The sequence below is a fragment of the Lutra lutra genome, chromosome 5, assembly GCF_902655055.1.
Source record: "Lutra lutra chromosome 5, mLutLut1.2, whole genome shotgun sequence".
Lineage (NCBI taxonomy): Eukaryota > Metazoa > Chordata > Mammalia > Carnivora > Mustelidae > Lutra > Lutra lutra.
Window position 1 is genome coordinate 84,499,936 of NC_062282.1, and position 144,179 is coordinate 84,644,114.

Here is a 144,179-nt window from a genome sequence, read left to right on the forward strand (position 1 = left end):
GTAAACCAGAAACTAATAAAATTTATTATGTATAGGAATTGAAGAAAACATCTCTGAGTTACTTTTTCATATGATTTTTGACTTTCAAATTATAGTGTGTTTTACATATTTTAAAAAATCATATTGGCACTCCCTTTAGCAGCACATACACTAACAGTGGAGTGATACAGAGAAGAAGAATAACAGGGCCCTTGTACAAACAAGATATGTGACTTCTTGAGGTGTTCCATATTTTCATGGTGGATGTTAATTAAACTTATTGTGGCAATCATTTTGCAATATATACATATATCAACTCATTATGTTGTTCACCTGAAACTAACCCAATGTTAGTTATATTTCAATAGAATTGGAAAAAATAAAAATACGAAAATTTAAAAAAAATAAAGATAATAAAAAGCCCACTACCACAAAGAAAAAAAGAAGAAATCAACATGGAGAGGAAAACATTAATTTGAAGGGAAACAAATGAATTTACTTCAAGGTTTAAAGGCTTTTAGACACACCATTACCTCTAGTGGGCTATATTCTAAGGATAAATCTTGTACTTTATTAGTAAGTCTGTTGTGGTCTAGACATAGCATTCTCATACTATTCAGTGTATTGTAGGGAGCGGTAAATGAGCAAATATACTGGTGATGGTGAAAATCGGGGTTTTCACTGTAGGAGAAAGGAGATAAAAATATGGACTGACACAGAGGTGCCTGGGTGGCTCAGTCAGTTGAACGTCTGCATCTTGATTCAGTTCAGGTCATAATCTCAGGGTCCTGGAGCCTCACACCAGGCTCCCTGCACAGCGGGGAATCTGCTTCTCCCTTTCCTTCTTGGCTTTCCTTCTCTCTCTCATTCTTTCTTTCTCTCAAATGAATACATAAAAAATCTTAAAAAAAATATGGACTAAGGGAAAAGAGGAAGAATCCTGTAGTGTTGGATTGAAGTTGGGGGATTGAGATAAATTAATGCTTTAAAATAAAATACAGGAGCACCTGGGTGGCTCAGTCAGTTAAGTGTCTGCTTTCAGTTCAGGTCATGATCCCAGGGTCCTGGGATTGAGCCCTTCATCTGGCTCCCTGCTCAGTGGGGAGTCTGCTTCTTCCTCTCTCTCTGCAGCTTCCCCTGCTTTTACTCTCCCTCTCGCCATCAAATAAATAAACAAAATATTTTTTAAATATACACTTCCTGGCTCTGTCCTCTGAAAGGACCTAGAAAGAGTGAAACCCCACTTGCCATGAGGACTCATCATTTGGTTGTTGATTTCTAACAACTGTTTCTCACTGAAAAGAATGAGGTCTGATTCCAGGTCTCAGCCAAGGGAAGTATAAGATGAGCTTGGGACTTCCTTTGCTAGAAGAGCAAAGAAGCGCTCAAAACCAGATAGGTATGTGTCAACAGGACACAGAAACCAATTCAAAAGGGCTCCCACTTTGAAGAGGGCAAATTTGGGACAAACTGAAAATAAAAAAGAAAGTGAGTGGTAATGAATATTCTGAGTTCATCATGATACTCCAGAAAATCACAAAAGTGTGTTTGAGGGAAGAGAAAAATCTTTTTCTTAAACAGTGGAGTGCCAGCTATTAAATGCAAGAAAAAAAATGATAGAATTTTTTTAAAATTGTGCTTTTTGCAATCCCTAACTACAAGTTGATTCAGGCAAGCCTTATTAATGACTGTTAACACAATGGTTAAAAGTTTTAAGGGCACGAGATAGTCTCATATTCTCGAAGTACAATCCCTCAGGTTACTGATTAATCACAAAGGAGAAAGAGATGCCTTTATGATGCAGAGTTCTACCAGACAGCACCTCCATCAACGGATTAAACCTAGTGTGACCAATGAAAGAACACAATGGCATCATGTGCCTTTTGTTACGATGCCCTGAGAAGGACCCAGCCTCACCTCTGTAGAGCTTTTGCTAAAGGTCTTTAACTGGATATAATTCTGAAGAAACAGCCAGACAATCCAAATTGTGGGTATTCTATAAAAGCACTGGCCTGGGGCACCTGGGCGGGCACAGTCAGATAAGCATCAGACTCCTGGTTTTGGCTCAGGTCAGGATATTGGGGTTGTGAGTTTGAGCCCCACGTCGGGGTCTGTGCTGAGCAGGGAATCCACTTAAGACTCTCTCTCTCCCTCTCTGGCTGTCCCTCCCCGCCACACTCTCTCTCAAATAAACAAATAAATAATTTAAAATAAAACAAAGTGAAGTAAAATAAAATAAAGTAGGCCTGAAAGTCAATGACAGGAAAGAGGAAAAAAAAAAAATGAAAAAAAAGAAAAAGGCAGGAGAATTGTTTTTGGAATAAAGGAGAGACAATAGGATGACTTTAAAACAGCACATAATTCTTGGGGTGCCTGGGTGGCTCAGTGGGTTAAAGCCTCTGCCTTCGGCTCAGGTCATGATCCCAGGATCCTGGGATCGAACCCCCCATCGCATCGGGCTCTCTGCTCAGCAGGGAGCCTGCTTCCTCCTCTCTCTCTGCCTGCCTCTGGGCCTGATTGTAATCTCTGTCTGTCAAATAAATAAATAAAATCTTTAAAAAAAATAAAAATTAAAAAAATAAAATAGCACATAATTCTTGATGAATCCTGGATAAGAACAAAAACAAAAACAAAGACAATCCCCACAAAGCTCCAAAGGATACTACTGGTTATTCAGAAGAATGTCTTTGTTCCTTAGGAGGTGTATCCTGAAGTACTTTGGGGTGAGACTTCATAAAGTCTCTAACTACCTTTGAAATGATTTGGTTACAAAATGCCCTTATATGAAGAAATATGTACCATGACAGCTAAATGTTAACAACTGATGAACAGAGGTGAAGCATATTTAAGCATTCATTGTATTATTTCCTCAAATTTTTTGTAGGTTTTTATATTTTCATAATAAGAGGTTGGGGTGGGGGACAACCACATGGACCGGAGGTAGGTGTATGACCCAAGGCAATAAATCTGCAGGGTAACTAGCTTGTGACCTAGGACCTGAGTGACCTGGCCTGAAAAGATGAGCTGTACTGTATCTGCTGGGATCCTTTGGGCTTCAAGTAACAGGATACCCGAGTCAAAGTAGCTAAAACTGTAAGGACATCTAATTATCTCATGTAACAAGAAGTCTAAAGGTAAATGGCTCCAGGGTTGGTTAATTCATCAGCTCAAGGATGTTCTAGCCCTCCGTCAGTTCCTCTCTAGCTCTCTTGGCTTTGCTTCATGGTTGCAAAATGGCTGCCACAGCTTCAGGTATCACGTCCTCACACGACATGTCCAAAGCCGGCAGGAAGGGCACAGGCTGGCTCTTCCAAAGGCTTTGTCCCCTGAGATCAAGGATAAAATGCTTTCCCCTGAACCTCCCCACTCTTCCTGAAGATTCTTCTTACCTCTCTTCGCCCTTCAAACCAATTTAGTTCGCCACTTGGGGTTGTTCACCCGAACGAAACTAACTAGGAGGGCTGGTTGTTGGAGGGGCGGCCAAACCACGTTTGCCACATGAGCCAGTCAGACTCACTTGGTCAGAACCTGAGTCAAGAAACCTGGCCTGGGTTTGCTGTCAGCACTCACGCTGCTAGTGAATGGACAATCAGAAGCTGAGTCGGGGCCATGGCATGCTAGGCTGTGTACAAACCGGGGTTAGGACCAGAGAAAGCTCTATAGAGAGGGTTAGGAAGCCGTTTGGTAAGGAAAGGAGAATATAGCCACTTGTGCGAGGAGGGTGGGGCTGCCTAAAGGGCTAGAAACTGCCTAGATTGCTTGTTTCCCGGTTGTGATTTCAGTTCCAGGCCTCAGAGAATATATCACCAGTTAGGACTCATTTGCCAGCAACAGAACAAACAAACAAACAAGAAACTGCCCTAGGAGGAGAGAGCAATTAGTTAAAATGGTACGGGAATATCTTAACCCAAGGCAGGAAGTTTGGCCTGTCTGGAAAACGCTAGAACTAGATGACTTCTTTCTTCCTCTTCCTCTGTGCTCCTCTGGAATTATTTCATTCTTATCTCTGCAGTAGGATACCTCTGCTTGCTGGCCTGATGGTAGCCTACATTCTTCCACACCTTCTAAATTTGTGGTCAAGTTTTGAACCCAGGTGGTAGTCAGTCCCTAGGTCCTAGTTTCAAATTCCCAGAGGAGAGAAGCTGAGAGGCTTAAGTTGGGTCAGATGACCAACATACTAAGTCTATAGGCTTCAGGTCACAGCAGCCAGGCATGGGACAGGGAGGAGAGACAGTGCTAGGAGAAAGGGGTCATTGACCCAGGCTGGAAAGATATCCCCAAAGTTATCCATCATGATCTTTAAGATCGTGGGGCGCCTGGGTGGCTCAGTGAGTTAAAGCCTGTGCCTTCGGCTCAGGTCATGGTCCCAGAGTCCTGGGATCGAGGCCCCCATCGGGCTCTCTGCTCACCTGGGAACCTGTTTCCTCCTCTCTCTCTGCCTCCCTCTCTGCCTACTTGTGATCTCTGTCTGTCAAATAAATAAAAATTTAAAAAAAAAAAAAAAAAAGATCATGGTTTCAAGCTTTGGGTGGAAATTGCCCCCCCCTCCAGGTGGACTTTTAGCAATGCCTGGAAACATTTTTGGTTATCACAGCCTAGGGGCTCCGTGCTCCCTGGATCTCATGGGCAGAGGCCAGGAAAGTTGCAAAACATCCTAGGGTGCTCCCACAACAAAGAACTATCTAGTCCAAAATGTCAGTATTGTTAAGATTGAGAACCCCTGCCTCCCTGTGGAATCTAGTAACTGTTCTTTTAATCCAGTGCAATATCTGTCCCTACAGAGAATAGACCCAGGCCTGTAAGTCCTAGGTCTCAGGCAGTATTTGTGGGGCAGAAAGTGAATGAAAACACTGTTCTAAGAGTGTGTGGCAGCGGATTCTACTGCTGGTTACCTGGGCTCTCGGGGGCACTCTTGGTGTAGGAGCCCACAAAGGCAGGAGACCATGAGGTCCTTGCCCTGGGAGGGTTTGTCCAACAAAAAGAGGAGATAGAAGAAGCGGAAACATATGAGCCGAAGACAGAAGTATAAACACACGCACTTTGCTTGTACATATGCTCCAAGCACAAACCGCAGCTGCCCAGCCGGTCCGGCTCCTCCCCACACACCATAAGGGAGAGCGGCAAATCCTCCCATCCCAGACAGCTGCCAGCTACGGTCAGTGTCTTTTTTTTTTTTTTTTCTTTTCTTTTTTTCTTTTTCCACACACTAACCTGTCAGGCAGAAAGGGACAGGCTCCAGGTCGCTGGGTCTCTTCTTGGCTTAGGCAGTTTAACATCTGCTTTCCTTTTCTGAGGAAAGGAAAAGCCTGAAAGCTTAAAATAAATAAATAAATAAATAAATATTCTATAATTGGTACAGAGCAGAGAAGCCTTCAAGAACAAGGAGAAGAGTTTTTAAGGCTGGACTCTTCCCCGAAATTCCTGATAAAATCATGTCTACCATTTGGCAAAGGAAGTAAGTTTTCTGGAGCTTCAACCCCCTCTATTCCCGGCCCCCCACCAGGGGAGCAGAGCCGGGGCAGGTGGATAACTCAGGGTCTTTGCTGCCCTCTACTGATAGTAATGAGGACTAGCAGGGGGTTCCGAGGAGACAGGTTTTTCAGTAGAGCGCTTCGTCCCTTTGTTTAATTTTTCAGCACATATTTACTGAGCTTATGCTCTGTGCAGATGCTGGGCTGGGCATTAAACACACTCGTGAGAAACACACACTAGGTCCCTGTTCTCGTGGTATGTGCATTCTAGCAAAGGTGACAGACTAAGTCAACAAGTAAGGAAAAATTTAAGGTTGTTCAAACTGCTCTGAAAGTAACGAACAGGGTAATGGGGGAGAGGGGACAATTCAAGATTGGGGGGGTCAGGAGGTGACCCGTGAGCTGAGAATGGAAGAGTGGGACACAGCCACAGGGCTGAGAACAGGACCCAAGTCTTTCCAGGCAGATCAAGAGGTGGGTGTAAACTCGGGGAGCAAGAAAGAGCTCAGGGGTTCCTGAACCCAGTGGGGAACAGGGGACCGAGGGGAGGAAAGGCCAGGTCATGAGGAGACCCTGCAGTCTGCAAAGGGACTTGGATTTTATTCTGAATAAATCTTTCTCAGTGGGGGAAGCTATTGAAGGTTGCTATTTTTGTTTTTAAAAGAGTATTCTTTTGCTTAGTTTTGTTTCATTGAAAGTAGGCTTCATGCCCAGCATGGAGCCCAACACAGGGCTTGAGCTCATGACCTTGCGATCAAGACCTGAGCTGAAATCAAGAGTTGGACGCTTAACTAACTGAGCCACCCGGGAGCCCCTTAAAGATTATTCTTTCTGATGCAACATATTTCCTATAGGAGATCAATAAAGATGTTTCCAGAAGTACCGAAAAGTTCACAAAGGTGCATACGTTATATGCAGAAGTGAATAATAAGTAAGCATACTTTGTCTCCTGCGCAGATAATGAAAGGTAGGGCTGAGGACAAGACGGGGACCCGGGGCGGGGGCGGGGGCGGTGGGGGAAGGCCTTGTGGGAAGCGGGCTGGGCCAGAGAGATGCCATGGAGATGAACAGAAACAGATGGACCCGAGGTGCCTTCGGGAGTTCCACCTGCAGGACCTGTGGAGGGGCCGAGGGGGAAAGAGGGTGAGAGAGAGCTGCCAAAGTTACGAGGACAAAAAAGTCAGCTCTGACATGAAGTTGGAGGAAAGTGACATTTGCAGCCTCTGGCCCTTGCTCCCTGTGGGCCAGCAGGTGAGGGCCGTTCTCTCATGCGCTTTGCTCTCTTTCCTTCGGCTCAGTCCGGGTGAGTATCCCTGACAGGTCTCAGGGAGGCATTGCTCATAAAAGCTGCTGTAAAGCCTTTTGCTACTATGAAGCCTTCCATAAATGTCAGAGGATGAGAATTACAGCCCCGCAGCCTCATAAAAGAGAGAGCGTGTCGTGGCTTGAGGAAGCCACAGCGACTGAGAGGGCACCGAGCTGTCTTTGCAAGCTGTATTTTCATTTCGGGGAAGATAGGACATGAGGAAGTGGAGTGCTGGCTGAGGGCAGAGCGGCTCCCAGCCTCTCTGGAAAAGCCAAGTTATTAAACCCGGCAGCAAAGCCTCCCTGCCCCTGGCCCAGGGCGTCCTCAAGGTGAAGAACATACTCTTGACTTGTTCTTACTTTTAACTCATCAGTCTGAATGCAGAGTTAATCTTCCCCAAAGTTCTTTGTAACTGTTCTTAGTGACTCAGCCAGGAGGAGTCAGGGTCTTAAGGGAATGTGGCCTCAGGCAGCCTCTGATTCTGGGGAATAAACAACATACTGTTTTCCACCTTCTCTGGTCCTTGACCCACCTGTCAGCTAATTAGTACATGTTACCCAGGTGTTTTTCCTGCCCTGAGCCGCTCCCCTGCTTGCCATCTGCCTGACATCCCTTTGATGTACCCCATATGTCTAATAGCTGCGACCCCAGTGCCCTTTATTTCTCCCCTTTTATTTCTCTCTCTTTTACTATGCGTTCAACATACGGCTCGACGTCCCCGGGATCATGCGATAAGCGTGGCATTGTGCTGAGGTTCTGGAAACTGGGCTGAGGGGCCTGGAAATAGGATCCGAAGCCCTGCTCAGAAAAAGTTACTCATCCAGATGACTGCCAGCTGGGAGAGTGACTTTGGGGAGCACATACACACTGAAAAAGGCAAATCAAAATAACCGTGGCTAATCCCTCTATTGAGGCCCGACTGTGTGCGGGCATCTGCCCAAGGGGATTATCTCAAAGGGGGGGGCTCAGAATAACCCGGGGAGGTGAGAACAACTGCTGTTTTCATTTTGAAGAAGCAGAGGTTTGGGGGGTGGTGACTATTGCAGGGTAAGAGCTGGTGAGGGGAGGAGCCCTTTCTCAATGTAAGTCAGCCTGATCTTGAACCCCGTGCACAGCTTCATCTCTGGCCCATCAGATGGGATGACGTGAGGCTCCTAATGGCATGGGGGACATTCTCCATGCTGCTCCAGCTCTGAAGCCATGCTGCTCCCCCTTTTTTAGAGATTTATTTATTTATTTGGGGGGTGGGGCAGAGGGAGAGGGAGAGAGAGACTCTCTAGTAGACTCCCTCTAGACGTGGAGCCAGAGGTGGGGCTCGGTTCTCACATCCTTGAGATCATGACCTGAGCAGAAATCAAGAGGTAGACACTCAACCGACTGAGCCACCCTGGTGTCCCACGCTGCCTTTGTTTTTTTATTCCCCAACTTTTCTTCTACATGTCTGCATGTGTATGTACACACACACACACACACACACACACACACCTTGATCTATATGCCCATCCCAACTCTTGGATCCTAGTGCATTTTGACATTGAATCAAAATTATACCTACATTATTTTTTTTTTAAAGATTTTTTTTTATTTATTTGACAGAGAGAGATCACAGGTGGGCGGAGAGGCAGGCAGAGAGAGAGAGAGAGGAGGAAGCAGGCTCCCTGCAGAGCAGAGAGCCCGATGTGGGACTCGATCCCAAGACCCTGAGATCATGACCTGAGCTGAAGGCAGAGGCTTAACCACTGAGCCACCCAGGTGCCCCAAAATTATACCTACATTATTACATGTTTGTTGAGAAAGCTCTTTCAGGAGCAAACACCAGCAGCCCCAATAACTTCCGATAAACTCCAACAAATAATAAACCCTCCCCAAACACCAAGAAACTTATGGATCAATTTTCTGTATCATAAAATATTTTTATGATTTTTGCTATACTTTTTTATTTACTAAGGTAATGATAATAAATAATAATAGCAAAGTAATTACTCTCTTTCTGACAGAATTAAGTGTTCATTTAAATTGCAGAGTGAAGGGGCACCTGGGTGGCTCAGTGGGTTGAGCCTCTCACTTCAGCCCAGGTCATGATCCCAGCGTCCTGGGATCAAGCCCCGAGTTGGGCTCTCTGCTCAGCAGGGAGCCTGCTTCCCCCTCTCTCTCTGCCTGCCTCCCTGCCTACTTGTGATCTCTGTCTGTCAAATAAATAAATAAAATATTTTAAAAAAATAAATTGCAGAGTGAAGATTTGAATCATCCTGCAGTTGTTTGTTTTGTTTTAAGATTGTATTTATTTGACAGAGAGGGAGAGAGGGAACATAAGCAGAGGGAGTGGGAGAGGGAGAAGCAGGCTTCCCACTGAGCAGGGAGCCCGATGTGGGGCTCGATCCCAGGACTCTGGGATCATGACCCGAGCCGAAGGCAGATGCCTAACAACTGAGCCACCCACGCACCCCTCATCCTGCAGTTTTGCCTGCATCAAGTCTTATCAATTTTTATATTGTTTTTCTGAGAGTTCTTCAGTGACTATTGTTTCTGCCACATCCAACTTTCCCGAGACAAATTTTGCAAATATGCATTGAAGATTTGATCGTCAGCCAATCTTTTAAAAAAGATCTATCTATCTATCTATCATCTATCTATGCCAGCAGGGGGTGGTGAGGGAGAGGGAGAGAAGCAGACTGCTGAGCCTGGAGCCTAGCATGGGGCTGGATCCCAGGACCCAGAGATCACAACCTGAGCTGAAACCAAGGATCAGATGCTTAACCGACTGAGCCACCTAGGCGCCCTGGGCTTCAGTCAATATTTAGTCAGCAATCACATCTTACCGCATGCAGTCATAGCCATTTTTGGTTTTAATTTGTATTGGTTATTTTTACCAGAAATATCCATTACAGATTGGATACCAGACTAATAGTTTGTATTTATTTCTTAGTTACCCCTGAGAAGGTTGAGAGCATTTAATGCAACAGAGAGAGCTAGGTAAAACAGAGAGGAAGGTCCAGAAGTGGGGAGATAAATAGAACAAGCAAGGATCAAGCAAAAAGAATAAAATTATATTTATAGTAATGGTAATAGCTACTGTTGATGGAGCACTTACTATCTGTCCTATTCTAAATATTTTAAATGGCCTTACATTTATTTAACCCTCACAATAACTCTTTGCAGAGATATAATTATTATTTTATTATTATAATTATATGATTAATTAGGATATAATTAATATTTCTCTTAACTCTCTATGATTATTATTTCATTTTAACATGGGAAGCTTTGGCAGAAAGATTGGAAATCAGTTGTCCCCACATACACAGCCGGTAGAGGGTTGATGCAGGATTCAAACCCGGGAAGCTTGTGACAGAGAAGCTCCAGGATTCATTGTACACTGACTGTTTACTTCTCAATATTGCTGCATTAAAACTTCCTCTGGAACAAAATGGTGACCTGAGTCAAAATGTCCTTCTTCCACCCCATGCTTTTCTGCAAGCTGAAACGCCCTCCCATATCTTCTGTGCCTAATGCAATCATCCGCTTCCTATAGAGAAGCTGGCTTGACCCGGAGGAGGACGGTCCCACTGCCCACAGGGCTGGGACTTCCCAGAATCTGAGCTAATTCTTGCTGGAGATCTTATCATATATTTTGCAATTTTTGCTTCTGAGTCTTTCTCCTTAGACCACAAACTTCTTAAGGGTAGGAGTTGGGTTTCATTATATCTGTTTCCTAATGTCCTAATTTTGGACTGGTACAGATTAGAAAGACTATGAAATTTCTTGAATGAATGAATATGTCATTTCACTAATAATGAATTCCACTAATGGTGATTTGCTTTATTATTTACTTTTTAGTGCTATTACTTTGGTCTGAAGTTCTTCTGCATAAAGGGGCCTGTGACCTGTCATGGCAGTTCTGGAAACTTCCTAATTAAAAGCTCATGAAGTTTAGATGTTGTGGTGCAAATGACTAGGCTGGGGGAAATTGTTTAATTTCCACTGTTTCCTATTTTGTTCTAAAAAATCCTACAATATCTGGAAATAACAGATTTCATTAGCAAGGGAATTTGAATATAATAGAGTAAATCAAAGTCTAAAACCAGAACAAGTCCATTTAGAATACATATTTCATATATATATATATAACTCTATATTAATCTATAATGTTAGAGAAGTTATCCCTGTCTATTACTCAGGCTGCCCAACTCAGAAATCCTAACATTGCCTAAAACTCCCCACCTGTCCCACACTGCAATCCAAAACCTAGTTTTGTTGATTCTATCTTTTTGAGGGGGAAGGGGCAATGGGAGGTGGAGAGAGAGAGAATCCCAAGCAGGCTCCATGCTCAGCCTGGAGCCGGACACAGGGCTCAATCTCACGACCCTGAGATTATGACCTGAGTCATGATCAAAAGTTGGATGCTTGACTAACTGAGCCACCCAGGCACCCTGATTATATCTTTTAAATGATTCTGACCCTGCCCCCTCCCCTCTTATCCCTCTCACTTGTCATTGTTTTACCTCAAAGTCTCATCATGACGAATAACAAAAGCTTTTTACTGTTTCCCTAACTTCAGTCTTGCTCTGTTTTAACTCCTTATTCTCTGTATTCACTGTAGTCCAACTGATCATTTTCAAGAAGAAATCTGATCCTGGCACTCTCCTGCACATTGGTCCTTTCATCCTGTAGCTCCTAGAATTACTTCCAAAACACTGTCCCTAATACATCCTTTCCTAGTTCTTTTGCTGCCTCAGTTTCTGCATCCACAGTGGAGTCTCCCTCCAAATATAATCCTTCCCTTCTGGTTTCTTCCTGAGTTCCAAGCAGTGTGGCATAAATATTCAGAGTAAATGCAGATGTATGGAATTGCCCGAGTGGCCCACTTACACCTCATGCATTTGAGCAATTCGGTTAAACTTTCTTTAAAAAAAAAAAATTTTTTTTAAAGATTTTATTTGACAGGCAGAGATCACAAGTAGGCAGAGAGGCAGGCAGAGAGAGAGAGGGAAGCAGGCTCCCTGCCAAGCAGAGAGTCAGATGCGGGGCTCGATCCCAGGACCCTGGGATCATGACCTGAGCCAAAGGCAGAGGCTTTAACCCACTGAGCCACCCAGGTGCCCCTCAATTCAACTTTCTAATTCTCATCTGTTAAGTGGGGATAATAAGTAGTTGCTGTGTATGATTGTTATGAGGAGTTCCATGAGAAGTTCCATGTAAAATGCTTGCATATAGTAATCCCTTTGTATCTACTCGTCGTTTGTCTTGGCTAAGATTTGGTTAGTCTACCTTCTCTTCTAGACAGTGTACTCCACGGACAATGACTCTTGCATCTTTAGCAACTAGGATAGTGTCTCACACAAAATGAATGTCCATTACATGTTTGCTCAGTGAAAAATGAATGGATTTGCCAAATGGGCAAGTTAATTATCTTCTGAATCACTTGGTCTGATACGTTTTGTGTAATGGAGAAGAGTTCAAGTAACTTCTGAAATGGCGAGTTATTACTTCAGCAATAAAAAGTTATTACTCTACTCTGTCCCAAGCCTGGTGAGTTGCTTAATGACACACTGCAGAGGTTGAGTTTCATAAATTTTAAGAGACAGAGCTTTCATTCAGATTTAACTAAGGAAGCATAAGGTCATGGGGACCTGGGTTCTAGTCCTTTCTCTGCCACTAACTGGAGCTGTGACCATGAGAAAGTTAAGTGCCAGGGTCTCTGTTTCCTTATCTGTAGGCAAAGAATGTTGGGTGAGGGGTGTCTGTGTGGCTCAGTGGGTTAAAGCCTCTGCCTTCAGCTCAGGTCATGATCCCAGAGTCCTGGAATCGAGCCCCACATCAGGCTCTTTGCTCAGCAGGGAGCCTGCTTCCCCTCTCCCCCCACCTTCTGCCTGCCTCTGCCTACTTGTGATCTCTGTCTGCCAAATAAATAAATAAAATCTTAAAAAAAAAAAAAAGAATGTTGGGTCAGATGATATCAAAGATTGCTTTCAGCTCCCAATTAAATTCTTTCGTAACTTCTCAAAGTCGTAATTGGGAAAAATTGCATATGACACGTAATATAAAAAACAAATGCAATATAATAGTCTTAAATAGTATCTTTCAATGAAGATTCCTGATATATCATTTTAATTTTGAGAAACAAAAAAAAATTTTTTTAAAGATTTTATTTATTTGACAGACAGAGATCACAAGTAGGCAGAGAGGCAGGCAGAGAGAGAGGAAGGGAAGCAAGCTCCCTGCTGAGCAGAGAGCCCAATGCGGGGCTTGATCCCAGGACCCTGAGATCATGACCTGAGCTGAAAGCAGAGGCTTTAACCCACTGAGCCACCCAGGCACCCCACAAAAAAAATTTTAATAGTATGATTTTGGAGCTGGAATGAACCGTAAAAGACATCACTGTTGTTAATAAAAGAAAGAGAAAGTCTCCCTCCCACCACTCCAGTAAAAGAAATGATGTTTACCTTACACAATGGGTTTGATGAACTCTTTGTGTTAATAACCAAGATATTGTAAATGTGTCATTGAGTATTTGGGGAAAAATCCAAAGGTTCTGAGAGTTAATCTAGTACAGTGCATATACATAGTGGACTTAGGTCTTGTTGTCTGGTTAAAAAACCAAAAGCTCGCTCCTGAGTGGGTGACTATTTCAGGACCAATCCAAATTAGGGTAATCTTAGGGAATGTGATTATCATTTAATAAGTGGAGGCCTAAATAATCACATGGTATCCTACGGGGGGAAAAGTGTGGAAACAAAAGCATAGATGGTTGTCTTAAAGCAGTGTTCTCCACTTGGTGGCTCACTGATCCCAGGTGGTTCATGGAATTATTGTGTCTACAAATTCATGAGCTCATCAACCATTTATTGTATTTATATTATTTTATTTTTTCAGTGTTCCAAGATTCATTGTTTATGCACCACACCCAGTGCTCCCTACAATACGTGCTCATCAATCATTTATTGTCTGTTTCCTGAACCAACCAATGATGTTAATGATAAAAATGACTTCCTTTCTGTTTGTTTCCTATAGAGCAGAATAGAAAAGAACGCCCTTCTAGGGGCACCTGGGTGGCTCAGTGGGTTAAAGCCTCTGCCTTGGCTCAGGTCATGATCCTAGGGTCCTGGGATCCAGCCCCACATCGGGCTCTTTGCTCAGCAGGCTTACTTCTCTCTCTGCCTGTCTCTCTGCCTAATTGTGACCTCTGTCTGTCAAATAAATAAATAAAATCTTTTAAAAAAATAAAAAATAAATAAAATGCTCAGGTGTTGGGCATCTGCCTTTGGCTCAGGTCATGATCCCAGGGTCCTGGGATCGAGCCCCACATCGGGCTCCCTACTCGGCGGAAAGCCTGCTTCTCCCTCTCCCTCTGCTGCTCCCCTGCTTGTGTTCCCTCTCTCGCTGTGTCTCTCTCTGTCAAATAAATGGATAAAATCTTTGAAAAAAATGCCCTTCTAGCTTGGGAAGTAGGCTTAGGTATACATGGAAGCAGTTCTTGGGTAGGGCAGAGAGGTCCTCACTGCAAGGGCAGACACCGATTGTTTAAATGGAAGGTTATGTCTCTATTTGGAACAGTGAATTATCAGGCTGTCATGACCCAATGTTATTAAAAATTCAAATCAAATAACTTACTGCCCTTGCTCTGCTTCTAGTCTCACTGAGCTGTTTTCTGATAATTTTGCTAGCTCAGTAAGTTTGCCCACAGAGAGGACAGGGACATCTTGCTTACCTGACTACTGTAATTCTCTGTAAATAAATTGGCATTCTGGCTTATGGAGATGGATCTTTGTGTGTTCCGTTTAAAGTGAGTGTTATTGACTTTGGTTTTGGTCTTCTTCTGCCGATCAGATCTATTTGGGATACTGTAAAGCTGGGAATTCAATCCTTAACCACAAGTATTTCCCAAGATCAAGGGTACTTTGGGAGGTCACTTGGTGCTCATGGAGCTGGGGCTTTTCTAGGGACATTTTGCACTGCTTGTCCTTTTCACTGGATAAACATCTTGTCCAGTCCTCTCATTTCATAGACAAACAAACAAGGGCATACAGCACAACATGACTGTGGTTTTACCCCTGCCCTTAGTTGGCACTGAGAGCTAGCTATCTGCAATTGAGAGCTAGCTATCTGCAAGTTTATGATATATTTTGAAAAACTTTTTATTTTGAAACAGTTTTGGATTTACACAAGAAACACAAAGTACAGAGATACTCTGCATCCAGCTTCCCCTAATGTTAATGTATTACGTAACCATAGTGCATTTATCAAAACTAAGAGGCCCAATACTAACTGAACTACAAAAGCTTTATTCAGATTGCCTCAGTTTTTCCCACTAGTGTCCTTTTCCTGCTCTAGGATGCAATCCAAGATACCACACTGCGTTTAGCTGTCACACTTCTTTTGTTGCCTTAAACTGGTGACAGTTTCTTAGTCCTTACCTTTCTTTGATGACTTACACACTTTTTAAAAAAAAGGACTTTATTTATTTATTTGACACAGAGAGAGAGGGATCACAAGTAGGCAGAGGGGCAGGCAGAGAGAGAGGGAAGCAGGCTCCCTGCTGAGCAGAGAGCCTGATGTGGGGCTCGATCCCAGGACCCTGAGATCATGACCTGAGCTGAAGGCAGAGGCTTAACCGTCTGAGCCACCCAGGAACCCTGATGACTTATACATTTTGAAGAGTATGGATCAGGTATTTTGTAGAATGTCCCTCAATTTGTATTTGTTTAATGTTTCCTCGGGTCTAGTGTTACAGATTTCAGGGAAGAGCCCTTCTTTTTTTTTTAAGTTTTTTTTTTGTATGTGTTTTTTTTTTTTAATTTTTTTTATTTGAGAGAGAGAGAGAGAATGAAAGAGAGCATGAAAAGGGAGAAGGTCAGAGGGAGAAGCAGATTCCTGGCAGAGCCAGGAGCTCAATGCGGGACTCGATCCCAGGACTCCAGGATCATGACCTGAGCTGAAGGCAGTGGCTTAACCAACAGAGCCATCCAGGCGCCACAGGGAAGAGCTCTTCTTATCACATGGTATCACGAATGCATAGGGTCACTGAAGATATTAACCCAGAACACTTGGTTGAAATGGTGTGTGCTAGATTTCTCCACTGTAAGTGTAAATGCTGTTAGGTAGAGTCACTAACATCGGCCTGCACTCAAGGAGAGGGACATTGAACTCTATCTTTTGGAGGGAGGAGTATCAAAGAATTAATTGGAGTATCTTAAAACCACCACACTATTTTATAATTTTGGGATGGAGATATTTCGAGCCTATGCAATATCCTGTTTCTCTTTACAGTTTCATCTACTAATTTAGCATGCATCAGATGAACCTACCTAGAGCATAATTACTGTGGTATTCTAATGAGAATTTTATTTTCCTTGTTCTTTCTAAGTTTATTAGAAACCATATTTTTAATGGATATCTATTTGTACCCCAGGGTGTTTTATGACCTGGCATCTTTTTATCTGTCTTCTGAACTTGGTCACCAGGATAAGTCCTTGTCTTGAGATCTTATCTTCTAGAAGAGAGAGTCATAGTTTTCTTTTCCCATTCCTTTCGTAGTGATCAGATTTTCTCTGAGTCCTGGCATTTAAACAATATTACACATACCATTGTTGTGAGATTTCCAACAAAAAACTCAAACATGAGATTGCTGCTGTCTCAATCTGTTTCATAGGATGCTCTTACTCTTTAAATATTTCTTTCTATTAAGTATAGTTGACATATAATGTTACATTAGTTTCAGGTGCACAATATAGTGCTCGGACAATTCTATATATTATGCAATGTTCACTACGTGAAGTGTAGTTACCATCTATGACTATAAGAAGGATCTTGCTCTTTGCATATCTAATTTAGCTTGTGTTGGGATAGCTGGTATCATCAGTTCACTTTCTTTCTTTTAAGAAAATATTTATATATTTATTTTAGAGAGAGAGTGTGTGAGTTGTGGGGGGAGGGATAGAGGAGAGGGAGGGAGAGAATCTCAAGCAGACTCCCTGATGAGTGCAAAGCTAGATGCAAGGCTCAGTCTCACAACTCAGAGATCATGACCTGAACCGAAATCAAGAGTCCCATGCTTAACCAACTGAGCCACCCAGGTGCCCCCATTCACTTTACTTTCTTACCTTTTGTCAGACAACAGGCTAAAAATGCAAGCAAATCAATTTTGTTGTGTATCAGTTTAAACACTTTTATGTAGTTTCCTATATTTTAATGTTTCAAAAGCTTAGAATATTTTCTTTTTTTTTTTTTTAAGATTTTATTTATTTATTTGACAGAGAAAGATCACAAGCAGGCAGAGAGAGAGAGGAGGAAGCAGGCTGCCCGCTGAGCAGAAAGTCCGACTCGGGGCTCGATCCCAGGATGCTGGGATCATGACCTGAGCCAAAGGCAGAGGCTATAACCCACTCAGCCACCCAGGCACCCCAAATATTTTCTTTGTTAGTGGAAAATTTAATTATTAAAAAGTAGAGAGGATAGTATCATGAACTCTCATGTACCTATGACCCAGCTTCAACATATCTCAAGGTGCAGTCAAACTTGTTTCATCAGTAACCTTCTCCCCTGCCTTGCAGCTCCCTACTCTTGTTTATTTTGAACCTAATCCCAGGTATTACATTATTTAATCTGAAAGTCTTTATTAGGTATTAGAATGTGTTTTTTTTTTGGTGTTAACTAGAAATGATGATCAATTAATTAATTTCCTCATTGACTTATTTATTGACTGGCACTGAGTTACATTCAAGAGAAATGAATCGGAAGAAACCATGAATTCATTCCCTACTCTCTGAGGGTCTAGATTCAATTGCACATGGAAATTACTATCTGAGCCACCTTTGTTACTTAACTTCTCTTTAGCCCAGTTTCTTGGTATGTAAAAGGGGATAATAATGATACCTTACTCAAAAGATCTTGTGAAGAACAAATGGATAATTTATGGAAATTCAAGCATCAGAAATGATTATTGATTTTAGTTAATTGAAATGGACTCAGTCTGCTGAAAACTTGTGAGTCCATGCTAATGTTTAAAGAAAGGAGTCAGGAAAAAACAAAAACTAATTTGTCTCTCGTTGAGATGGCCATCAGACCACCTTTTTATTTTGAGAGCTGATAAATAAAGGCAAAGCATTAAGCATTTATCTCCCTTTAAAATAGAAACTATATTTTGGGGTAACAAAATAGCCACTATTATTCAGGGAAACCTCTAATTTACAGAATTGTTAGCTAGTAAATGTAGAAGGTAACATATAATTAGAAACTCATTATTTTGCCACCCCTTAAGGAGAATATTGATTCAGGAAAAGACAAAACCATTAAACCATTTAAGTGAATGGTTGATAGCCGGGGTGACCATTCATTCAGTTTTGCCAGAAATAGTCCTGGTTTCTGACTCTAGTCCAGATGCACTATTCACAGGGTAGATAGTAGTATTCTGATTACAATGGAGGAACAGAGCTGTCATCACTGTAACCCACATCAGTGTCAGCATCATCAAGGGTGGGATCATCATGGACACATGTATTTCTTGGTGTATTATAACTGAAATAAACAGCAAAACTTCTCGAGTTCTCTTCATCAAAACGTTCAATTCCTATCTAACCAAGTCTTCAGATCTAATTTCCAGCTTACAGAAATACCACGGTGAGAGGGAGTGATCAAATAGTTCCGGAAGCTGGGACGGGCCTGGTATCTTCAGCAAGTCAGCATTCTGACCAGAGGAACTTTTCTAGGTAAAAAGTGACTTAAGCAACATAGCAACCAGAGGCATTGCATGGTTCTGAATCGGATCGTAATTTGGACAAATCAGTTGGAAATGACATCTTAGAGACAGCTGGGGGAAATGTGAATATGGACCAGGCATTACCGTTAATTTTGTTAGGTGTAAAAATGTTATTTTTGATATGTAGAAAATGGTTTTTTTGATTGAAGAGAGCCATAGTGATGTATTTAGTTGTGGAATGTTAGGATGTCCATCATTTACAGTACTACAGCACTAAAAACAAAAGAGTTGACAGGAAAAGAAATAAGACAATATAGGTCAAACATGTCATATACATAATGCTCGGTGTTAAGATATGTAGTAATGAGTGGTTGGAATGTTAAGAGATGTGAAGGGTGAATAGGGCAAATCACCAAGATGGGCATAGCAGGAAGTCAGATTTGCACTCTGAAGAATGCTTTCTGGAAGAAGAGATGTGGAAACTGAGACCTGAAAAAGAGTGTGGCAGGTAAGATGTACCCAGGGTTCCCTGCCTACTAGTATTCTACTCTTGGGTCATCTCCTCTTGAGAGGGAGCTGGATTGGCTAACTGTCCTGCTTCTAATGAATAGGATAGGAGTAGCAGTGATGAAATTTTACGGCCAATGTTAGGCTACAAAAAATCTGTGGCTTCTGTTTTGGGTATTCTCCTCCCCCCACCTCCACTTCTCTCCATTTGTCTTTTTCTCTCCCTTTCTTTCTTGCTTTCTTAGATTGCTTGTACTAGGAGAAGCAAACTTCCACGTTGTCATCAGCCCCATGGAGAGGACCGTGGGTGTGTCCTCAGTTGTTAACAATGTACAAGGAAGTAACACTTGTCAACAACCAGATGAGAGTACTTAAAAGCAGATCCTTGAACTTCGGGTGCTTCTTCTCCGTTGGCTGACAGCCTGACTGCCGCCACACACTGGATTTCTGCAGCCAGAGGCTGCACCTGGATTCCTGACCCGTGAAAACTGTGACGTAATAAATTTTGTTGCCTTGAGCGGTTAAATTGTGGGGCAATTTGTTATACCCAGAAATAGATAACTAATACAGATAAGAAAGAGTTAACTGGTTGAAAAAAGGCAGAGGTGAGCCACTATGATTATTTTCTGCTCTGACCCTTAATGTTGATTTAGTATGATGTTTACAATTCTTAAACTAATATTGTTCTAGCTCTTGGCTGCAAGCTCAAAGTCTTCACCTGATGGGTGCAAAAAGCCGAAGACTATCTTGATTTGAACCATTTAGGTAAAGCGTTAGCTAGGAAAATGTCCCAGAGCAACTCACGGAGGCCTGTTAGTGGCTGCCTAGGCCATGGAGAATGGTTACTTATAAAATGTCACCGCAACTCTTTCTTTTCCAAACAAAGAAGCTGAAGCTATGGGAAGCCAAGGAATTTGCCCAAGATTACACAACCAGAAGTGAGTAGAGCCGGGATGAGAACCTTGATCTCATTTACTCCAAAACCTGCTAGTTACTGCTATCCACGTGCCCCCCACTTAGGTAGTCAGCAAATGTGTCTCCGTTTCTGAGTTCTCTTTCAGTGTTTCAAGGACCAATATTTCTGGTAAGGAATAATACAGCTGCACAGCACACTAGACAGCACTGGCCTTATATGGGAATGGATACTCTACTAGAACTTGGGGATTCAGTGAAGAAAATAGAGTCCTTTCAAAGAATTTCAGTCTGGAGGAGAGAGGAAGAAATGATATATTAGCTCTGCTATCTTTCTTCTTTGGGTGAGATATGGGATTTAGCAGTCCGCAGTTGGCTTTGGTGTGACACCCATCTGTGTTTGAATCCTTGCTTCACCTCTTATCAGCTGAGTCAATGTCACTCTGAGCCATTTCCGTAATCTCTGTGAGCCTCAGTTTCTCTGTATGTAAAATGGTGACAATAGGTCTGCCATGCAGGGCTGTTGAGGGGAATTAAAGATGGTGTATGCAAAGTACCTACCTTAGGTTTAAGATGGGTGTTCCAAAATGGTAGTCACTAAAAAGAAAAGTCTGATTCTGCACTGGAACCACTTTTAATTATTTTATTAAAAAAAAAAAGATTTTATTTAGTTGACAGTGAGAGAGGGAGCACAAGCAGGGGGAGTAGGAGAGGGGGAAGCAGGCTTCTCACCGAGCAAGTAGCCTGATGCAAGACTTGATCCCCAGACCTGGGATCATGACCTGAGCCAAAGGCAGATGCTTAATGACTGAGCCACCCAGGCACTCCTGGAACCACTTTTATTTTATTTTATTTTTTATTTTTTTTTAAAGATTTTATTTATTTGAGAGAGAGAGAGACAGAGTGAGAGAGCATGAGAGGAGAGGTCAGAGGGAGAAGCGGACTGCCCATGGAGCTGGGAGCCCTATGTGGGACTCGATCCCGGGACTCCAGGATCATGACCTGAGCCGAAGGCAGTTGCTTAACCAACTGAGCCACCCAGGCGCCCCTGGAACCACTTTTAAAGAGTTACTTCTGAAGAGTGACTTCATAGCTAAAGCTTAAAGCCCTGATGATATTAATTGGTCTTAAACAAACACTGTCTCTTTACTTCCCTTTGATACAGTAAGATTTAGGGTCTATAGTGCAACTGTTGCCAATTGCTCAAGGGTGGTATTTGTTTTTTCTGTTCTGTGCAGCTATGCACATTTCCATTATCCTGAGTTATCAAGCTTTGACTATAGGAAAGTGCATTTGGTCTCTTGAAAAATGCAATGAGTCCCTTTAATTATTTTTTTTCACATTGATTCAATAAAATGGTTCACTGTAAATGCAGCTCAGATCAGATATTTGCAGTATGATTTGTGTAACTATTGAGTGCAGAATGACTGAATTTCAAGCTCACGTTCATGTGAATAAGCTGTGGCAATGAAACAATGAAATGATTATATGTGAATAATCATGTACATGTGATACATATACATCTGTACATCTGCCTGCTCTAAATAGCTAAAAAGAAGATAATCCAGTGACTTAAATATCTTAATTTCTATATATAGACAAATAATAAAACTCTCAAATGATGAAATTTTCATTACAAATGCAAAGAGCTTTTTCTGTTTATTCAAGCTGATGGTTTGTTTTCACTCATTATACAGGCCAGTGATTTGCTCTCCCTAAGGTAACTATTTTGAGGCGTTTTGTTGCTCCCTCAGCAGTGGGGATTAGTTCATCCTCAGCCATCTATACCAGTATTTTTCTCAGAAGACTTTGCTAGGATTTGGGGATGCAGGCTGATGTTGAAAAAGGGATCTGCCCTCTCACTGAGACTGCATTTTGTTTGCGCGTCACATCTGTATCGCAGTTTTAACCATTCTTTCCTTCACCAGTCAATCACCTCAGAACTGTGTTCAGCACTGATTGCATTTTATCCTAATTGATCTTGAATATTTTACTGAGGTTTCAATATGGCAGGTATTGCATTATAATTCACATTGAATTAACGTCACCATTTAAAAGTGTACAGTTCTACGCATTCTAGGATGTACCAAATTGTGTGGTCATCATCACTATAATTCCAGAGCATATACATCATCCAAAAACTAATCCCATACCAATTAGCAGTCACTCCCATCACCCCCTGGAAATCCCTAATCTACTTTCTGTCTGTATTTGATTTGTTTATTCCAGGCAGTTAATAAAATGGAATCACACAAGATGTAGCCTTTCCTGTGTTTGTTTTTTTTTTTTTCACTTAATGAAATGTTTTCAAGTCTCTTCTATGTTGTAGCATGTATCAGTACTTCCCTTTAATGACCGATATTCCTGTGTATAGATTAGATATAGGGCTTTTTTTTAATCCATTCAGTGCTTGATTGGACATTTGGGTGAATTTACTCTTTGGCTATTATGGATAATGTTGCTATAAACACTTTGCCCAAGTTTTTATGGTGGGAGTATGTTTTCAAATTTCTTGGATGTGATGCTTAAGAATAGTGGGTTTAAGGGCACACTCTACCGTTTACTAGTTCTGTGAAGTTACTTAACTTCTCTGTACCTCAGTTTCATCTATAGACTGTGGCTATTCATAGTACCCACCTCTCGTGTTTGTGAGAATTCAGAGAGCTGATACATGTCAAGTACTAAGGACCATCCCTGGTACGTGTGGTTAGGTGTGAGCAAAAATTATCTATTATTTTAATATTTTGAGTTCCTTCATGATACATAGGGTTCATCCTCATTATTCCTATGCTATCTAAGTTTAAAGGTTTATTTTTTATTTTTCCCCTTTAATAAAAAAGAGAAATAAACAGAATTCCTTCGGGGTATCAGGGTGTGCTGATTTCAGACAAGCATATTTTGAAATTGAAGGACGGATGTTTTGAGCAGAGGCTTGCCACCTCCAACTTGTCTTAATACAGCAACTTACAACATTCATCAGCTGGCGATACAATTTAGGGGGTACTTTTGTACTTAGTAACTTATTATTAATAACGCGGCTATAATAGCGTGGTCGTTTAAGACTCTCAATTCTGAAAAGCTGGGAGATAGCTTCTTTCCACAGCCACTCTGTGATTGGCTTAGGCGCGACCCAGGTTGATTTTTTGATTGGCTCTCGCATGGAAAGGGGCTCAGCCTGAGCCAGTATTGCCAAATGTGTGGTCAACATGGCTCCACAATTGGCTTTCCTGGAAGCCGGCAGACACGTGGCTACCGCAGCCCGGAGTACGTGGGAGGACCTAATTTTGCTGACCGCGAGAGGGCGCCGGCGTTCCCTCGTTGCTCAAGTCTCATTTCCCATAAAGCCTCCGAGTGACCAATCAACTGGCTGTCTCGATACCGCTTTCAAAGTCGGCGGGCCCTTTCACCAATCGTAAGGCAGACCCCCAGCCTGCGGATTGATGGAAAGCTTCGCCAATCATCTCATAGATCTCTGCGATTTCCTCCTCGCTCGCACGGGATTGACGATCCGTCCGGCCAATAGGGTACGCTCAGTCGGCGGGTGGATGAACGCGGCCCTCTGTAATGGCGGAGCGTGGCGGGGACGGGGGGGACGGTGAGCGATTCAACCCGGGGGAGCTCAGGTAAGGGGTTCTGCCCCCCCATATATTTCAGCACAGTGGAGTCCCAGGGGCTAGGCTTGTGGCGCGGAAATCTGCGGTGGGGGGTGGGCGGAGGAGCCGCGGCCGCTCGGGGCCAGGACCGCATGGGGTTGGCGAAGGGGGAAGGGGAAGGTGGCTTGAATGAGAGAGCCGGACCCGGGCTAGGCCGCGGCCTCCTGCGCCTTGTCCGGGCGCTCCCTGCGGTTTTCACGGGTCCCCCGCGCCCCTCGCGGCCTGCGGCCGGGGTCCGGCATTCCCGCCTTGGGGCCCCGCCTCAGCCGCGTGCCGCCTCCGCCCCGGCCCCCCTCAGCCTTCTTCTCGGCCTCGCACTGCCGCGGGCCTGGTTTTCCCCCTCGACCCCCTACACTCCGCGCTGAACTGAACTCCCGGGGACCTCTCGCCACTTCTGGCCCAGCCTTCCCCACGCCCTCCGGGCCCTCCGCGGTCTCCGCATCCGCCCTGTGCCTTCATCCCCACTTCGCTTGCTTTTCTGAACTTCCTGTGTGTTTCCGTTCTTTCTCTCCTCCTCGTATTCGTTCTGCCGCATTTGGGAATAACAGCAGTAGCAGCGGCCGTTTGTTACCGTGCTTCGGCGTGCCTGTGGAGTAGTTGCTATTGTCATTTTGCAGGCCCCTCCTCAGTTAAGTTACTTGCCCATCTTACAGGTGAGGAAACTGAACCCCGTAGAGGTTGAGAAAGTGGGACAAGGTCGTGTTGGTGGAATTGTGGCTCCAGGAAGTGGCTTGAACCCAGGTGGTCAGGCTCCCGAGCCTGCAGTCTGGATCGCTGTTCCATTCTTCTGCTTACGCCATTGCCCTAAAGAGTGCAGTGACCTTTCTTCCTCTGGTATCTCAGTGCCTATGGAATTTGTAATTAAGACTTGGTACAGCAAGAGTGTCTCGATAAAGTAAAATTCTTCAGTCAGTGATTTTTGAGGACGAGAGGTACAGGGCTTTATGTATGTTTGGTACATTTTTGCCCCCCCTGCATGGGAAAAATGTCATTTCAGACGTTCAGCTTTCATTCTGAATTGTGCCATTGTCAGCATTTGAAAATGAAAAAGAGCACTGTAGGTTATGAGGACGCTTTGGTATGGTCTGGAGCTCAAGATGAAATTGTATAAAGAAGTGGGTATTGTTGCTCAAGTTTTCAGGAAGAATGTCTTTTAAATTCTGAATTGTCACACACAAAAATCCTTATTTGACAGGAATAAAATCATTTCTTTCAGAGATGAATTTCAAATCCTTTAAACCCATATGTACACTTTAATAATGACTGATCAAAGTGTATTGTCAGGGTGGCTCGATATTAGCGATAGAAAGTTTATTTCTGATTGTGATCTCAAGAGAATAGTTACTTCAGCTAGTCATATTGGGAACAATACTTTGCATTTTAGAGTTTTACAGTAAGTAGCCTTTTCAGACTTTTTTTTTTTTTGACAGACAGAGATCGAAAGTAGGCAGAGAGGCAGGCTGGGGTGGTGGGGGGTGGAGGGGGGGAAGTGGGAGAAGCAGGCTCCCTGCTGAGCAGAGAGCCCAACGAGGGGCTCCATCCCAGGACCCTGAGATCACGACCTGAGCGGAAGGCAGAGGCTTTAACCCACTGAGCCACCCTGGGGCCCCTAGACTTTATTAATAGTAGCTAGACATTGTTGCAGAACTGATTTGAATAGGGTTTTTAATTAGGTGTTCTGTTGCACGTATTTTTATACCTTGGCCTCTTGAGTTGGAAGTTGCTTCCAGAGCGTATTGTAAAACTATTTCATTTAAATAAAACAATTTATTTTAGCATCTTAGGGTTTAAGAGGAAATTACCTGTTTATGCGGCTTCTTTGATAGAAATTGAGGCTTAGTTTTTGTATTAGTGTCCTTTATGTATATCATGGTGTGTCTGTCACAGTCCCTGGCAAATGAGGTGTTCAATGGATATATGGTAAATAAATGAATATAGGAGATTTAGAGATGATTTCCTTTTTGGACCTATATTTAGTGTGTCCTTTGTAACAGTCATTGACCTCTGTACCTGCTGGCAGTAGAGCCTTGAGCCAGACCAGAAAACTTTGTCCTCAAGGAGCTTCCATGCTAATTAAGATTGATCTAAATTCGGAATTAAACTAACCTCATCAAATGATCAGCCTGCAAGTGTGAAGAGACTTATGTAGGGTCCTTGAGTAATTGGCAGGGTCTAGGTCTCCTCACAATCTTACCACTTAATTTGACTCCCATCAGTAGCATCTCTCTATTTTTGCCCCTTCTATGAAAGTAATGGCAGCGTTGTCTTCACCACCGGGGACATTGCATGTCTGGATAAAATAGTTAGGGGTGGTACATGTGTTCTTGTTAAAAAAAAATTATTTTTCTATTTATATAAGTAGCCTTCTCTTTTTCCAAAAAGGTTGAAAGTGGTAGGGATGTAAATAACCCACAATAGACAGAATTTATTCAGAGATCCAAATGCCATCCATCCCTTAATGGTTGAGGACCATTAAGAAAACTTTTATAGAGTTTTATTTGTATAGATCATTTGTTTACTTACCTGTTAGTGCTTAATGTTTTATGACAAGGTGCTTGCAATCTCAGTTTCCTCAATTGTAAAATGCGAATAAAAATACAGGGGTCCTACCATGGCCAGCTGCCTTAAAAAAATTACTTTTCTGTGCCATAGTTTTCTTCTTAAAAATGGTGCCAAACTTAACCTTATTGGGTTGTGGTGAGAATAAAATAGTGCCCATATTGTCCATATAACTTGCTTGGTATGTAAGAAGTATCCAGTTCTCATTTCATAATAATATCATTATTAAAAGAGTAATGCTTTAACAGTTACCAGCACTGGGTTGCAGCAGTATACTAAGGGGAAATTATATTCTATTGGGTAGAGATAATACAGAAGTAAACAAGTGAGAAATTTTTTGTTTATCATATCATATCATAATTGAAAACTCAAACTGAGCCAGAGAGGGACTAGGAGAGGTTTGGGATCGGAAGAGTTTGAGGTAACGTTTGAATGAGGCTGAATAATGAGGAGCCAGTTATGTAAACATTTTGGGAAAAGCATGCCAGGCAGAGGCTTCACGGTAGTGAGCTTTTGAAACACTTGATCAAAAAAGAAGACTGGAGTCTATAGAGAGGTCAAGTTATAGAGGGGTCAGGTTATAAGGAGTCTGTTAGTAGTAATTATAGTAATAGAGCTGACACGATAGTATAGCTAACGTTCTAATATTAATGCCATTTAACACTTACTGATCTTACTATACTGATGTTAGAGCCACAATAATAATAGCTAATACAGAGGACTTAAGTGCTAGGTGCAGGTGCTGTTCCAGGTGCTTTATTGGCTCATTTATTTCTCCTGTTGGAATGAAATAATGGCATAGAGAGCTCAACACGAGTGCCGTACAGATCTGACATCGGAAGGTGGCAACTTTAGGCTGTTTATGGAGGAAGTTCTGTAATTTTGTCACCATTTTTAGTGGCAGAGTTGATAGCTAAGCTGTCTAGTCAAATTGAGAGTGAATTGCCTTTTCAGGTAGAACACTGTGCTAGGTTTTGTGGGGGAATGAAAATAATGATAAAGTAGTTTAGTGTGTAGCAGATACTATCCTAAATGTTTCACAGGCATTAACTCATCGAACAGAGTTAGGAGGTAGATTTTACTTCTCTTCCCCTGCTAATTTACATCTGAGTATATTCAGGCTCAGAAATTATGTAACTAGCCTCACTACAAAAGGCAGAGCCCTGATTTGACTTTTCTGTGATTCTAGAGCCTAAATGCTTAACTTCAAGCTGTAACTGGGAAGTGAAATTCTAAAGGAAAGAATTACTGTAAATTTTTCAAAAGGGGAGATGCAGACTCAAAGGAAAGAAGATTAAGGTACATTGTTAACTCAGTGCTAAGAGTATTTTTCCTTGGTGCTTAACTGTTTTTCTGCTCAAAAGTTAAGATTTTCTTCAGTAACAGTGGCTATCTTTCTTTGGGGAGTGCATATAATTTGAAGACTGATCATTCTGATAAGATCCTTTTTGTAGTCACCATTTTTACCTTATACTTTGTAACTTTGAGTGGAGGATCATTTGCAAATTTGGTTAAATACACTTGGTATAGTAGTTCGTGGATGTGTTCATAATCCTAGTGTTCTCATGGAAGGCATCTTGGTTCTTAGAATTTTTTGTGACAGTTGAACTACAATGTGGAAAATTTAGAGAAAGTTCAAAGGATAATCTTAAGTGGAGGGTTAAAAATGTAGAAAAGTTGGAAGAGCTTGGTGAGGAAAGTATAAAAAATGATTATTTTCAAATATACATAAGGAATGTAACTATTAATCTTTGGAATAAAGAAACAAATTTCAGATATAAAGTAGAAAGTTACAGTAGCTACTGGGATGACTAAGGTGAACTATACTAAAAATAATTTTTATAATCTACATAACTTACTTGTAGAGTAACTTAGGTACAATATCACCTAGGTATTTATTGGTTGATTCCACACATACTGAGACCTACTGTGTGCAGACCTGCGTGCTGGGAGTATACAGGAGAACAGGACAGACAGAATTCCGGCTCTAAAGGCACTTATATAGACAGCCTGGTGTAGTCTTTAAGAGCCAGTTGCCTGTGTTCAAATCCTGGTTTTCCTGCTGAACCACTGTGAGGTCTTGGGCAAGTGATAAACTTCCCTGTGTCTTAATGTCCTCGTCTTAAAATGAGGTTGATCATACAGTTGACCCTTGAACAATACGGGGATTAGGGATGCTGACCCCCAAACCCCATGAGATTTGAAAGCTCAGATGTAACTTTTGATTCCCCTTAATCTAAACTATTACTAGCCTGCTCTTGTCTGGAAGCCTTACCCAGAACATAAGCAATTGATTAACACATATTTTATATGTTATATGTATTGTATACTGTATTCTCACAATAAAGTAATCTAGAGAAAAGAAAATGTTAGGAAAATCCTAAGAGAACATGGATTAGTATTGTACTGAATTTATTGAAGAAAATTCACCTGTAAGTGGACCTGCACAATTGAAACCTATATTGTTCAGGGGTCAGCTGTAGCATCTATCTCTTAGGGTTGTTACGGTGGTTAAATGAGTTAAAAAGAGCTTAGAGCGCTGCCTGACACATCGTAAGCAGAGTTGTTAATTTTCTTAAGAACACTTGTGAGAGGAGATAGATAATACCCTCTTAGGTGATACTACCTATCTGTTTAAGTGCCATGGAGAAAACAAACCAGGGTGTTTAGAGATTGAGGGATGGGGTGAGGTGCAATGTAGTGAAAGCCTTTTCCGTTAGTAAAAGAACACTTGTGATCTCTTAAAGCTGCTACCCACCTCTCCTGTAAAAGCTTTGTGTCTGGAAGTAATTTCAAAAAGTTGCAGAAATGAAGGTTATATACCTAGTGTTATTATTTTGTCTCTTCTGCTTTATTATTTGCACACATGCATGCTCTCTGTTACTCTGAACCACCTGAGGGTAAGATCCATAAACCATGGCCCTTTACCCCTAAATACTTAAGTGTCTGTTTTCTAGGAATGGAGATACTCTTACTTAACTACAACACAGTTATCACTTCATAAATTTACACTGGCACAGTACTTACTCTCCATTTCTTAGGTGTTTTCCACTAATTCAAAATGTCCTGTATAGCATTTCATCTCTTTAGTGCAGAATCCAGTCTGGAGTCAGTATTGTGTTGTCATCTCTTTAGCTTCCTTTAAAATCTAGAACATTACCACAGCCTCCCTTCGTCTTTTATGTATAACATCGACATTTGTAAAGAATACACTCCCATTCCTCCCTTTTTTCTTTTAAGATTTATTTATTTTGTTTTAGAGAGAGCACATGCTGCATTGGGGAGGGTAGAGGGAGAGAGAATCTGAAGCAGACTCTGTGTTGAGCTTGGACCCAGTCTTACGACCCTGAAATCATGAACTGAGGCAAAATCAAGTCAGACACTTAACTGACAGTGCCACCCAGGCACCCCTCCTTTCTCCCTTTTTAATGGAACATTCCTCAGTTTGTGTTTGTCTGATATTTCCTCATTATTAGATTGAGGTTAACATTCTTGCTTGGAATAGGGGATATCGTGTCCCTTTCAGTCATATAATGTCCATTTATCCTTTTTAGATGATAGTAATTTTGATCACTTGGTTGGGGTGTTGCCCAGTTTCCTTAATACGTAGTTAGTAGTTCTTCATCCTGTCCTGCAACTGTTAGATAGCATATGGGGAGACATTTTAAGACCATCCAAATATCATCCTCATCCAAATTTCCTCCTGAATTTGGTGACCATTGATCATTCTGACTGATGCACTTTTTAACATGTGTGTTAAATGATGACTTTCCAACTCCACTTGCTCTTAAGGGCCTTTTAAATTTTATTTTAATTAGAGATCAGTAGCTACATTTTGTGATTTTGAGAAGGAAAAACTTATACATTGCTTTCCCACCCAGGATGGCTCAACAGCAGGCCTTGAGATTCCGAGGCCCGGCTCCCCCACCAAATGCAGTGATGCGAGGCCCACCACCTCTTATGCGGCCTCCTCCACCTTTTGGTATGATGCGAGGCCCTCCACCACCACCTCGGCCCCCTTTTGGACGTCCTCCTTTTGATCCTAATATGCCGCCAATGCCTCCTCCAGGAGGGATTCCTCCACCTATGGGCCCTCCGCACCTCCAGGTAAAGAACATAGAGATTGTTTTTTGTGGGTGTCAGTATCAATATTATGTATGAGTTTTGCTTAAAAACTAGTTCTTTGTTTCACTGTTTTTAGGAAAATGGGAGCTGAAGAGAACATTCAAATGTTAACGCGTTTAACAAAAAATGTGTTTCCAAAAGCAGTGGAAACATAATTAGTATAGAAATTCAGAATGGGAATTTAGATGGTGATAAAAAACCATACATATAAAACTAGGATTCAGCAAAGTATTTCTGACATGCCTTTATCTCTTGAGAATTTAGTAATCTGTCTTTATGGGTTATGAAATTTGAAGTCTTAATATATAGAGTGGGTGAAATTTATTTTCAGTTGTACATGTTGTCAGTAAATGTAAATACATGTATGTGTGTTTCTGAGCAATTCTCCCCAGAAGTGATGCTTAGGCTAGACTCTAGGAAGTGACAAAAAAGACATTAAGTTTAGTACTTGGATTTTCTCTCCCTGAGGGGAAAAAAAGGGTTATCTTAAAATTAAAATTAAATAAAATTAAAATTAAATAATTTCATTAGAACTGGAATTATTGTGGGATTTCTTTAAATAAATACTTTTCTGGTATTTAATTAATTAATTAAAAAGATTTTATTTATTTATTTGACAGACAGATCACAAGCAGGCAGAGAGGCAGGCAGAGAGGAAGGGAAGCAGGCTCCCTGCTGAGCAGAGAGCCTGTTGTGGGGCTCTATCCCAGGACCCTGAGATCATGACCTGAGCTGAAAGCAGAGGCTTTAACCCACTGAGCCACTCAGGCACCCCGCTTTTCTGGTATTTTAATCTGAGGCATAATATTTCTTTCTGGTTTATGTAGACCTGGTTATTGTCTGAAATGGTGTCATGAAGGTATCAACTCTCAAATGTCTACTTTTGAGATTGTTTTCTTTTCGTTTGAGTATGTATCTGTTTTCACGTTTATCCAGCCTACACGTCTCTGAAACCAAATAAATACAGTGCTGTCATCTGCCCTCCATTAGCTTAGATAATCAAGAATGAACTTAACTAAAAATAGAAAAGGGTAATGAGGTAGTATTTAAGTGATGTTAACTCAGTTTGATTGGATTATATTTATGGAAGAGACAAAGAGTTTTAATATTTTGCTTAATGATTTTTTAAAAAAAGATTTTATTTATTTATTTGAGAGAGAGAGAATGAGAGAGAGAGAGAACATGAGTGGAGAGAGGTCAGTGGGAGAAGCAGACTCCCTGCACAGTGGGGAGCCCAGTGTGGGACTTGATCCCGGCACTCCAGGATTGCAACCGGAGCTGAAGGCAGTCACTAGACCAACTGAGCCACCCAGGAGCCCCTTGCTTAATGATTAATTGTCTTCCAAGTAATGGGTACTTCCTCCCCTCCCTCCCAACAAAGTGTCAGGTGGTTTTGTTATTTCCTTGAAGATTAGAGTAAGAAATAGGTTTTTGACCTACTGTCTCTGGTATAACTTGTAATAAAAGGTGGATTTATTCTGATTTGTGCTTTAAGTGTTAAAGTAGAATATTATAAAATGTAATGGACTGATGTGACCCTCTAATGGAAATAAATCAGATGGTGTAATGTGATACTTTATAATATTTTGATACTTTTCTTGGTCTTGATGGGTAAGTGTGTGGTTTTACTTTAAGTCCAAATGATTTCCAGCTAATGGTGCATGAGACATATTTGGGGTAGTTATTTCATAGAACAAGGGTTTTTGTGCAATTGCTGGAAAGACTAAACTGGATCCAGAAAAACCTAGTATATGGGAAAGAAGACAGTTTTAGGAAAAGGAAATGCAGTTTCATGATACTAGCATAGTGTCCTTTCCATTATATAGATTAAGGTGTTTTGGATAATTGAATTTTAAAGTTACTTACAGATTTTAGAGAAACTGTTTTTTTTGTTTTTGTTTTTTTTTTATTTGACAGAGAGATCACAAGCAGGCAGAGAGGCAGGCAGAGAGAGAGGAGGAAGCAGGCTCCCTAATGAGCAGAGAGCCCGACGCAGGGCTCGATCCCAGGACCCTGAGATCACGACCCGAGCCGAAGGCAGCGGCTTAACCCACTGAGCCACCCAGGCTCCCCTAGAGAAACTGTTTTTAATTCATGTTCAGAATCTGTTTTTAAAATGTCAGGGCACATTTCAGCTTTAGTAAGTAAGATACAGCAGTTTCACTTAATTGTTTGATTCAGGGTCTTGTTTCAGCGATCTTTGAAGAATGATAGTAAGGGAATTATCAGAGATAGGATTAGATCAGTAATGGCTCCAGGAAATTTGTTTAAAAATTGTAATATATACCATTTAAATTCTTTCCACTAAAGTAAAATGGACAACTATTTTACTATGTCCTTTAACTTCTGGATATTTGTGTGTTTGAGCTGCATTATTAGTATTACTTGAAAAAGAATGGAAATGATGAATATTTTCTTACCTTTAGTTCTTAATAGGAAAAGAGAATAAAGGGTTAGGTATAACCAGTCTTTCTTTTTCAGTTATTGATATGTTGTTTGTAAAATAATGTTTCTTTTACAGTTGGTTTCTGTCGTAGGTGAGGTATGAAGGCATTGTTGTGTTTGGTGTTCAGCAAGATATATAAATAAATCAGTTTTTTCCTTTTGAAAATAATCCGGTACCCAATGTATGAAATAGTGCTGTTAAGGTATAAGAAAAAAGCAAGATTGATTCATCCATGATGCCATAACAGGGAGGACCCCTCTTAGTGTTTTGATCTATTCCTTTCTAGTCTGTTTTAGTAGTCATTTTTGTTAAAGAGAAACTTGGCTTATTCAACGTAGATGAATGTATTTGAATGGGCTCTAAAACCAGTTTTTCTTACAGTACTTTAAGGGGAAAAAAAGATTAATGCAAGTGACCGTTATTGTTTTTATTAATTGACAGAGACCACCTTTTATGCCTCCACCCATGGGAACCATGCCTCCTCCTCCGGGTATGATGTTTCCACCAGGAATGCCTCCTGTGACTGCTCCTGGTACTCCAGCACTGCCTCCTACTGAAGAGATATGGGTTGAAAATAAAACTCCAGATGGGAAGGTAAATTATAAAATGTATTTAGGTTGTTACCTCTTTGCTGACAAGAGAGTAAAAGTTAAAAGTTTTGGCAAATGGAGATAAGTGACAGTATCCTTGCCAATGAAGATGAGTCTCAGGCACCGGATAGGGTAGAACTCCATGAAAGGCTCACTGGATTGGATTTCTGCATAGACATAAGGTTGCCTGGAGTGCTTACATACCTGTTTACCTGTGATTCCAGAAGGTTGTATTTTAAATGGTGTCATAAGGTTTGGTGTTCGCTAGATGGACTCAAAGAATTCAGCATATAGTAGTACTCAGAGCTAAGACTAATTACAGTGAAAGGATCCAAAGCAAAACCAGCAATGAAAAAATGGTGTATGGGGCAAAGACTGGAGAAAACCAAGCATAAGCTTCCAGGAGTCCCCTCAGAGGAATCACACTGAGCATGTTTAATTCTTCCAGCATGGAATTGTGAGAATACGTGTGAAGTGTTGTCTGCCAGGGAAGCTTGCCTGAGCCAAGGAGTTGAGGGATTCCAGGAAATGGTGGGAGCCCTTTTAAAATTCAGGTGTCCAAATGCCAGTCCCGGGCCAACTTTGCAAGCAAGGCTTTCTAAGGAGAGCAATCTGAAGCTAAGTTAACTTTGTGCACAAGATATAACCTTGGTTTTCCTTTTTATGTTAAAAGTACAGTGCGCTCATTATAGAAAATTAGGGGAAGGGGAGAAAGGAGGGAAAAACTACCTCTAGTATCAGTATACCAACAGCCAATTTCATGTACTTTTCTAAGTTTTGTTTTTTGTTTTCATTTTTTTTAAATACCTTCTAAGACAGGCTATAGTTGCGTTAGTGTTTTTTTAATGATAGTTGACAGATTCTGGGATACCAATGATTTTGCTTCCTCTGCAGGTTTATTATTATAATGCTCGGACACGTGAATCTGCATGGACCAAACCAGATGGAGTTAAGGTTATTCAGCAGTCAGAACTGACACCTATGCTTGCAGCCCAGGCTCAGGTTCAGGCCCAAGCCCAGGCCCAGGCCCAGGCCCAGGCCCAGGCCCAGGCTCAGGCTCAGGCGCAGGCACAAGCACAAGCTCAAGCGCAGGCCCAGGCGCAGGCCCAGGCTCAGGCACAAGCACAGGCTCAGGCGCAGGCCCAGGCGCAGGCCCAGGTGCAGGCGCAAGTACAAGCACAAGCAGTAGGAGCTTCCACCCCTACAACCAGTAGCCCAGCACCTGCAGTGTCCACTTCAACATCATCATCCACCCCATCCTCTACCACTTCTACCACAACAACTGCCTCTTCGGTTTCGCAGACAGTATCAAGTGAGTACCAGCCAGCATGTATTTTCATTTAGGGGCTAGAGAAATGGACAAGTAGGGACTGCATTGCCAAATGATCCTAGTGTTTGAGGTGTTATCCTTGATGTTATTTAAATTCATTTTTGACACCAAGACTTCTGGGTTAAAAAAAGAACAGGAATTTAAATTAGTAGAAGAAATTATTTGTCCTCTTGGCGTTCATGAAGCTAAACCGCAAAGTGCAGAGGTAGCTGTTCATCTTGGCCAGCAGTAATGCTGGGTGCTGTGGGGTTTGTAAAATAAGTGTAAGTCGTTGTTCCTGCCCTATAGAACTTCCAGTTTTTCTCATTGAGGCAAGAATAATGTATGTGCAATAATTAGGAAAGCAGTGTGCCCAATTATACAGTGAAAATAGAAGATGTGGGAATTTAAGAAAAGGGAGAGGAGTAAATGGGTGAACAGACTTTGTGGGTATTGAGATTAATCATGAAGGATGTGTGGTAGGATTTGAATAAATTTCAAAGTAAAGAGATCTTTCAGGTATGGGGAAAAACATAAACAAAGGTCAGGAGATGAGGATAAATGCAATTTATGGGATTGTTAAGAAAGTCTTCTGAGGTGGGGTGGTTGATAATGGTTGACATATTCATTCAGAGTGAGACCAGGTTACAGAGAGTTTTGAGAACCAGTGAAATGGGTGAGGCAGGTTAGGTTCCAGGGGTCCAGTATCAGCGCAGTGTTCTGGAACATTTTTCTGGTGTTCTTTTTTTTGTTCTTTTTTTGGTGGGGGGTTAGTTATTGAAACCAGGGAAAGTTATTAGGAACTTTTTAGTAATCTCATTTAGAGGTAGGTAGGTCCTAGAATGGGATATAGGGAGATGAATGAGGAGCAGAGATAGAAACAGAGTTGTAAGAGAATTTTCATGTATAACGTCACAGAGGCCCCGGGGTTAGACCTTTCCTAAAAAGGTGAGAGGGGATTAATTGCAGATTTTAGGAATGAAGAGAGAATTACTAATTTGCTTAAAAGATTGCCATTAATACTAACACGAGTTCTGGGAGGTTTTTGGTTTTATATTTATGATACTACTTAATCTTTAAGGTGAGCCCCAAAATACTTAAATAATGATTTTATTGATTTGCTTATTTGTTTTGATACGGGTATGAATTTACGTAGGTAACCCTATAGGTGATTAGAAGTTGGATTGTTTTGCTACCTGGATAATAGAATAAAAAAAGTCCCTTAGTTTCAGGGACTTGGGAATTTTTAATGTCTTTTATCCTATTAAAAATATGTCAGAGAGATTAATCATAGTAGATTCAAATTGGATTGATAACCAAAAGTAACTGAAGAAGTAAGGTACACCTAATACAGAGACAGTTTGTTTGTTTGTTTGTTTTCAGAGACAGTTTTTTAACGGCTGTACTTGATACACTATAGACAGGTTGGGGGAAAATGCACTTAGTAGGAAGATGTAAGTAATGCTTTACATCTTCATTAGCTAAGGTGAATTCTGATATGGAAGTATTACTGACAGTTACTAGCTGGCTGAAGGGCTTTCCCTTCTCACAGGCTAGTGTTTCTAAAAACTTGTGTGGTAAGGCAGGAAACTGCCAGTTTTTATGGGGTACCTCTTGTCGTAATGACAGAAGGAGATTAACAAAAGCGTTGCAGTTCTGTGTGGAGGCTCTGTTTGCTTCTGTTTTTCTTCTCTTCCTTCTTAGGAAGGAGAAGTAGTCGTACTTTGTTTTAAAGAAAGTTGGTGGCAGTATACTTTAACTGTCCTATATGTATTCCATTTCTGTATCAGAGTGGTCTGTCCGTAGGCCCATAGCTATCTTGCTGCTATGAACTATTCTATTCAGAACTCCGGTTTGCCATTTTTCCACCACTCTTCACTGATTGGGAGGGCCTTATTCTAAGAACAGAATACCAGAAACATGTTCTTTTTACTGCCCTTAAACATCACTTTTGATGTTCTTTCTGAGTATTCCTGATGTCTGTTTTTATTTCACTTGGTTCAGTATCCTGAAGTGTTGTCATACTACAGTCTTAGTATTTCTCCATCTGTTGTAATCGCTTGTCTTTTTAAATTAAGATCTGAGGCTGGATTAGGAGTATATTTGAGGCCTAGCCTTTTACTCGATATTTCAGCAAAAGGTGTTAGTAGGAGTTAGTGACCATTAAGTTCTAGCTCCCATTCTCCCAGTTTCCCATTGAATTCTTTCATTGCCTTTATGTCTTTCCTCTCATGACTCATGGCCACTAATCAGATTTAGAAAATCCTGTGTCAGCAGGAGGAGTGGGTTGAGTGAATAACTTTGCCATCTCTGTTGGTGTTCCTTTCCACTTGAAATTTGATGCTTTGTAACTCCTGTTCTTTTCCTGAGTATAGTACTTGTTGTCATACTTCTGATCATATCTAAATATTATTACCATAACATTTAAAAAAGTTTGTTGTATGAACTGTGGTATAGTCCTATGGTAAATGGAAATACAAATTAAGAAATTTATATTTTAGCCCCAGTTGAGCATAAACTCATTTTATCCTGTGCACGTTTGTGAAAAATGCTGATGAAATCCTCCTCAGGGACGTTGGGAAGAATAACTAGACATATTTTCAGCCATTACAGTATATTACAGATGCTAAGTGGTATATTTATGGGACTGGGCAAATGTTGCATGTAATTTGTATTTTTCACACTGTTATAAAATTATATTAATATGATACTGTACCCTAAGGCTAGGTCTATGCTAGACCAACAATTCATTCCTGGGCCCCTGAAGATACTTGTTTGGCCCTGCTGTCTATTTAGCCAAGGTGAGTCCCGCATTAACAAGTATGAAATTGCTCACATCTTCCCAGCCTAAGTGAGTTTTTCATTATTAGGAGCTGAAAAACGATACAAATTTTGTCAGGTGGATTATTGGGTGGCTTGTATTCAACAGCGTGCTTTCCCTTAGAATAAAATTGGCATGAAGATTGGGGATGCACCGTTTCATTTCATTTAATTTGATAAATTCATTCTTAGTCCAGTACAGGTAATTGAAGTTTTTCTTTACATCAAGAAAAAATGAAGTATTTGTTACCAGTGAGTTACCAAAATGAATTTTGTTTTGGAACTAAATGGGTTATAAGTAAATAACAAAAATGTTTTATAATACTTGAGAACTGAAACTTTTTAAAAAGTAAAAAATACAAAGTTTATTTTTTTGGGTCTCAATTTGATTTTAAATGTGATAACTAGAGATGAAATGTTTTATTTTTGGTACTTAAAATAATGTATTAGAATCAGATTATCCCGAATTTCATATTCTCCTGGTCTCTCACACTGGAAACACGAGTTTTTCTTTTTTCTTTTTTTACCTTTTTATTTTGAAATAATTATAGAGAAACCCGACTTGTTTTTTCACTCCATTTGTTCATACTCAAGTCATCAGTTATTGCATATCTTTTTCTCACTTCTCCCTTGCTTGGATGGTTCCAGATAGGTTGAAATTGATTTTTCCACCTCTGTTCTTCCTTTTCTTCCCATTTATCTGCCAGATTAATTCATCAAATGAACACTGCTTAATTGTCTTCCATACAGAAACCTTCATTTTGCATCCCCAGACGTGTTTTATGCTCATGAAATCACACGAATAACACATGAATGCATTCTTAAAAAAAATTTAGACTCTAATGAAGGCTATGTAGCAAAATGTGAAAGGCATACACAGATGTAATTAGTACATGCATTTTGGTGTGCATTCTCCTAGGTCAGTTTTCTGCATTTACCTTAGTTCTTCCCTTTCTCTACCCGGCAAAGTATAGACTCCCTAGTCTTCTGTCAGAGCCTTCTACCTTATGCCTCTGGCCTGCCTTTCCAGTCATAACTCCCTGGTTCTTTTGATATGCCTAGTGTTTTACTAGTTGACTGCCTGCTTTGTATTTTCTAAATAATTCCTTGTTGTTATCTCCTCTTTGCTTTTACTCACTTTTCCCACCACTTACTTATTTTCCCCTTCTACTTTGTCATTGTCCTTGTTGAAATCATAGTCTTTCAAGGCCTGTCATCAGTATACAATTTTCTTTACCCTCTCACGTTAGAAATGGTCTTTGCATCTTGATTCATACCCCTATACATTTATCCCATTTCACTTTGTATTTTAGTTATTTTTTGTATTTCATGTAACCAACTGTTTTCAAGCTTCTGAAAGACAGAGACCTTGTTAGAAATTTCTTGCAGTGCATGGAGTGGGCTCTTAAATACTTACTGAATGAGTGAATGATGAATGAATGTGGCGACATGGTTTATGAAGGAGTGATACATATTTTTGTTTTATCTTTCATCAGCACCCACAACACAAGATCAGACCCCAAGTTCTGCTGTTTCAGTTGCCACGCCTACAGTTAGTGTTTCAACTCCTGCTCCTACAGCCACACCTGTGCAAACTGTTCCCCAGCCGCATCCCCAGACGTTACCTCCTGCTGTTCCTCATTCAGTACCTCAGCCAGCAGCAGCAATACCTGCCTTTCCACCAGTAATGGTACCTCCGTTTCGTGTTCCCCTTCCTGGCATGCCAATTCCACTTCCAGGTAAACCGATAGATTCTAATAGTCCTTTCCAGCTATGTTTTCATATTGTCAGTTAGTTTGTTCTCATGTGTCTGTTGCATTTGAAATTTGCCTTGAATCTGACCAGTTTGAAATGTTTCTGAAAGATTCATGGCTAACTGCAGTATTTTCTCTTCAGTTTTGGTAAATGTCCTTTTTTTGTTGTTGTTTACATGTCTTAAAATTAGAGCCACATTTGAAACTACACTCATTTTTGGATAATGGCCTCAGTGAATTAAAAATGATCATCTTTTCATGTAACTATGTTCAAATGCAATATCTTTAAAGGATTGAGTCTGTGAAGTTGAGAACTTATAAGTCATTAATAGCAAATACAAATTAAGTGATTTTATATATTGTGCCCTGTTCTAAGCACCTTACATGTAATAACTCAGTTTAATTTTTGCAACCATTGTATGAGGTAGGTACACAGACAGGTTAAATTACTTACCCATGGTCACAAAGCTAATAAGTGATGGCGTTGGGATAGGAGCTGAGAATTCCAGACCCGAATACCATGCTCTTAGTAACTATGCTATACTGGGAAGAAAATGCAGATCACCTAACTGTAAGAAATTCATCTAAAGCAAAACCAGAGCTTTACCTTGTGAGGTGAAGTGAAATATAACCTGCACCATTTAAACATTTAAATAGTTACAGTGAGGTTGTGGCATAGAATCCTTCCTGTAGGGATTAAACAGTGGTAGTGTTGGGCATCCTAATTTGAATGCATTTGCTGTTGGCAAACACGTTTAACCCTTAATTCGTGGTCTGTTCTCCTTGTATTACAGTTTGAAGCTTTTATACCTTAGCTCAAGTTCACAGGGCTAGTTTGTAGTAAGGATGGATAGAACTAGGCCTTTTGTCCCCAGTTTCATATTCCTCATGCTATCTATTATTGCTATGTTATTGTACTCTTTTTTGTAAGAATAGGAGTATAGTGCAGCTGTTTCTTAGATTTGTGTATATTTTAATTATCGCTATTCTTCTAATTGTTTTTGACCTTGTGACCATTTGGAAAAGAAGCATTCACTTGGGTATTGCACCTTAGCAAGAAAGAAACCAGAAATTTTAAGAATTAGTAGGATTTTTTCCCTAAGGAAAACCTTTTGCACATTGTTGATGTAGTGTTAGATAATGAAATGCCCAATATGTGATGTTTAAGAAACTCAAATCATTTGAAAGTAAGAGGAAAATGAAAAATGTTTCCTCATACTAGGGATTATCCTTTTTCTAAATTAAATTTTAAGACAAGCTGCTGGATAATTGCCTCTAGATAGACTTTTGGTAGAAAACCAGGTGATACATGGAGACTAGGTTGACATTGGTCACAAGCTCTCACAGTCTTGCTCTGCTCTCCAGTATTCAGACCATGTACTGGATTCTGAATCACCTGAAGGACCTAGGGTTATGAGTTCTGTAGAGAAGATTGAGGTGTAGCAGAGTAATGTTACTAAAGTATTTGAGAGGTTTTGTATATGTGCTGCCAAAGCGAGCACTTGAGAGGTTTTGTAAAAGGACTTTGTTTTGCTTTGGAGGTTCTTAATAGGAACCGGTAGGTGAAAGGTACAGAGTAACAAAGTTCATTTCTATAGACTGCTGAATTTTGTCACAAAAAAATCCCTTCACTTATTGCTCTGTTTTGATATGGTCTTTTCTGACCCTCACCCCATCTATACATTTTAAAACAGGTGGTGGTGACCATTTAAGCAAGGTGGTACCTGTGAAGTTTAGCAATAAAAGGCATTTAATAAATGACAGTCACTAATGTCATTTTGTAGGTCATTTGGAAGAGAGCTTGAGTTAGATAATCTATAAAATTTTGTTCAGGATGCCAAGATTCCTTAAAGAGAGAGTTAATGTTTTATAGAAAATAATAATAATATTTGTTTATATGGTAAGGCATCTTTGATATTACAAATTCATTTTCTCATTTTCCCTTTTAATTCGGTTTTCCAAGGTGCTTTAGTGGGGCGGGGGGGGGTAGAAATGATGACTTGTTTTTCTCTTCCCCAGATCTTTTATGTACAGTGGGATTGATCTCTTTTTGTTTCTTTTTATCAGTTTGGCAGTAAGGTAAACAGGAAAGATTTGGTTGTGATTTATCCTGGAGCTTTTAAGTTCTCTCTGTAAAGCAGTGTATGGCTCTAATGAGGATGATTAAAGAAGGGATAATCAAATAAGATGAGTGAAAGGAGTGGAAGAGTTATAGGTACAATACAGAAATTAGAGTTGGAATTGGGAATAGTAAAATGGATTGGAATTATAGGATTTCTAAGACTATAAAATCTTACTTTGAATTTTGAGAAACTTGTTGGCATCAGAACTATTCAGAATGCTAAATGGAATTTTCTAATTTCCTAGTAGAACATAATTTGAGAATAAAGTTACAGGAAAATTGAACAGATGCTCCCTTTAGATTTTTTCTTAATTTTAAATGTATTTATTTGAGAGAGAGAACAAGAGCCAGCACGAGCAGAGGGAAGGGCAGAGGGAGAGGCAGATAGAAAATCCTCAAGCAAACTCCCTGCTTCGTATGGTGCCCCACACGTGGGTTGATCTTAAGACCCAGTGATAATGACCTGAGCCAAAATTGAGAGTTGGTTGCTTAACTGGCTGAGGCACCCAGGTGCCCCAGATGCTCCCTTTAAATAGAAGATTAAAAATTTAGATGTGTGGCGGTTTTGTGAGTCTTATGTATGTAATCAGCCTCAAAGAAGACCTTACATTTATCTTTTTAGCATGAGAAGAAACACGTATGGGCTTTCAGTATGGTTTCTTTGTTGTCAGTCAGTAGGAGCTCTGTGTTGGCCCAGTTCATATTTAACGATGGTACTTAGGCCTAAACATGAATAGATTTGATTTTCTTCTGTTTAAGTTGAATAGTTAAAATTACCTTTTGGGGGGAGTGGTTTTGGAGAACATTGAGAAAAAAGTTCATGTATTCTAAGAATTGAATTTCTAGGGCTAACTTCCTAGATTCAGTGGTCCTGCAGATGGCAGTATTTATACTAGTTTAAACCTCATGCGCGGTGTAACTTCTTTAACCAAATGAATTTTTCCATTGCTTTCTTTTAACATTAGGGAAAACAGAAGCATACATATGACTTAACTCAGCATGCTTTATTGATCCAGTGCTTTTGTTTTAGTTGCAGAGGTAATAGAAAGTTTAGCTTTAATATTCTTTACTTAAAATAGTAAATAAGAAATAAAAGGCATTTTTAAAAAAATTGGCCGTATTTTTGTGTGTGTGTGCGTGAACTTAGGTACATTATTTACAAAGCCAGGGGTTTAATTTCCGTTTTTAACTCCAAGAGAAATTTCTTGTCCTATACTGCAGTGGGGAATATGAATGATTTTAAATTTTCATTGTTACCCAGCTAGGTTTAGTTTTTTCAGCCAAAACAGAAATTAAAACTTAATTCCCCAACCCCTTTTCTTCCTGCCTTCAGCCTTCAGCCTTTTCCTTTAAAAAATTTTTTCCAATTCACACTTAATTTTGGATTTCTTCAATTAATCAGTCTTAGTTTTTCCAGCTTTTCCTTTCATTCCCTTTTTATCACCATTGTAATGCATCATGATGAGTCTTCATTCTTCTAAGAACTGTACGTAATTTCCATTCTTTGATAAAAGTGCTGCTTCTTTAGTTGGCTTAAATAATAGAGGTTTCTGAGCAATCAGCCCATGTAGTCATTAGCGCTACTATAGGGGCAGTATTTTTCTTCATATGTTAGCCTGCTTCCACACTGTTTCAAGCCTGTGACATTCCTTAGAGCAGGTCCTAAACATGAATATTTTGTCATTAGTTGAGTGCTACCCTTCTTTTCATCTCTGCCCTTTTATTTAAAATATTATTTGCATTGGAATATTTGAATCCATCCCATACCTTATTTTCTTCCTTTCTCTCATATCCCTCTTTGTCCTATTTTATTCTTTTTCTCCTTCTGCATGGTTATGCCCCATGCCTCAGCTTCTGCATGTAGTTCCCACTTAGCAGCAGCACAGAGAAAGTGTCTCGTCAGTGTCATGCTGCATCTGCCTTTCACTGGTATCTAAGCAACAGCAGCATGGGTTTGATGTCCTGTGGGAAAATGTCCCACATGAGAACTTGTTATATATATGTAATGAAGGGGCTTCCTTCATTGAATTTAAACTCTCGAGTCTCCTTCAAATATTATCAGAGCTGGTTTGATAAAAAGGTAATTGATGCTATAATTTAGAATTAGTTATCAGTGGATTTGGCGCCACTTCCCACAAAATGTCAAACAAAAAGAAATTCTACTCCATTCCTGGTCTTTTTCAATGGGAATAGCATTCTAAATTGTAGTGGTAAATTACTTCCCTGAATCCCAGTGGTAGCCGACATACCATGGCAGCTTTCCAACGTATGCTTGCTTATCCATTTTACAGGTGTAGCAATGATGCAAATAGTCAGCTGCCCGTATGTAAAGACAGTCGCTACCACCAAGACCGGTAATTTTTAAAACCATCTTAGTTTGTTTTGTCTGTAAGTTGGCATGGTAGTGAATGTTGTTGTTTATCCTTTTATTTATTTATTTTTGCCCAAGTGAGTGGATTTTTTTATATTTTTCTTTTTAATGAGCAGTATAAATGCAGTCATCATATTTGGCCAACACTTAATTTTCCCAATTGCCTGTAGTATTAGCTTCTTTGGTTCACAAAAAACAAATAAGGTCAGATCACTTTATATCTTAATTTTTGTAATAAGTGTAAACAACTTCATTCTCATATTCATTACATTTAATTTTATTTTTGACGTGTTTTTAAGTTAAATATAAAAAAATCATTTCCATGTGTAAAGTGATGTGATTATGCTTGCATGCTAGTGGGTATATGTGTGTGAATATTTGTGTGCATAGTATAACTTTACATTTGAAACTTATTGAAGATAGCTACCCAAAACTTAAATTCTGAAATAAGATATGAGGGTTTTTTTTTTTTCCCAATTTGGATTCATAGGTCCTTAATTATTTCTATAATGTCAGCTTATGTAGCTGTCTTATAAAAATTAATTATCTTGGCTTATCTTTTAAAAAATTAGAAGAAATTGCTTTTTTTTTTTTTTAAGGAAAAGACTAAACTGACAAAGAGTTAACAGGGACATCTGACTTAATCACTTAGTATATTAAAGTGGATTTGATAATGAACTCAGTCATTTACTGGAAAACTGAGAATTTTATCCATACCCTTTTAGGTACCTTAGAACTAAAAAATAATTTTGCCTCAGAAATATGCTCACTAAATATGTCTGTTGTCTTGATTTCATTAGAATTTGAGAAATTCTTTATAAAAATATATCTTTCTTCACAAATACAGAATGTGTCATGATTTTTATAATTGTTAGGACTTCATCACTTCGATCCAAATTTTTGGCTGTTCTTAAGGTACTTCATGGGTTGAATTTCTGAATCTAATTGAATTTAGATCTTAGAACTAAACCAGAGAAATAGTGCTAAGTAATTAAATCACATTTTATACGATTTGTTGTTTTGTTCCAACTGGCTCATTCATTTATTAATATTTAATAGAAAGACGTAGCTCATATTTTAAAGTTTCATTTTGCTTTACAATTTGATACTTGGACCTAACTTTGTATTATTCTTCTTTTAGGTGTGTTGCCAGGCATGGCCCCTCCTATCGTACCTATGATACATCCCCAGGTTGCTATTGCAGCTTCCCCTGCTACCTTAGCTGGAGCGACGGCAGTTTCTGAGTGGACTGAATATAAAACAGCGGATGGAAAGACCTATTACTATAATAATAGAACTTTAGAATCAACCTGGGAAAAACCCCAAGAGCTAAAGGAAAAAGGTAGAGTTTTAATGACTTGTTGAGGCATAGTGAAAGCTATGATAATATAATAGAATGCTATTTGAAATTCTGAGTTACTTCTTTTTAACACATTGGAAGGAATTACTCATCCTGTAGTTGTTGGATTATTTATTTCTACCGATTGATAAATATGTATATATTTAAAAAGCCAGTTCCACTTACATGTTTGTCCTTGGTTTTTCCATCTGGAGAAATTAAATTATACATCTGTGCACATATATATATGCTGTTAGGAATTTCATAATTATTCTCCAATGTAATTACTGAGACTGACAGTGCTCTCAGGAAGAGATGTCTGTGTTGCATGTGTTCTGAAGAAAGAAATGCAGGCTCTTGGAGTCTTAGATGGAGAAAATTCATACAGTTTTCTGTATCACAAGTTCCTGTTTCCAGGTATCTTAGTATCTTGTCCCTTTGGGCAAAATGAATCATTGCTACAAAGAGTAACGAGAGAGACTTGAAAGACTGTGTCCCTCTACAGGCAGTGGTTCTTTTCTAGTGAAAGTGTTCTGATGGTAGAGCAAGTATTTAACGTGACTAGTACGTTACATTGAAATTGATGATAGAAAGAAGAACATTTTATTTTTGTGGTTAATAACTGCTAGTTAACGTAATAGCTTAATTACTTAGTCTCTGGAAGTTCTTGGAAAATCACACCAAAAACCATTGAGTGCCATTGTCTTAACTTTATAATAGAAAAATTAGAGGAGAAGATTAAAGAGCCAATTAAAGAACCTTCTGAAGAACCTCTGCCAATGGAGACGGAGGAGGAGGACCCTAAAGAAGAGCCAATAAAGGAGATAAAGGAGGTAAAGAGCAGTGGCCTGTTAACCTGGGAGCCAGCAGTAATTGTTGGGTACAATTGACTTGTGGTTGAAAACCCATTTGATACAGTTGTAGATAATTGCTACAGTCTGATTTCTGAAATTTTAGAGTTCTTTGAACTTTGTAATTCCATTTTTCCTTTGAAAGTTGCATTAACTTACTTCTTACAGTAAACCAAGGCCCCTGGAAAGAAAGGGCCTTGGACCAGGGCATTGACCCAATCCCAGTCTTTTGATTTATAGACTGGCACATGGTAAAAATTATAAGTACAATTTTATATTTGGGGAATGCTTTATTTTATCTGTCTTCTCCTGGCATGGGATGATCTCTACACAGCACTAAAAGAGCTCTCCTTTTTGGAAGCTTCCTTTATTCAGTGAGGGACTAATGGTAGGCATGTCTTACTAGTTAGGAAGTTAGCAGGAGAAAGAAATAATCTTAAAAGAGGAAGTCTCATCTAATTTTCTATCCTAAGTTCTCCATTTCTGTTCCTCAGCAGATGGTTGGTGAGTCTGTAAGTTAGGATCATCTGCTGTTGCTGGGGTCTGCTGTTGTAGAATTTGGCTCTGTCTAGGGAGCAAGGATTTAGAACTTTTCGTAGAAATTCCTACTCAGGATCCTCACTATGTTAGTAACAGACCCTATGTTGGTTGCACTTTGAGGTATTCACAGTATAACTTGGATTTGCGTAAGATACAGGTATGGTTTTGTGATACGTGAAATACCTAATTAAATGGGAGTAACATCATTTCCCATAGGAGCCTAAAGAGGAGGAGATGACTGAAGAAGAAAAGGCTGCCCAGAAGGCAAAGCCAGTAGCTACTACCCCTATTCCTGGTACTCCATGGTATGTACTTGGCTCAATAAGTAAATGACTTAATTTGTTCTTGTTTGCTGAGTTATTGCCGTGGTTTATCTTGTAGAAAGAAAAGGTGCTTTTAAAAAATACACACCAAGTAGACTTTTTTATCTAAAGCATATTTTGGTTCTTATTTCTTGTATTTTGGGTGTTCAGACCTAAAACCTAATTGCTGCATTGTCTTTCTCCTTTCATGGTACTGTCCATTAATGTTTATTGTACATAATTATAGACTTGAACTGCTATGAGATCCTGAATCTCCTTTTTAGAGGAAATTCATGTAAAATGTAAAAAATTAATTTTGTACATATGCCCACATACATGGTTATATTTTTAGAACTGTGTAAAATTGTCTTTTTATTTAAGTGTACTTTTTCTTCTTTGGTTTGGTTTTCCTTTTCTCTTTCTCCTTGTGTCCGTGTTCTCTCCTGTTCCTGCTCCAGTCTGTTTAATCCATATATAGTTCACACATTGCAGGGAGTTCTCCCTTATGTCTTGTAATCCCCTTCATTGTGTTTTCATTGCTTTTTCTTTTCTGTTTTTATTATTTAAAAAATAAATATGTTTGTTATGTGGAGACTCACAGTCTGAGTGTTGTTGCATTCCTGTGGTGCCATTTCAGTCTTCTATTCCTGAATTTCCTGCAGAGCCCTGATCAGGTTCATGTGTGACCTTTTTGGCAAGACTAGTTCACAAGTGGATGTTTGGCAGTGTCTGAAGACATTTTGGTTGTCCTAACTTGGAAGGGATTGATAGCTTGTAGCATCTAGTTGTTAGAGGGCAGAGATGCTCCTAAACATCCTACCAGGCACAGGAGAGTTCCCTGCAGGAGTTAGTTATTTGGCCCATAATGTCGGTGTGGAGGTTTTCAAAATCATGAGTTGGTTTGACTATTAACAAATTCATGGATTTAAATACATTTTCTTTGCTTCTGTTATAGTTACTATCTCTACTAAAGTTCAGTTGTTGCATCTAGGGCTGGGCGAAGCCTCTTAAGGTTTGACCCTGAGGTTTTGTGTTGCAACCCTGTCTTTGATACCTTCCTTGTTTTCTACTCTGACAAAGATGTTCCTGGCTTTCTCATGCATTTCCTGTCTTGGATATAGATTCGTCCATTTTGCTTTTTGTGGGATGTGGCATTTATAGGATCTAGGAATAGTTGTTACTACTGAATAAGTCATTATCTTTGAGCCTCTTTGGTAGGAACAGATTGAAGATGCACACATTTAAAGATACATCATGAGTTCATATCATTACTTGCAGTTCAGATTTACTATGAGGTTTTTACTGAACCTAATCATCTATTTTAATTCAACATCCCCTTTCCTGCTGAAAATCCTTTTGCTGAGTGATATAAACGTAAGTACTCATTTGCTTATCTCACACACAAGTCACAGAATTGTAGTACCAACACTGTCACTAACAGTGTGATACTGAAGACATTTTTTAACCTTTATTATCCTCCTCGCTCCCCATGTTACTTTTATGTTCAGGGAATGTCACTCCAGGCTGACTGTAGTCAAATTACTGTGTTTTAAAGGCCTTTAGAGTAAGTCTTCTGTATATTTTATTCCACCAACTTGATACATAGCCTCATTTTAAAAAATAATTAAGCAAAATATTTACCTGGATCCAAAATCGAAGTTACAGAAAGAGTCTATTTAAAGAATATGTTCCGGGACGCCTGGGTGGCTCAGTTGGTTAAGCGGCTGCCTTCGGCTCAGGTCATGATCCCAGCGTCCTGGGATCGAGTCCCACATCGGGCTCCTTGCTCGGCAGGGAGCCTGCTTCTCCCTCTGCCTCTGCCTGCCTCTCTGTCTGCCTGTGCTCGCTCACTCTCTCTCCCTCTGTCTCTGACAAATAAATAAAAATAAATAAAATTAAAAAAAAAAATAAAGAATATGTTCCTAGGTTGTGGTTCCTGAATTTGAGTACTGTACATGAAAAGCTGATAACCACCTCCAAACCCCACTAGTCCGAAGCTTCATGGACCCTCATCAGTTTTCAGATTGGAGCCTGTCCCCAGATGAGTGGAATTTTCTTTTGGAATTTGTTTAATTATTGCTTCTCTTTATCTGTTTGCTTTTTCCTTTTCTGGAACATTTATTACTTGCCTGTCAGGTCTCTCTCTTTTTTTTTTTTTTTCCCCCTCTAAACCTCTTTTTCTGTATACTTTATAGCTGTAGTTTTCGTGTCCTGCTTTCAGTTATTTTTTCATTGATCTGGTATTATTAGAAAAGAATAATGTGAATCCATAAAAACATATAATATGAAAGAATTATTTGGAGGAAAAAATTAGTTCCACATGTCCCTTTTTTAATGAAAGTTTGGTTACATATGCCTTCTGGACCCTTTGTTTTGTGTACATGTGTACAGAGTTGTATGTGTGGTGTGCATGCATCTTAGAGTGTCTTAAAAACTGTATTCCTCAGTGGTTTTTACTAAAAATGTCTCAGAAACTTTGCTATTTTTGTACATATAAATGTGTTTGTGATGGATAGCATAGTTTTCTGTAAATGCATAGTTTTTCTATAAATGGATGATGAGATGAGGTTGTCAACCCCCGCCCCGCATTAACAGAAGTTGCTGTTTAGGTCATCCTTGTACATATTTCTTTGTGAACATGTGCAAGTATTTCTGTTGGATTGAATCAAGTGAATCATTTGAATCAGGTGATACTGTTAATTAATATTTCAGTAGCTACTGGTAGGTTGAGCTCAGAAAGGTTTTGACAAGGGTGCTGAACTATGCCAGTTAATATTCCAAGCAGTGGCCTCAGAGTGCCAGTTTTCTCTCCCTCTTACCAGTGTGGCATAGTCTATTTAAATCTTTGGTAACCTGTTGAGAAAAAGAGTCCTGTTACATGTTTTCAGAATGCTGGTATAATTTGATATTTCCTGTTCATTGGGGCTGTGGATTGTTTCCTTCACAGTTTTCCTCATCTTTTTTATGGTTTTGTCTTTCTCCTAATGATAGGAGAAACTTTTTTTTAGACTTTTTTTTTTTTTTTTAAATTCATTTGAGAGGGAGATACAGAGCTTGGTGTGGTGGGGAGAGGCAGAAAGAGGGAGAGGGATGAGCAGACTCCTCTTGAGCGTGGAGCCTGTTGGAGGGCTTGATCCCACAACCCTGATGAGCTGAGGTTAGATGCTTAACCTACCAAGCCACCTAGGTGCCCCAGAAGACTTATGCATGCTATTAACAATACCCTTTGATTTTTACATACGTTACACTTCTCCCTACCTATTCATTTTTGTTTTGATGTCTTGTCATAACATAAATTTTGTATTTTTATGGGATCAAATGTATTGATCTTTTATTTATATCTTATAGATTTAGGTATTTCTTAGGGGCTATCCCCCACCACCCGTGCAACTATATGTCCCTAGTGCTTTTACAGTCCATCTGAATACATGTAAGATAACTGCTTGTTTAAATTATTTTCCAAGTTCTGGTCAGTGAAAAATGTATTGTCAGTAGAACTTTAATTCTTTAATTTTTTTCTAAAATGGGTGAATGCTAACTTTAAGCAAAACAAATTACTCAGAAGGCACCTGGCTGGCTCATTCGGTGGAGCATATGACTTTAGATCTTGGGATTATACGTTTCAGCCCCATGTTTGGTGTAGAGATTACTTAGAAAAAAGAAGAAAGAAGACCCAACAAATTTCTTAGTTAAGTGGGCTGTGCCACTTCATTTGGATAATCACATTTTTATTACACTTTCTTCATATCTTCAAATTTCTTTTTTTTTTTTTTTTTAAGATTTTACTTATTTATTTGAGAGAGAGACAGTGAGAGCATGAGAGGGGAGAAGGTCAGAGGGAGAAGCAGACTCCCCTTGGAACTGGGAGCCCGATGTGGGACTCGATCCTGAGACTCCAGGATCACGACCTGAGCCGAAGGCAGTTGCTTAACCAACTGAGCCACCCAGGCACCCCAAATTTCTTGAAGTAACTGTTTCTTTACAGTTAAGAAGCTAAATGCAAAACATGAAGCTTCATATTTTCTGTACCAATACTGGGATTTTTTTTTTTCCTGGCATATCACAGCATTCGTTTGACTCTTTAAAGAGAGATCAAAATTAGAAGCATTTTTTATTCCTTAGATCAGTAAACTTTAGTTTCTGGTCTAAGAGAGCTTTTAATGTTTTGACAAAAGTTTTTAAAGATTGCAGACTGGGATGCCTGCTGGCTTAGCCGGTTAAGCGTCTGCCTTCAGCTCAGGTCATGATCCCGGGATCTTGGGATTGAGTCTTATATTGGGCTCCCTGCTCAGCAGGGAGCCTGCTTCTCCCTCTGCTTGTGCTCTCTCTGACAAATAAATAAAATCTTCAAAAATAAAAAGGTTATGGACTAATTATATTTTTTCCCATTGCTTACTGAGATTGCATCTTACAGCTTTAGCTTGCAGTTAGTTTTTATGGTGTCTTGCAGCGTGCCCAGTGAGAGTTGCTTGTATTTGCTGCACTTTCTTTGCATGTACTCTGTATTGGGTTTTAACTTAGGAAAAGTGATCTTTCAAGTTTTGCTCACTTTTGCATATACTGAGAGTGGCACAGGGCCACTAATTAATTAGCTCTTGTGTTTCTGTAGGTTTTTGTTTTTGTTTCCAGAGGTTTTTGCTCCAGTATATTATTATGAAAAAGTTGAAACCTATAGAAACATTGGAAGAATGTTTCTAGAACTGTGAGCGCCATATATTGACTTAGCTTCTACAAGTAAGGTTTTACTCTATTTGCATTATTATTTATCATCTCTCAGTGCTGCAGATATTCATACACTTCATCCCTAAACATTTTATCATGAGTACATGCATATTACTAGCACAGGGCAGGTTTTTTTTTTTTTTTTTAGATTTTTATTTATTTATTCAACAGAGAGAGATCACAAGTAGGCAGAGAGGCAGGCAGAGAGAGAGAGGAGGAAGCAGGCTCTCCGCTGTGTAGAGAGCCCGATGTGGGGCTCTATCCCAGGACCCTGAGATCATGACCTGAGCCGAAGGCAGAGGCTTAACCCACTGAGCCACCCAGGCGCCCCCAGGTTTTTTTTTTTTTTTTTAATTTATTAATTAGAGCTTGAGAGAGGGTGAGCAGAGGGAATGGGGTAAGCAGTCTCTGCTTAGCATGGAGCCCGATATAGGGCTCAATCCATGATGCATGAAATCATGAGACTGAACTGAAATCAGGAGTGAGATGCTCAGTGCACTGAGCCACCGAGGTGCCCCAGCACAGGGCAGTTTTTTGGTACAAGAATTCTTTGTCTGTGATTTTTGTTTTCTGAAATGTTCTGACAGTGTCTCACTCACATTTATTGTTAGTACTGATGAAGTACATTAGCACACTTTGGTGTTTTGAAGCCAGCATGAATTAGTAAAATAGTGTCTCTATCTTAAAAGTTATTGCTGTCAATAATTAAACAGTGTTTAGAAACTAGCATAGAAAATTAAGGGTTTTTTTTCTCACGTAAAGTTAAACATCTATCAAGATGGCTTAAGTATCCCAGGATTGTTCCTTTTTTAGACTTTGTAAGATTTTATTTTTAGTCTCTACTAGAAATAAAACTCACAACGCCAAGATCAAGTGTCACTTGCTCTTCTGACTGAGCCAACCCTGTGCCCCTCTCAGGATTATTCTGATGGAACGTGGTATATAACATGTTTCCCCCCACACCTGCTTTTATTTATTTATGTATTTAAAGATTTACTTGTTTGAGAATGAGAGAGAGTGCATATGCATGGACATGAGCATGAGCAACAGGGGCAGTGGGAGAGGGAGATTCCCAAGCAGACTCTGTGCTGAGCACAGAGCTGGATGTGGGGCTTGATCTCAACATCCTGAGATCAAGACCTGAGCTGAAACCAAGAGTTGGACACTTAACTGACTGTGCCTCCCAGGGCCCCCACACTTCGTTGTAAAATTAACTGTAAAGAGAGGTGAAAAGTAGAAGTGTTTTGTTTTTCTTAGGATCACTGAGCCTTGTTTTTTTGTTGGATTCCATGACAAATGCGTCTAGTCCCATTTTCACAAATGATTTGGATTTAGTAGTACGTTATACATTTTCTCACTTTTTAAAAAAGATTTTCTTTTCAAGTAATATCTACAACCAGCGTGGGGCTCAAACTTAGAAACCCGAGATCAAGAGTTGCATGCTTTTCTGATTGAGTCAGCCAGGAGGCCCCATTTTCTTATTTTTGTGTGTGTGTATGTGTGTGTTACTTAAATAAAATTGAAGTACGAGGAGCTGAAATATGTAAAGTTCATTTCCACAATCAAAATAAATATTTCCAATAACCCTGAAAGTTTTCTTGTGTTCCTTTGTTATCCCTCCCTCTTCTAATCCCATCCCTAAGGAGCCTTCTGCTTTTATTATTAAAGATTACTTGGTATTTTCTAGAATGTTATGTCAAGAATCATATGTACTTTTTTTGTCTAGCTGTTTCTTAAAAATCCAAGTGTGTTGAGATGATTCACATCCCATACAGTTCACTCATTAGAAGTGTACAACTTCATGATTTTTGTATTCACAGAGTTGTGCAGCCATTACCATGTTCGATTTTAGAACATTTCATTCCCATCCCCACTCCCCACCCCTCCAACCCCCGGACGTAACAGATATAGTTTTACTTTGTTCTTGCCTCTATGGTTTCTGGTAAGAAACCCATGGTCCAATGTTTTCCTGTTTGTAGTGTGACATATTTTAGAAACTGGCATAGAAAATTTAGGGTAGGTTTTTTCCCAAGTAAAGTTAAACATCTACATAAGTGACATTTACGTAAGGCATTTTGCTGTAATCCCTTAGGTTTCCTGAAAGCCTGTTGATTCTTTTTTTCCTCTCTTTATTCTTTAGGCGGGATAATTACTGATGTACTTCGTAGTTCACTGATCATTCCCTGTCATCTCTGTTCTGTTCTTGAGCCAGTCCAAAGAATTACTTTCAGTTGTTTATTTTTTTTCTAATGTTTTAATTTTAATGTATGATACTGTTTCAGGTGTACAGTACAGTGATACAGCACTTCATATGTTACCGGTGCTCACAACAAGTGTCCTTAATCCCGATCCCCCTACCCACCTCCCCTCTGGTAACCATCAGTTTGCTCTCTCCAGTTAAGAGTCTGTTTCTTGGCTTGTCTCTTTTTTTCCCCTTTGCTTCAGTTGTGTGTTTTTCATCTCTAAAATTTGTGGTTTCGTTTTTTTACAGTTTCTTTTTCTCTAATGAGAACAGTGTTTTCATTTATTTCAAGATTTTTTTCCTTCATCTCATGAACTCTAGTTATAATTGTTGCTTTGAAGTCTTTGATTATCTCAAAAATAGAGGTTTTATCTGTTATTTTCAACATCTAGATCAACTTGGCTTGGCAACTGTTGATGAACTTACAATTATCTGGCCACAAGAACCTGGTTTCTATTGGGAGTTTTCACTGGCTATACTGCCACTGCCGTGCTACTGTGTGACTGGGGGCCCTTAGGTAGAGGTGTAAGGGAGGAAAAATGGGAAATTTATCCCCTCACAGTTGCAGCTATAAATACTGACTTTCTTCCATACTTACATTTATTTTTTAAAAACTGTACACAGTCCTTAACATTCTTGTTTTTTCTATTTTGTTTGAATTTCTTGTAATGAACAGGAACAGTGAGCTCTAGTGGGCTCTGGTGTCATAGTGCAATCAATATTTCTTATTTTTATACCAGATATAATAAGATATTAAAGACTTCATAGCAGGTTGCATTTGAGTATGTAAAATTATGATTTGGTAAGAAATACTAAGAAGTATTACATAATAGGTATGGTGCTATGGTCTGTTCTTTAGTTTTAGATCTGTTTAATAGCATTCTTTTTTGTTGCCATTGAATTCATCCTTTGTGATAGGTTAAAATGCAACACTCAGATTGAGCCAACTACACCAAGTTCTTGAGCACTCTAACCACTGATTATGAATTTGCTTTTGGTTTTCTCAGTTAAAATGTTGAACTGCTGTTCCAACCTTAGCCACTCAGCTCTCTCCTCTAGAAATTGTATTCGGCTCTGTAACTATTAAGTACCAAGGTGTCCTCACCACCCCTCCACCTCTCCTTTAGGCAGGATGACAGTAAAAGACTTACTTATCAAATATGTTCCATAACAGAAGAAACTGATATTTGAATCAATTTGTAGGTGTGTCGTTTGGACTGGTGATGAGCGGGTCTTCTTTTATAATCCTACCACCCGTCTTTCTATGTGGGACCGACCTGATGATCTGATTGGAAGGGCAGATGTTGACAAAATTATTCAGGAGCCTCCTCATAAAAAAGGAATGGAAGAAGTGAAGAAACTAAGTAAGTTTTAAGTTAGGAATTTATCCTCTAATTTTGTCATTCTTTTAATACTTTTACAGAAAATATGAGGCCATTTAGGAAAACTTGCTGTTTCCAAGGAATATAAGAAATTTGAGAAATGGGAAATAGACCACTATCCTAGTTTGAGTTTGGTAGTAGAGATATTAAAAATTAGAGAGTTTGAACAATTACTTTTTTGTAAAATATTTATATGTATTTTTTTAAATTTTTTTTTTATTTAAAAAAAATTTTTTTTTTTAAGAGTTTATTTACTTGACAGAGAGAAATCACAAATAGAGAGGCAGGCAGAGAGAGAGAGAGAGAGAGAGAGGGAAGCAGGCTCCCTGCTGAGCAGAGAGCCCGACGCGGGACTCGATCCCAGGACCCCGAGATCATGACCTGAGCCGAAGGCAGCGGATTAACCCACTGAGCCACCCAGGCGCCCCTATATGTATTTTTTTTTAACTCATTGTCCTTATCAAGATTTTTAGTCCAAGTTATGTTGGTTCTGCTTCAGGCTTTCTCTGTGCTTACTAATAATACTAAAACACTCTTCAGTGAGCCTCTTAACACTTTTTAAAACTAGTAATAAATTTTTTGAAATAATCAGAACTCTACAGAGTATTTTAAAATATTGTTTACTACTTTTGTAAAAGAGAAAATTTTGTAAAATTATAAAAGCTTACTCTTTTTTTTTTTTTTAAAGATTTTATTTATTTATTTGACAGAGAGAGAGATCACAGGCAGGCAGAGAGGCAGGCAGAGAGAGAGGAGGAAGCAGGCTCCCTGCTGAGCAGAGAGCCCGATGCGGGGCTCGATCCCAGGACCCTGAGATCATGACCTGAGCCGAAGGCAGCAGCTTAACCCACTGAGCCACCCAGGCGCCCCATAAAAGCTTACTCTTAAAGATTTATTTATGTTAGAGACTGTGTGCAGTGTGTGGGGGGTGATGGTGGGAGGGGCAAAGAGAGAGAGGAATCCTAAGCAATCTCCCCAATGAGCGCAGAGCCCAACACATTTCGCATGACTGAAATCAAGAATTGGATGCTTAACTGACTATGCCACCTAGTCGCCCCCAAAGCTTACTCTTTTCAAGTAAATGAAATTTAGGGAATAAAAGCCTTATTCCTGACAATATAGTGACAAACCTTATTAAGAGATTATCTTTTAAGGTACCTTGCATTAAGATAGCATTTCAATAGATATAATGAACATAGATATTTTTACATAATTTTTATTGCATATTTTATATTGGTAATTTGCCCTCATATTGACATCATTATGTTTTTATAGAATCCCTTATGTGCTGTAGAAGCATGATGAATCACCTGATTCTTCCAATGAAATCAATCCAAATATATGTCATTTATAATAATTGAGAAACCTTTATAGGTTGTATATATATGGTGCTACACCTTTTGCTTGCAAGTCCTTTCCAAATCATTGAAACTTTGTCTGCCTAGTGGTAAAGTTACTTGGTACCACTTTTTCCCTTTAGCAGTATCTGTTTTATAGCTGTAATACTGATGATACTTTATAATCCTAGTGTTGAATTATGCCAAGGAGATGTGAGATTTGCTTTTGTTTTTATGACTCTTTTCAAATATTCAGTACAGTTATTTGATAAATGCATGCATGTCTCATGAATAAACATTTCAAAGTGATTTAGAAATTTATTTTTTTTTTTTTAAAGATTTTATTTATTTATTTGACAGACAGAGATCACAAGTAGGCAGAGAGGCAGGCAGAGAGAGAGGAAGGGAAGCAGGCTCCCTGCCGAGCAGAGAGCCCGATGCGGGGCTCGATCCCAGGACCCTGGGATCATGACCTGAGCCGAAGGCAGCGGCTTTAACCCACTGAGCCACCCAGGCGCCCCTTTTTTTTTTTTTTCTTTTTTTTTTTTTAAAGATTTTATTTAAGATTTATGATTTAGAAATTTAAAGGGAAGATTAATTTAGGAAGTATAGAATTGTTCAATGTTTTATAAAGGAGAGAGGATTATGGGATGGGTATTTTATGTAAACAGTAACTTTTTAAAAAAAGATTTTATTTATTTATTCGACAGAGATCACAAGTAGGCAGAGAGGCAGGCAGAGAGAGAGTGGGGGAAGCAGGCTCCCCACTGAGCAGAGAGCCTGACACGGGCCTCGATCCCAGGACCCTGAGATCATGACCCAAGCTGAAGGCAGAGGCTTAACCCACTGAGCCACCCAGGCGCCCCTAAACAGTAACTTTTTAAAAGAAAATATTGTGTAATATGTGCATGTAACTATTCATAATAATATTTGATATGTTTTTGCCAGGACATCCAACCCCCACAATGCTGTCCATCCAAAAATGGCAATTTTCTATGAGTGCAAGTAAGTAAACTATGGATTCTAACTACTGGGTTTTTTTGTTTTGTTTTGAAGATTTTATTTTTTTATTTGGGGGAGAGAGAGACAGGGACAGAGATAGCATGAATGGGGAGGAGAGGGAGAAGCAGGCTCCCTGCTGACCAGGGAGCCCATTGTCAGGGTCCATCCCAGGACTCTGGAATGGTGACCTGAGCTGAAGGCAGACACTTAACTGACTGAGCCACCCAGGCGCTCCTGTAGCTACTTTTTAATACTATTAAAGCAAGTGTTCTGGTAGTGGCTAGAAGAGGGATTCAGACTTAAATGTTTTAATTCTTACTTGGTGAATTTTATTCTGACAAGGTTTAATTAAATTTGATCTTATAGTTAAAGAAGAACAAGAATTAATGGAAGAACTTAATGAAGATGAACCTGTTAAAGCCAAAAAACGGAAGTAAGTAATAATTATAGTTCATGTAATTCAGGTAGATAATACCTATTTTAAAAGTTGATTAGATCCCAGTCAGTTTGTGGTTGGGACAGGTAATGTGTATGGTAGGAGACAGAAGTCATGATTGCTCTCTAAAGCCTGGTATTAGAAAGCTTTGCTTTAGAATGAAGACATGGTGTCCCTTCTATTGCTAGGTGTGCAGAATACATGATTACTTAAATTATGTATTGTAAAGCCAAGTGACATTTTGGGAATTAGATGATAAATTATTTCCAGACATTCATTAAGCCTGCATTTTATTAAAAAACAAATTTCCTTCTTTATGTAGACCCCAACAGAACCATTCCAGAAGTATCATAAATACACGCAGACTTCTCTTTTTATGTACTTGTCACTTAGCTAGTTCTTGAGTCTGTGTCATTACTACCTGGTGAAGAGGGAACCTGTGAGCTTAGAAAATGCTTTGGGAGAAAGAGATTGCCATAAGCAGGAGCATTAGGTTGGCCAGTGCTTTGCAGTTGGGTAAAATATGAATGTTTCTAATTGTGGGGGATGGAAGGCTGGGGTAGAGGGTATCTGTGTCTGGGTGGGGGAGGAATGGGACCATTATTTAGCAGCAAAAAGAAAAGTGTGAAGACATTATTAGTTGCTGGATGAACCGTAGTCCTTATCTAAAGAGGACAGATTGAATGCAGCCACGTTATGGCAAAGAAATTACTAAGACAACCCCCCGGAAGGGTGGTTCTTTTTTAAAAAATTGTTAGGAGCATCGTTAAAGACGTTAAGATATTAAAGAGAGTCACTCATAATCAACGAAAGTAACATAGCTGTTTTCATTTTTACAGTTGACTTTTTTAGTTCTTGACCAAATATGTAGATATTTTTATTAGTTGTAATCAGCCGATTTTGTGTTTTTTAAAAAAAAATGTAGAATAAGACATTTGTTTTCTTAATTATAAATGACTGTATTCATTCTGTTTATATAACCATAATTTTGGATGTTCCTACAATGTTAAACTTTTAGGTTGTTTTTAATTGTTTGTTCTTATAGACAACTCTGTAAGGTTTTTAACTGCTTTTATCAGGAGAATGTCAAAGAAGTCCTTTATGTGGATTGCCCGAGCTTCTCTATTTAGGTACAAAGTTAAAAGCCTATTTTTCCTGGCTTAGTTTTTCTTTATTTCTTTTATTGAGATAGATAGTGATAGTTTGTATTGTGACATTTCCATTTAGTGTAATTCTATAAAGGTTATTTGTTTTCATTAGTTATATTTCTTGGATGTCTTTTAATTATTTAAATAGTTCTTAAATAAATTATTATAAGAGGGTATATTGTTTGGCAAATTACTTTTACCTGTTTGTTTTGTGCATATCTTAGGTCACAGACTATCTCGCTAAGTTCCTGCAGGTCACGGACTATGTCTTCTATTTCTTTTGATTTATTCCCTAAGTTGCTAATTACCTCTCACTTAACATGTATTTGTGAGTTAGCCTTAGTTCCATTTAACTCTGCGGGGCTACCTTCGCTTCCCTGTATAGCATGCTTTTGAAATTGATGATGTTTTGTTTTCCTGATTCCCTTAAGTTTGTTTAGGCAATATGAACCAATTTTATTTTTATACCTAGCAGATCATATTTAAGAAGGAAGATCTGCTAAAATATACCCGAATATTACTAACTTACTTACTGTTACGGATTATTCACATGAACTGGCCTTCTTTGTAGTGCAGATGTTTGAGAGGTGACTCGATTACATGTTTACAGTCTCACTTGAGTGAGAACAACAGCAACAGGGTTGTCCTTAGCCCTGAGGTGCATTTTTGGAGGAGAAAGAAGTAGTTTAGTCATTGGTGAACAGTTCTAATTCCATCTAACTACTCCTGGGCCTATGTTGCTCTCTGGGACCTGTCCTTCAACTTAAATCTCAACTTACCACCCAGAAAGTGAGTAAAAAAGATGTCAGGTAGGTAAGGTATATATCTCACATACCCACTTGGCCAAGTTTACAGATATTTTCAAAATAAATATTTGAGATTACTAAGACTTATACCAATTTTTATTAGAGTAAGAAATATTTTATGCATCTATAATATAAAACATTTTGGAAAATACTATTTTTCCTGTATCATTTCAAGAACTAAAAATTATATTTTGTGCTGTTTGTTTCTAACCACATAGAATTTTACTGCAATGTTAGTTTTTTGTTTTTGTTTTTGAAAGTAAGGTAGTTCATTCTGTGTATCAGGGAGAGAGACAGCACAACAATATAGCCATTGTAACATCATTAGAAGCTCATTGTAACTTTATTATTATCATTACAATGAAAGTTGCTTATCCCTTAGAGTTCATTTGAAACCCTCAGTATAATTTTTTTGCCAAAAATATGCTGCTCAGTAGTGAGTCTTGAATATTCCATTGTTGTGAAGATTTTAGTAAGATTCCTTATTAATATTTTGTCAGTTGATGCCTTATATTTTATTTTTTATAGGAGAGACGATAATAAAGACATTGATTCAGAGAAAGAAGCTGCGATGGAAGCTGAAATTAAAGCTGCCCGAGAAAGGGCCATTGTCCCTCTGGAGGCCCGAATGAAGCAGTTCAAGGACATGCTGCTAGAGAGAGGGGTCAGAAAACAATCTTTGGGGGAGATATTTCTGTTTTGTATAAGTAATATAAATATGTCTTGCTAAAAGGTCAAATCTAAGGTTAGTGCTCATGTTGTAGGGGGGGGATAAGGGAAGCCTGTCAAATGACTGTACTCTCTCAAACAGCCTTTTTCTTGGCTCATCCTATCATGTTTGAACTAAATGCCATTTTATCGTCCTTTTAAATACAAATAACATTTAACATTTATTGGGTCATTACATTTTGGTGAGTAATGTGAGTATTAACAGAGTATTAACATTACAGAATGGCGGACTGCATGGGATAGGTAAGGTATATATGATTCTTTAATACTTCCAGAATGGTTTTGGTTAAAGGAGAACTGCTACTTTATGATATTATTAATAAAGTTAATTGAGAGGGGGTTTTAGCCTTTTGGTTATATTCACATATTCATTTGAATAAGTATAATTGTTCAATTTAAAATCACAACATTGTTCACAAGATTGGAGCAAGCATAGGAAATCAAAATGCAAATCGTCAAGGCTTTTTCTGATGTACTGATTTTTAAAATGTCACACAGTAGTGGTTATTTTAATGACTAATTAAGTGTGTGTTACTTCTGTATAGTATAGAAATGTTCAGAGCCAATTAGTGTGTAAATTTGCTGTTGCTAGCCTCCCACTGCTTGTCATTTATTAGTGATGGAAACTTCAGTATGGTTTTTATTATGTCTCCTTTTTAAGCAGATGTCCTGTAGATTTCAAGGAAAATTATATGACCTTTATGTTTTTAGAGCCAACTTAATTATGAGGCAATACATTTTTATTTTAAAGGTGTCTGCTTTTTCAACATGGGAGAAGGAGTTGCACAAGATAGTTTTTGATCCTCGGTACTTACTTCTCAATCCTAAAGAGAGAAAACAGGTAAAAGGAAAATAACATTATTTAAGAAGTGTATATCCCTTAGCAGCATTATTTTAAAATGTAAGGAATAAAATACCATCCTTTCCCCCCGCCTGTAACAAAGTGCTTTTTTTTTTTTAAGATTTTATTTATTTATTTGACAGAGATCACAAGTAGGCAGAGAGGCAGCCAGAGAGAGAGAGAGGAGGAAGCAGACTCCCTGCTGAGCAGAGAGCCTGATGTGGGGCTCCATCCCAGGACCTTGGGATCATGACCTGAGCCGAAGGCAGAGGCTTTAACCCACTGAGCCACCCATGCACCCCCAGAGTGCTTTAAAAACATAGTCTTAAATCTTAGAACACAGTTATCATCTGTATGGACATTTCTGCCTCAGAAATAGACTTGGTTAGTTTTGCCTTTATTGTGGACGTCACTGTTGCTTCATGCGCATTTTCTCTTTATGTCTCATATACACTGAGGTTATATCTAAAATTTTCAAAATGCATTTCACTGTGCTCATTAATTTACTTTTTCCTGGGCAAATGATGTAGATTTAGAGTAGAAAAGAAAAGTACCAAAGAATTGAAAGGAAAAAGAAACACCTACATTCGTTCCCAACAGATGGGACCAGGATTGGGTACTGGTGTTATAACTTTCCTGTTAGTGCCAATATATATGTGTGAATGTGTGTGTGTATTGTAGGTAGACAACACTCAAAAGACATGTTTACATTTCATTTGCACATCCTACATTTAAGTGGCATCTTTTAAATGTCTTTTTGTTATACACTAAAAGAATTGATGGACACTTGAGAGTCTCTGCTGAACTAGAGTTAACATGGATTAGAGTTGCCTGTTTATTGGGTTTCCGTTGATTCCCATGATGACGCAATGATACATATCTCACAATGATTGCTTCTTCCTCTAAAGCATTGCACACTTGCAACTTACATAGTTTCTGAATTACCTGGACCACCCTGACACTGATCTCTTTAGAATGGTGAGTATGTTGAACCATTTGCTATAGGGCCGTTGAGCTACAGGATTTCATTTGGTAGTCTGTACTTTATACTGACAATTTAGCAGTTGGAATAATTCTCTACACTGTTTGTGCCATTATGCATGTAGGTCTCATGACAAACTTACGAAGAGAGGACATTTAACAGTGTGCCAGACATGTATTTTAGTATGTGTAATAGAAAAGCATGACTTTCAGATATATTTACATCTGCATTTCAAGCATAGTAGGGTTTTTTGTTTTTGTTTTAAACTGTGTGATGGTCTCATTCTCAGGTGGGTTGATGGCCCTATCAAAAAGTACAAATCAGCCTTGATTCTTTACTTCTCCCCCTTGCACATTTCAAGTCTGTCAGTAAAATCTACCTCTAAAAGCTTGTAAATACAACTTCTTAGTCACCATTTCCCCCACTGCCACTGTATTTCAAGGCACTGTGACCATTTCTCAGCATCTGTGTAGCCTCTGACTGATCTCTTTGCTTCCTTCCATTCTTGCTTTTTCTGTAGTCAGGTTCTTTTCCCACCCAGCAGCCACACTAGTTTTAAAGTTTAACTGACAGATTAAGGCATTGTTACTATTCCTTTGCTTAAAAAATGTCCAGTGCTTCCCATTTCATTTAGGATAAAATTGAAATTCTTTATCACGGCTTGTAAGATTCTGCTTACACTCTTTTAACTACATACTTCTTGAAGCTCTGTTCTTAGATCCATTCATTCTAGCCACACTTCCTTTGTTACTCCTTGAACAAGTTAGGCACATTCTGGTACTTGCTTTTTTCTCTGTCTGGAATGTTTTTCCCTCAGATATCTGTATATGCTCTATCATTTTTTTCAGGTGCATGTGCAAGTGCCTTTGGATCAGTGTATCTCTTTGCCTTCTTTCCTTTATAGCACTCCTAGCTCTGATTATCTAAAATTAGCTTATATTCTGTCTCCTACTGTAGAATATAAATTCTGAGTGCTGGAACTTTGTTTTGTTCATTGCTATATGTGTAATGCCTGGAACAGTGCTTAACCTGCATATCTCTGGAGTAAAGTTTACTTAAAAATTTTTTTGACTTTCTCTTCATTATGAGTGTTACAGTTTCTTTACTGAGTTAAATTACAGGTATATATTGAGAGCTAAAGTTCTCCTAAATCCCAATTTAGGAGGCATTTTGTAAGGTGATGGTGTTACCTCCTGTTAAGAGTAATAGTTAAAAAGAGAAAAACTGTCAAGCATTATTTTATTTAAATAAAAACTGTACTTAATTTGAGTAGAATTCTTAACAACTGGAGTGTAAGAAATGAAAGGGTAAGCTGACATTAATTAATTTGGCATTAATCCATGTACTTCTTCAGTACTTAGTTTTATTTTTTGCATAAGAGTATAAAATCAAAGAGAAATCAATTAAGTGCTAGTTACATATGTATACTTTGTAACTTCATTTTTGAAATTTGTGTTTTGATTTTTTTTTTTTTAAGATTTTATTTATTTATTTGACAGACAGAGATCACAAGCAGGCAGAGAGGCAGGCAGAGAGAGAGGAGGAAGCAGGCTCCCCGCCAAGCAGAGAGCCCGATGCGGGGCTTGATCCCAGATCCTGAGATCATGACCTGAGCCGAAGGCAGAGGCTTTAACCCACTGAGCCACCCAGGCGCCCCTGTGTTTTGATTTTTAAAAAACTAATAATTTCATTGATCGTCTCGTAATCCAAAAGTACATCTCTTTCACTTCTGTGCTTTTCTAGTTATCTGTAGTTTTATGTATATCTTACCTCATTATAAAATAAGTATTTTATATAATTGTAACCATAAGTTTTAACTTGAGATTTTCCTTATATAATCTTTTTTTTATAAATGATCACTTAAGGAGTCAAATATTTTTGTTATATTTGGTTTTTGTTTTGACAGGTTTTAAAGTGAATAACATTTTTCAGCAGAATCAGACCATGTCCATGCAGGATTTTAGGCTCTAATGTAGAGACTAGTTATGCTAACACTTTAAAATCATCTATTACCTTATTTCAAAAATAAACATTTTAATGTAGTATGTGGTATTGAGAGCTTTTTAAGACTGATAATGTTATAATATGGTAAGGCATTATTACCAGGACTGTCAACTGGCCGTCTTGGCCACTGTTTACTGAGTCAGTATCAAATTATAAATTGAATTAAATTGAAGTGAGAATCAAATAATGGAGATCTTTTGAAAAGGAAAAACTATTCCTCTACAGATTGAATACTTGGACATCAAAAATGTGTGAGTATTTTTCCACATCGGTCAGTTCTCTGACAGTAGCTGGCTGACCTACCATTAGATTGAATTCTGACATTGTCTGCATGGAGTCAGGATCCGATCCCACAAATTAAGGGCTCAGTCCCACAAGACCTGCCCTCTCCTCGAATGCCAGTCACCAGTAGTAGGTTCCCACGTTCTGCCCCCTTTTGTTGAGTTTGGCTACAAATCAGGGATTCCCATAGTACCCTCCTCAGGTTTAATAATTTGCTATAGTGGCTCATAGAACTCTGGAAAACACTTATGTTTAGTGGTTTATAAGAAAGGATATGATAAAGGATACAGTTGGATAGCAGATGATATAGGTAGGGTGAGATCTGGAAGGGTCCTAGGTTCTGGAGCTTCTCTCTACAGAGTTGGGAGTGTGCCATTCTCCTGGGACATGGAAGTGTTCACCAAGCCAATAGTTCTCTGAATCCCTTTGGTTACCATATTTATGGAGGCAACACGACATAGGCATGATTGACCTAAGTCATTGATCATTGGTGATTAGACTCAGTCGCAGCCCTTGAAAGTTCCAAAGTTCTAATGACATGGTGGGTTCCATTGGTGATTCTCTGCCATCCTGTGGTTATCTGGAAGCTTTCCAGAAATCACTTCACTCATGCTAGTTTAGGTACAGGTGAAAGGGCCTTGTTACGAATAACAAAATTGTTCTTTTCACCTTTATCTATATCAAAGCTATAAGGCAAGAGCCAGGTACAACAGTAGGGTGTCTCTGTCGCCCTTATCATTTAGGAAATTAGGTTTTAGGAACTCGGTCCAAGAGCCGGGATGAAGACCAAATACATATTTTTTCTTTTTCTTTTCATTTTTATTTAAATTCCAGTTAGTTAGCATATGGTGTAATGTTAGTTTCTGGTACACAATCTAGTGATTCAGCACTTCCTTACAGTATCTGGTGCTTATTCCAACAAGTGCCTTCCTTAATCCCCATCACCCATTTCACCTGCCCCCCCCCCCCGCCCCGGTAATCAGTTTATTCTCTATAGTTAAGAGTCTGTTTCTTGGTTTGTCTCTCACTCTTTCTTCCCTTGGCTCATTTGCTTTGTTTCTTAAATTCCTCGTATGAGTAAAATCATACGGTATTTGTCTTTGTCTTAACTGCCTTATTTTGCTTAGCATAATACTCTACTCTATCTGTGTTGTTACAAATGGCAATATTTCATTCTTTATCAAATACATATATAGATTTTCTTACAACACAATATCACACTCATACTTTTCACAAATTTATATTTGAAGAAAAATATACATACGGAAGTCTGAAAATCCCAAGTTTCACAAAGTGCATAAACAGTTATGCAAGACCACTAAATCCTAGAGGTTTGTGTAGTATAGTGCTTGTAGCTAGGAGTATGGTACTGGATGCTTAACATTTTGCTAACATAAGATAAATTTTTTTAAATTTATTTTTTAATTATTTTTTATAAACATATAATATATTTTTATCCCCAGGGGTACAGGTCTGTGAATCGCCAGGTTTACACACTTCACAGCACTCACCATAGCACATACCCTCCCCAATGTCCATAACTCCATCCCCCTTCTGCCAACCCCCCTCCCCCCAGCAACCCTCAGTTTGTTTTGTGAGATTAAGAGTCACTTATGGTTTGTCACATAAGATAAATCTTACGTTAAGTTTCTTAATATCACATTCAAAATAAGAATAAATTAAAAGGGCTGGAAGAATGTTTTGGAGGTGATGGATATGTTTTTGGCATAGACTGTGGTGGTTTCCTAGATGTATATTTATCTCCAAACTTATCAAGTTGTATACATTAAATGTGTATAGTTTTTTGAATGTCTATCATACTTCAATAAAGTGGTGTAAAAAATGCAAAGAAATGGACTATAACCACCACCGAGAAGCTGCTTTGGCTTAGACGGTATAGCCCTTTAATTTGGATGGTTTTGATTATGCCTATAAAATTGAACTAGGAGTTGTTTTTAAAAACTTATTAACTTTCATGGTGTTAATTACAACATTTTGTTCACCACTTGATGTTGTAGGAAACTAAGCGCTTAAAATAGGAACATAAAGCTCAAGTGTATTGAAGCATGACACAAATAGTTAGGAGACACTTGGAAGCATAACAGAACTCCTACTAATTTTCTTTGAGAACTTAATCTCAGCTCGTGATTCCTAACCTTGGTGTGGGATATCCCAGAGGAGGGGATGTGAAGTCTTCTTGAGCTTCTGAAAATAAAGTTAACATAAATTCACTTGGGTTTTATTTCTGATTTACCACTTTTACAAATAAGAAAGTATATACCAAGGGGGTACCTGGGTGACTTGCTTGACTGGGGCCCTCCCTCATCGTCTCAGTGGGATGTCCACTTCCCCCTCCTCCCCTCCCTTCCTGGTGCACTCTCTCTAAAATGGGTAAATTAAGGAAAAAAAAAGAGAGAGAGAGAGAGAAAGTATGTACCAAGGAAGGAGAAAGGGGTTGAAAAGAGCCCTCTTTCCCATTTCTGTCACCATGCATATGCTTTCAGGATTTATTACAGTGCTATATTTAGAGGGTACTGAAAATGACCTACATGTGTAGCAAGAGACTGGTGAGATAATTATAGGTATTTCTATCCAGCTATTAAAGATTGGTAGATATATATGGCCTGACCTGGAAAGAAGTTTTTTGTTTTTTTTTTAAGATTTTATTTATTTATTTGACAGAGACAGAGATCACAAGGAGTCAGAGAAGCAGGCAGAGAGATAGGGGGAAGCAAGCTCCCCGCTGAGCAGAGAGCCTGATGTGGGGCTCGATCCCAGGACCCCGAGATCATGACCTGAGCTGAAGGCAGAGGCTTTAACCCACTGAGCCACCCAGGCACCCCTGGAAAGAAGTATTTTAAAGAAAATTTTTTTGTTTGACTTTTTCTGAAGATGTGCATGCACACATTTAAAGAGTGAAATAGTTCTATAAGATACACTACGAAAAATAGTAGACTGCTGCCCCAGTTTTATCTTTCTGAAGACATTTCTTCCAGAGCCTTCTGACTTGATTCATTCTGGACTGGTTGCCCTCTATACCTGATGTATTGCTGTCAATTTTTAAGGATGATCATCCTGGGATTTACCTCATTTTTCTTTTTGGTGGTTGGGGGGAAGTTTATGAAGGGGGGTTCCACCTGTTTTCTCCATCATAAGTCTTTTCTTTCTTTATTGGTTTACTCCCTTTTGACACATTTCATTCCTATAATAGCTTCTTGGGGAGAAATAAATTTCTGAAGCCTGGCATGTTTGAAAACACCTTTGTTGTATATCCTTAATTTGGAATTGTTTGACTGGTTAATATACTTGAAATTGGAAATCTTTTTCAGGATTTTGAAGACATTGCTCTTTTTCTCATTTTCATTGTTGTTTTTGAAGCCATATTTACTTGTTCCTTTCTTTATGGACGTGTTTATTTTTCCTTCGTAGGCATGTAGAATCTTTGTCTTAGTGTACAGAGTTCTGAAATCTCATGGTGATTATGTGCCTTGGTGGGAGGGCCCATTGTGCTGGGTCCTTGGTGGCCCTTCTAGTATGTGAACTTGTATCTTTCAGTTCTGGGAGATTTTCTTCTATTGCTTTTTTGATTTGTTTCCACCTGTTTATTTTTTCTGTATGGGACAGAGAATTTGTGGGTCCTTGGTGGCCCTTCTAGTATGTGAACTTGTATCTTTCAGTTCTGGGAGATTTTCTTCTATTGCTTTTTTGATTTGTTTCCACCTGTTTATTTTTTCTTTATGGGACAGAGAATTTGCCCTTGTGGGCTTGTCCTTAAAGTTTCTTTTCTATTTCTGCCTTTAAAAAAAAAAAAAAAACCTTTTAGGTGACTTTCTTGTCTTTGTAGTCTAATCTTTTAATTTTTTCATTTCTTCTGTCATCCTTTAATTTCTAGGATTTCTTTTTTCTTGTTTTATGGTTGTAGTATCTTAATTCTATGACATTGTGGAAGCTTTTTTTTTTCTTTTAAGTTATCATATTCCTGCATAGTTTCTATTTTGGTTTCTATTTTTCATGCTGGAGAGTTTAATCTTTAGATGTCTTTAAAGAGACGCTGACTTCTCATGATTAAGAATGAAGGACTAAAATGCTCTCTGGGCACTCTGAGCATCTAAGTGGGCTCCCACCACTTGCCTTTACTGTAAAGCCTTGCTTCTCAATCAGGGGCAGTTTTGCCCCAGGAGACACATTTGGTTGTCACAACTGAGGGGGTGCTACTGGTATCTGGGGGCCATGGGTGCTGCTAAACATTATCTGGCTCAAGTGCCGTAAGTGTGGAGGTTGAAAAGCCCTGCTGTAGGGTGATTAAAGCGGGTTTGTTGAGGATCTCCTGGTGGAGGTAATTTTTAGGCCGTTTGGATTCTTGATACGGTCCTTTAGTGTCCTGCTGAGAGGACACAGTCCTTTCTGCTTTTGTCCTGGGAGAACTGTGTCTTCCTGTTTGGTATGTAACTGGTTAATTCGCTCTTTTCTCTGACTGGTATGCCTCATTTCTAATTCATGTTGTGTTTCCCTCCCTCTCTTCCCAACCCAGGCAGAGATCCTGCTTTCCTTTTAGAGGCAAGAATCAGCAAAATTTTAACATAAAGGGTCGGATAATAAATATTACAGCTTTCGGGACCATCTGGTCTCTGTCACTATAGTATAATCTTCAGCTCTAGTGTAGGAGGACCCATAGATAGATGTAAACAAGTGAATATGACTCTTCAGATAAAGCTTTAGTTATGGACCCTAAAATTTGGATTTTATTTAATTGTCCTGTGTCCTGAAATGTCATGAAATTTTCTAGTGTGTTTTTTCCTATTTAAAAATGTTAAAACTTTTTTGGGCTGTGCAAAAATAGGCAGCAGGCCAGATTTGGCCAGCAGATTGTGAATTGCCATCCCTTATTCTGGAGACTTAATCACTTGCCTTTAACTGAGGTTCAGGAGTGGCAGTCCCCTGCGGTATGTTGGCAAGGGGCATCTACTTATGGACTCCTTCTCAAACAGCCTTATTGTAGCTATACGCCACCTTCACTTCTTTGGATTTCTGGTGCTGTCACTTGTGGAGCCGTTTGAGTATTCTCTAATAAGAAAAAAAGAATTGGTTTCTTTGTTTTCTTGACTGCTGAGTTAGGGTCTACTTTATCATGCCTGCCAAGTCCTTTAGTACTTACCCACTTTTCACCATTGTGAGTTGCTTTTTCTTTCCCTTTGGCCTGTTCTTGTTGGTTTGTGATTTAAAAACAACAACAACAACAAACCATTATTGGCATTTTATTGGCACTTGAAGAGAACGGGAAATAGGTGTGCATGTTCAGTCTATTATCTTGTCTGTACATTATTAAGTGGGAAAATATTCTAGGATAGATGTAAAGCATTACATTTTGTTGAAAATAGTTATGCCTTAAAGAGAACCACAGAAATAAATTTAAATTCTCTTGATGTTTTTTCCTAGAGAGATTTGGAAGGACTGTAATTTCTTTTATACATTTTATATTGCCTGAAATTTTTTTAGTGAACATGTATTTAATTTGTAATCAGGGAAAATGAAAGTTATAGGGGCTTTTAACTTTGTTCTGGAAATCGATACAGATGGCTTCTGAGATTTGCTGTGGATAATTCGCATATAATTGAGATACCTGTAGTTTATTTTTCTATTACATTTTGGACAAAGATATTGACTTAGTATTTTCTTATAGATTCCGTAGTTTGGTAATTAAATTATTTATATGAAAGACTAACTTGTCAAATTGGTTTATTTTTGTGATAGGTATTTGATCAGTATGTAAAGACAAGGGCAGAAGAAGAACGCAGGGAAAAGAAAAACAAAATAATGCAAGCCAAGGAAGATTTCAAAAAAATGATGGAAGAAGCAAAATTTAATCCAAGGTATATGGTTCATTACTGTAACATTTCAAAATATTTATGTGCTTTCTTCTAAGACCAGCTAAGAGAATATGTATCTTTTGGATAATTGGATTGTTTGGTTAGTGGTAGCCACATTTCTGGTCTTCATTCTTAATATATTTCCTTTAGAGGAATCTCTTGTGCCCTTGAGAGGCATTGGATTTCAGGAAGGGTACCTTGTTTTAAAAGCTTCTCTGTGGGAATAAATTTCCTTCTCTAGAAACTGGTAAATGATTTAAAAAAAAAAAAAAAACTGTCTCCATCTTAAAGTTTTATACATAATAACTTGCAGTGCAGGAACATTATTTTGATTGAAGTGGTGAAGGACCTGTCTGTCTAGATTATGTTTTTTTGACATTTTCAATTGATCGTTAATGGGTATTGAGTATGCATAGTAGGCTGAAGAAGATGAGATATTTTAAACTTATGTGACTAGTGTCAAAACAATAATGGCATCTCGTGGATATTTTATGTGCACTTGAAGATACATGTACACACTTAAATGCATGATTAATGTACTCATCTCATACCTATTTTGCAGAGAAGGAAAGTAAGAGTAAATTAGGTAACTTACCCAAGTGAATTTGGGATTTCAATTAGATTCTGGTGTTAACACAGAATAGTCTAGGCAAGGGAGAATTACTTTCTTATTTATTTATAGCAGTGGTGTTATTATGCTGCTGTGAGCACCTCATATCATGGAGAATTTCCAAAACTATGGGATAGAATCATGGAGCGTCTGGGTTAAACAGTAGTTTTATAAAAATTAATCTTGTTTAAACAGTTACTTTTGTCATTGGAGATAAGAGTGATTTTGTTTGAGAAAGTGTATTTGGTATTACGATTTTGTATTTAAAGTATGAAGAGAAACCTGTGGCATTAATAGCATTTCAGATAGTAAAGCTAACAGAGTATTTGTGGCTATGAAGAATGTAATATTTGTTAGGGGGTAATTGAGTTTCAGACTCTCCAAGGGGTCTTGGGCCTTTCTGTTTGGCTAATCAGAAGGGTGAGTTCCTGGGTCAGGTACTTGGTGACTGGGTTATAAAAGACATTTTGGAAGGCTGTTGAGGAAATTTGAACATGGTTTGTTATTAGGTATTAGAGAATTTACGGTTTTTTGGGGACATCGTGGTTGTGGAGGGAAAAGGGTTCACTCTGAAGGAGATATGTGCTGAAATATTTATAGGTGAAGTCTCATGATTTCTGCATGTCTGCAGCTTGTTTTCAAGTGATTCAGCAAAATGTATCTATTAAAACCATTATGAATCTGACAATAACTGAGACTCTGAAGAGATTTCCATTTTGTGGATTTGACAAAGTCAAAATCCTGTTGGTGTTCTTTTGGGGCTGATAGAATTGTTAAGAGTGATCTCTACTTTAAAGGTGACTTCAAAAAAATAAAGCCATGAGGCACATAACTAGGAAGTATTGGCACTGGGGACATTGTGCTGTATTGTTCTATTAGTACATTCAACACTAGCATAGAGGTAAGGACCAATTTTAGGGAGTGGCAGAAAATGAAGAGGAAAAACTTAAAATGGAGAAGATAGTGTCCATTAACTTAAGTTCACTTTGTAATGGAAAAAGATGTAGTAGAGTTTGTAGATAAAAAGCCCCGGAGTTTATTCTGAGGGAAAGAATGACAGAATGACTGGGGAGAATTACCTTAGTGCCCATTCCCAGTCTTTTTTCTATTTTGATGGAAATCTTAAGGCATTCCTCCTAGGGTCAGCTCCTGGTCACTCTACTCTTACTGGTCTCCTACTAGTATCATCCACTCTTAACTCTCCCTGAGAAAAAAGGGCAACATGTCTGTTACCAAGTAGTGCTCTTGGGAGTTAAGACATGAGTCATAAAAATCTATCTGAATCTACTGTTAAAACTTCATCTTGGTCTTTTCTGGTGAAAAATAATTATTATTTTCCCTACTTTATTAGAAGTAAAAGAAATACCTGTAGAGTAATTCTCACACTCATAAGTTGATTTTTACATTAAAAAAAAGTTTATTCTTTAATCATAGTAGTAATTGCTCTTCTTTCTTAAAATTATAATGCAAGGTGCTTAGTTAATCATGAAAAGAAAACATTTGATGGACTACATATGATCCCTTTTCTAGGACCTGTAATTTTTACTTTAAAATTTTATTGAAGTTACATGTCCATTATTCAGACCAGGTTGGCAATAGATCCTGTCGTTGAAAATGTTATATTAATGAAATTAGGTATTCTGAGTAACAATAGTTGAATGTAAAAGATTTTTAGAATCTAGATTTGGTTGCCAAAGCGTAAAGTAAAAATAGCAAATGTTAGCTGTGAGTGGTACTCCTAGTTTTCATTTGATGTTTTAAATTGTAAATTCTGAAGTTAACCAGTTTTTTCATTATTAATGAAAGTTGTAGTAGAACCTTTAACACCTGAAAGGATGTGTTTTATGTGTGAGTTAAAATAGATAGTTCTTAAAAGGAGAAAGTAAGATTTTTCCTCTCTTAAAAACATGCTAAATGTAGGAATATTTATTATAAGAGCAAATTATTATTATGTAAGGTGAAAGCTTCAAATATTGAGGTATATCCAAACATGAGGAAATTTTTTTTTTTTCTGTGCTAAGCCTCATTAGCCCTCATAGGCCTCATGTTTTTATATAGCCTGCTTGGCAGCTCTGTGTTCTTTTTGTATCTCTGTACGTTGATGTTTTCATTAAATCTGGAAAATTTTTGATCAGCATTTTTTCCGCTCTGATTCATTCTTTTCTCTTTTGGAATTCTAATTACACCTATTTTAAAGTGTTGTGGTATTATCTCACATGTCCCTGAGACTATTCTCCTCCTCCCCCTAAATTTTTTTCTGTGTTCTCTTTTGAGCAGATAACTGTTAGTGCTCTAACTTGGAGTCACTGGATCTTTATTCTTTGTCTCATCTTTTGTTAATAAGCCCATCCATTGAATTTTTCCTTTCAGTTAGCTTTAGGTTCTTTTTTTCTATTTTCTATGTCTTTGCTGAAACTCCCTTCTTTTGTTCATTCATTAAGACCTTGTTTTTAGTTCCTTGAACCTAATTATCTTTAATCCTTTCAGTATTATAATAATTTTAAAGGATTTGTCTCTGCATAGAACAGTATCTGGGCATTTTGGGTTTAATTTCTGTTGATTAAAAATTTTTTTGGTATGGATTATGCATTTGTATGTTTAGTGTTTTCTGATTTAATGTTGGAAATTCTGGGTTTTCACAGGCAGTTCACTTTATTACAGGCTGATGTGTTAATTTAGTTTTGATTTAAGGCTTTCTTAGTGTGGATCTCAGAAAGTGGAGGGTGTTTTTCAGCAGTCCAGCTTTGTCTCCCTTGTGCATCTTTTGTGGACTTTATTATCTTAATGCTGTTCTTTTTTCTGCTGTCAGTTTCTAAGGTATTTTTTTGCTCTTAACCATGTAGCGCTTTGCTGGGGGTGGGTGCGGTCTTTCCCTACTGTTGCAGTCCAGTCTTGGCTATACACTGGAGGGGAATTGCTTTTTGGTATACTTGTGGGGTACTCTCTTCTATAGCTTTTTCCTCTGCCATTTTAGCACTCAAACTCTGATCTTCATGCTTCTGGCTATTGAGACCACTGTACTCTGTTTGGAGTAGTTTCTTGGAAAATTGTTCTGAGGCAGAGGGTAGTGGGGCTTTCCTCAGTCTTTGTACTCTACCTATTGTCCACTGTTTTGCAATCAGTTGCTTCATATATTTTATCCTATTCGATAGTTGTTTCTGGAAGGAGAGCTAATTCAGTAAAGTTACTCCTCCATGGCTAGAAACAAGACTGAGCCTCTTTTTAGTGTGGAAATAGATTAGCTCTGAAGTCTCTTGAAGCACATACATTTTTTGCTCTCTGATGTGTTACCCCCAGTGTCACTGCTGATAGTACACAAGTGTTAACCACATTTTCACCCTTTAGCCCTTTTTTTACTCCTGTCTAGAGCTCATTATTCCCTCTTTGGGCAGATATTGGAGCTCAATGACTCTTTGGTACATACTCTTGCTGGAAAAATGGTGTCTTCTGCTATACCTTTCTACAAGCAGAAATAGCTCTACCAAAGTTAGCACACTTGCCGTTTTGTTACAGAGCTACTTTTAGTGAATTTGCAGCCAAGCATGCTAAAGATTCAAGATTCAAAGCGATTGAAAAGATGAAAGATCGAGAAGCCTTGTTTAATGAATTTGTGGCAGCTGCAAGAAAGAAAGAGAAAGAAGATTCGAAGACCAGAGGTGAGAAGGTAAGATGGTTTTAGTTCTGGTGGTATGATTGATGGGAGTGTGAATAGGAGAGGACTAATGTGGGGCTGTGTTGCTAATCTTGTTCATGAGCATAAATTACAGCACTCATATTTACTGTTTAGCTTTAAAGGTAAGTTTTATAGTTATTTTTGTGTGTGTGAATTGTCCCTTTACTTACCTGATCTTTATTTTTTGAAAGATTTTATTTCTTAGAGAGAGATAGCTAGAGAGAGCACAACTCGGGGGAGGGGAAGAGGGAGAAGCAGGCCCCCCACTGAGCAGGGAGCCCCATGTGGGGCTTGATCCCAGGTATTGGGATCATGACCTGATCCAAGGCAGACACTTAACCAAGTGAGCCACTCAGGTGCCCCATGATGTATATTTTACTAACTTCACTAAACTACCTAGATTTGCTTTATATTTTATTTTGCATTTACATTTTATTAAGACTGAGATGCCCAATAAACCCAGGACTGACTGTTAGGTCGGTTTATTCTCTGTTTCCTACTAAGATTTCAAGGTTCTTAATAAGTGGTAACCTTTACATTTCAAAAAGCTTTTTTATCTTTTTTGCCTTCTAAAAGATAGCATTTTAGTGACTTTCTAATCTTTTGGCAAGCATATCTTACATATAAATTATTGCTTATCAGAAATAAAGGTCAGCTATTAAAGATTAATGAATTCCAAATGTCATTTGATAGCAGTGTCAGGAATGGAGAGGAGCCCACCACTGGAGAAGCAGACTGGTGGAGACGGCACCAGTGGTGCGTGAACCATCAAAACATGCAGCCACTCTCCTTAGTGTCCCTGTGTGCTTTGTGAATGGAGAAAAAGAACCTCTGAAGCCTAATCATTTTTGACATTTAAAGTGGCCTGTTATTCCAGAAAGTTAAAACATCACACATTTTGTTAAGAAATGTTATTAGGGAAGTAATACCTCTCTTACTGAGAAGAAGCCTCTTTCACTGTAAATAGCAGTAGTATTGGGTGACATGACTTTTGTCAGAAATACCTGAAATTTCCTGATTACATGCTTATTGGGCTTCAGTGTAGATCCTTTCAGAATTATTTAACTGTCAACTTTTTTTTCCCAAATGATTATGCTTCTTAGGAAATGTGCAAAATTGAGTGTTGAGTTAGTCATGTTAATGAATTGTTTGCTACTTTTGACTTTTAGTAATAAGACCTATTTGATTAAAGAAAAGCAAGTAAATAAGTGATTGCTACTATGTGATTTATACAAATTGAATGTTTTTCTCTTTGCATTTGTAACTAATATTCTTTTTCTGAACACTTTTTTTTGTAACTATTTTGTGTATTCTGTTTTATAACAAGTGGATAGACTTTACAGTTTTGTGCTGTGCGGCCTGTCAATCAGTTCAGTCTGACAGCTGTCAATCACTGATACGCAAAGTATTGTGGGATTCCCTAGTGAGGAAAGAATTGGTATCTCTGTGTGGTGACTTTAGCCTCCCGCAGTTCCGGTACTTTATATTTTTTTAGTCTTTTTCCTTATGAAGTGATGAGAGTTGTGCCCAGAATAATGTGTTAACTGAAGTAAATTAAATAGACATTACATCTAAATAAACCTAATATATACAGCTTTATTTTCTTTTGATTGTAAAATTAATTCTCTGTAGGTTTGGTTTTGTATCATTACTTAATTTTTTTAAAAAAAAGGCTAGAAATTACTAAAGTGGAAACTTTCTCAACCACTTTAAAGAATGCAGAATTACTAACCAGGCCATGAAACAGAAATCTTTAAAGTGTAAGGGTTTAAATATAGTTTATTTAATATTCACATTCTGAGAAGTAGCTGGTTAATGAAGTTCCTTCATGACTTTTACTGTGCATTTATTTTTATGAAGCATATTGTCTGTACCTTTTTTTTTAAATCACATTTTTTTAAAATCACATAATTGGGTGGTGATTAGTGCTAGTAGCATGGTGCTGGTATATTGGAGTTTCTTTATTCTTGTGATTCTCTAGTTGCTGTTTGTAGCATTGAGGTAATGTAATTAACAGCTGAATAGTAAAGGTTTAAAGGTAATTACTTGCTGAGTCAAAAACCTCTGAAGGACATTGACTTTTGGTGAAGTTGCTTTTTTTCCCCTTTCATTAAACATTTTTAAGCTAAAGGGTAAAATCATTTTCATACAGCTTTTACTGGTAATTTTCAGTTTTATAAAAAAAAAAAGTCCCTAAAATTCTGATTATTTTAATGGGCTGTTTTGTAGCTACCCTCAAGTTTTTTTTTTTAATATTATTGCAATTTTTTTTATTATAACCAATTTTTATAAAATTATGGTTTAAGTAATATACTTTTTGGAATAGCACATTTGAAGTTGCATATAATAGAATTAATCCTTTCATAAAGTTGGCATTTTTCTCCCTACCCTCCCTTAAATTTCATTTTGAACAAGTTAAATATTTTTGTTATAGTACATAACACTAGGGAGACTTTTTTCCTATTAAACCGAACAGCTTAGATGGTAAGGTACTTCCATTTGGAGAGAGAAGAAGATAGGTGATATAGGGCTTTGAATTGCTGCTAGTGTAACATATATAAATTTCTTGACATTTATGTAGTTGTTAAGTAATTCCCGTACAAATAGCAGCTTTGGTAAACCATGTAATTAGCCTGTCATGGTAGTATCCACAGTGAAACGAAGTTTAACTTTATTTAAAGTTCACTTTGTTTATACATCACACATTTTTTAAAGCCTATATGATAATCCTTACTTCATAGGTTTCATGTCTAATATGTGAAAATTGACCTAAGTCAATTTAAATTCCTATGGCTTGGAAAGATTCCTGTTAGATACAGCTTGCATGCTTTATTTCACATAAATTTTGTCAGTTTTGCTTTGTGGTTTATATGCATTTAGGAATTAGGTGTTCATCATGTCAGATACAGAGTACACAAGATGAACAGAATTGTTAAATCACTATATCAAGTAGTTTCTTTTTCACTGTCTGGAAATACTGGGTTTATGAGTATTTCTTACTATTCCAAACAAAGGCAAGAGTTAAGTTCAGTAGTAAAGAAATCCAGAGCCAGTTAGCTTTTTTTTTTTTTTTTTTTTTTTTTTTTTAAATCTCTAATAGGGAAACTTGCTTGTAAACTTACAGCTGTTTTCCAGAAAGGACATCATCTTCCCTTTTAATCCTCTCATAGGGGAAGTGAGGGTTGGAATAGGCAGAAAGAATGATTCCATTCCTAATTTCTCATTCCCTTGATCAGGTGGGAAGCCAGGATGTTTAATCCCTATGGGGAGGAGAGGTTCTTGACATGGTCAGAATCCTCTATTGAATTACTGCTACCTCATGTGTCTACCCTGGTAGGAGTACAAGATAATTTAAATGAGACTAAATTTTTAAACAGGACCTCAAAGGTGCATAAAAATAAATGCCTCCTTTATCCCTTTCTTCCTTGCTTTAAAAAAAAAAAATGAGAATTACAGTTTGGGAAAGGGATTCTAAGTATTTTACATGTTGACACTAAAGGATTAATACCATTTCATACCCTTGGTATTATGTTACTAACTTGGTCCTTGATTGGTTAAGAATATTAATTCATTAAAACTTTTATTTTGAGTTCTTTAATGGTAAAGGCGTATATATTTAATGGCTAAAAAATACAAAAGATCTAAATAAAGTTTACAATAATGATCGATTATGACCATAGAAATTCTGTATATATAAGGGTGTGAACATTGCTTTTTTAAACTAAATTACAAAAATTTTCCCTGTTTTTTTTATCTTTTTAGACATTTGACAGTATACTTTCAATTTTCAAATGAATGTGACTTATTTGTGCTCAACTCTTTCCAAATTCGCCTTTTGTAACAAAAAATGTTATTCGTCTACTTTTTAAAATAAGTCATTCTTACTGTCTTGATATTAAAGTATAATTTAGTATCAGTTCATAAGCCTGCATCTTACCTAAAAATAAATGTGAATTCTTATTTTAAAAAAATGGCAGTTCTGAAATGCAAAAGTTAGAAACAACCTAAGATTTTATTTTTCTGTATTTCAGTAATTTCACTGGAGAAAATGATTTATATTGAATTTGGTAGATTTTAAATGAGAGCTTAATGTGTGTGTTGATTTTTATATTTTTCCTAAAAGAGTGATTCTGATAATCTTTTTTACTAAAAATTACTCCACTCTAAATACATGTATTTAAAAAGTTACTAATATTCCCATCTTTAAGGTAAGTGAATAGTTTTTTCTGGTTAGAATGTTTGCATATGAGGAATTTCTCATGGCACATTTCCCCCCTATCCCACTACATGTTTTGAAATATAGATTAAATCGGATTTCTTTGAATTGTTATCTAATCATCACCTGGACAGTCAATCTCGATGGAGCAAAGTGAAAGACAAAGTAGAAAGTGACCCACGTTACAAAGCAGTGGACAGTTCATCAATGAGAGAAGACCTTTTCAAACAGTATATTGAAAAAATAGCCAAGGTAACTGTTGTGTTTACTTGTACTGTAAGCATGGAATAATAAAATTCTTAATTGTATTATAAAGGTGTTCACTCCTGTTTGGGATTTGGAGTTTTTCTTTTTGGTATGCTTCCCCCCCTCCCCAAGATATTATTTATTTATTTGACGAGAGCTAGCGAGAGAGGGTTAGTATTCTTAATATAAGAATCTTTAGTAGTTGGTGTGGAAACAAGGTATAGTGTTGAGGAGTATCCTTGGTAAAAACCAGGTTTGAGATTTTTTATTTGGCAACTAGTTACTCTGTGGAAACATATTTTGATACTGTAATTTTACTTTTACAGAATTTAGACTCGGAAAAAGAAAAGGAGCTTGAAAGGCAAGCCCGCATTGAGGCAAGCCTTCGAGAAAGAGAAAGAGAGGTCCAAAAGGCTCGTTCAGAGCAAACAAAAGAAATAGACCGAGAGAGAGAGCAACACAAACGAGAAGAAGCTATCCAGAATTTCAAGGCTCTTTTGTCTGACATGGTATGTATTACTCTTGTTTTGCCCCCCACCCCTTTATAGTACTGGATATTAGAGATCTATTATATTACGTTGTTAGTGAAAATTTTCATATTTAAATTGACTCTGAAAGAAATAATTTGGTAAGTTGTTTTATAAAGTGTTTTAAAATTGAGTTTTTGGTATTAGCACCGTTAGAATAGGAAAACCCTAGTTATTTAACATTTTCAGAGATTAGATATTTTGTATATATAAAAATTTATGATCTTTTAGTCTCAAAGGTAAGTTCTTTATTCTCGATGGAAGTCATGTTAAATTATCACACACCGCATGCCATAGTAATAAACAAAATACGCTGAACATAATTAAACCTTTTTCTTTGATGATTTAGGGTCACTGTGATGATGAATTATTGTACATGTAGACGGTGTGAGATCTAGAAAGAACTGGAGGTGTACTAACCCCAGGAGATACCCTGGAATTTTCTTGAAAAACCCTTCTGCATCACCCAGGGTTGTTGAGGTGTGTAGGGTGTTCTCTGTACAGTGAATGCCCAAGGCCGCTCTGCTGTTGTACTTGTTTTGTTCCTTCTCCCTGTCACCGTCACTGTTTGTCTTCTCCTCTTCTTCTCTTCTTTTCGTTACTACTGTCATGTCTTCTGATTTCTTCCCTTTCTTCTGATGATCTGTTTTCACTTTCCTCTTTCTGTTCTCTGGACAGTTACAGTCATTCCCTGATTGTTCTCCCTGCTTTTACTTTCCCCAAATTCATCCTCCTTATTGCAGTTATAGAAATCTTCGTAAAAACCAAATGATTTTGTCACTCTCCCTGTGGCTTAGAGAGAAGCTTCTCTGTGCTTCTAGTGGTAACCTACATTTAAAACTCCATCTTCTTAGCATAATATATCAGGCTATTCATTTCTTAACTCCCCAACCTTCTGTTATGTTACCCTCTTTGGTTTCCTCTCTTGCCCCCTAAGCTCCAGTGTTTCTGAACTTAACTCTAATGAACCATACTTATATATTAATAAATCCTGTCATTGCTCATGCCAGTCCCTCGACCTAGAATGCTTCCTGCTGCAGTTACAAATTCATTGTTCAAGATCACACTCAAATCTCTCTCTTGTGAGGTTGATCTTGACCCATCTAAGGTGGATTTGTTTTTCCTCTTCCCCTTTGCCACCTTGTGTTCAGCATACAACTCTGCAGCCCTTGCTACATGCTGTTCGGATTATTTGGTTATACGCCTCTTTTCCCTTAAAAAAAGTGAGTCCTTGGGGTGCCTGGGTGGCTCAGTGGGTTAAAGCCTCTGCCTTTGGCTCAGGTCATGATCCCGGGGTCCTGGGATCGAGCCCCACATCGGGCTCTCTGCTCAGCGGGGAGCCTGCTTCCTCCTCTCTCTCTCTGCCTGCTCGTGATCTCTGTCTGTCAAATAAATAAATAAAATACTAAAAAAAAAAGTGAGTCCTTTGAAGGAAGGGCTGGTGTCTTACTTGTTTTCCCAGTATCAAGCTCTGTGTTCAGCTGACACGGTTATCGATGCTTGAAAAATGCTGGTTAAATAAAAGTTTTGTATTTTTCTTCTTTCTTACCTGTCTTTCCAGTCTCCCATCTTTCTTAGCACTGGTAGCAGTGTGACTAGCAATAACTTGTGGCGCCACTTGCAATTGTGAAGCATACCTTTCTGCTGGTTGTTGAGCCAGCCACATCCGCCATGTCTTGTCTTGTCAGCCATGTTAGTTCTTGCTTATGCTCAGAAGTGTCGCTTCCCGTATGTAGTTGATAGGTGCACATTTGAGCTCAAGATTTGTTCAGTGGTTTTTATTTCCCCTGTGAGCTCTCTATTGTATAGTAAGATATTTCCCGTTTTATTTGTATCCATTTCATGTACTAAAAGTTGGTAAGTTGTTAAATAGAAATTCTCTTCATCCTTCTCCAGTTCTAAATCCATACTTGACAGCTTAGGTGAGCTCTCAGCAGAGGGCTTTCTGGCTTTAAAAAAGGAGATTTTCAGTGACTGCTTAACTAAGGTGGAATCATCAGAAGCTTTTATTACTAAATATATCATTCCTAAACTAAATAAGCCTTTTATTGTTGAAATATGAGAAGATACGTCTCTGGTGATAACAATTTTTTGGTTCGTTTTTAGGTACGCTCTTCAGATGTGTCATGGTCTGATACTCGGAGGACTCTGCGGAAAGATCACCGTTGGGAATCTGGGTCCTTGTTGGAAAGAGAGGAGAAAGAGAAGCTTTTTAATGAACACATTGAAGCACTTACCAAAAAGAAGAGGGAGCACTTTAGGCAACTTCTGGATGAAACTTCTGCAGTAAGTCCCTTGTTTTCTTTGTTTTAATCTAGATGGGCCTTCATGAATAATTCCAAAAGTAAAACTTGATGTGATTATTGGCATCATGGTCTTTAGAGCCGTTACTGGAATTCATGAGTTTTGTGATACTTTCTTCTCTGACTTTATTTCTCCTTTTTTAAGTAAAATGTTCATGGCATACTTACTATATAGAAATTACTTCCTTCTGCAGTTTCCGTATTTGTACTTGCTCTTGTGGTAGTTCATAAGGTCCTAGCTGTGTGATCATTGATCCCTCCTGGTGAGTTTAATAGATTCCATCTTTCACCCCATTTTCAGTTTGGCACCACGGCCAGACTGAAGAAGCTATCCAGAATTTCAAGGCTCTTTTTTCCAACATGGTTTATATTACTCTTGTTTTGCCCCCCGACTCCTTTATAGTACTGGCAGTTTGTACCCTCTGTTGTTCAGGTTTTCTCCTGGTTATCTGATCTCTTTTTGGTGATGGTTTCTTTAGAAGTTAATGGTGTTACCTATGGAGACACAGGGTTTGCAGGGTTTTCAATAACATTGAAATAATGGCCATGAAAATAACTCTTGTGGCAAGCCAAAAAGAAATTGCATTAAAGCTGCTTCCCTGTCCTTAACTAGTCCGGTTACATTTGGGCATTACAAGAGATGCCAGGTCAGTGTGATATCATGTACTACATGTGCTGCCCATTCAGCCCTCTCAATAAAAGTGAATTGTATTCATGTTTTTTTATTCACTTGCCTTTCAAAGATTACCTTAACATCCACATGGAAAGAAGTAAAAAAAATAATTAAAGAAGATCCTCGGTGCATTAAGTTCTCCTCCAGTGACAGGGTAAGAAGGTTTTGTCTGAGATTTACTACTGTCAGTTTATAAATATTAACTGGGTGCTTAATTAGTACCACTAGTATCTTGACCAAAATGAAATTGATGGTTTTAGTTGAATAACTTTTAAGAGTATGAGAAATAAATCTGAAGTTTAAATTCGTATTTTTTGCCTTGAACAATACATAAACAGGAAAGCACAGTAGAAACTTGAAAATTTAATCCTTGGCGTCAAGCCTGTCTTCGGGGATGTTAGAGCTTTAATGAAGCTCTAGTTTTTATTCATTATATAGTCAGGTAGATGCATTCACGCCGGTACCAGGCTGTCAGAGCCCCTGAGCCCTCCTAGCAGACCGCTGTAACATCACTTCTTGTTCCTCTGTGCTCTAGATACTGGAGTAGAGGAACATCAGACGAATGAAGTTTTAGAAACCAAGCTCTGTTCTGTTGCACTCTGCCTCCCATGTGGGAAACGAAGTCAGCTGGGTTCTGAAATAGTGAATGAGGCTAAGGGAGCCATAGTTGACTGCCGTCTTATTTTAGCCCTTTGCCTTTCATTTGTTCTCCATCCCCATCATTCGCCTTGCCTGGTTGGTTTCTCCAGGTATAGAGTGCACAGCCCCATAGATTGACTTTAATAAGTTGGATTGTAGACGGTGTGGACCACAAACTACACACGACTGGGGAAGAGTGGTAGACTGATAGCTGACAGGTCCAGTTTCAGTTTCTAACTTTGCTGATTGTTCACAATTGACAATAAGGTCTTTTTAAATTTTATACAATTTTATTTACCTTTTTGTCCAAAGAGTTTATACCCATTATTCCTATTCCCTTAGTAGAAAAGCTGAATGCTCAGTATGACTTAGTAAAGTTATGACTGTTAGTTGGGGTTCCCCATAAGTCATACCACATTATGGTCTTGGTGCTGGAAGAGAGAAATATAGTCTATAGGAAAGGCACGTTTACCCCTTAATTTCTTTATTTTTTAGAGCATCTACCGCTTGAGGTTGTTAGGAACATGAAGGGAGATAGTCTCATCAAACCCTCAGCAGTGTTGCACCTAGCAAGCCCTCAAGTCTTAGCTATTGCTAATACAGTGTATGGGACCTTGTTCTTGGTTTCTTTCAGCCTTAAAAATGTACTTTGTGCATTTTGCATTTTAGTGAATGTTATATGAACAAAAATGCACCTTAATGCCTTTTTCCTTTTGAATTATTTATAACGTGACTTAAAAATAACTGGTTTAATAAGTAATTGATTCTAATTTTGGAATTCGTGACTTTTTTTTCTAATTTTGCTGTCTTTTTGCAGAAAAAACAAAGAGAATTTGAAGAATACATCAGAGACAAATACATCACAGCCAAAGCTGACTTCAGGACGCTTTTGAAAGAGACCAAATTTATAACCTATAGGTGTGTGCAATGAAATGTTTCATATCAGCAGTCATTGTCTTTACTAGTCCTTACTCTAATGGCCAAAGCATTCTTTGCATTCACACACATGTTGACATTATTAATTTTTAGGAATAAGAAGAAGCCAACTTTTATCAAAGGCCAAATACAGCCCATATATACGTTACTTTTTTTTTTTTTTTTTAAAGAAAGGGCCCAGATGTCAATTCTTATTTTGTGTTACCCACCCATCCAGTTTTTTAGATACACTTTTGTTTTTACTTCACTGCTTTTTTAGGAGTACCCCTATTTAAGAATTGTATTCGTGAAGAGACTTTTAAAATAATCCTTCACTATCCATTATCTTTGCTTCCTATGAAGACTATTCAGTGTTGTGGAACAGGTTGAAAGCTTGAAATCATCTTATTTAAGCTCAGCAAAAACATTTTTTTTTTTAGACGATAGCAGTTTGCTAGATACTTTAAAAATCTTAAATGATAAAATCAGAGTTTTGAAACAAGATTTCTCTGTAACATGCCCAGTAGTTCCACATTCCCAATAGTTTTACCATCAGGAAAACAAGTTAACGTTGCTTAGCAGTCAGTGCACAGGAAACAGTTTTGTTTCATGCTCCAGCTTTTCTTCCTTTAAGAGAAAAATTGGAAACATCTTAATGAAGGGTATGTGCACGGGAGGATAGATAGTGCTGAGGGTGTGGTTTTTAGGTATTTTGTCATTGGATTTTTTTGGTCAGGATCCTTAATGTTTTGCATCAGCTTGGGCTTTTAAATTAGATGTGAAGTAAGACTTCTTTCTACATTTTTATAGTTAATTTAGTGAAAGATGTGAAAGTGAAAGCTTGTGAGAGATGCTGGGATTGGCAGCCCCGCAGACTGAAGTCCTCTGTTCATCCACAGAACAGGTACAGCACGGGCAAGATTTACCTACCCACCCTCAGCCCTGATCTGGAGGGACCACCAGTAGGGGCGGGAGGGTAATTCAGCTTCTGAGGCCCTTTCACTCCTTGGAGTCTTTGCTGAGGCAACTTACAAAGGTGACCACTGCAGTGAAATTTTTCTTAAAAATAAATAAATAAATAAATAAATAAAATGGAAACACGATTAGGAACTAGATGGACATTTCCAGCTCATTTCTGAAAGACCTAGGAACAGCAGTCAGTAATTCTTGGACTTCTTTTCTTATTTCAGATCCAAAAAGCTAATCCAGGAATCTGATCAGCACCTGAAAGATGTAGAAAAAATCTTGCAGAACGACAAACGGTATCTAGTACTAGACTGTGTGCCCGAGGAGAGGCGTAAACTGATTGTGGCATATGTGGACGACCTGGACCGCCGGGGTCCACCCCCACCGCCCACAGCATCAGAGCCCACAAGACGATCAACAAAATAATTCTCAGTACTCTCTCACAGGGGGATCTTCATTCAGAACGCTTGCATGAGCCAATTTTCAGGATTTTACATGTATGTGCATTAGTCAGACTGTTGCAGAGCTGTCTGACAGGCAGGAGGAGAAGCATTCGTGAACCGTTTCTGAACAGAGAACACTTTGGAAATAATTTATGCTTTTCTTTGTGTGGCATGACTGACATACATACTCAAATATAGGCTGTCTCTAGTAAATCTAAAATCTCGAAGCTAAAAATCATCCTTTTAGGAGGTGTGGAAGTCAGTGACTTTTGGTGACGTTCTTTCTAGCAGTGTTAAACATGCAAGACGTAAGAGCATTTGTGGTTTGAACTTGCAAAACGCAAATACCACAGACTCCAAGAAAACCTAAGTTGGGGGTTGTTTTGTTTTGATTTTGTTTTTTTAAAGCGGGTAAAAGAGAAAACACTGAAAATTGAATTCTTCTCTTCCAGAGGCTAAGATTATTATAATGGACATACTTTTACCTTTGTCTCTAAAGAACACTTTAGTTTTGTTTGTTCACTTATGTGCTTTGATTATCCCCTCAGAATTAGAGGCCAAGTCTTGTTGTTTAGCCTAAGAGAAGATTTATTTAGTAATTTCTTCTCAGGTATGGAACCATGGTCATAACTAACATGTTGGCCAGAATAGGACTGCTGGTTAAACACATTTTATTTACCATTAAGTGATCTTTATCAATATTCTGGATTAGACAACAAATTATCTTTCTTGGGTGTTCCCTGTAAACTATACTCCTGTTTGAATGTTAAACTTTTGTTTCTAAAGTTAATTTTAAGATGTTTGAATGTTCAGTTTATGTATTTGAACTACAATAAACCAACCCTTTTTATATATGTGGATTGTATATGATTATTGTTAAAGAATTTATTAAAAAAATTTCTTTTAAACCTGTTCTTAAAAGCAGTAGCAAATGTAATTTGGCACAAAGAAAGCTGACTTTACACCCTAAATATCACATAGTTTTTAAAGGCTTGAATATAATAAATTATTTGCAGTATAAAAGGGAAGGAATGTAAAGAACCATCTTGGTGCTCAGTCTCTTAGCAATATCTTATTGCTTCATAGCAAGAAGACCCAGATTTGTTTGTTGACTTGTTTTTGTCTTTTATATCACCATATGGCTGATTGATGCCTGCTTGGCATCCTTTTGGTATCCTGGTATCCATCCTTGGTATCCTGCACAGCATACCCTGATACCTACCTTTGACCCCCACTTGCTCTTTCTAGCCGTACTGCCCCAGTTTAAAGACTCCTCTGTCTCATTCCTTCATAGATTTCTCATTTCGAAGTACCACAGAAATGCTTAAGAAAAATATGTTAATTGGATAATTTATTTTCCCTATTTCCTCACACCAGCTGTGACTGCAACAAAACATAAAATGAGGAAGAACCAACAGATCTGTATTTGTATGTCATGTGCACGCAAACACATCACAAGCATACATGGACTTGTTAAAACACATGTTACTTAGTACTTGTATATGAAGTGCCACAGAAATTATATATGTAGGAAACTGGAGTTACCTAAGGTCTTAACCTCTACAATTGAAAATTAACAAAATATTTTTCTCCCTTTTTTCGAAGGTCATTTTTGTAATTACATTGAGTGGCTTTTAAGTCCTGTGAGGAATGAAACTGCAGTGTTTGTCAAAAGGAACACAACTATTATAGGAATATAACCCGCAAAAGTGAACTTTGTAGAATGTTTTATTTTTCTGAATTCCACAAGTATTGTTTGCCCATTCGCTACTTTCTGTTCCTCACAGGTGAAAAGTGTGAAAAAAAAAAATGCTTTGGTGATAACCTATTTTAATTTCCACTTCTGTTGTTAAATATTTGGGATTAATTTGTTCATTTAAGGTGCAAATCAAACTTTACTATGCAGATTTCTTTAAAAGATCAAGTCAGGACTGTGTAGGTTCTTAATGAAAAGGTCATTGTAATTACACTGTCTCAAAATGTCCATTTTGACTTGGCGCTTACCAGCAAACTCCTTAAAAATACTTGATTCAGTTTATCCAGAGACCTGTATCAGTGTTAAGGTCTGACCTCCCCATTAAGTCCCCATTGTGCCAGATGATGATTTTGAAAGGAGGTTTCAAACAAAAACAGCTTTTAAGTCTCCCAAACTGTCTGAAATAAAGCAATTGTTTTTATTTGTTTACAAGTTAGAATGTCAAACACTGGAAGCTTACATTGAACATTTACTATATATAATGAATAGTCTTTAATTCAAATAGCTCATCACAGACGATTTTAAAGGTACTCCCTTTGTATAACTATTGTCTCACAAAACAATATTTGGATATTTGGGTTAAATTGTACTTTGTGATCTTGTGAGCCTTAAAATAAAATTTGTAATGAACCAAGTAAAATGAAAACAGCCCTATCTTCTGTGTTGAAAAGCAAACCACAACCATTTGTAAAGACAAAAAACAAACCAAAAAACCCACAGACTGAGTATTTTTTTAAACAGAAAAGTTCTGTCCACAGCATATTTTTATATTTTAACTTCTCCATGGCATCTCCAGGCAGTTTTCCTGAGGGAACCCCTCAGTGCAAATACCCCAGAGTTCCATTACAAAGTAATCAAGAATTGTGGATAAGTGTCCTTACATCTAATAGGAAAATAAATGTATCATAATCATGTTTTATCGGGTATGCTTTACCTTGCCGCACAATGAATAGTTGCTGCCTTTTATCCAAACTACACCAGTAATATGTTTGGGAACACAATTTAATAGTCTGCTTTTTTTTTTCTGTATTGCCCTTGTGCTGTTTGCTTTCTTAGCCAAATTCTCTTTTGTATCCATGGAGTTTTTCTTTTCCTACTGTTTTTTTTTTTTTTTTTTTTTTTTTAAACATAAGTACTTTTCTTGTTACTCTTGATCATCTTTATAACAAACACCCTTAGGTATTTTAAAACTTGGGCAGGGGCAGGGTTCAACTTGAGTGTTCGGGCGATACTTAGTATCATTTAACAAGAAAGATGACCATCCCTATTCCTTCTTCATACTTGGAGGTTGCCTGCAGCAATTGCTAACTTTATCATTAACTATAGCTTCTATTTACCTTGACTGAAAGGAGGTACTGGGAGGAACATGTAACTGGGAAGAGACAGAAGGGCAATAAAAATTTCTTTCTCCATATCAGAATTTAGAATGTCATGCTAAGGTGCTAAAATCCTCAGACTTAGAAACTGAAGACAGAAGTAGCTTTACAAAGAACAAGTGAAACAGGTTATTGAGGATAAGGTGAAGTGTGAATTTACTTAAACTTAGGTTTGAAATCAGTCCACAGTAAAGTGGTGATCCTTATTCTGTCAACTCCAGTCATGGAAATTCGATAAGTAAGTGAAGATCACTCCTTAACATTCATTAATGTGTTTAAAATCTCTTAAGTGGAAGTAGACTTGGAGCTTTGGTTATGTGAAATAAAGTTTGGTAAGCAACATTAAGGCTAGCAGGTTCAGGAAGAAAGTAAAAGGAAAGGAGTTAAGCTTTTGGCAAAGATGGGCTCTGCTCCGGCCAGCGTAGGATGGTCCTGAGGAGCACCCAATAAAACCACAGTTGTGAACAAGGGACAAAATAGCTGGAATTTCTAGTTGTGTGTGCTGGAAACATCTCCACACAACACTCAGCTTAACTCCGGATAGCCAAGATATAATTCTGAAACATAATCATTACCCCTACCATGGTGTTCTAGTTACCAAATTGCACGTTTCAAAAATGCATACTGTGAAACATTTTTGTAATTCCTAACGTTAGTAATTTTACTGGGTTATATATGGTCAAGGCTGTGGTGTTGGCAAGCAGCAGTAAAAGTCAATACGATAATCACAATTTGTTTTGCTTTGAAACTTAACCTATTTGTCACAGTCTCCTATCTCCTGATCTTCGTGTTCCCAGGGGACAGGGTCATTGTCTTGTACACAAGGGACTGTGTCCCTCTCATGCCAAAACTGCTCTACATCAGGGAGGCTGGGCATCTGTGCCTTCTCACTGTTCTCTATGCCAGAGGAGGGAGAGCCAGTTTTCTCTTTCTCTGGTATGGATGTTGGGGTCTCGGGAGCTGGAACATTGCTGGGAGGGGCCTCTGAGTTGCCAGCTGGTGTTTTCTGAGACTCTGAGGCAGTTGGTTGCTTTTTGGTTATCATCCATTTCCATAAGCCTTTCAAATCTTCCCTGAACTCCTCTGACATCACTAGAAAAATGAGAGGATTTGCCGAAGAGGTGGAAAACACGAGGACTTGAGACAGGGCTATAAAACCTTGTGGCGGCGCCGGGCCTCTGGCCTTCACGTGCCATACCCACAGCCAGGCTACCCATTCAGGGAGCCAGAGGACAGCGGAGGTGACAGCAATGCTCAGCAGCATCACTGTGAGTTGCTTGGAGCGCATCTGGTTTCGGAGATTTTGAGTCTTGGTTCCTCGTTTTCTACACTGGCCATAAGCTCTCCAGAAATAAAAACTGGCAAAGAGTGACGGAAGGCAAAACGCCAGGAGAGGGTAGAGCTTCCCAAACATGGCCATGAACTCTTTGGCCACAGGCGGTACATCCATGAGGCACATTTCCACACCTTCGTGAAGCCTGGTGGTGCTGAAGAACCACTCAGGCAGGGGCAGCAGGCTAGCCGCAGCCCAGATGGCCACGAGCACTGACCAGATGGTACAGTTGTGCATACTTACTTGCTTGGCTGGGTCGCTTGCATACATGAAGCACACCTTGGCCACTGCAACGATCGTCAGGCTCTTGGCTGCCATGCACGTGTGGATGAACCAGTCTGAGGACTTGCAGACAAACCAGCCAAGGTCCCAAACACTTTTGAAGTATGCTGTAGCTCGGACAGGTGCCGAAAACAGTAGGAGGGAGAGGTCGGCCAGGCTGAGATTCAGAATCAGGGAGTGGATCATGGACGGCTTTCCTTTCCAAGCGCTGTGAAGGAGGACGCCGATCACGCAAACGTTCCCCGTGAAGCCCACCAGGCACACGGCCACCAAGAGAGCTGGGACGATGGTCCTCCAGTCCTTTGAGTCAGAGGGCAGGTAGCCCCCGGCAAAGTGGAGATGAGCAGACATGTTCATGGTGCTGGAGTTGGAGTCTGCAAAGGCAGCTGCCAGCATCACCTTCCCCACGCAGCTCGTCCTTACAGAAGTTAACTTCTTTCTGTCTTTCTGCCTTGGCTCTTCTGTGTAGGAAATAAATATGCTGTCATCACTGTCAGATGACGCCTCTGGACCCTCCCCTTGCTTGTTTCCTGAGAGCAGAATGTGGAAGAAGATTGACTGCTCGCCTCTGCTCTGTCGCCTGCGAGACACCGCCGCTGCCCTGAATGGCTGGCAGCGGGAGTGCTTGGGTCCCGCTCATTAGCAACCCTCAGGTCACATCGTCAGCCCTGTGGAGTTAAAACCCCACATACTCATAAATGATAAATGAGGACAACATACATGTAAGTGGGATATGTTCCGGGGGGGGGGTCCCCGAGCCAGTCAGGCAATTATTTTCAACCAGCTGTTTCTAAAACCTTGACTGCCATCTGTCATTCAGGAACCACGGCCTCTGAGCGAGGGACTCTTAACACTTCAGCACCAGAATCCCCTGTGTTCCCATTCTGGGGGGGGGGGTGGTGCAGGAGTCAGGAGCAAGGCCCAAGATGGTGCGTTTCCAACAAGTTCCCGGTGGTTGTGGATGTTGCAGGTTGGGGGGACCCGCCCTGTTTTAAAGCAAGAACCAGTGCTGCTTCCCGCCTGCACAGATGAGCCGCTGCCTCGACCCATCCTCCCCACCAGCAGCTGCCTGGGATCAGACGTGCAGAGCTGGAGAAGGAAAATACAAACTGTAAAGGATTCCTATGTAAAAATCTCCCTACAGATGACTCTAGTCTGTAGCTTAGCCCAACGACTGTGAGCTTTTTCGAAGTGATTTTAGACTCTGAGTTAGACAGGTGAAATATGATTTCAACAGGCGAGGACAATGAAGACAACGGAGTGATGAATTAGGCGGCTCTGCAGAGAGAAAGCCGAGATGTACCGAGACAAGAGGGATAGAAGAGAAAGAAAGAATTCCTATGTGGAAGACCTTTCCGTTTTAAAGAAAGTTACATGTTAACATTGGAAAATGAGAAAGTTCTTGGAAAAAAATGATTCTAGAACCAGTCTTGACACTTTACGGTGGTTAGTGGAAAGATACTCTGGAGGAATCAGAGGAGCCAGAATTGTTCAGGGAAAGGGGTTGTGGGATTGCTGTGAAGATGTGTCCTGCTCTGAGTGCAGCTGACCCAGAAATGCTTAGTGTTGGGTACTGAGAATGTGCTGTGCTTTCCAGTTCGTCTCTGGAAAGTAAAGGGATGCCACTCCAAAATTCCTCAAAGCCCCAACCTCACCTTATGATAAGAACGGATGGGATAGACAGCCACTGATGAGTGGGAAAGCTCTCTGTGGTGCTGGGTTTCTTTGCATCTGTCTGCCTTCTCTCTTCCTCTAGAAAGTCAGGGTACTTCGGAAACAGTAATGGGGGCGATGCCTTGTCCCAGCAATGTGCCGTAACCCTCCAGTTTGAACTATGGCTGTGGAAATAATAGGCGCACACCCCAAAAGCAGCATTTGTGCAGGTAAGGAGGCCATGCCATCTTCTGGGGGAGGGAAGGGGGCTGAGGGCATGTAGAGAAATTTCTTGACCACTACTTGGAGCAAATGGACATGGTGTAAATTAGAGATTACCTGGTGTATGTGGAGGACTCCATTTGGGACCAGAGACAGAGACTCAGTGCCATCATGGCTTAAAGCTTAGGGCACTCCGGGCTCCTGAAGACATATGACAGACAGCTAAATGAATTCCAGAAGTCTTTTAAGTCTGATCTTTAAAAGACAACTAAGGAAACAAAGGCCCATCTTGTGGTTCTTTCCCCAATCTATTAAATGGACTCGGAGAAGGACTCCCCAGTGCTCCAGCTAGAGACCAAATGTTTGGCCTGAAGAATGGGAAGGCTTAGTTTTTCCACAGTTTTTGCAGGTAATGCACTTGAACTTTATATTTTGAAAAAATTATAAACTTAGAGAAAAGAATGCAAGACCTTCTGCAACTCATATAAATTTTATCCAGATTTCACCAGTTATGAACATTTAGGCACATTTGCTCTCTCATATATATGCCCATATATGTATAGATATATATTATTTTCTGAATGCCCTGAGAACTAGAAATGAGTTTTTGAGTCTTTTTCCTGAATCATCGTTGACCATAGAATTCAAAATGAGACTATGTGCTTGTAGCAAAAAGAAATTCTCCCCTTTGGCAAGCCCCAAGACCAAGCACTAGTCAGATAGATCTTTTGATCTGTCAGCACTTGTGCCTCTAGGTACTGACAAGTGGGATCTGTAGCTTGTGTTCACTTTTTCTTCATTTTTTTTTTAAAGATTTTATTTATTTATTTGACAGAGAGAGATCACAAGCAGGCAGAGAGGCAGGCAGAGAGAGAGGAGGAAGCAGGCCCCCCGCTGAGCAGAGAGCCTGATGCGGGGCTCGATCCCAGGACCCTGAGATCATGACCTGAGCCGAAGGCAGCGGCTTAACCCACTGAGCCACCCAGGCGCCCCATCACTTTTTCTTCATTTTAACATCATTTCCATTTAAAGGCTAAATGTAATTTAACAAACCTAAAGGGAAAAAAAACCATATGCATGTTTCTTATTTGTAAGTTGATCTTTGTCGATAACATATTTTCTCTAATACAGGATTAAGTTGTATGCATAATGGACATTTGTCAGGTTTCCCTATTTTTATTTATTTTGGGGAGTTACTTAGTATTTGAGCCCCTTTCCTGCTTGATAGAAGAGATCGTGGGGAGAAATTATGTTGCTGAGGTGGACTGAGCAATACAATACAGTAATAAAATGGGGACGCCTGGGTGGCTCAGTGGGTTAAGCCTCTGCCTTCGGCTCAGGTCATGATCCCGGGGTCCTGGGATCGAGCCCTGCATCGGGCTCTCTGCTCAGCAGGGACCTCGCTCCCCCACCCTCTCTGTCTGCCTCTCTGCCTACTTGTGATCTCTGTCAAATAAATCAATGAAATCTTAAAAAAAAAAAAACAGTAATAAAGTGGAGAGTTATTTGGGATGAAAAGCACGAGTAGCCTCCCCACTCCCCAAATGCTAGAAACAACCCAGATGCCCACATTGGTGAATGGATAAACAAATGGCTCCGTTTGTACTAGGGAATACTATGCAGTGGTATAAAAGAATGAAACATATTACAACATAGGGGAACCTCGAAAGTACTCTGCTAAGTCAAAGAAGCCAGACACAAAGACCACAAGTTGTGAAACTCCTTTTCTATGAAATGCCCAGAAAAGGCAAATAATATGGAGACAGAAAGTAGAATAGTGGTTCCTGGGGCCAGGGGTGGGAAAGGGAGTGAGTGCAAACAGGCCCACAGGATCTTTTTGGGGTGATGGAAGTGGATTAAAATTGGATGGTTAGGGGCACCTGGGTGGCTCAGTGGGTTAAAGCCCTTGCCTTCGGCTCAGGTCATGATCCCAGGTTCCTGGGATCGAGCCCTGCATTGGGCTCTCTGCTCAGCAGGGAACCTGCTTCCTCCTCTCTCTCTGCCTGCCTCTCTGCCTACTTGTGATCTTTGTCTGTCAAATAAATAAATAAAATCTTAAAAAAAAAAGAAAACCTAGATTCATAAAAGAAAAATGGATGGTTACACAAATCTGTAAATGTGCTAAAAAATCTTGACTTGTACACTCAAAATGAGTAGATTTTATGGTATGTAAGTTATACCTTGATAAAATTTTGTTTTGTTTTAGAAGAGTTATTTGGGATGGAGGATAGGTAAAGAGCAGATATGTCCCTGCTCTTAGAATGCTCAAGAGGCTCCAGTAGAGGGGTTTTCTAATCTGAGACAATGATTTACAAAAACAGATGACAGAACCACAGAAAGGGATTGCAGTTTAGAAGGACCAAACCAAAGGATGGTCCTGGGCGGGGAAGGAGGATAGATGAGGGCCACAGGGAGAATGGGAGAGGTCTCAGAATTTGCTGTCTGTGGTGCCGGTTCCCAGCATGCAAATGGACTCCCAACACAGTCTTTCCCCTACTCCACACTCGACACTGAGACCCCAGAAACTGCAGCCACCACCTCCTTTCCAGCAAAAGCTTCCAGGGGCGCCAGCCTGTTTTTCCTGACAGGGACGCCACCTATAGCACTGATGCTAAGAGGAAGCCCCTGGTAATGGAGCAGCATTAATAAAACAACAGATGATTTAGGGCATAGACATTAAAAAAACAAAAATTTCAAGTTGCAGAGCTGCCTGGGTGGCTCAGTCGGTTAAGCATCTGCCTTCCACTCAGGTCATGATCCCAGGGTCCTAAGATTGAGCTCCAGATCAGGCTCCTTGCTCAGTGGGGAGTCTGCTTCTCCCTCTGCCCCTCCCCCTGCTCGTGCTCAAGCCCTTTCTCTTGAATAAATAAATAAAATCTAAAAAAAAAAAAAAATTCAAGTTGTAAAGGACCTCAATCAGCTTAAACTTCAAAAGAAACTAGACAAAACAAACCAGTGGCCATGCTTTTCAGTGGCTTTAAAAAAATGTTTAATTCCAGTGGAGTTAACCTAGTGTTACATTAGTTTCAGGTGTGCCTAAGTGGCTCTTGATAAAAGCAGAGCCAAGTGGGATTTCTTCCAGGGCTGGGCCAGGTTTACCTGACAGCTCAGGTCCAGGGAATGGTGAGTGATACTAGCAATCATTTACTGGGGGAGTCCTTAGTGCCAACCGTGGGGCTCCCACATTCTGCAGGGAATCCTCAGGGCAGCTCCCGGAGTGGGGTGCTGCTCTGACCGCCTTCTTACAGATGGGGACTCTGAGGCACAGAGACCCGACATTATTTGCCTGTGGGTCTGTAGATCACACAGCCAGTAGATGACAGAGTTGGGACCCCAGTGAGTCCGGCCCCAGAGTTAGGGACCCAGAGGTGGTGTTCATAAAGAGCGTGCTATCCTGTCCCCCTAAAGAATTAACTGGGGGGTGCTTTCTGTTCATCACGTTTCTGAAACTGGTAGAGTTCAGCTCAGCAACAGGTGTTAAGCTCTTTGGCACTGGGAATACAAAGCTTGTGTACTTTCCTTTCAGTGAATATTTACCGAGCCTCTCATCTGCGCCGAACGAACCCTAAACATCCGTGCTAGACCTTGGCCCCCTAGGTGATGGAAGAGTCCCTTTTCTTAGGGAGCCGCAATCCAGGTGGAGGGGTGAACCAGCTGGAAAGTTCAGGGACAGGGCAGTAAGAGGCTGGCTGTCTTGGGGCCCTGTGTAGGGGCCCCTGGAGCAAACCAAGAGTCGGTTGGGGGGCATCTGGCAAAGGCCCTCCTGCAGATGTGCCATCTAAGCCGGGACCTCAGCCCTGCCCCTACCTGCCCGTCTGCTAGAACTTCGTGGAGTTCATGCGCGCTTGTATTCGGTGTCCCTGTAGGACACGCAGCAGAAAACCGCTCTTTCTTATCGGAGAAGTTAGCAGGGTTGCTGTCGGGTCTCTGAGAGTTAATGCCTCCGCCTGCCTGCAGGTGTGCAGGCTCGAAACACTGCAGGTGCAGCTCGGGGAGGCGCAGAGTGGAAGGGGCTGGGCTTTGCGGGCCCCCTGGTGCCGGGGAGCTCACTGAGCATGCCCAGCTCCGGCTGCGGGCGCTCTTCAGGTTAGCCCTCCGCGGTCCCAGCTCCCTGCCGCCCGCTCCCTCCCGCTCCCACTGATGAAGAGGGTCACGGAGCACTGTTGGTGTTTCCTTCTCTGCCGACGGCTTTGCTGTGTGGAGGGTTCCTTTTCCCCAGGGCCCCGGTCATGCTATTTTTTGGGACCACAGTCACCTTGCTGGTGTGGAGTCGCTTTGGCCGTGGGTCTTCCTGGCCTGCACGTCCCATTACCGCTGGTTTAGGGTTTGGAGGGTGGTTTCGGGCCGCAGATGCGAGCTAAGTGGCAGTCTGTCTCTAAGGTAAGTGTTGACCAGGTCTGGCTGAGTCTAGGGGGGCCACTCCTACAAAACAGCGCCCCTCCTCCTGTTTCTGCCATCGGTTATGTGCCTCTGAAGTCCAGTGTCCGGCCGGCTGTCCTGCAGATTTCAAATTCCACAGACTGCGAGTCTGGAGATGGGGAGCCTGCCCCGAAAACACGAGACTGTTCTAATTGGAAGAGACCCCTCTGCCTTGTATGTGGCTCCGACCGTGGACTTGACTTGTCCTTTGGAGGCCCCTGGCCCCTGGCTAGCAGGGCACAGGCTGGGATCCATGAATCTCAGCTGCTGGGCTGATGCTTCTTGTTCTTCCCATCGTCTTGCACTTTTCCTGCCAGGGATTTTGTTTTTGTTTATTAACAAAAATTATTCATGTTTTGATTTTTATGGAGGAGAAAATTTGGACATTGATGTGAAGGCTCTTCGGGAAGCATGAGGATGGTAGGAAGAGAAGGCCGTGGAGGTCCCTTGCCTACTTAGGCAGAACTTGAAAAAAATCACTCGTAGGCCCATTGGGACACAGCTGTGGTCCATATCGTGATGTGTTTACTTTGAGCTTTTTTTTTTCTTTCCTGAGAGGTTGTTTGCTTTTTCTGTTGTTACAGTGCAAATGATAATTGTAGCTATGATCTTTGTTATAATGTAATGAGAGGCCCGGTCAAAAAGACCCTGGAGTCTCAGGGACTGATGTCACCACAGTGATATCACCACAGTGAAGAAGACACAGGTCGATTTTTTGTTGGGGCACACTGTCTTAGGAGCAGAGTCTTTTCAGCAAATAAAAGACTGAAATATTTCTTTGGGTTCAGAATGGTTAAAATCCTACTTTGGACACAGTCAGCTCATTCCTGGCTCCAGGTCTTTTGTCTTGATAGGGTGTCATTTTTGGTTGGTTCTTACGGAATGACAGGTCCCATCATTTAGAGGAAAATCTAATTTAAAGAAAACGAAACACAATTCCTTTGCCGTGTCCATTTCTTTGACCTTCTTTTTATAAAAAGGAACTGGATTGAACAATGATTCACATACCTTACGAGCTGCATCAATTGTACACTTCAGTGGTTTTTGATATTTTACTCTTGGCACCTTGGTGCCCATCCTGATGAGAGGATTTCCTTGGCACTGACTAGAACTGTTTCCATGACCGCCAAATCCAGCAGGTGGCGCGTGGCATCGTCACAAACCTCCCAGCCCAGGATGAGCTGCGGAAGGAATGTGCGGTGTTCAGAGCTATGGCGGTCATCTAGTTTCCTGTGTCAGGTTAAGGAAAAAGAAAGGACGTTGCCATCCCTGAGTCTGGGAATTGCCTTTCTTTTAAAGATGGGAGAGCAGCTCTTGTGAGCTGAGCCATAGGTTTTGTCCTTCCTGTTGACTCTGGGAGGGATAAAAAGTTAAAAAAAAATCTTGTTAACATCCTTAATGACTAAATATCACACAGCAAATCTTAGAAATGTCTGGATGGAGGGGAAGGAAGCCAAGGACTTGATTCCAAATATTTCAACTGGGTATATACAATGTTGGTTTGGGTAGCTTTGAGGCTGAGTGTGTTAACATACAAAAAAATTCATCTTTTTCAGCCCTTCATTATAAATCCTTGGTGAAAGTTCAGGACATTCTTCTAAAACTTTTCTACTTTATGCATATTTTACCCCCACGCTGAGTACTTAAAATTGACAAGAGTTGAAATATGCAAGTTGGAGTTACTCTCATGAAGTAGGTCTCTAATTTTTACTGTCATAATTTTTTTTTAATTAGGTAAAGGAATTGATATTATCATCACTTTGTAGAAGAAAGTAAAGCACCCCAGAGATTTTTGACCTGATAGTAGTTACACAACGGGTTACCGGTGGAACTGAGCTAGACCATGGATTCCTGATTCTGGTTCCAGCTCCTCTTACCAGGTAAGATGCCCAGTGGGACATCAGGACCTTGACAGATGATTTCAGGTATGCTCTATTGGTTTCCTGTTCCTGCTATGATAAATTACCACGAAATTAGCGCCTTAAAACATTATAAACCACCTTATAGTCCTGGAGATTGAAATTCCTAAAGTCAAGTGTCAGGAGGGCTGCGTTCTTTCTAGGAGCCGTGGGGGAGAGTCCTTATTTTTTCCAGCTCCAAGAAGATACCTGCTCTCCTTCGTTTGTGGTCTGTCCTCCATCTGCAAAGCCAGCAGCACAACATCTCCCTCCAAGACTCCCTCTGGTTTTCTTATGGCGTCTCCTTCTCTGACTCCGAGCCTACTGCCTCCCTCACTGAAAGCACCCCTGTGATTACATCGTGGCCACTAGATCATCCAGGGTCATGTTCTCATTTCAAAGTCCTTACCTCACATCTGAAAAATCCTTTTTTGCCATGTAAGGTCAATATTCACAGGTTCCTAGGGTACAGGCATCTTTGGTGAGGGGGTTTTATTCTCTTCTGTGTATTCTTGGAAAAAAAAAAGGTTGGTGGTTAGAGCTGACATTTGTTGAGACTTTCATATTTGTGAAGCACTTTGCTAAATTTTATGTGGATTATCTCATTATCATGACAATACTAAGGAATTCAGTTATTCTCAAACCGAGGCTCAAAGGTAAATGACTTGTTCAAGGTCTCACTGCTGTAAATGACAGCGCTAGAATTCAAACTCACATCTGTCTGATGCTAGAGCTAGAGTCCCAAGGTTCCATGATATTAATATTCTGATATGTAAGGCAGGGGGTGTGGGTGCAGAATTTTCTAGATGAACTTAGCCAGCCTTATAGCATCTTACTATATTAGTGTTCTTCAGAACACTTTATGAAATGATGAACTTGGTGGCCTTGATAGCAGTGTTATCTGTGATGATGGCAATATTCTATATCTGTACTTTCCAGTACTGTAGCCACCAGCTACCTGTAGCAACTAAGCCCTTGAAGTGCTGTTAGGATAGCTAAGGGACTGAACTGTAAATTTCATACGGGGGTTGGTGCTGGGTGGCTCAGTCGGTTAAGCGACCGCCTTTGGCTCAGGTCATGGTGGAATCCTGGGATGGAGTCCTGGAATGGAGCCCTGATTTGGGCTCCCAGCTCAGCAGGAAGCCTGCCTCTCCCTCTCCGTCTGCCCCTCCCCCTACTTGTGTGTGCTCAGACTCGCCCTCTCTCAAATGCTTCTACGAAGGATGTGCTTTTGGGTGGAAGATGACAGTAAAACAGGAATTTAGCTGTCATGAGAAAAGCCTGTGGAGATCTGTAGACCATCAAGTTCCAGTCTTTGATACACTATCTCGGTTATTGGTTAGCTGACTGTGTCCTGTAAACATGGATATCCTAGTGGAAGCATTCTCAATTGTTCAACAAGAAACTGTGAAGCTGGTGGTGCCTGGGTGGCTCAGTCATTAAGCGTCTGCCTTCGGCTCAGGTCATGATCCCAGAGTCCTGGGACCTAGTCCTGCATCTGGCTCTCTGTTCAGCGGGGGGTCTGCTTCTCCCTCTCCTCTATGCTCGTGCTCTCTCTCACTATTTCTGTCTCTCTCTCTCTCAAATAAATAAAATCTTTTTAAAAAATCTATGAAGCCATTCTATATAACTGTGGGTAAATCAGGGTAGTAGGACTAAGATCTTATAAAGTCTTTGAAGTCAATCTCTTTGGGGACACAGTATGTACTTTGATGAATGATCGTCCGTCGTGTTACATAAGACAATACCAATGGAAATGCAAAGCAAGTACCAAGTGAATACTGTGGTCAATGGGGCTGACTCTTAATTTAGCTATGGAAAACCTTTTTTCAGATGAAATCTTAGGCAGGAGCCCAAAATTTGCAATAGATATTGCAAATGTTTGAAGCAGGAGTTGAGTGAATCATGGTCCTATTATCTGAGCTCTCTTCACTTACTATTGAGGTCCCTGAGGTGCATTTCTGAAATTCCAGAGTATATCAATCACTGACAGAATCTAGAAAAGAGGTTAAAAGCTCAGAGGCAGAAAGTTCCTGGGTTTCTCAGGGAAGGCTGCATGGGAGAAATGAGATGTGACACTTCCCAGATGACTTTATATGCATATTTTCAAATATACATTGTATGTAATTTTGTAGAGATATCACCAGATGTCTTTGTAAATTTGCTTTCTCATATTCTGTCATAAATAACTTGGAACAATTGATCTACATCTTTGAAATGGCTGCTGAGTGTTCTGTCACATGTTTTTATGGGACTGGGTGTAAGTTTGGGAGGAAGGGATTTTTTTAGGATTTTATGTCACCGATTGGAGTCAGGCCATTCCTGTCAACCTTGTGTATATTCCTTACTTAGAACCAAACTTAACAATTACCAAAGAGCCATTCTTGCCCATTAATGCCACATGATGCTGGAGATGATTGAACTGGGTTTAAATCTTGCTACAGTCATCTGCATTTCCTGTATCATGTGGGCACTGGGGTTACCTGGGCAACTGAATATTGAATCTTGGAGTTCTTCACATTATCCATTGTAAGGTCTTTGCTCACTGAATCTTGAGCACTTCATGTCATGAAGTAACTAATTCAAAGTCATGTGGTCAGTAAGTGATAGGCCTAGGATTTGACCCCAGGTGGCCTATCTTTGGCATTTGAGCTCCAAAACATTAATGTGTCTCCAAAATAAATTTTCTAATAATTGTAACCCTAGGTAATGAATTACCAAAGGGAGCTACGGGATCAGCTCCTGGGGAATTGTAGAAATTGTATAATAGACACAGAAACAGTTGTTATTAGAAATAACTATTAGTTATTAGTCTATTAGTCTAATAATTAATTATTAGAAATAACTAATGAATTAGTTATTTCTCCTGTGATAACGACTAGAATCTAGAGATTTTCTCATTAGAATCTCCTTTCAACTGCAGTCCTGCTTTCTAGAAAACCGTTCATTTGGTGAAGACGCTTCCATATATTTATTTCTGCATATTTACAAACTTATATATATGTACCCAGTTGTGAATGGGATCCTATTAGATTCCATCAGACAGAGCTCTGTTCAGAGTATTTATTGTGATTATTATTTATTACTATTTACTTATTAATACTATAAAATACCCAGTAACTTGTCTTTAGAATTAATACTTGACATACTTCCTAAAATCAGACAAGTTTTTAAAAAATTTGTTTTGTCTTGTTTTTTAAGCAAATTCTATGTACAGTGTGGGGCTTGGACTCACCTGAGTTATTAAGGGTCGCCTGCTCTACCAACTGAGCCAGCTAGGTGTCCGGGAGTCCAATGAGTTCTTGGTCTTGTTTTTTGACTTATATGGACAAACACCAATGACTGTCATAAAGCCTCCACTCCACCAAAGCCTGATACTTTTTAATACATTTTGGCATGCTTACTGATGTCTTTTGCTATTTCATTTGTGCTGTGTTTGAGACCTGTACTTCCGGTCACCACCGCAGTTTGATTTTTCCAGTTCCCATCCATTTTTAGTAGAAGTTCATGTAATCATACAGTACAGTAACTCAGCTCTACCAAGAGGACGCGGCTGCTGAGCCTGAACGACTGTTGAGCACGCACCGCCCCCTGGTGGTATCTGGAGGTACTGGCTCAGCGGATGGAAAACCGCGTCAACGTGATGTTCTCCAGGTAGTTGTTGAGTGCCTGTGACTAATTGGCAAAAACAGGGGTGGCATGAAAGCGAGGGACTATTGTTGAAGGGAACAAAGACAAAAAATACTTTTAATTATGATAAAGACCTCTTATTATAGAGAGAGGAAAACAAACACCGAGAAAAAAAAGTTAAAGATTCTTATGAGAGGGCAGGTGTACAGCCTTCTAAATTGTGCATTGAGGACCAGCAGCTTTGGTCTTCTCGGGAGTTCGTTAGAAATGCAGAACCCGGGAGCCTGCCTCCACCCCTCTCTCTCTGCCTGCCTCTCTGCCTACTTGTGATCTCTGTCTGTCAAATAAATAAATAAATAAAATCTTAAAAAAAAAAAAAAAAGGAAATGCAGAACCCCAGGTCCCACCCCATAGCCTCAGAGTCAGAACCTGCATTTACTGAGAACCTCAGATGATTGATGTGCACCGTAAAGTGTGAGAAACGCTGGCACAGAGCACAAGTGTTGAGCTCTTGGACTTGGATTCAAATAGAGCTGGGCTGGGATCCCGGTTCTGCCAATCCCTAGCCGTGTGTCCTTGAACAAGTAACAGGTGCTTCGGCTTCCTCAACTGTAAGTGAAGAAGACGTTGGATTATTGTAAGGCAGCCATCATCACCGTCACTGTCAACATTGAATGAGGGCTCACATGTTCCAGGCACTGTTCTGAGCTCTTCTTAATGAGATCTTGAAGGCTGCCTGTCTGGTGAATGGTAAACTCTCTCCAGTGGAAAAAAGGCTGAGTCGTGATGACTGTCATCCTCCTGCAGCACGGTGTTGGAGCAAGCAGGTGGAACGGAAATGCCTCAACAGAAGACCTGAAGACTGCAGGGTTGGTAGGTGGGGGCCTGGGGCCGAGGCCTTGGAGGAGTTTAAGGGCTGAATTCTCAAACTTGACCCCTCTTCATTTGTGCTGCAAAAAAGATTATTTAAGAAGAAATCAGTCTTCAGAATTCTTGCTTAATCCCGTAAACAATAGGAAATCTATTTAAAACAGTGGGTCTGAAATCTTTTGGTCTGAGGATTCCTTTACACTCTTCAAAATTATTGAGGCCCCCCCATTAGAGTTTTTGTTGTGGGTTATAGCTGCCAATATTGATCTTACTGGAGACTAAAAGCTGAGAAATTTTTAAAATATTCATTTAATGATAGGTTAACATAAGTAATAGTTTTTTTGTAAGAAGTAACGCTTTCTCTTTTTAAAAATTTTTATTTTTTAAAATTCCTTTCCAGAATTCATTGTTTATGTACCACACCCAGTGCTCCATGCAATGCATGCCCTCCTTAAAACCCACCACCAGGCTCACCCAATCCCCCACCCCTCCCCTCCAAAACCCTCAGTTTGTTTCTCAGGGTCCACAGTCTCTCATGCTTCATCTCCCCTTCCAATTTCCGGCAACTCCCTTCTCTCCATCTCCCCATGACCTCCGTGTTATTCCCTATGCTCCATAAATAAGTGATAATTAACTCTCTCTGCTATTTCACTCAGCATAATCTCTTCCAATCCCATCCATGTTGATACAAAAGTTGGATATTCATCCTTTCTGATGGAGGCATAATACTCCATTGTATATATGGACCACGTCTTCCTAATCCATTTGTCTGTTGAAGGGCATCTTGGTTCTTTCCACAGTTTGGCGACTGTGACCATTGCTGCTATGAACATTGGGGTACAGATGGCCCTTCTTTTCACTACATCTGTATCTTTGGGGTAAATACTCAGTAGTACAATTGCAGGGTCATAGGGAAGCTCTATTTTTAATTTCTTAAGGAATCTCCACACTGTTTTCCAAAGAGGCTGCACCAACTTGCATTCCCACCAACAGTGTAAGAGGGTTCCCCTTTCTCCACATCCTCTCCAACACTTGTTTACTGTCTTGTTGATTTTGGCCATTCTAACTGGTATAAGGTGGCATCTCAATGTGGCTTTGATTTGAATTTCCCTGATGGCTAGTATGATGAACATTTTTTCATGTGTCTGTTAGCCATTTATAACACTTTCTAAAAGAAAATTCTAGTGAGCCGTGTGGAATATTGTATGTCTTTGCAAATCTCCTTAATGCCTGGTTCAATAGAAGACAGCTGGATTCTCCTATCCGCTTCTCAGTCTGCTGAAGTATCATTTGTCATGTAGATTCTAGGAAACTCCATTGTACACTCATGAAAGCAAGAGAGTAAGAAAGGCAAATAACATTTTAGTATTATTAGAAAAGGATTTTGATCTTGTGGGCCTCCTGTAAGGGTCTCGGGGACTCCCAGGAAACTGGTAGTTTAAAAGGTGAAAACATGTTCTTCATAAGCAAAGAGATGTAGTAGAAGACAAACTATTCTTTGAGACTGATTAATTGCTTAACGGGCCAGAGCTCTGCTGGGACCCCAGGTTGTACTTGTAATGCATGAAACAGTTTCTGTGAGCATTAGACTTCTCAGCTTTGCTAAATCGGTTTGGTTTTACATACCTGTGGGGTTTCATTGTGTTTCTGCAGGGGTCTTTAACTGGGTGCACTTGGCAAATTACCTTTAGGTTTCCAGTTCAGCTGCAAAATATTTGATATTTTACATTTTTGGGCTGTTCAGCTGCTAGTTAGGAATGTGGTGATTAACTTGCAGGGTGGGATCCAAGCATTGCTTGGCTTTCCTGTCATATTTTATCTTCTAGAGGGAAGAGAATGGTGGTAAAAATAGAGCAGAAATCTCTAATTAAATATATGTCTTTCAAAATAGAACTGCTGGGATAGCCTGTTTGGCTCAGTTGGTAGAGCCTCTGACTCTTGATCTTGGGGAGAGAGTTTACTTAAAAAACATAGTAAATAAATAAAAATTAAAAACAAAATTGAGCTGTCAAAGTGTGTTAAGTTGGAGTGGGCTATAAAAATCTTTGCATGCTGATTGGGAAGGTCTTGCAAGCGATAATGCCTTGCTTGGAGAGCTCCATTTGGCATGAGTTCAGGGACAAAGAGCCTCTGGTGTTTGGCCCCTTTTCTGTGCCCGCTCCTTTGAGCCATGTTGGGACAAGAAGGTAAGCATCCAGTCTTTAGGGTGGCTAAGTGCAGTGTTGCTCATTAAACTTGAGGATATGTGTTAATCTTTTTTTTTAAAGATTTTTATTTTTATTTATTTATTTATTTCACAGACAGAGAGATCACAGGTAGGCAGAGAGAGAGGGGGAAGCAGGCTCCCTGCTGAGCAGAGCGCCCGATGTGGGGCTCAATCCTAAGACCCTGAGATCATGACCTGAGCAAAAGGCAGAGGCTTTAACCCACTGAGCCACCCAGGCACCCCATATGTGTTAATCTTATTCAGGAATACCAGGGGAAATTATTTCAAATGGACTCTTTTGGGGGGGGGACCCCCACAAGACTTTGTTATGCAAATGTCACAATTCTGAATTTTCTTCACAAATCTTAACTGTGATAAGAGAGCGATTTGTATGTTTGGCATGCGTGTTTACTTCTTAAACCGTTGTCTGAAAGTCAAATTCAGTTTGTATTTCTTGAACACCTACCCTGTGATGCTAGAAGAAGTTCTGGAATATGGTGAAAGAGAATTTGGTCTTCCTCCAGGTGGTTCTTTGTTCTTTCTACCTGTGCAGCAACTCGAATTTGGTCAAGTTTTTCCTGCTTCTGTGTCCCTTTTTACTCTTGAAATGCTTCAGTGGCTTCCGACTGTTCATTAGGTTAAAGTGAAAACTCTCTGCAGCCTGGCCCCTGCCTGCTCCCCCAATTGATCTTAACCATGTCCTCTGCTCTGCCCCCTAGCCACCTGGCCACGAATGCATAGACCACATTTTCTTCTCTCAGCTTTGGAATAAAACTGTTTTAAACCCTGAAATAGAGGGGCGCCTGGGTGGCTCAGTGGGTTAAGCCGCTGCCTTCGGCTCAGGTCATGATTCCAGGTCCTGGGTTCGAGCCCCACATCGGGCTTTCTGCTCAGCAGGGAGCCTGCTTCCTCCTCTCTCTCTGCCTGCCTCTCTGCCTACTTGTGATTTCTCTCTGTCAAATAAATAAATAAAATCTTAAAAAAAAAAAAAAACCCTGAAATAGAGCTTTAGTTAAAGTTGAAGCCACAAGCCATAAGCTCTGTGGCACACGATGAGAAAGGCTGAGTAAAGGGGATATTGACACAAGCATTTAAAATTTTTTTTAAAAGATTTTATTTATTTATTTGACAAAGAGAGATCACAGGTAGGCAGAGAGTCAGGCAGAGAGAGAGGGGGAAGCAGGCTCCTGCTGAGCAGAAAGCCCGATTCAGGGCTCGATCCTAGGACCCTGAGATCATGACCTGAGCCGAAGGCAGAGGCTTAACCCACTGAGCTACCCAGGTGCCCTTAAAATTTTTTCTTTTCTTTTCTTTTTTTTTTTTTTAAAGATTTTATTTATTTATTTATTTGACAGAGAGAAATCACAAGTAGGCAGAGAGGCAGGCAGAGAGAGAGGAGGAAGCAGGCTCCCTGCTGAGCAGAGAGCCCGATGTGGGGCTTGAACCCAGGACCTGGGATCATGACCTGAGCCGAAGGCAGCGGCTTAACCCACTGAGCCACCCAGGCGCCCCCTTAAAATTTTTTCTTAAAAAAAGGTTTTATTTATTAGAGCAAGGCTTGATCCCAGGACCCCGAGATCATGACCTGAGCAACCCAGGTGCCCCAATACAAGTGTTTTTGTATTTGGGTTATTCTTGATCTTATATTTAGAGACATAAAGGATAGGATAGAGGATAATGACACTGGAAAACATATAATTTGAATGAAATCTCTATTGATCATCTTTCCAGCATAAAGGTAACTTCTAAGTGTTCACTTAAAAAGGGCAAAGAACTTTTCTGTAATATTTAGGGGTTGGCTTAAAGAGTTATCGTCTTGGAAACAACTTGAATTTGTAAGGAAAATAGCATTTGTTAACATGTTTGTAGAAGAATATTGATCACTAAATTTGTGATATTAACCAAAGACCATGAGTTAACTAATCTTCCTGTAATTAACCCAAGCAATACATTTAAAAATAAAAACAAATATATATTATGAATCTTGGATCCGCTCTTCTGCTCCCAGTGGTATAGATCAACAGTGCCCTGTAGTATTTTCTGTGATGATGGAAATGTTCACCTTTTGTAGTGCCCAGTATGAAATGGGCTAGTGCAATTAAGGAACTGAATACTTGGTTGTGATTTTTAATTAAACTTTCAATTAAATTATTAAATTATTTAATTAGACTTTTAAATTTTAATTGGACTAGCCACGTGTGTGTGTGTTGGCTACTGCTATGTTCTGAATGTCTGTGTTTCCCTTCCCCCTTTCCCAACTCATGTTGAAATCCTAATTTCCAAGGTGATGGTTTTAGGGGGGAAGGTGATTAGGTTATGAGGGTGGAGCCCTCCTGAATGTGATTATTCCCATTACAGTGAGAAGAAGTCTACCACCCAGAAGAGAGCCCTCACCTGACCATGCGGTGCCCTGATAACGGACTGCAGCATCCAGTCCATTTCTGTTTCTGAGCTTCCTAGTCTGTGGTATTTTGTTGAAACAGCCTGAACAGATGAAGACAGGTACCAGCTAAAGATGACTTGGTTGTTAAAAAGTGCCCAGAAGACTTTGCTTCTTCAGGTTTTACTTTTGCAAGTCAAAATACGTGGGTGATTTTACCAGGTGAATTTGAAAGTCTTGTGTGAACATGTTATTCTGGCATCAGGCCTGTGCATGCCCACTTCCGGGAATAGTCTTTCCCCCTCTTTCCCAAGCTGACTTGACCTCCTCCTTCAGATCTTTGTTCAAGCACTGCTTCTTCTGGGAAACTTGGCCTGATATTTCTTGGGAGACCCAGTCTCCTTGAACAGCACCAGCCCTTCCCCCCTCCCTGGAGTAAACGTGTGTTGGGAGGCATGGCCGAGAGGCAAAGAAAAGGTGAGTTCACTGGACAGGTGGCAGTTGCTTTGGGAATAACTGTGCTGAACCCGGAGACGATGCAGGAGGTTTTCCATTTGCGGTGGCAGACGGTGGAGTTGCTGCCTCGCACTGTTGTCCTAATAGAGACTTCTGGGGAACAGGGGGACGGAAGGTGGAAGATGGGAGACTTAGGACATGGGAAGATGTGGTCATTCCGAAACAGCGGAATTGCTGAGGCTGGTCCAATGCCTCATTGAGAGCAGGGAGGCTGATTTACTATGATTCCAGCCTGCTTGGGCGAGGCTTTCCAGGTGTGCGCGGAGAGGATGTTGATGGTTGGTACTTCAGGGTTGGGGTTTTGCCAAATCGGGAGCAAAAGAGGTCAGACACGTTGGAATCAGGAAAAATTGCTCTTAGTTTCTGCTCTGTTGTTGAGACATCTGGGGCTTCTCGCTGATTTGGCTAATATGTAATCTGAACTTGGTGAATGTGAGTTGACTGCGGATGTGAAATCTTGGTGACAGACTCCGTTTGATTCCCTTGTGTCTATTGGTTGGGGGAGGGGAGTCCACAAAAGCAGCATAGTATGTAGGTCCCGCTCTCCTCCCAGGCCCTTGGCTGACTCAGGATGGAATTGTAGGGCATTGCTCTTGCCGCACAGGAGAAACCTGATGTTATGTCATCTTTGTGACATCCATACGCCTCCCTCTGACTTAGAAATAGTGATGGTGAGAGACAAAATGCTTCTGACAGGGGAAGTGAATGAACCTGACTCTCACCTTTGGGGACCTAATGATTCAGCGACAACAAAGCCCTGCAGATATCTCATCTGGGATTCCTATTTATCTAGAAGGAACCATGCTCATTGCCTGCTGGGTGGTTTCTGGCAGTCAGTCTGCAGGTGTGGTGGGGCAACCCAGCTGACAGTGTGGGTAAGAGTCCCCTGGGGAGGTGGTTGCTGAAACGGGCCAGGTCTTCTGTGGCTGTGGCACGGCAGCTCAGTGAGAAACAGCTCCGTGGCACCTGAGCCCCTAAGCCCTGCCAGCTGCTGCTCCTCAGGCTCTGCCTCGTTCTCTTGTTTTCATTTTTTTTTTAAAAGATTTTAATTATCCATTTGAGAGAGAGAGCGATAGAGCGAGCCTGAGCAAGGGGAGCAGCAGAGGAAGAAGCAGGCCTCCCACTGAGAAGGAACCCAATGTGGGGCTCGATCCCAGGACCCTGAGATCATGACCAGAGCCAAAGGCAGAGGCTTAACTGACTGAGCCACCCAGGCACCCCTCATTTTCATTTAACAAGGATGATGTCCTTTTACTTTAAATCATTTCTTAGATGTATAGATACAATGAATGAATTCCAAAACATGAAATAGGAAAGAGCTGGGTTTTCCTTGGCCTTCTGTCTGTGACTGTAGCCTCGCCCTCCTTTCCCAGAGATGATGACTGGAATTAGTCGAGTGTGTATCTCTGTACACTGTTGGATTTGGCTTCTGCATTGCTGAGGATTCAGATTTGGCTGCCTATGATAGGGAAACTCAAATAAAAATAGCCTGAGTAGGTTGGACGTTTCTTTGTCACATAAGGAAAGTCTGGATGCAGCAGTCCAGGCTTGCACGGTGTCATCAGGGACCCAGGCACCTGTCTGCCAGCCCCTGTCCATTCTCTCCACCCTCAGGGTCACCTCCTGGGCCAATATGGTGGCAAGAGCATTATTTCATTCTCTCCACATCTAAGGCCAGATGGGGAAGGAAGGGGGGGTTCTTACTTGTCCTTATTTCTGATTACAGCTCATTGACCCGAATTTAGTCATTAGGGCTATATTGACTGTAAGAGATGCCGGGAACTGTAGTCTCTCGGGCAAATTCATTGCTATAAGTCAAGTCACAATTCTGTTATGAAAAAACAGCAGAGAAGGCAACTGGCAATTCTGTCAGGCAAACGTATGTGTATGAAAGTAGGTAACATTTTTATTGATCATATCACACATAGGATTTTTCATCTTGTTTTTTGCTGAAACAATACGTTTTAGAAATCGTAGCATGTTAGGACACACGGGTCTGTGTTTTGTTCATGGTTGCGTAGTATTCAACATCACCAAAATACTGTGACTGGTTGAGCTCTTTCTCCAGGGGAAATCACTTAGGTTCTCTTCAGCTTTTCACTATTAGTAGTGTGGCCACGAACACCCTCAGATGAGGTTTCTTGCACATATTTGCGTGTTTTCTTAGTCCATTCAGGCTGCTGTAACAAAATCTGCAGATTGGGTGGCTTATACACGAAAGGCATTTATTGCTCACATTTCTGGAGGCTGGAAGTCCAGGATCAGGGGCAGCACGGTTTGGTTCTGCTGCGGGCTCTCTCCCAGACTGCAGGCTCCTGACACCTTGCTGGGTCCTCACATGGTAGGCGGGGCTGGGGAGCTCCGTGAGGTCTCCGAGGGCACCAAATGCCTTCATGAGAGCTCTACCTTCACGACCTCACCATGGATGACCTCCTGGAGACCCCACCACCTAACACCATCACAGTGGGTGGAAGGATTCCAACATGTGAATTTTGGGAGGACGTAAGCCTTCATACCCTAGCAGGTGTCTTCTGGAAGACAGCTTGAGAAGCAAAATTGGTGAGTTGAACTTGATGCACGTTCACAGGGTATCCAGTAAGGCCGGATTTGCCTCTGAGCTGGCTATCCAGTCTTCCTCTCTCTGTAGGGGAGAGTTCTGCCTCACTTACCTTTGCCTATACTGGATGTTACATTTCTGGAAAGTTTGGGGCCCCTTATACTGGCCTCAAAGAAATGCCTGTTGAGACTAAAGATTTTGCCCGTAGATCGGGTAAATTAGTTTTTATCTACAACTCCAAACTTCTTGTCTATTAAGTAATTTTACCACTAACTTTGCTTCTAGTTTTGGGCTGCCTACCTACATCTGGGTCATGGGGGCAACAGGATTTGTGTAGATCAGAGAACTCTGTGTCCTGAGAGCCCATTAGTACCAGCTCATGCTTACTGAGCATTTCCTATATGCTTGACATGCTTATGTCCAAAGATCTTATGTGTTTTGTTGACCTCAGTAGATAGGGACCTTCCTCCACCACCTCCAAAGACGGGGGAAAAGGACATTTCAAGGAGGGGAAGTAACTTGGCCAGTGTTTCGTTTCCCAGGGAGAAATGGCAGTGTTGGGATTCAAACCAGTCTGGCTAAGACCTCTTACGCAACCTGAAATGCTGCACAAGCCTGTGGCCATTTAATATTTTAAGCACAACCATTTTGACTGTCCCTATATGCACAGCACTCTGATAATGAGCGTTGTGGCTGCTGTGAGTAGGGAAAGGGACAAAGGAGTGAATGGGAGGGTTAAGGGCCATGCAGACAGCCCTGTCCTTGCTTTCAGGGCCAGCTCCTAGTGGGGAAGAGAGTGGAAGACTCAGCTAGTACTTGCCGGAGCACTTTCTGTCAATATGGCCCTCCTATTGCATAGTGAGCACTGTGTGCTAGGGCATTTCCTGGGCAGGTGAGGATCCCTTTGCATGGGAGGGGTAGGTCGTGGCAATTTCTGGAGAACCCGTGTAGAAACCACTGTATGCAAGAGCCTCCTACCCCCCTCTTTCCTGCTGCCTTTGTCTTACATGCAAGGAGGGGCCTTTCAAAAATGGAAATCATACAGTGTCCTTTTACTCTGACGCTTATTTTCTTGCTGGAATATGCTCGATGTTCTCATCTCAAGATCTTTACCTATGCTCTTTCTCTGGAATGCCATTCCTGGAGATCTTCTCAAGGCAGGCTTTGGGGTCCTTGGAGGGAGGTGTTTCCCGCCCCAGTTCTTTTATCCCAGCGACAGCCATGCGGCTGCTCTGCCCCTGACCTCCTCTACTCCCTGGAGGGTCCTCACCTGCAAGTCCTCACACATCACCGGCGTGTCTGCCCCATGAGGACACCTGAGTTCTTGTTCACGTTCGCATCTCTGCCTGGAACAGTCTGACACAGTGAATGGTGCTTGTGTGAATGAGGAATGCGGAGGGTCAGGCAGATCAAGGTGTAATTTATTTGTAGATTGGTTCCTTGGAATTTGCTTTTTCCTTTGAGGTGTAGGGGAAAATGACTATGTAATAGGCAACTGCTATGTGGCAAATAAATATGCAGTTTGACCTATAGGATCTCAGCGAAGCTCACCGTAATCCTGTGAAAAGCAAAATCGTTTCCCTCAGGTGTATGGGGAAGCTGAGGTAATGGGCATAGTCAGGACCGGAGGGGCCCCCTGCCCCACCCAAGCTCTGGCCCTTCTCACTGCTTGGGAACTCAAGATTTCTAGAGGGTTTCTACTTCTTTGACACTACCCAGTTGGGTTCCTTAAGGATTCATGAACAAGGGGCGCCTGCGTGGTTCAGTGGGTTAAGCCTCTGCCTTTGGCTCAGGTCACGATCCCAGAGTCCTGGAATCGAGCCCCACATCGGGCTCTCTGCTCAGCAGGGAGCCTGCTCCACCCCCACCCCCGCCTGCCTCTCTGCCTACTTGTGATCTCTGTCTGTCAAATAAATAAAATCTTACAAAAAAAAAAAAAAAAAAGATTCATGAGCAAGTAGTGCCGTCAATAAAGAAATAAAGGTGAGGGTCTCAGAACCAAATCCCTTTGGGAAACACCGGTACAACCGTATCCTACTTTCAGCAAAAAGCAATTACTATCTTCTCCCTTGTGTTTGGATCTTAGTCAATCAGCTATTTTTACCTTTTAAAGTAGAAGCAAACAAAGCAGTCCTCCGTTTTCTTGGTATCCTTACGGCGGGTGGCACGGTATCTGCCCTCCTAAGTTCCCAATCTGCCCAGTTTTGCCACTAAATAAATTCTGTTAGACCGGCCTGGCTTGGCAGGAGACGACACATTATGTCGGTGTATTTAAAAAGTGGGTAATTCATTTGTTAAATGAATACGGCAATTATTAATTTCAATTTATCCTGTTTATTGGGAACAGCTGTTCATTAACATTTATTTAACTGCTAATTCTAGAGCCAAACTAATTACCTCAAACACAGCGCTGTGGTGTTCTGTACGGAGCAGCACGCCTAACTGCCCTGCCTGCCAGAAGACAAAAATAGTGAGCTCTCCGGGCTGCTGTTCTGCAGGTGACCAGGTGGGGGCTCTCCTCAGTCGGAGTTCAGACCCTGTGCCACAAATTTGTCCTCAGGGCAGAAAAGCCACCAGATGCTCTCAGGCTGCAGTGGCAAATTGTCCCTAGTGGCCAGGCAGGCAAAAAAATAAAATAAATAAAAAAAATTAGAAAATTTAAAAAATTTAAAAAAATAAATAAAAGTAAAATAGAAATTGTAAGGTCTAAGAACTCAAACAGCATCACTGGCTACATACTTCTGATTGACATAGAGCTAGAGAAATGTTCCTTAATAGTGAAAAGACAAGCATGGTGATAAACGGACCTTGATCCTCAGTCTGAAATTCATGGGACTGGTGGGAGTTGAAGCAAACCGGAGAGTGTCCCCCAGGAGGTCGGGCAGGGGTTTGGGAACTTCTTTCCAGAGGAGCCGGTTGAGAGTGTGGGCCCCAAACGGTCAGCTCTTTAAATTTTTCAAAAGCAACTGGTTATGCAGATTTTTTTTTTTTAAAGATTTTATTTATTTGACAGAGAGAAATCACAAGTAGGCAGAGAGGCAGGCAGAGAGAGAGGAGGAAGCAGGCTCCCTGCTGAGCAGTAAGCCCGATGTGGGGCTCGAACCCAGGACCTGGGATCATGACCTGAGCCGAAGGCAGCGGCTTAACCCACTGAGCCACCCAGGCGCCCCTGGTTATACAGATTTTTATGTGAAATCTCCCCAAGTTTAGATGTTAACTCAAATAGTAAAGGAGTACATAGTATATAATAAAAGAATATGACTGTGGCTTGAGGCCTAGCCGTTTGTAGATTTTGGATGAAGGCTGTCCCAAGATTTGTTTTCTTTGCAGGTAATACTCAGGTGGCTGATGAATAGACTTGACTTCTGAGAGTAAATCTAATATGATTTTTCAATCACTTCTTTGGTCTCACTACAAATATTCATCTTAAGCAAAATTGTTAACCTGTCTGTGCTTTATCATCCTTGTTTCTGAGATGAAAGAGTTGTTTTTTGCTTTTTTTTTTTAGGTCTAAGTGAAATTTTCATGATCTCCAACTTTAATATGATTAAAACTATGTAAGAAACGTGCAATTTACAGGATAAATTTCTTTGCTTTTCTCTCTATAAAAATAGTAAAATTTTCATGTAGAAGCCATTTTGCTTTGGATCTTTTTCTTTTTCTTTTTCCTTTCTTCTTCTTCTTCTTCTTTTTTTGGTCTCTTTTATAGACAAATCCTCTTGGCCATGGTAAAGAGGACCTCAGCTACAGTGTGTATGAGGATTATTCAAGGTCCTTGTAAAAATGCAGGTGCCAAGACCGCTGGGGTTCTGATTATGTACTTTTGGCATCTGGTGGTAGGCACCCCCAGTGGCTCTGGGGCAGAGGGGTCCCTGGAGCAAGCTTTGAGAATCTCGTGCTTGGTACTGGTGTCCATCACCTTCTCTGTCCCCATACTCCTCCCGCATGTGGATGAAAACGCTAAAATCCACATTCTTCTGTCTCTCTGGCCATTTGGATTCTTGATGGAATTTCAGGTGCTGGCCCGGGGATGACCTTGAGATTTTGAAGGTAGTAGGGAGGCAAAGACCATTCTTTTTGTTTGCCCTGAGGTTTTTGTGCTGCCAGTGAATGTGAATGTTGGTAGCAACTGAACTCCATGTTCACTCTTTGTTCTTTTCTTCTGTTATCTGGCTTCACCTGTGGCGGTAACCATGGAAACAGCTACGGCTTGGTAGTTCCCTGGCAATCATAGTTCCTGCTCTCTGGATCATGGTTGTGGTAGCTGATCATCTTCAAAGCAGAACCTCTTGGAGTCAGTATAAGTTAGGTTCTGCTGGGTAACAAACAAACCTCAAAATCTTAAATGGTTTATCACAACAAAAGTTTGTTTCTTGTTTATGCTCTGTGCCCTGTGTGGATTGGCAAGGGCTGTGCTTTGTGTCTTCTCACTCTAATCTTCAGACAAATGAGGTAGTCATCAACTCAGTCTTGGCTGGGTGCCATGGCAGAGGGACTAAGGGTGTGGAGGGGTGTTGTCCTGGCAATTAGCTGCTCTGACCTAGAAGCAATGCTTGTCTCTTACTCTAAGAAATCAGTGATCAGAGCTGTTCCCAAGTTTCACTAACCATCAAGGGGCTAGGAAGTGGTCTCTGAGATGGAGAGCTGAACTCCTTGGTGAGCGGGACTTAAGATTCCCACAGATGTCTAGAGGCAGCCCTTTAAATTACATTTAGCTGGGGCACCTGGGTTAAAGCCTCTGCCTTTGGCCCAGGTCATGATCCCAGGATCCTGGGATCGAGGCCTGAGTCGGGCTCTCTGCTCAGCAGGGAGCCTGCTTCCTCCTCTCTCTCTGCCTGCCTCTTTGCCTACTTGTGATCTCTGTCTGTCAAATAAATAAAATCTTTAAATTACATTTAGCTAACTCTTTGAGTGATTTTTTTTTCCAAACATCTAATCCCTGAATTCAATTTCAGACTTTTCAAGATACCTCGAGTGGTTTTTGTTTTCTGTACCAGTTTCTGACCAGTAAATAAATGCCACCTTATGCGTATTCTTCCCCTACTGTGTATACTCATGACACACATATACTATCCTGAATTTGTATTAGTTTACATACTATATTAATTATATTCTTTGAAAATGCTTAATCTCATAATGTGCTCACCTTTGGTATTTCCACCTTAATCATCTCCATTACTTAAATGCTCTTTCTTTTGTTTGTATAACTACGGCATATATACCATCCATCAGAAGTCTGGACTTCCAGAGCCCCTCCCCTCTGTGCATGACCCCTTTAGCAACCTTTCAGCTCAAGCCTCCGTGACCTCACTTCACAGAGGAGCTCTATACTCTCTGTCCAGCCAGTATAGTCTGATAGTTAGAGGGTAGCCCCTGGAGCAATCTCTGCCATTTCTAGTAGTGTGACCCTTGGAAACTTCTCAATCTCTCTATGTCTCATTTTTGTGTGTATAAACTGGAGGTATTTTCTGTATAAGAGAGTTCTTTGAGCTTAGATCTTTTAGAATGGTCTGGTTCATGATCAGTGAATTTTACTCAATTACACATTGTCCAGTGTTCAAAAATATAGGAGACAGAAATGATCCAATAGATGGTTTTGTGGTAGCACATAGCCTGAACATAGGTTGTCTTTAACTGACATAGGTATATTCTTTTTTTTTTTTTAAATTTTTAAATTTGATTTATTTGACAGACAGAGATCACAAGTAGGCAGAGAGGCAGGCAGAGAGAAAGGGGGAAGCAGACTCCCTGCTGAGCAGAGAGCCCGATGTGGGGCTCAATCCCAGGACCCTGAGATCATGACCTGAGCCAAAGGCAGAGGCTTAATCCGCTGAGCCACCCAGGCACCCTGACATAGGTATATTTTTGTAGTTATCTTTGCACCTCAAAGACAAAGTCTTGGCTAATTGCTAGTATGTCTCTTACTACCTCATTCATACTGAGGAATAAATGAGTGAATGAAGTTTGAAAAACCCTGATCCAGTCCATTAGCATACTTCTACCTTCTCAAAAATTCTGGGGCCTCTTTAGTGAAGAGCTTATTCATCCTCATCCAAAGTTTGTTAAATTTTGTAGTTTGTACTTTTTCTACAGCAAAGAGGGCTCAAGAGTGAATGTTGATCAGGAAGCATGTTTCTTATGCTGATACCCAAATTAACAGGTCTTGATGATTTTACTGGTTTGCTCCTAGGCATACCCCTTACTAATGGATTAAGTTGATCTTTTGTTTCCCTCAAAGCTCAGCTCTCTTTTCTCTCTCCCTTGTTTCTGTTAGTGGTGCCGCCATTTTCCTGGGTAAGTTTTGTATTTCAACTTCTCAGGATTGGTTGCCTGGAAAGAAAAATTTTTAGAAATCTGTAAAAAATAGATTGGAGATCAGTCATAATTATCTTCCTTGGGTACTTATTAGGCAGAAGTGGGCCAACTTGATCACTTCCTTAGCTATAATCACACTGTACATTCAGTTTCTTATCTATGATTTTATTTCCTCCATTAAATCTTTCTGGGGTATATTTCTTCACTTTCCCACTGGTCAATTTCTACTCCCCATGAAGACCTAATGAAAACCTTATGTTTCTTCTTTTTTTAACGGCAGTTTTAGGTTACAACAAAATCAAGAGGAAGGTACATAGATTTCCCATCTATGCACTGTACCCATACATGTATAGCCTCCCCCATTATCAACAATCCCCACCAGAGTGTGTATTTTTCACCACAGATGAACTTCCATAAATTATAACCCCTTGAAGTCCAGAGTTTACCTTAGGGTTCACTCTTGGTGTTGGACGTGTTGTGGGTTTGGATAAATGATTAATGCCATGTACCCATCATTATATTATGCAAAGTATTTTCTAAAATTTCTAAATTTCTAAAAATTCCTTTATGTTCCACCTGTTCACATGCCTCCCCTCAACCACTGAGCTTTTTATAGTCTCTGTAGTTTTGTCTTTTTTTCCCAAGAATGTTAGACAGTTGGAATTATATAGTATGATTTTTTTTAAAAGTAGCCCTTTCAAATTGGCTTCTTTCACTTAGAATTATGCATTTCAGTTTCCTCCATGTCTTCTCATGGCTTGATCACTCATGTCTTTTTAGTGGATAATAGTTCATCGTCTTGAAATATCAATGTACCTACTCAACCTACAAGGATGTCTTGCTGTTTCCAAATGTTTGCAATTATGAATAAAACAGTTATGAATATCCAAGTGCAGATTTTGTGTATAGATAAGTTTTTAGCACCTTTGGGTAAATAACAAGGTTGTGTGATTGTTGGATCATATGGTAAGAATATGTTTAGTTCCAAAAGCAACTTCCTTTTTTGACAACTTTGGAAACTGTCTTCCAAAGTAGCTGTACCATTTTGCATTCTCTCCAGCAACGTATGAGGGTTAGATTTTTAACTATTAGATTTTTAATGTAATTAGATTTTTGTTTATAGATGTGTTTTTTAAAACTAGATTGGGTTTTATGGATGGCAGGGGTAAATCACATCTTATTGTCATCTGTATAATCTTCATTGTCTTATTCATCGAGGCTTGAACAATAACACCGGATTTGAGAATTTTTGTCCTTCAGTTGGTTGGCATGTGAAGGATGGGTCTAGGGACATAAATAGTTCCCAGTTAACAATGAGGTTCAGAGACTTTGCAATTTCCTAGGAAGGAATGCAGATACGGCAAGTTGGATAATTGCCTGACAAAAGTTTTCCTGTCTACCTACCCATCCCCTCTTGACCTGGGTACCAATTCATATTTTTTGCTTCTCAGCTCGTTTGCTGCATTAGGTTAGAGAAAGCTTATTTGTCCTCTCTGAGGAGCTTTCCCTTCTGTTAGCAGTGATCACTTCTACATTTTGCATTTCTTTGCTTTTCTTTCTATAATCACTGAGTTTTTCTCCCAAAAGTCTGGAGACTTCCAGCATTCCCTGACTGCCTTTGCTCTTCATTGCATCCCCAGAACACGTTACTGCTCCCAGCAGATGGGAAGCACTGGATAGTTACCATTTGGATGATACGCTATCCAGTGTATTAACTCTTAACTAAAGTTTGATTAATTAATCTCCTTCATTTTGCACTATCGCTATCACAACTTGGGTTACACTTGAACGTACCAGGATGGGTGAAAGATCCGGCATGGGGAAGTGGGTGGGGAAGTGAAGTATCTTTAAATAAATTATATATTCTAGATTATAGTAACTTTAAACACAATACTAATTTTCTATTGATGTCACTAAATCTTACCCAACACTGAATATGTGGGTGTTTTAGTTTTTGTTTTGTTTTGTTTGTTTGTTTGTTTTTTTCTTGACTGTGATGTCTCTTCTGAGCTCTCTAAGGCCTCAGGTTCACCATTAATACACGATCATATACCTTGACTACATGGAAAACCAAGCAATTCAAAGATATCTTAGGGCTGCTAGAAGCAACTCAAATCATACATTGAAGAGAATAATCCCCTTTCAGACTGTTAAAAGACCACAGTTTCCAAGGTATTACTTCACTTTTAATTTTAGTTCAAATCCACTGATGAATAGGACTTGAACCATTGGTGAGAATGTTGCCCTTAAAAAAATCCCCATTGTACACAGCAGAGAGATGCAAAGAATTAATTGTGCCATGTCGACCTTCATCTGCCTAGTTACACTGAGCTACTCCCGAAACTTCAGCTATATTTTTGATGCAAACAGTATGCAAGCATACCCATATTCTTTTGAAATCATAAGGATTGAGCCTACATGTTAACTTCAGAGGACCTCAGATCTATCTTGCTTACACTTGGGACTTGAGGCAAATCATTCAGATGGAAGAAACTTCATGAGCAGAGCTGAGAACCCTGATCATGGTGTGGTGGAAACTGCAAAGTGGAGGGGAGGCCCTGGCATAACAGCACCAGTTTTGCTGCAGAGCTGGAGATGGTCCCCCAGTGTCCAGGTGGACTACGATGCATACCAGGAATGGTTCACGAGTGGCCTTGATATTCCTTTTTTTTAAAAATTTTTTTATTTATTTGACAGACCACAAGTAGGCAGAAAGGCAGGCAGAGAGAGAGGCGAAGCAGGCTCCCCGCTGAGCAGGGAGCCCGATGCGAGGCTTGATCCCAGGACCCTGAGATCATGACCTGAGCTGAAGGTAGAGGCTTAACCCACTGAGCCATCCAGGCATCCCTATGCCTTGGTATTCTTAACAGAGGCATTGGCCGCTGTTGAGTGTCTATAGTTGTATCCTTTCCCCATGATCCCTCATCATGAATTCATAAAAAATGAGTCTGTTTTTATCACCTGCCTGTCTCACCCCTGGTGGCCAGAGTGGTAGTTGCTAAAAATAATGATAATTATAGCAATAATAGGAGCTGCCATTTATTGGCCATCTGCTCCATTCTTAGCCCATTGCTAAGGGCTTTCTGTGTGTCAGGTTGTTTATCCTTAAACCATCATGTTGTCATGGATAGGTCTCAAGACGGGGAGAGTTGGCTTCGTGCGTATCTTCATGGGATTCTCTGTGGTGTGAGGTAGTGCCCTACCCCCAGGGCTGTCATACTTCCTCTCTCTCTACCTATAGCAGGCAGGTTAGCCAAGCAGACACTCAAGCTGGCTTCTCTGAACTTGAGCATGAGCTAAGAGACAAGAGGGCAAAGACGGGAATGATTCTGTTTGGACTGCTGGCAGTAGTGTTCTGAACAGACTTACTGCCTTGTCTGTAGAGCACTGGGAGCTCCTGGTGAACTTCCATGTATGCCCATTTATACTTTTGTAGATTCTCTTACAGTCTTCTTGACTGCAACCAAGTATCGGGTCATCTCTATGAACTGAGAACTTTTATACCTATTTCACAGAATGGGAAACTGAAACTTATATAAATTATTGACCAAGGTTATGTACAAGTATGTTGCAGGGCTGGGTATCTCACAGACAATGGATATCACAATAAGTTGCTTCCATTGACCATCCGTTGTCCAGGGTAAGGGACTCTTAGCTCTGCTTCTGTGGTCCATTAGACATGGTCACAGCATCCCAGAAATACAACAGAATGGCCTAGTCTTCACAAAGGACGTGTGAGAAGGTGTTTCCTTCATTTGATGAGATAAGCTGCCTTGATTTTCTTTACCCAGATTGATCTATTAGACATTACCCTCATCCTTTCCCTTTTCCTGTTTCCCTTTAAATGCACCGAAGGATTGCAAACCCATGAGAGATTTCAAATTAAACATAATTTTTTTTGTTTCTTGAAATCTACAGTTCCAATTAAGAGAAAAAAACCACAACTGCATAAAACTTCATCACTTGAGCCCCAAGACAGGAAGCAGCCATAAAATGGTGACACGCTGGAAACAAATTACATGCATTTATCAGTAAATGGGGCTGTGTATGCTAATGGGCTTCAGCTTGGGAACTTGAGGCTTGGCTGCATCAGGCTGGTTAAAAGCACAATTCATTACCAGGAGCCAGTGAAGGATATACTCTCAGAGCTTAGTGGCTGCTGTGGGTCCCCCAAGAGCAGCTTAGCGTGTGCGTGTTCCTTTGGAATGAATTCTGCTGGACCGTGGTTGTGAAGAGGCTTCAGGGCAACAGGACCACCCTGACCCAGCCTAGGCATCGAACCCAAGATGGACACTTCTTGGGTTCCTGGGATGTGTCCATTACTGTGCTAGGAGTTTATGGATTGTCTTTTTGTTTGTCCTTGAATCCTCCAGACAACATTTTGAGACAGGCAGATGACCACCCTATTTTATAAGTGCGGAAATGGGGATGTGGAAATGTCCCTTACTGGAGGTCACATAGGAAGGGATCAGTACATCTTGATTCCAGTTTTTAGGTCTCCCTTGGCAGGCTGCCTTACCTCCCAGGACCTGTTTCTGAGGAAGAGGAGCTCTAATAGTCAAAGCATTTGTGAGCATGGGCTTTCAAATTGGGCAGACCTGGCTTCAATCTCTTCTTCTAACTGTGGGACAGATAAGACCTCCCACCATCTGTTTCTCTGTTCCATGGGGTTTTAATATGTTGTTGGAAGACATCACATTGGACCAATATGTGCCACAATGTGGGGCCCATGTTGACAGTCAATGGTCATTGATACTGCTGCTCTTATTTTCAATGTGACTTGCCGTTGAGGCTTCTACATTCTTTGTGTTTATTAACCTCTGTCTATCTAAAGGACTGCAGGGATTCCTTTTCCCAGCTCTCAACTGTTCAAACTGTCATCCCATTTCATGGACCTTTACAGAGCTTTCCTGTGTGTGTTAATGCTGTGGACTTGAATGCTGTCTGGAATCAAATCGAAGTGGAACTCTATTTGTGAAGACTACTTCTTTTATTTTTTTTAAAAATTGCATATGACAGAAGACAAAATTCAAACAAATAAGAGCAAAACTGTCTCAAACTGAAGAGTGTATTTGGTTTCAGACCTGGCTTGATCTAGGCACGTGGTAGGTAGTAGGCAAGTAGTAGGCACCTGGTGTGTCTCTCTGCATCTGTGTCCGTGTTTCTTTCGCTCTGTGTTAGCTCAGTTCAAACCTGAAACTAGTGATTCCAATTCTGTATCTCAGGTTCATGTCCTTGGGAAAAGTGAGAGAATCCTTGAAAGTCCCAGGATTCACTCTGGACTGGGGAGACAATTGCCTCCAACCTCACTGTTGAGTCCAAGGGGACTGGCTTAATGATTGATCTTAACAGAGGTGGACCCCACCCGAAGGACTGTGCTGAGAGGGAAGGCCTTCCTCTGAAAGGAACTGGGGCGGGCCTGCAGAAGGAAGGACATGGGTGCTGGGTGGCAAAATAACCAAATGCTGACAAGAACAGTCTCTTGTCTTTCTGGTATGGTCTAGTGCAGGGATCCGCAAACTTCTGGAAAGGGCCAGATAGTAAATGTTTTAGGCTTTGTGGGCCATGTGGTCACTATTCAACTCTGCTGTTAGAGTGTGAAACAGTAGGAGGCAATTTGTAAATGAATGAGCATGGCTGCTTTCCAATAAAACTTTATTCACGGACATGGATTTGAAATGCATAATTTTCATGTGTTGTGGAATATTCTTTTGATTTTCTTGAACTGATAAAAATGTAAAAACCGTGTCCCAGCTTGAAGATCCTACAAGAACAGGCAGCAGGCTGCATGTGGCCAACCCCTAGTCTACAGGTCAAAACCAAAAAATTTCCCAGCCCTCCCATTTCTTCCCATTGCCATGTTTTTGTTTGTTTGTTTAAATTTTAGGTAGTTCACATACACGGCAATGTTGGTTTCAGGAGTAGAATTCAGCGATTCATCACTGAAATAGAACACCCAGTGCTCATCACGAGTGCCCTCCTTAATCTCCATCACCACCCCACCCACCTCCCTCCATCACCCTTCAGTTTGTTCTCTATTGTTAATAGTCTCTTAGAGCTTGTTTCCCTCTCTCTCTTGCCTCCCCACCCATATGTTCCTCTGTTTTCTTTCTTAAGTCCCACATATGAGTGAGATCATATGGTATTTAGTCTTTGTCCAACTGACTGACTTCACTTAGTGTCATACGCTTTTGCTCCATCCAAGTTGTTGTAAATGGCATTGCCATAGTTATTTATCTCCTATCCCACCATTAGCAGGAGAAGTAGGGCAGTTCAGAGGGGGAGCCGTTGCTCCAGTGTTTGATGGGTAGTGATACTCAGTCCCAAGTACCTATGAGCAGTTTAGTATTTAATGGGATTTTGTGGCCACTCCAGATTTTTAGGTTGGACATGCCTATGAATTTTCTCTGTTTCATAAGTCCTGGCGGGCCCTTTAATCAATCACCAAGTATTTTCTTGGTTTTCAGGCAGTCTTCTAAATAGCCACAGGAGGCAGAAAGAGGGGAAGAACCTTTGGATCTACTCCCTCTCTCACTCTTAACTATAGTCGAAGTAAAATTCTTGTTATTCTGCAAGAAAAAAATTAATAGTTTGCATTTAGAAACTTGAGCTCTTTCTCTTCCATGTATGTGAGTTTGTTGGAGGCAAATTATAAGTATTGAGATTTCCAGAAGACCAGCATTTAAGACTAAGCAGTAAGCCGTAGAGCTACTTTCAGATGTTTTTCTTTCTCTAGTAGTCTAGAAAAAAATCTGGAAAATACCTTTGTAAAAATTCAAGTCTAATTGATATAGAGTGTAATAATGTTTTAGGTATACAATATAATTCAAGAATTCTATGCATTTCTCAGGGCTCATCAAGTAAGTGTACTTTTTTTTTTTTAAAGATTTTATTTATTTATTTGACAGAGATCACAAGTAGGCAGAGAGGCAGGCAGAGAGAGAGGAGGAAGCAGGCTCCCCGCCGAGCAGAGAGCCCCATGTGGGGCTCGATCCCAGGACCCTGGGATCATGACCTGAGCCGAAAGTAGAGGCTTTAACCCACTGAGCCACCCAGGCGCCCCAAGTAAGTGTATTTTTAATCTTCATCACTTACTTCACCCATCCCTCACCTGCCTCCCCTCTGGCAACCACCAGTTCCCTATAGTTAAGAGTCTGGTGGTTTTTTTGTTTTTGTTTTTGTTTTTTTGGTCTCTTTTTGCCCATTTGTTCATTTGTTTTATTTTTTAAATGCCACATAAGCTAGAAACTATATGGTATTTGCCTTTCTCTGACTTACTTCACTTCACTTACTTTACAGCATAATACTTTCTAGATCCATCCATGTTGTGGCAAATGACAAGATTTCATTCTTTTTTTTTATGGCTGAATAATATTCTGTGTGTGTGTGTGTGTGTGTGTGTGTGTGTGCATGTAGACACATATGCCACATCTACTTTATCCATTCATTGATCAATGGACACTTGGGCAGTTTCCATAATTTGGTTATTGTATATAGTGCTGCTATAAACATCAGGGTGCATGAATCCTTTTGAATTTGTATTTCTGTATTCTTGGGTAAGTACACAGCAGTGCAATAGCTGAATCATAGGGTACTTCTATTTTTTACTTTTTGAAGAATCTTCATTCTGTTTTCCACAGTGACTGCACTAGTTTGCATTCCCACCAACAGTGCATGAGGATGTCTATTTCTCCACATTCTCACCAGCACCTGTTGTTTCTTGTTTTGTAGATTTTAGCCAGTCTGACAGGTGTGAGGTGTTAGCTCATTGTACTTTTGATTTGCATTCCCCTGATGAGGGATGTCGAACATTTTTCATGTGTCTTTTGGCCATCTGGATGTCTTTTTTTTTTTTTTTTAAAGATTTTATTTACCTATCTGACAGACAGAGATCACAAGTAGGCAGAGAGGCAGGCAGAGAGAGAGGGGGAAGCAGGCCCCTGATGAGCAGAGAGCCCGATGCGGGGCTCGATCCCAGAACCCCGGGACCATGACCTGAGCCGAAGGTGGAGGCTTAACCCACTGAGCTACCCAGGTGCCCTCAAAAATATATATATTTTTAAAAGAAAGGTATTGTTAAGATAAACTACTTAAAAAATGTTAAAAGACGAAAGAGTAAAAGTTAAAAAATTAGAATAAGAAAAAAATTAAAAAAAATTTAATTAACTTTGCAAGACTAAAGAATCATGGGGAGAAAGCCATGAATTCCATGCTTTGCTTTCCCCTCCTCTGGAATTCAGTTGTTCTCCTTGATCAGTGAGTTTGGTCTTGGCTGGATTTCTTGCTGATCTTCTGCGGGAGGGGCCTGTTCTAGTGATTCTCAAGTGTCTTTGCCAGAGGTGGAATTGTGCTGCCCTTGCCAGGGGCCCGGCTAAATAATCTTCTCCAGTTTGCTCTCGGGAGCTTTTGTTCCCTGGACGCTTTCCATAGAGCTCTGGAGGACAGGAATGAAAATGGCGGCCTCCCAACCTCCAGCCCAGAGGAGCCGAGAGCTTGGGGCCCCACTTCTCAGTGTGCCTATGGAGAAAAGCGCTCAATCACTCCTGTCTCCCTGGTCTCTGGTCACTATCCAAGTTCACCTGGCCCGTGACCGAGCATTTCTGTCTCTGACACATGGCCCCGTTTGGAGTCTCCAAACCCAACGGATCCCTGCCACTCTTCCAGGGGGCCCTCCCCGGATCTGCCACTTGTGGGGTCCCTGCTCAAAGAGCAGTGTCCTGACTGTGCCACAGATCACAGATTAAGGTAACCCCGAGCTGAGAGCTCACTCCTCTGCTCCAACTCTGTAGCCAGCTTCCCTGTTCTAATACCTTCGAGCTCTGCTACACTCAGAAACCCCTGATCCTTCTGTGACCCCATGGGATCTGAGATCACACTGTCCCCACGAGGGAAGCACCTCCTGCTTAGCCTCTGGAGTGACGTCCCTCAGTGGAGCAGACTTCTAAAAGTTTGGATTTTGTGCTGCGCTGTTCCTCTGCTTGCCGGGAGCTGGCCCCTCCTGCCATGGTCTATCTTCCCTTGGCTTTGGATTCACTTCTCCACAGGTCCTACCTTTCAGAAAGTGGTTGATTTTCTGTTTCGGGAATTGTTGCTCTTCTTCTCTTCAATCTCTTGTTGGATTTGTAGGTGTTCGGAATGGTTTGATAGCTATCTAGCTGAACTCCTGCAACCTGATTTCATCTCTGTCTACTACTCCTCCATCATCTTGACTCCTCCCCTTCATCCTTCCTAGATGTCTTCCTTGGAGAAATGTCCCTTCATGTCTTCTGCCCATTTTAAAGTTGGATTATTTTCTTTTTGGGTGTTGAGTTTTATAGGTTCTTTGTATATTTTGGATACTAACCCTTTATCAGATATGTCATTTGCAAATATCTTGTCACATTCTGTAGGTTGCCTTTTAGTTTTGTTGATTATTTCCTTCACTGTGCAGAAGCCTTTTATTTTCACGTAGTCCCCAAAAGATTTTTTTTTTTTAAATTTTGTTTCTCTTACATCAGAAGACATATCTAGAAAGAGGTTATTTGGGCCAATATCAGAGAAGTGACTTCCTGAGTTCTCTTCTAGGATTTTTATCTTTCAGGTCTCATATGTAGGTCTTAAATCCATTTTGAATTTATTTTTGTGTATTATGGTGTAAGAAAGCGGTACAGTTTCATTCTGTTGCATGTTGCTGTCCAGTTTTCCCAACACCATATGTTGAAGAGACATTCTTTTTCCCATTGGACATTCTTTCCTACTTTGTCAAAGATTAATTGACATATAATTATGGGTTCATTTCTGGGTTTTCTAGTCCCTTGATCTATGTGTCTATTTTGGTGCCAGTACCATACTATTTTGATTATTACAGCTTTGTAATATAACTTGAAGTCTAGAATTGTGATTCCTCCAGCTTAGTTTATTTTAGCTTTTTGGGGTGTTTTGTCATTCCAGACAAATTTTAGGATTGTTGTTCTAGCTCTTTGAAAAATGCTGTTGGTATTTTGGTAGGGATTGGAGGGAATTGTATTTTCAGTTTTTTTTGAGGAACCTGTATTTTCCACAAGGGTTTCACCAGTCTATATTCCCAACAGTGCATGAGGGTTCCTTTTTCTCCACATCCTTACCAATACTTGTTATTTCTTGTATTTGTGATTTTAGCCACTCTGATAGGTGTGAGGTGATTAACTCATTGAATTTTGATTTGCATTTTCCTGATGATTAGATTAGTAATGTTGAGCATCTTTTCATATGTCTGTTGGCCATTTATATGTTTTCTTTGGAAAAATATCTCTTCAGGTCCTCTGCCTGTTTTTTAATAGGATTATTTTTGGTGTTGAGTTATATAAATCCTTTATGTATTTTGGATATTAATTCCTAATCAGAATTATACTTTGCATTTTATCTTCTCCCATTCTCTATTGTCTTTTCATTTTGTTGATGGCTTGTTGCTGGTTTTTTATGATAGACAAAACTTTTTCTTTTGGTATACCCACAATAGCTTCATTTTGCTTTTGTTTGTCTTGCTAGAAGAGACATACATAGAAAAATGTTTCTACAGTTGATGTCAAGGAAATTACTATCTATATTTTCTTCTAGGAATTTGATGGTTTCAGGTCTCATATTTAGTTTTGTTTTTAAGATTTATTTATTCATTTTAGAGAGAGAGTGAGTGAGCAAGAACGGGGGTTGGGAGGGGGCAGAAGGAGAGAATCTTCAAGTGGACTCCTCACTAAGTGCAGAGCCTGACATTGGGCTTGATCTCAGGATCCATGAGATCACAACCTGAGTGGAAACCAAGAGTTGGATGCTTGGTTGAGCCACGCAGACACCCCTCACATTTAGGTCTTTTACTATTTTGAGTTTGTTTTTGTGTATGGTGTAAGAAAGTGGTCCAGTTTCATTCTTTTGTATGTAGCTGTCCAGTTTTCCTGGTGCCATTTGCTGAAGACTCTTTTTCTCTTTTTTTCCCCATGACATAGTCTTGCTTCCCTTGTTGTATATTAATTGACCATATAATTATGTGTTTATTTCTGGATCTATATTTTGTTCTATTGATCTCTATGCCTACTTTTGTGCCAGTACTATACTGTTTTGATTATTACAGCTTTGTAATATATCTTGAAATCTGAGATTGTTACACCTCTAGCTTTGTTGTCTTTCTCAAGATTACTTTGGCTTTCAGGGTCTTTTGTGGTTCCATACACATTGTAAGATTATTAGTTCTAGTTCTAGTTCTATGAAAGATGCTATTGGTATTTTAATAGGCAATTTGTAGATTGCTTTGGGTAGTATGAACAGTTTAACAATATTCTCCTAATCCTTCACCATGGGATATCTTTCTGTTTATTCATATCTTCTTCAGTTTCCATCATCAGTGTTATATAGTTTTTCAAATCCTGGTATTTCACCTCCTTTGTTAAGTTTACAGGTACTATTATTTTTTATTTAGGTAATTTATTATTTTGGTGCAATTATAAATGGGATTGTTTTCTTAATTGCTCTGTCTGCTGCTTGATTATTAGTGTATGGAAATGGAATGAATTTCTGTATATTGATATTATGTCCCGCAACTTTACTAAATTCATTTATCAGTTCTAGTAGTTTTTTTTGGTGGAGTCTTTAGGGTTTACTTTATATAATATTAATGTCATGTGCGAATAGTGAAAATTTTACTTTTTCCTTAACAATTTGGATACTTTATTTCTCATCTGATTACTGTGCCTGGGACTTACAGTACTTTATTAAAAGTGGTGAGAGTAGACATCTTTCTCTTACTCTTGATCTTAGAGGAAAAGCTCTGTTTTTCAACCTTTGAGTCTGATGTTAGCTGTGGGTTTTTCTTGTATGGCCTTTATTATGTTTAGATATGTTCCCTCTAAACCTACTTTGTTAGGAGTTTTTAAAATCATGAATGGAAGTTGTACTTTATCAAAAGCTTTTGGTGTATCTGATGAGGTCATCATGTTTTTATCCTTAGTTTTGTTAATGTCATGTATCACAATTGATCTGTGAATTTTTTCTTTTAAAACTTATTCAGTGTGATAGAACAAATCAATAAAAGAAGAGAGAAGAACCACATGGTCCTCTCAATTGATGCAGAAAAAGCATTTGACAAAATCCAGCATCCATTCCTGATTAAAACGCTTCAAAGTATAGGGATAGAGGGAACATTCCTGAACTTCATCAAATCTATCTATGAAAAACCCACAGCAAATATCATCCTCAATGGGAAAAAGCTTGCAGCCTTCCCGTTGAGATGAGAAACATGACAAGGATGCCCACTCTCACCACTCTTGTTCAACATAGTATTAGAATTCCTAGCAACAGCAATCAGACAACAAAGAGAAATAAATGGTATCCAAATTGGCAATGAAGAAGTCAAACTCTCTCTCTTTGCAGATGACATGATTCTTTCTTTATATGGAAAACCCAAAAGACTCCACCCCCAAACTACTAGAACTCATACAGCAATTCAGTAACGTGGCAGGATACAAAGTCAATGTACAGAAATCAGTGGCTTTCTTATACACTAACAATGAAAATACAGAAAGGGAAATTAGAGAATCAATTCCATTTACTATAGCACCAAGAACCATAAGATACCTGGGAATAAACCTAACCAAAGAGGCAAAGGATCTGTACTTGAGGAACTACAGAACACTCACGAAAGAAATTGAAGAAGACACAAAAAGATGGAAGACCATTCCATGCTCTTGGATCGGAAGAATAAACATTGTTAAAATGTCCATACTGCCTAGAGCAATCTATACTTTTAATGCCATTCCAATCAAAATTCCACCGGTATTCTTCAAAGAGCTGGAGCAAATAATCCAAAAATTTGTATGGAACCAGAAGAGACCCCGAATCGTTAAGGAAATGTTGAAAAACAAAAATAAAACTGGGGGCATCACGTTACCTGATTTCAAGCTTTACTACCAAGCTGTGATCACCAAGACAGCATGGTACTGGCATAAAAACAGACACATAGACCAGTGGAACAGAGTAGAGAGCCCAGATATGGACCCTCAACTCTATGGTCAGTTAATCTTCGACAAAACAGGAAAAAATATACAGTGGAAAAAAGACAGTCTCTTCAATAAATGGTGCTGGGAAAACTGGGCAGCTATATGTAGAAGAATGAAACTTGACCATTCTCTTACACCGTACACAAAGATAAACTCAAAATGGATAAAAGACCTCAACATGAGATAGGAATCCATCAGAATCCTAGAGGAGAACATAGGCAGTAATCTCTTCGATATCAGTCACAGCAACTTCTTTCAAGATATGTCTCCAAAGGCAAAGGAAACAAAAGCCAACATAAGCTTTTGGGACTTCATCAAAATCAAAAGCTTCTGCACAGCAAAGGAAACAGTCAAGAAAACAAAGAGGCAACCCACGGAATGGGAGAAGATATTTGCAAATGACAGTACAGACAAAAGATTGATATCCAGGATCTATAAAGAACTCCTCAAACTCAACACACACAAAACAGATAATCATATCAAAAAATGGGCAGAAGATATGAACAGACACTTCTCCAATGAAGACCTACAAATGGCTATCAGACACATGAAAAAATGTTCATCATCACTAGCCATCAGGGAGATTCAAATTAAAACCACATTGAGATATCCCCTTACACCACTTCGAATGGCCAAAATTAGCAAGAAGGAAACAACATGTGTTGGAGGGGATGTGGAGAAAGGGGAACCCTCTTCCACTGTTGGTGGGAATGCAAGTTGGTGCGGCCTCTTTGGAGAACAGTGTGGAGATTCCTCAAGAAATTAAAATAGAACTTCCCTATGACCTGGCAATTGCACTACTGGGTATTTACCCCAAAGATACAGATGTAGTGAAGAGAAGGGCCATCTGTACCCCAATGTTTATAGCAGCAATGGCCACGGTCACCAAACTGTGGAAAGAACCAAGATGCCCTTCAACGGACGAATGGATAAGGAAGATGTGGTCCATATACACTATGGAGTATTATGCCTCCATCAGAAAGGATGGATACCCAACTTTTGTAGTAACATGGACGGGACTGGAAGAGATTATGCTGAGTGAAATAAGTCAAGCAGAGAGAGTCAATTATCATATGGTTTCACTTATTTGTGGAGCATAACAAATAGCATGGAGGACATGGGGAGTTAGGAGAAGGAAGTTGGGGGAAATTGGAAGAGGAGGTGAACAATGAGAGACTATGGACTCTGAAAAACAATCTGAAGGGTTTGAAGAGTTGGGGGGGTGGGAGGTTGGGGGAACCAGGTGGTGGGTATTAGAGAGGGCACAGATTGCATGGAGCACTGGGTGTGGTACAAAAACAATGAATACTGTTATGCTGAAAATAAATTAAAAAAATGATTAAAAATTTTTTAAAAATTAAAAAAAAAAACTTTATTTTTAAGCAATCTCTTCAGCCACTGTAGGGCTCAAACTCATGACCTCAAGATCAAGAGTTAGACTTCCACCGACTGAGCCAGCCACATGCCCCCTGATTGGTGAATTTTGAATCTTTCTTGCATCTCTGGAATAAATCCCACTTTGTCATGGTGAATGATTTTTATAATATATTGTTGGATTCAGTTTGATATAGTCTTTGAAGTCTATTTTGTCTGACCTAAGTATTGCTACCCTATCTTTATTTTAGTCTCTTTTGCGTGATAAATTCTTTTCCATCCCTTCAGTTTCAGTTTTCATGTGTCTATGTCTGAAGTGAATCTCTTGTAGGTAGCATATAGTTTTCTTTTTTTTTTCAGTCACCCTTTCTCTTTTGATTAGAACATTTAATTCCTTTACACTTAATGTACTTATTAATAGGTATGCCATTTTGTTACTCATTTTATAGTTGGTTTTGTAGTTTATATTTTTTTTCTTCTGCTCACTTTCCTTGTGGTGTGATAGCTTTCTTTAATGATATGCTTGAATTTTTTTTTTTTCTATATCTAGTACAGATTTCTGATTTGTGGTTAACAATAAGTTTATATGTAACATCCTTTACATATAACAGTCTATACTAAGTTGATGATTGCTTAAGTTTGAACCCATTATAAAAGAACTAAATTTTTGCTCTCCATTCCTCCCTCTCAGGTTTTACTTACATGATGTTGTCATATTTGACAGCCTTTTTTATTTTTATTTTTTAAAGTAAGCTCTATGCCCAATGTGGGACTTGAAGTCAGGACCTGGAAATCAAGAGTTGCATGCTCTACTGAATGAGCCAGCCACGTGCCGCATCTTTTATTATGTTAGTATCTACCTGTGACATATTATCCTTTTCTTATTTTCTTATTCCTGATTTTGGCCTTTTTTTTTTTCTTCCTGCTCAAAGAGTTCACTTTAATGTTTCATGGAAGGATGGTTTAGTGGTGATGAAGTCTAACTCATATTTGGGGGATTCTCCCTTTCCATTCTGAATGATTGCTTTGCTGACTTGAATATTCTTGGTTGCACTTTTTTTTTCCATTTTGCACTTTGAATTTATCATGACACTACCTTCAGGCCTGTAAAGTTTCTGCTGAAAAACTAGCTGATAGCCTTATAGGGTTTCTCTTGTATATTTGTATTTTTTCTCTTGCAGCTTTTAAAATTCTCTATCTCCACTTTTTGCCATTTTAATTATTATGTGTCTTCATGTAGTCCTCTTTGTGTTGATTTTTTTGAGTGCTCTCTGTGCCTCCTTGATCTAGATGCCTGTTTCCTTCTCTAGATTAGGGGCATTTTCAGCAATTATTTTTTCAAAAATTTGGGTCTCCTTTTCTTTCTCTTCTTCTGGGATCCCGATTATCCTTGATGATGTCACTGAATTCCTTTTACCTAGCCTCATTTAAAAAAAAAAAAAAACTTATTTATTTGAGACAGAGGGAGAAAGAGCACACAAGTGGGGGAAGCAGCAGAGTGAAAGGGACAAACAGACTCCATGCTGAGTGCAGAGCCTGACATGGGACTTGATCCTCTGACCCTGAGACCATGACCTGAGCTGAAATCAAGTCTGACACTCAACCAACTGAGCCACTCAGGTGCCCCAACTTATTCTCATTTTTTAAAATTATTTTCTTTCTTTTTGCTGTTCAACTTGGTTGCTTTCTATTACTCTGTCTTCCAACTTGTTGATTGGTTTTTCTGCTTCCCTTATTCTACTCTTGATTCCCTCCCTCTAGTGTATTTTTAATTTCAGAATTAGAGTTTTTAATCTCTGGTTCTTTTTTATATTTTCTATCTGTTGTTTGGAGTTCTCACTGTCATCCTTCATTCTTTACTCAGGACCAGTAGGTATCATTATGACTATTATATGAATTTTCTATCAGGCATGTGGCTTATCTTCATTTCGTTTAGCTCTTTTGATATGATTTGTCCTGTTTTTTCATTTGAGACATAATCCTCGTATCCTCATTTTGTCTGACTCTGTTTTTGTTTCTCTGGGTTAGAAATGTCAGCTGTATCTCCTGATCTTGAAAGTAGTGGCCTTATGAAGAAGAGGGCTTTTAGTGTCCTGTCGGACAATACCCCCTGCTCACCAAAACCAGGCATTTAAGGGGTATCTCCTGTGTGTGTTGTATGCATCCTATTCTTATAGCTGAACCACATTTGTCTTTGGTCTTGTCCACAATGGCTCTTTGCCCATTGTGGGTGAGGTGTTATCCCTGTGCTCTCAAGTTGGATGTCTGGGGTCTCCTTGGGTTTATAGTTGGGTCAGACCAAGTGTTTGCCCTTAGCTCATTTGTGGGGGTTGTGACCACACCCAATTGCAGGGCTCTCCCCTGCATTATCCTCTGGGGTCTGGCCTGCAGTCAGGCCAGATGTCTGCCCTCACCCCACTGCTGAGGCTGAAGTTGACTTGGTGTGTGTGGTTATATTCCCCCATTCCCAGGGCAAGAGTCACTCTGGGGCACTGGTTGCTGTCATGCCTGTTTGCAAAACAAGTTATGTGAGGCATTGTTTTGGAGGGGCCAGAGGGGATAAAACCACAGGAGAACACAGGGGTGTGATGTAGCTTTAAAAAGCCAGATAGAGAGTGTTTCTGCAGATGTCAGCTTATCTAGGTAATGGGTGTGGGGAGAAATGGCACCAGACAAGTCTTTTGTTCTCTTAAGGATCCTTGGCCCTCCTGCACATGTTCTAAGATTAGTAAATGTTTTTCCTGTATAGTCCAGCTGCTTTCCACACTGCTGCTTCTATGATCTCTCAGTAGGATTGTTTGTTATGCTGCCTTTTTAAGGGTGAAGACTCAGTTTCCTATTTCCTTATGGCTCCCCCAGAGCTGAGTCGGCTGACTTTTAAAATCCCTGGATGCATGTGGAATTTAAGAAAGAAAACAGATGAGCATATGGGAAGGGGGAAAAGAAAAAAAAAATGGACAGAGGGGAACAAGCCATAAGTGAATTTTAATGACAGAAAACAAACTGAGGGTTGGTGGAGGGAGGTGGGTGGGGGATGGGTAGATGGGTGATAGGGATTAAAGAGGGCACTTGTGGTGAGCACTGAGTGTTGTATGTAAGTGATGAGCCACTGAATTCTACTCTAGAAGCCAATATTGCACTATATGTTAACTAACAAAATTTAAATAATGAAAAAATTAAGCTACTTTGATTTAAACTCCATTGGTTATATAAACTCAAGAAGTTAAGTCCCACTGGTTTTCAAAGCCAAATATTATGGGGACTTCTCTTCCAAGTGCAGGTCCCTTGTGTCTGGTGTGCCTGGTTGGGGTCTGTTCTTTTCTCTTCTTTGTGCTTATGGTGTCCCTCCCACTTCTGGTTAGTCTTGCTGGGAGTTTCGTTCCCTATACAGTCTCTGTCTCTCCTGCTGTGTTCAGTGTAGCCTTCTCTCTACAGTTAACTGTGGAGACTCTGGCCAGTCGTGTAGTTTTCTGGGTCAGTTGCACTTATGTGGCTGTTACCTGGATGTATCCATGGGAGGAAGTGAGCTTAGGGTCCTCCCACTTTGATATCTTCTCAGGCTCCACTGTATTAAGCAAATATCTTTAATTACTCATAAAGCTGAATTTGTTTCAAAGTTTTCATTTTGATTTTTTTTTTAAATGGAGACTATGTCCTTCCTATCTTTGTTATATTTTTTAATCTTTTTTTTTTTTTTTTTAAATAATCTCTATAGCCAATGTGTGGCTCAAACTGTGATCCTGAGATCAAGAGTCATATGCTCTATTGATTGAGCCAGCCACATGCCCCTTGTTATTTTTCTAAAAAAAATGATGGTAAAGGTAAGGTATTATTCTTTTATCCCCACCCCGCCCAAGACAAAAAGGCAAAACAATAATGACAGCAACAAAAACTCTCCCAAACATGTGGATCTCCATTTTGGGGTTGGGTAGGTACAATTCATGAAATTCAAAGGTCTGAAAAATACAAAGATCAAAAATAGGAAATTGAGTTCCATACTTTTATTTTTATTTTTTTTATTATTATTTTTAAAAGATTTTATTTATTTGACAGAGAGAGAGAGAGAGCACAAGCAGGGGGAATGGCAGGCCGAGATGGAGAAGGAGAAGCAGGCCTCCTCGCTGAGCAGAGAGCTCCACGGGGAGCTTAATCCCAGACCCTGGGATTATGACCAGAGCTGAAGGCAGACACTTAATTTACTGAGCCACCCAGGTGCCCTGAGTTCCATACTTCAAGACATATATATATGTGTGTGTGTACATATATATATGTACATATGAATATGAAGGACATTTTTTAAAGATTTATTTTAGAAAGAGAGAGTTGAAGCCTAGTGGTGAGGAGCAGAGGGTGAGGGAGACAGAAACTCAGCCAGACCTGCATTGAGTGCAGGACCCAAAGCAAGGCTCGATCTCATGACCAGGAGATCATGACTTTGAGCAGATATCAAGAGTTGGCTGCTCAACCAACTTCACCACCCAGGTGGTCCCATATTTCTTTTATATGAAAATTTTGAGCAGGAAACACTAGCTTATATATATTTATTTATAAATTGTAGATCTCTTACTGATTCCATATAGGTTAAATATTAGTAAAAGATAAATACTTGTATTTTTGAATTAATATAATGTATTTCCATTCTTCAATGGACCAGTTTGCATTTTAGAGGCCATTGGTTTGGTTTAGGAGATCAGAGCTTTAACAAGAAACTTCTGAATTTTAAAAAGTCAGAAAAGAGTATCTCTTTAGCCTGTCCTGGCATCTGTAGATGGCCTTCAGATCATTTATGACCCTCTGGGGTCCTATGCAATGTGGTGTATGTATAGTTATTTATCTAGAGTTTGGGTCATCACTTGAATCAGATTCTCAAAGATTAGGATCTCCAGAGAAAACTACTAATCCAGTCCAGCTGTTCCAAAAAAAGACAGAAAAGAAAGAAAATTGCCAGAGTCAAGTAAATTCTGAACTCAGATGATATTTGCATTTACTGAATTCCTATTTCATTGCCTTTAGGACTGCTCAGATCTCTCTATCTCAATCTCATTTTAGGAGGATTAGGTATTCACAAACTATATAACATATTCTCTTGATTATAAAGTAGATTTTTTTGCATTTTTAAATGTTAGCAATACTTTATTGAAGAATAATTTTCAGAATAAAATGCACAAATTTTAAATGTATAGCTTGATAAATTCTGACAAATGCATACACCTAAGTAATCATCATCCAGGTTTAGATGCATGATTTTTCTATCACTTTAGGATATTCTCCTGTTTCCCTTTGCCGGCACCCCTCCTTCCCACCAGAGGCAATTGCTACTATGATACCTATTACTGGAGATTATTTTGGCCTAGATTTGAATTGTATATAAAGAGAAACGTGGTATACAGTTCTTTTTTGGTGACTGATTTCTTCAGTATAATGGTTTTGATACTCAAATAGTTTCATGTAGAAGTCCTTTTCTATTGTTAAGTATTCTGTTGTCCAGATACATCATAGTTAATATAGTCTCTTGTTAGTAGGTATTTGAAGCATTTTGTCTTTGGTTATTATGAATAGTAATGCTGTGGACATTTGTATACATGTGTTTTGTGAACATATATGTTCATTTCTCTTAGAAATATTTCAGGAGTGAAATTTCTGGTTAGTAAGTGGGTAAAGCGTTATTTAATTTGATTAAAAGCTGCGAAACTTTTTTTTTGTTTGTTTGTTTTGTTTTTTTCTTACAGTGATGGTACTATTTTATATTCCCACTGAATGTACATGAGGGTTCAAGGTGCTCTGTATCCCTGCCCACATTTGATGCTGTTTATGTTTAAAATTTTGTTATTCTGATGGATGTGTTGTGTTCTTCTCTTTACCTCCATTTTACCGGGTCTGAATTTGAGACACTTTTAAGGGTTAATTTCAAAAGATTTACCAGGCAGAGGAATAAGTAAGGACAGATTAGAGGTTGTCCCTGACTCGGCAAATTCAAACTCAAAGTCCACAGAAGGAATCTGTTCAGTTGTAAGCGTGCCTGAGAGATTTATTTGGTAGCACCATTTAAGGTAGATCTAAATTAAATGTGGATATCTCTTTTTTTTCCTTTTTTTAAAAATTTAAATTCAATTAGTTAACATATAATGTATTATTTGTTTCAAGGGTACTGGTCTGTGATTCATCAGTTTTATATAATACCCAGTGCTCATTACAGTTTTACCCTCCCCAATGTCCATCACTTAGTTATCCCATCCCTCCACCACCCTCCACTCCAGCAACCCTCAGTTTGTTTTCTATGATCAAAAGTCTATTATGGATTGTCTCCCTCTCTGGTTTCATCTTGTTTCATTTTTTTCCTCTCTTCCCCTATGATCCTTTGTCTTGTTTCTTAAATTCCACATTATCGGTGAGATCATATGATAATGTCTTTCTCTGATTGACTTATTTCACTTAGCATAATACCCTCCAGTTCCATCCATGTTATTGCAAATGGCAAAATTTCATTTTTTGGTTACTGTATAATATTCCATTTTATATGTATATAAAGATGTGGATATCTCATTACTAGTCAAAGTGTCTTCAAAAAGATCACACTATACTGTAACATTGAAACAAAAGGTATTGTATATACAGGCTACCACCCATTGCAACTAAAGGCAGATCTTTCTAAATGCTTTGGAGTAGTTGATAGAATTTTTTAAGTTCAAAGAAGTGGGTGTGACAAATCATGTGCCTGAACTTCCTTGATTGACTATAGTCAAAAGCTGTTTAACTTCCAGTGGCATGTATTTCAGTTAAGAAAAATATAAATGATGAGTTTAACTGAATAGGAAATTAAGATAAATGTTACTATTCTTTGATTTGCCTTAAAAGTATTTTTTAAGCTACACATACACATGACTTTAAGTTCAAGTTTTGAAAGTAAACAGTTAAAGTAAACAGTTATGTCCTTCTTCCTATGTCTTCCTCGGGAGAGACCAGTGTTAGGATTCTTGTGTGTGAACTTCCGGATATGTTCTGTGAAAAAAAACAAGAAAATGTCTGTCTTCCTTTACTGCTACCTGGTCCTCCTCCTTTTCTTCTTCTTTAAGAGACGAATGGGAGCGCAGGAGGCATGTGGTTCAGTAGTATGCTTTTCCCACTTAAAATATACTCTGATTTACTTTGAAATTTTATTCCTGTTCCTAATTAGTAACAGAGGAGTCAAGAATATAGCTGTGGGTTAGGGAAAGCTCAGTGTTGCTACCATGCCAACACGACTGCCCAAGGCCAAAAGTGATGAAGAAGCATCTTGATGAACTAGGCTAAGTCTCAAACATTGCTTGAACGGCTTCAGGAAGAGCTATATTGTTCACATGAATCCAGATATGCAGTTAGTTCTTACTAAGTTAAAAATCATAGCACCTTTCCTATAATTTTTTTTAATTCCTTAAAATGTTATTTTGTTGGTCGGTTCCTCCTTCATTGTGAGGAAGATGAAATTCTAGGTATCTTTTCTTGGTTCAGGAACTGAACACTGCCTGTCTCTAGTGTCTAGAACCCTCTGAGAAGTTGGTCAAAGTTGTGGACTTTTACCCCAGAAAAATCCATATATGTACAGATAAATGATAGGGTTCATAGACTACTCAAAGCTAATTGGTGCAAGTTTCTTGAAGCAGTCAGCTCTGATTTGTCTGGGGGAATAAAGGAAGATTGTGTTCTGTTGGTTGTCCCTCTCCTGGGAATGTTAACACTGGGCCTATCATTTTTATTACTTTAGGAACTATCATAAATAAAAAAACCAATGGTAACTTTTGGGGGGCACAGGTTAGAAGGTATAAGCTTACAAATGATTTACTCCCATCATTTCCTTTGGAATAACACATTTGTGTTTGGCTATTTAGAAATTACAAGCTGTAATATAGTTCTTAAGGGAATGAGCTTGATGTCAGAATGACAGAGGACAAGAGAGTGGGATCCAAACTCTGTTCTACTACTTACTTTGGAGATGATAATTGATACTTTGTTAGCCTCCCTTTTTAAATCTATAGAGTAGGGATAACCTTTCTGGGTTGGTTGGAAGATTATATGAAGTAACAAATGAAGCACAGTGTTGGGGTGAATATGAGATCATTTATTATATCAGTTCTGCCCCAGTGACTGAAATTCTTTATATTTTGGGATTGTATTAGATGAATCTCTATCATATTCATGATTATCTTAAAAGATTAGTGATCTAATCACCTTGAGACTGAGAAGTTCAAGATCATGATTGCCAAATGGAACAAGGATAGTTAGAAACATGTGCTTGGAGTCCCATTGGCCACTGGAGAAAATGGGTTTATAGGGATACTAAAAATGTTAAATAAAGTTTGTGGAACAGAATGATCATTGTAATCGTAAACTCAGCATCTTTCTTGTATTTATACACATTGGTCTTCTCAATGCTAAGAAGCTTTTTATTATTACTGTTAAACAAGTTAAATGGGATCCAATTCATAAAAGCAAGCTAATAAACTAAATAGTGTGACATATGCTTGTTCTTGGGTTGGTCTCATGATTCCTGAAATTTAAAAGAAGGCTTAGAAGTATTCCATTCATGAAAGATTTGTTGACAACAGTGTGTTTCCCAGATTTGGCAGGTTCTCCTTATCTTTCTTAGGCCAAGGCAAAACTCATCCGGCAGTCACTCACTGTTTTTTTTACCTTAACAGGGAAGAGTCTAGCAGGGATTCTGAACCTAAGCAGGATTTTGCCAAGCCTCTGTGTGTGTGTGCACGCATGTGCTCTTGGGTGCATAAGCAGGCCTGTGTGTGTGTATCTGTGTGTGTGTATCTGTGTGTGTGTCTGCATTTGTATTCTTTTCCAGTCATCTTCTAACTCAGAAGGGAAAAGACACTAAGAAATAAGGGCATGAGAAGTCCATTCATCACTGGGGTCTGCCTCTCTGCCTGATGAGTGGCTCCCTAGGGAGTCTTAACCAGGTGCTGTGGAGTCCAAGTTCTTCTCCCCACCCCCCCCAGACAATCCTGGGAACGCTGTAATTTGAGCCTGTTCTGTCACCTTCACCCCCAGGCTTTGCAGGATCTCCCCTCCCCCATTCATCTCTGGGCCCATCAGGGATGTGGGCAAAGGAAGCATTAAAACGGATAGATTGATAGCTTTAGGATCCCATCGATCTTTATACGTGTTGCATATTATGTCAATTTTTTCATCACTCAGAGATATCATTGCAGGGAAAAAATCACATTGAGAGGAGCCAGGAAAAACGAAGCTTGTAAATTCCTACCTGACGTAGTTTCTGGCAGCTCTAGAATTCAGTGCCAGCTCCTCTGTGGGTGTGTGTGTGGGGGGTCTTGTGGAATGCAGGAGACAGGCTTTCTTTTAGAAATCTTTCTTCTCCAGCTTAACTTCCCACCAGCAAAAAAGCACCTTCCCATAACAGGAGGAGCTGGATGAGTCTGTAAACACAATCCTTTGAAGCTTACTTCGAATTCTGATACCACCAAGACTTTGATATGTCTGAAAATTGAGATCTTTCTCTCTGTTGACTCCTCAGTGAAGCATCTGCTTTACCCTTGGATGATACCAAAAATAGGTTTCAGAGAAGGTGGCCAGTACTACAGGTAAATATGACTCCACTGAACATACAGAGCAGTGGACGGAGAATGTGGGAGGGCAAGGACTCTGCCACCGCGCCTGGACTCAACCTTTCCAAACCTTTGTTTCCTCATTTTGTGAGTTTAGGGATCATACCAACGTCAGTGGGTGGTTGTGAGGAATAAATTAGGTAACCTAACTCACATAATTATGAATCCCCCAAGCCAATGGAGCTGCATCCTCCCTTCTTTCCTTCCTCTTTCCTTCCTTCCTTCCTTCCTTCCTCCCTCCCTCCCTCCCTCCCTCCCTCCCCTCCCCTCCCCTCCCCTCCTCTCCTCTCCCCTTCCCTTCCCTTCCTCCCTCCCCTCCGTTCCCCTTCCCTTCCTCCCTCCCTCCTTAAAATAAAAAGATCTTTTTATTATGTAGGAGACAAATGATGGAGCAGAGTACACCACACTAGTCCTAGAAGGCTATAGGACAGGATGGGCTCTAAAGGTTTATGATTTGCCCGTTTCTCAGCTCTTGGGGTTATAGGAGTGCACACTTCTAGGTTGTTGAAAACTACCTGATTTACTTAGTTTTCTTTTATCTCTTAAAAAAAAAAATAGACCTCTCTCCTTCCCCCACCCCTCCTTCCCCCATTACCTCCTTCTTCCCTTGCCCCCTTCCTGGAGTTAAAGTCACGCTATCTGACAGGATGAAGTGGCGTCCTAGGTGACATGGAAGGGATGTGAAAAGCCGGGGGATGAGAAGCTGGTCTAGTTCTCCTCCAGTCCTGGACGAGCAGCCATTGATTGATGTTCTCTCTTGTGGGAGGCCCACAAGCAGACCTACAGATTGTCTGAAGGCTCCTGGGGAGGAACATCTCTGCTTCTGGAGTGTTCTGTGCTGCATAGGGCTCCTCCTGGAGGCCTGGTCCTGCAGGCACTGCTCCCCTTTGCCAGCCTCCTTCCCACCACCAGATGTGAGTCCCTCATTTCACCCCCACAGAGAAATGCCAACCCAGGGGCCAGCCTTCCACTATGCACACGTGCACTCAGTAAATATTGTCGAGGCTCCTGGCCGGTGCCTCACTAACATGGAGCCTCCTTTCCGGCGGGAATGATCCGCCAAAAATGAGTCCCCAGCAAGTACACGGAGGAAGATTTTAAAGAATATTGGATAGACCTGGCAGATGCATGCCTGATAACAAGTAAATTAGCTCGTTACTGTTGCTGTTGTTCTTACTATTTTTATTGACTTAACATAAAAAAGTCTTGGACCCATTAAAACGAAACATCAAATGATGGGTTCTGATATTTTGCCGCGTTCAGCTGGCCATGGAATCAGAGATGACAAGGACTTTAGGGAACATTTTCCCCAGTCCCTTGATGGAACTAGACAGATGCATTTGAAAAGACCCTTTGATTTCTTGAGGCTGCCTACTTCTCAGAGGATGTTTGAGTGATGGGAGCCATGCAAAGATGTGCTCAGAGATTTCTTGGTCCAGTAAGCAGGACATACAGTGTATGAGATTCCCTTCTTGTAGATTCATAAACTGTGTAATAAAGGCTTTGAGTCTTGTAATAAAGAAATCTGCCAGTCCTTGTTTATGGCAGCATTTCCCATGCCTTTGACTGAGGAATCTTCTGGCTATGGCCGTCCCAGCCTGTAGGGATTCCTTGGTGCATTCTTGGAGACACTAGCTTAGCTAAAGGAAGCCACATTTGAAATAGGTTTGATTTCCTGAGACATTTCCTAGAAGGAGAGATGTCAGCAACATCTGACCGAAGGCTGGAGCAGAGAGGCCGTTAGTGTTAGAGGATCTTTCCTCCCCTCCCTCAGCAACGTCTGGGCTCCCTCTGACTTCAAGCCTCTGCTGACCTGGGACGTGATATTTCTCATCCAGCTCTGAACAGCAGGGACTTTTAGGAAAAGAAACCCCTTGGGAATCGAGAAATTTTTTTACAAACGAGGGGGCATATCATCTGCCCATGTAGGTTGTGAAAATATCAGAAACCTTATTTAAAATAGAGCCCGCCAGCCCTGTCGGGGGAGCTGTGATGTCCTTATACTCCTTGTAGTCCCCATAACCAGCAGGGGGAGGGAAGGTAATTCCTACATTGACAAGGAAGGATATTTTTCACTGAGGAATTTCATCTCCTGCTTTTGAGATGCAGATCTCTCCCCGCCCCAGTAACTGTACACTAACCCCTGCTTCCAGCCAATGAGAAACCGCTGCCATGTCCAACTCTTGTTCGTCTCCAAAAACTTTTGTTAAAAACATCACTCCCTGATATCCCCCTAAAACCTAACAAAATCTGACCCCCCTTTGTCTCCTCAGACTCACTTGGGGTTTCACCATAGCTCCCATGTCTCAAACCGCGATTTCTCTGCTGTCAAATCAACTCGTTTTGCTCATGGGATAACTGGCTGTCTTATTTTTAAGGTTGACAAGGGTGATTGGTGAACTTCAGATCTAAATGAATTAGGCTTCATCCTGCATCCTTCTTGTCCTCTCCCTGCCCTGGTCCTGGGGAACTCTGTCCTCCCAATCAGTGTGGGAAGGTAAGGGGAAGTTTGCATGGAGCTAACAGCTAAGACAAAAAGCTGTGGAAATAGGATAAAAAATGGAATATCCTTGGGGTACCTGGGTGGCTGAGAGGGTTAAGCTTCTGCCTTCGGCTCATGTCATGATCTCAGGGTCCTGGGATCGAGTCCTGCATCGAGACCTGCATCGAGCACTGCATTGAGCCCTACATTGGGCTCTCTGCTTGGCGTGGAGCCTGCTTCCCCCCCTCTCTGCTTCCCTCTCTGTCTACTTGTGATCTATCTCTCTCTCTCTCTGTCAAATAAATAAATAAATCTTAAAAAAAAAGGAGTATCCTTTTTTAAAAACATAACTCATGGAATAGTTTGAGAAACAAACAAAAAAACTTGTTTGGTAATAACAATCTGACAGATTGCGTGTTACTTTCTTGTATCCTCTGGTAACTTCCCTTGGAGTTTCCGTTTCAGAGGCTGGCAGTGGGAAAGAGGCTGATATCTCAGGAAATGGTCCTAGTTCTTTCTCATTACTCTACCACCAAGAGAGGCCTTGCTGTGGGGGAAATACTTTCTTTTTTCAGATTTCAGGCTTGAACTCATATGCATCTTACTACGTTAAGATTTAGGGACTCTCTTCTGAGTGCACGGATATATTGTGA

General features: G+C 40.0%; 2 protein-coding genes and 1 non-coding gene across 8 annotated transcripts; 2 read left to right on the plus strand and 1 right to left on the minus strand.

The window, feature by feature from the left end:
- Positions 1-126: 126 nt before the first annotated feature.
- On the plus strand, positions 127-236 carry LOC125101446 (U6 spliceosomal RNA). The gene has a single exon (XR_007127846.1). It is a non-coding gene; the product is annotated as a U6 spliceosomal RNA (small nuclear RNA).
- A 23,122-nt stretch (positions 237-23,358) lies between these two features.
- Positions 23,359-86,496, plus strand: TCERG1 (transcription elongation regulator 1). Of its 6 annotated transcripts, XR_007127376.1 has the most exons (24): positions 23,359-23,493; positions 29,964-30,189; positions 33,095-33,247; positions 34,138-34,555; positions 38,869-39,111; positions 43,540-43,602; positions 44,761-44,961; positions 45,679-45,791; positions 46,566-46,654; positions 54,819-54,979; positions 57,283-57,339; positions 57,703-57,769; positions 58,852-58,902; positions 60,255-60,390; positions 61,207-61,296; positions 70,316-70,434; positions 74,555-74,705; positions 79,018-79,182; positions 79,503-79,685; positions 81,810-81,989; positions 82,750-82,833; positions 84,136-84,236; positions 85,044-85,137; positions 85,424-85,565. XR_007127376.1 is itself a non-coding variant. In XM_047729369.1 (23 exons), exons 1-23 carry the CDS (start codon positions 23,435-23,437, stop codon positions 85,623-85,625), a joined length of 3,312 nt encoding a protein of 1,103 aa, XP_047585325.1. In that variant the 5' UTR covers positions 23,359-23,434; the 3' UTR covers positions 85,626-86,496. The 6 variants fall into 6 exon arrangements, 5 of the variants coding, with proteins under 5 accessions (XP_047585325.1, XP_047585326.1, XP_047585328.1 ...); XM_047729369.1 differs by lacking the exon at positions 85,044-85,137 and having other exon boundaries at positions 85,424-86,496; XM_047729371.1 differs by lacking the exons at positions 23,359-23,493; positions 85,044-85,137 and adding an exon at positions 27,294-27,381 and having other exon boundaries at positions 85,424-86,496.
- A 2,787-nt stretch (positions 86,497-89,283) lies between these two features.
- On the minus strand, positions 89,284-90,785 carry GPR151 (G protein-coupled receptor 151). The gene has a single exon (XM_047729015.1). The coding sequence runs from the start codon at positions 90,783-90,785 to the stop codon at positions 89,529-89,531; it is 1,257 nt and encodes a 418-aa protein (XP_047584971.1). The 3' UTR covers positions 89,284-89,528.
- Positions 90,786-144,179: the final 53,394 nt, after the last annotated feature.

Coding starts and splice junctions, on each gene's coding strand:
- TCERG1 (XM_047729369.1), top strand. CDS start 23,435: ATGGCGGAGCGTGGCGGGGACGGGGGGGACGGTGAGCGATTCAACCCG. Junction 23,494..29,963: donor TTCAACCCGGGGGAGCTCAG/GTAAGGGGTTCT, acceptor TTTCCCACCCAG/GATGGCTCAACAGCAGGCCT. Junction 34,556..38,868: donor GGTTTCGCAGACAGTATCAA/GTGAGTACCAGC, acceptor ATCTTTCATCAG/CACCCACAACACAAGATCAG.
- GPR151 (XM_047729015.1), bottom strand. CDS start 90,785: ATGCTGGCAGCTGCCTTTGCAGACTCCAACTCCAGCACCATGAACATG.